The 141990-nt window shown below is 45.8% G+C and overlaps 3 protein-coding genes across 5 annotated transcripts; all 3 read left to right on the top strand.

Annotated features, from left to right (window-relative positions):
- Positions 1-29691: 29691 nt before the first annotated feature.
- Positions 29692-59700, top strand: Khdrbs1 (KH RNA binding domain containing, signal transduction associated 1). The gene is made up of 9 exons (XM_051170997.1): positions 29692-30212; positions 45599-45723; positions 47150-47266; positions 49151-49297; positions 51349-51482; positions 53681-53882; positions 54614-54681; positions 55687-55745; positions 58376-59700. Exons 1-9 carry the CDS (start codon positions 29840-29842, stop codon positions 58471-58473), a joined length of 1323 nt encoding a protein of 440 aa, XP_051026954.1. The 5' UTR covers positions 29692-29839; the 3' UTR covers positions 58474-59700.
- Positions 59701-75816: 16116 nt separating this feature from the next.
- Tmem39b (transmembrane protein 39B) lies at positions 75817-103220 on the top strand. The gene is made up of 9 exons (XM_051171711.1): positions 75817-75934; positions 78791-78917; positions 79379-79598; positions 80185-80268; positions 80562-80716; positions 94448-94784; positions 96908-97095; positions 100483-100603; positions 102768-103220. The coding sequence occupies exons 1-9, from the start codon at positions 75931-75933 to the stop codon at positions 103008-103010; spliced, it is 1479 nt and encodes a 492-aa protein (XP_051027668.1). The 5' UTR covers positions 75817-75930; the 3' UTR covers positions 103011-103220.
- Positions 103221-106940: 3720 nt separating this feature from the next.
- Positions 106941-134384, top strand: Kpna6 (karyopherin subunit alpha 6). Of its 3 annotated transcripts, none has more exons than XM_051170954.1 (14): positions 106941-107031; positions 119576-119709; positions 123258-123350; positions 123670-123769; positions 125286-125380; positions 126270-126401; positions 126914-127002; positions 127481-127580; positions 127861-128024; positions 128334-128412; positions 130120-130245; positions 130806-130933; positions 132189-132367; positions 133743-134384. In XM_051170954.1, the coding sequence occupies exons 2-14, from the start codon at positions 119581-119583 to the stop codon at positions 133928-133930; spliced, it is 1602 nt and encodes a 533-aa protein (XP_051026911.1). In that variant the 5' UTR covers positions 106941-107031; positions 119576-119580; the 3' UTR covers positions 133931-134384. The 3 variants fall into 3 exon arrangements, with proteins under 3 accessions (XP_051026911.1, XP_051026910.1, XP_051026912.1); XM_051170953.1 differs by lacking the exon at positions 106941-107031 and adding an exon at positions 107617-107757; XM_051170955.1 differs by lacking the exon at positions 106941-107031 and adding an exon at positions 107847-107865.
- Positions 134385-141990: the final 7606 nt, after the last annotated feature.

Below are 141990 nucleotides of genomic sequence, written 5' to 3'. Positions count from 1 at the left end.
ATGACTCTGTGGGTAAATGTGGGTAGCTAGGGTCAAGCCTGACAACATGACTTCCATTTCTGAGACCTGTGTGATGGAAGGAGAGAACCAACACCTGAAATCATCTGGCCCTCCACACGTGCACTATGGTATGTGCACATGTGTGTGGGCAACCACACACATACAATAATTAAAGAAATAACAATGTAATAAAGTCATGTGCGGTGGCACACACTTTTAATGCCAGCACCCGAGAGGCAGAGGCAGGTGGAGCTTCCTGAAAGTCCAAGGCCAGCCTGGACTTTCAAGTTCCAGGATTGCCTGGGCTACATAATAAGACCATGTCGGGCTGGAGAGATGGCTCAGAGGTTAAGAGCACTGTCTGCTCTTCCAAATGTCCTGAGTTCAATTCCCAGCAACCACATGGTGGCTTATAACCATCTATAAGGGGATCTGGTGCCATCTTCTGGCATGCAGACATACACGCAGTAAAAAACACCGTGTACATAATAAATAAATCAATCTTAAAAAAAAAAAAAGATTTTGCTGGGCAGTGGTAGCACATGCCTTTAATCCCAGCACTCAGGGGGAAGAGGCAGGTGGATCTCTGTGAGTTCGAGGCCAGCCTGGTCTGCCAAGCAAGTCCAGGACAGTCAAGGCTACACAGAGAAACCCTGTCTTAAAAAACCAAAATAAATAAATAAGTAAGACCATGTCCCCCAAATTCACAATGAATAAATATCCTCTGGGAAGAGGCGGCATACACTTTTGATTCCAGCACTCAGGAGGCAGAGGTAGGCAGAGCTCCTGTGAGTTCGAGGCCAGCCTTGTCTTCAGAGCGAGCCAGGGCTGTTTCACAGAGAAACCCTATGGGAGGAGTCGGGGGAGGTTCATGAAGCCTTACCCCTGCCCAAGAAGCTAATGGCAGTTAACTGATGGCTGGTAGTGCAAGAGCCTTACATTCCTCAGGAATGTGACCTGCGAGGCGGCACATGCAGCAGACAGTCCTACACTCATGCACACACAGGCAAGCACTCTAGGGGTAAAACCTAAGCACCTGAAGTTGGGAGGAGAAAGCAATTAAGAGAGAGGGGCGGAGCTGGAGGGGAGGGAGTGGGCAGTGGATTTCATCAAAACACATGATATGCACGTGTGATAGTCCCCACTCTAAAATAATTAGTTTAGAAAGAGTAAGGTTGCCAAGGATTTTTTTTTTTTCTCTTTCTCTTTTTTCAACAAGATTGCTGAGTGGTTCCAGCGATGTCTTGGATAGAATTATAATCTAATAAGGTAGAACAGTGAGTCGCTCGAGTTGTACATGTGGTTTAGTGCATGTTCCCCCCACCCCCACCCCCTGAGGAAATGGGGTTCTTTTGTGAGATTCCTAGAAGACTGCAGGCTTGGAGCTGGGAAGGGAGAAAGGCCTTGAGAATGTGTTAATTGTGCTGATTTTTGCTTCCAGCTTCAGCTGGATTTTTGCAAAAGGGGTAGCCTTCGTTTATTTATTTATTTTTAAAGACATTATATTGCTGGTTGGTGGTGGCACATGCCTGTAATCCCAACACTCGGGAGAAAGAGGCTACACAAAGAAAGCCTGTCTCGCCGGGTGTGGTGGTGGGCACCTTTAATCCCAGGCTATGTATTTTTTTGGGTGGGTGGGGGGTTCGAGACAGGGTTTCTCTGGGTAGCCTTGGCTGTCCTAGACTCACTTTGTAGACCAGGCTGGCCTCCAACTCACAGTGATCCGCCTGCCTCTGCCTCTCAAGTGCTGAGATTAAAGGCATGCACCACCACTACCAGCTCCCTTATGTATATATTTTTTTTAAAGATTTATTTATTTGTTAAGTATACAGTGTTTTGCCTGAATGCATGTCTGCACGTGAGAAGAGGGCACCAGATCCCATTATAGATGGTTGTGAGCTGTCATGTGGTTGCTGGGAATTGAGCTCAGGGCCTTTGGAAGAGCAGGCAGTGTTCTTAACCTCTGAGCCATCTCTCCAGCCCCAAAACCTTATATTTTTTAAAAGTGCATGTAGTGTCTGTGAGCCTGCGTGGAGTATATGTACCATCACATGCATATAGGAGCCTCTGGAGGCCAGATGAGGAAGTGAGGTTCCAGGAGACTCTAAACTGCAGTGTGGGGGCTGGGATCCAAATTCTTGTATTTGGGTTTTTTTTTTTTTTTTGGTTTTTTTTTTTTTTTTTTGGTTTTTCGAGACAAGGTCTCTCTGTGTTACCCTTGGCTGTCCTGGACTCACTTTGTAGACCAGGTTGGCCTCGAACTCACAGCAATCCTCCTGCCTGCCTCCCAAGTGCTGGGATTAAAGGTGTGTGCTGTCGCCGCCACCGCCACCACCACCACCACCACCACCCCCAGCTCTTCTTTTTCTTTTTTAAAAGACTTATTTATGGGGCTGGAGAGATAGGTCAGAGATTAAGAGTGCTGGCTGTTCTTCCAAAGGTCCTGAGTTCAATTCCCAGAACGCACATGGTGGCTCACAACAGGAGATCTGGTGCCCTCTTCTGGCATGGAGGCAGACTATTGAATAAATAATAAATAAATAAATATTTTTAAAAAGACTTATTTATTTATTATGTATACAATGTTCTGCCTGCATGTAATGCCTGCATACCAGAGAGGGCACCAGATGGTTGTGAGCCACAATGTGGTTGCTGATTATTGAACTCAGGACCTTTGGAAGTGAAGCCAGTGCTCTTAACTTCTGAGCCATGTCTCCAGCCCCCTCAATTACTTCTAAAAAGCAGTCAATATTTTCAACCTCTGCATCAGCCAGCTAGCCTCCCCCCCTCCTTTTTTTGGTTTTGTTTTGTTTTGCTTTTTTGAGACAGGGTTTCTCTGTGTAGCCTTGGCTATCCTGGACTCACTTTGTAGACCAGGCTAGCCTTGACTCAGGGATCAGCCTGCCTCTGCTTCCCGAGTGCATTGAAGTGCATTGAAGGAATTGAAGGTGTGCACCACCACGTCCGGCTTTATTAAAACATTTTAAATTACATTTTGTTTGTTTCTCGAGACAGGGTTTTCTGTGTAGCCCAGGCTGTCCTGGAAATCAGAGATCTGCTTGCCTCTGCCTCTGCCTTCAGAGTGCTGGAATTATAGGTAGACACCACCACTGCCCTGCTAAATTACATTTGTTTGTTTGTTTCACATTAATTAATTGATTAATTAGCTGGGTGGGGAGGCATGGTGTACATTAACACTGGGAAGACCACATTAAGCAAATAGGATATTTTCCTTCATCTACCTTCTCTCTCTCTCTCTCTCTCTTTTTTTTTTTTTTTTTTTTTTTTTTTTTTTTTGGTTTTTCGAGACAGAGTATCTCTGTGTAGCCTTGGCTGTCCTGGACTTACTTTGTAGACCAGGCTGGCCTCGAACTCACAGCGATCCGCCTGCCTCTGCCTCCCGAGTGCTGGGATTAAAGGCGTGCGCCACCACGCCCGGCTCCACCCTCTCATTTTTTATCTTTTCTTTTTTCCCATCAGGCTCCACTGCTAGTCTCTATTCCATACTCACCTAATCTCCATCCATCTTCCGTTCTTTATCTTTTTTGCTAGCTATCTCTTGTCTGTTTTCTCTCTCCCTCAAACCTGTCCTCCACAGCCTGGCTCAGGACTCAACTCCTTCAGCCTTCTCTGACCATCCCAGTTGGCAGTGCCCACTCCCACTGAGTTCATGCTGAACGTGCGGGGAGGACAGAAATAAATGATGTTAATGCCTGTTGGCACATGTGCTGTGGCCTTCCGCTTATACCTGATGGCGGAGACAGCATCTCCCGCTTCCTCCTGGGTGACAGAGCACGGTGATTTAGAGATAACTCGTGTTCTGTTCCTAGCTGTCACTTTCTCTCTGGTCGCGTGGCCTTAGCCGCTTCTCCAAGTCTCCTTTTCCCTCACGTGGAAAACAGGGGGTCACCAAGGCATCACAGAGGCACGGAGATCAAATGATAAGACTTTGAACTAGCAGGGTGTGGTGGCGCACTCCTTTAATCCCAGCACTCGGGAGGCAGAGGCAGGCGAATCGCTGTGAGTTCAAGGCCAGCCTGGTCTACAAAGTGAGTCCAGGACAGCCAAGGCTACACAGAGAAACCCTGTCTCGAAAAACAAACAAACAAACAAACAAAAAAACAAAACAGAACAAAAAAAGATATGCGAACTACATCACCCAGCACCCAGTGGTCTGTGTTCAATAAAAGGTAGAGATTATTCTAGTCGGTGGTATTCTTTCTGCATAGCCAAGCAGTGATTTGCATAGACTGTTATAGTTCACTCTATCTGCTTCTAAAACAGCTCTCTTCTCCCAAAGTTCCATTTTTATAAATGGCATCACTGTTTCAAGGCTCCCAGGCACAAATCTTGGCAAAAGACTCTTTTTTTTTCTTTCTGTTATTTCCTGGGCCAAACCCATTGGCACTTAACCATGGGCCAGCTCCAACTGTCCTGGGGATGTCTGGACTCCCCACAGGAACCATAAATGCCTGACAGTGTCTTGGTGTCTATTATGTTAACACAGCGCAGTGTTTCTGAAAAGATTTCATCAACAGATTTACAGGGACAAGTGTGAAGAGGTGTGACAGGGTGAGAAAAGGACATGTTCCTCTGTTCTTGTAGACGTCCCCGCTCTCCCTCTGCGGCATGCAAGTAGTGTTACAATTCTGAAGCCAGCCATCGGGTTACTTCCCTCATTTATGCTATGCATGCCATTGCATGGGAATTTACCACAGCTCTTACACCAGACGTTGAAATGAGATGTAAGTAACGTGTAAATCATGCCTAGCACGGTGAGTTTTTTTTCACTTTATTCCCACTTGTCAGCAGTAACAACTTCAAACATGTTTGTAGGCTTCCCTACGGACCTTTCTCTGTTGCGCTGGGAATTATCTTATGGAAAGACTGGATATGAACTCGGGAGGCAGAGGCAGGTGGATCGATGTGAGTTCGAGGCCGGCCTGGTCTACAAAGTGAGTCCAGGACAGCCAGTGCTACACAGAGAGACCCTGTTCTGAAAAAATTAAAAAAGGCTGAATATGAAAATAGTCTTTTTAAAGAGCGAGAATAATCTTTTCAAGACACTGCTTGGTTGGTTTTTCAAGACAGGGTTTATCTATATAGCTTTGATTGCAGAGTTCCCTCTCTCTCTCTCTCTCTCTCTCTCTCTCTCTCTTTCTTTCTCTGTCTCTCTCTCTCAACCAGGCTACCCTAGAACTCAGACATTCACCAGCCTCTGCCTTCTGAGTGCTGGGATTTAAGGCATGGACCACCATCATCACCAGTCAAGAAAGAAGTCCCACCTATATGAATGCTCTATCTGTATGCATGCCTGCAGGCCAGAAGAGGACATCAGATCCCAGTATCGAGATGGTTGTGAGCCACCATGTGGTTGCTGGGAATTGAACTCAGGACCTCTGGAAGAGCAAACAGTGCTCTTAAACCACTGAGTCATCTCTCCAGCCCCCAAGAAAGAAGTCTTAATTGCTTGATTTGAGCTCTAGCATATAAGTCAATAGTTTCAGAATTAATCAGCTCATTAAAGCTGACTTGAGTTTTTGTTTTGTTTTGTTTTTGTTTTTCGAGACAGGGTCTCTCTGTGTAGCCTTGGCTGTCCTGGACTTGCTTTGTAGACCAGGCTGGCTTCGAACTCACAGCAATCCACCTGCCTCTGCCTCCCGAGTGCTGGGATTAAAGGCGTGCCCGACCACCGCCCGGCTTGACTTGAGTTTTTATGAATTGTGAATATATTTCATAGGATATTGAAAGTATTGTATAAAGAAATCATGAGACTGTGGTGGTCTGTGCCTTTAATCCCTGCACAGAAGAGACAGATCTCCATGAGTTCCAGGCTAGCCTGGTCTACATAACTAGTTACACAGAGAGACCCAGCCCAAAACCAACCATACAGTATCTCAGAAATGAGCACCAGGGGCAAGGACCCCATCTGAGATTGTTATAAAAACCTGTGTGACTCCAGAGGCAGGCCCCGAGGGAAATCCTGCCTAAAAGGAGTGCAGACTCTCGAACAGATGAGCGCTCTGCTGGCTCAGTCTGGCCCCTATCCAAAGGATGCTGGGGGATGCTGGTACCCGGAGCATGTTTGAAGTCACAATCCTCAGATTCATGTGGGGCTGGAAGGGGCCACTGTGAAGCTGGATGGGGTCTTCTAGCTGTGTTTGACCGCGCGCATGCAGCATCCGCCACACCTGTGTGCTGAAGCGCCAGCACCCGGATCAGGGCAGGTGTCGAGCCAAAGCCCTTCCTTGTCTGCTGTATAGCAGGAAGTGAACTGACTCCTCCCTTTGCTCTTTGTACGTGGGTAGCTATCCAGGTCTCCTGTAGAGGAAACACCGTGATGATGAACCAAGGATGTCGAGGGCCCATTGATATAATAGGGGAGGCGTCAGCCCATTCCTCCCTTCTTTGGTCTGTGCATCCATCTAGTTTTCCAGCCAGACAATAAAACAGGATCAATACCTTGGGGGCGTGGCGGGGGGGGGGGGACGACGGAGGGGGAGACACACATACCTCAGAATCCCTAGTGTCCTAATGAGCTTGTCTTGGGAAAACACAGTGAACCACTAACCCAAGAAACACAACCCGTTGCCGATAAGCTAGCCCTTGTGACTGCATGTCCCTGGAGGTCAGGGTGGAATCAACCAGCCAGTCCCATCCTTTGTCAAGCAGATACTCTGAAAGTCCAATTAAAATTCTCAAGGGCTGTCAAGATTGGTCACTGGGTAAAGGCGTTTGTTGTCAAGGCTCACGATTGAGTCCAGTACCTGGAACCTACATGCTGGGAGGGAAGAAACAACTCTCGCAAGTTGTCTTCTGACCGCTACATGCATACCTAGATGCCAGAGCATGCGCATGCGTATACCTGTTTGTGTTTGTTTTTAAAAGCTTTCCCTTACCATCCCCCAGCACTGCGGTCCTGGCTCTTCAGTGGCTCTCAGGAGACGCAGGGGGCTTTCAGGCAGGCAGCTTCCAACCCCGAACATCCACATCTTCATTTCCCCTCCTGTGCGCCCTTCATTGCGTTAGGGAGAATGGAGGTGGTGAGCCAGTGCGTTTTGTTTTTTTACACCCTGAGTCTGGTGTCAGGCTTGGGGTTCCGAGATGACGACTGATGGTTATTAAGACTGACCTGAGGAGGTTTAGGGAGATGCAGCTGATAGTTGGGCAGGCCCTGAACCATCATTCGGCTGCCGAGAAACCTTTGAACGCCTTTCCTGTGCACGCTCAAGAGGCTTATAAAAATAAAGTCAAATCAACTTAAACGGATTTCCTTTTAAATAGAAGGGCTATCCTTTAGATCCTGACACACCGTAGTACTCCTGAGTCCTCTCGCTTGCCGCTTTCTCTCCTCTCTTTAGTCCCCACTCTCTCTCTCTTTTTTTTTTTTAAGATTTATTTATTATTTACACAGTATTCTGTTCACATGTGTGCCTGCCCACCACAAGAAGGCACCAGATCTTATTACAAGTGGTTGTAAGCCACCATGTGGTTGCCGGGAATTGAACTCGGGACCTTCGGAAGAGCAGCCGGTGCTCTTAACCTCTAAGCCATCTCTCCAGCCATCTCTCCAGCCCCCTCCCCACTCTCTTTTATCTCTTCCATTTCTCCCCCTTTAGTGCTAGGAATGAAGCCAACAGCCTCACATACGCCACCGCTACCACCGAGTGCATTCCCAGGCCTTGTTTCCTTTTTCCATTTTGTATGTGCCCATGTGTGTTTCTGTATGCATGTGTGTGTTTCATATGTACTCTGTTCACGTGCCAGTGTGGGAACGTGCACCCAAGCCTGTGCATGTAGGTGTGGAACTAGAGGCTGACACTAGGTGTCTCCCTCTATTCTTCTCTGTTAATGCCCGGCTAGTGCTCTGGAGAGGGTCCAGGGTAGTTTCTCTGGGGTTGGATTGCAAATGCCCTTCTAGTTTACTTTATCTCTTGGGTGACCAGAGCTGATGGCTCAGGCAACTGATCAGGATTGAAAGAAGAAAAAGGAGAGAAAGGGAAAAAGAGCCCAAGGTTTCTTCTCTAGGGACTGGCTGTACTGCGGCTGAGGAGAACTTAAACTGACCACCTTTTTTCCTATGGCTGAGGCTGTAAAAGCGGCTTCTGGCTAGAAACTGCATGGGGTCGTAAAAGGAGGCTCTTTGATCTGTAGATAGGCCTCTTTGCGGAGATCTCCAATAAGTTGGTGTAAACTTAGGCTTATTAGCCGTAGAAGGCTGATCGCCGTGAGTCTGCTTATTTGCTAATCTATAGAGAAATAAGAAGTAAGAGAGAGAGATAGAAAATAAACCACTCACACACATACGTTCAAGAGAAGAGGACCAGGAGAAAAGGTGGATGAAGTCAGACGTTTTAACTTCAACCGAAGTTAAGCTGCTCAATCTTTTCTCCTCTGTTCTCCCTCATTCTCTCCTCTGTTCTCCTTCATTTTCTCCTCTGTTCTCCTTCATTTTCTCCTTTGTTCCCCTTCACTTCTCTCTCGTTCTCCTTCCTTTTCTCCTTTTCCTCCTTTTTCTCCTTTTCTCCTGCTCACGTTTATTGTAGCCCATATATATACTTCTGAGAAAAGGGAATTACCTCATAGTTAGAAGAGTACAATTAATCACAAAAGCAGGTGAATTCTAAAATACAACAGGTTACATGCTTTAAATCTAAACATTTCTTATCTATGTATCCATTACATAAGTTCATGGCGAGTTCAAAATGTCGAAGGTTGGCAGGGTCTAAGGTTAACAGGGTCTGAAACTTACAAGAGTATACAACCTAACAGTTAGAATGGACCTGACTATACATTGTCCAGCTATCTCTTAGTTTATTATGAGCTCAGGACAATAATTTTGTCTGTCTTTCATTCTAAGAAACAGAGTAAATTCAGACATCTCTAGGTAACATCATTCCATATAGGTTCACATGGAGTTTAAACAAATTTGGCTATATTTATGGTCAAATACCAGGATTTGTGGTGCCATCTGCGGTGGAGGCTTATCTGAAGCCACAAATCTGCTGGTAGGCTATCCTAAGTGAGGCATCTGGAGGTCCACAAAGGTATTTATTGCAGCCATAAACTAACTTTAACTTTTAAAACTATTTGAGCCAAATCAGGAATTCCATAATCAGGGATTAATTCATTTGGACAACAAAAAGTACATCTTCAATAAGATCCTCTAGGAAGTTTGCTCAATTAGAGCTGGTCAGTACCCAGAAGCTAACAATTCACACCAATGCCAGATGTATTTATTTTTGGTTTTTCGAGACAGGGTTTCTCTGTGTAATCTTGGCTATCCTGGACTCGCTTTGTAGACTGGGCTGGCCATGAATGTAGTCCTGGCTGTCCTGGACTCACTTTGTAGACCAAGCTGGCCTTAGACTCACAGTGATTCACCTGCCTCTGCCTCCCTGGGTGCTGGGATTAAAGGCATGCGCCACCATGCCTGGCTCTAATGCCAGATTTCAGAGAGATGCAGTAGTGCACAATTGACAGGGTAGTCAGAGGTTGGAAGCAGTTCTGGGGTACATCACAATACAGACCTTGCAAATATCGGATCACCTCCAGAGATCTCTCATGCCTCCTGGACTTTCCCAAATCAATGGCTCCTGACAGCATGTCAGAGGCTGGAAGCAGTTTTGGGGTACATCGTGGTATAAGACCTTGCAAACACCAGATCACCTCCTAGACAGCCCACATGCCTAGTGAGCTCCCTGAACAGGGCGGCTCTTGGCACTTCTCCACCTGTTTTTTGTTTGTTTGTTTGGTTGGTTTTTTTCTTTTTTTTGGTTTTTGTTTTTGTTTTTTGAGACAGGCTTTCTCTGTGTAGCCTTGGCTGTCCTGAACTGGCTTTGTAGACCAGGCTGGCCTCGAACTCACAGAGATCCACCAGCCTCTGCCGCCCGAGGGCTGGGATTACAGGCAAGTGCTACCACGCCCGGCTAGACATAGTCTCTTAGTGAATCTGAGGCTCACAGAGCTGCACAGACCGCCTGGCCAGCCCCCAGGATCCTCCTGCCCTGCCTCCCCAGTACTAAAATGACAGGCGTACTTTGCAGCGCTGAGCTTTTGCAAGGATGCTGGGGCTTGAACTCAGGTCCTCACTATTGCAGAGAAAACACTACTGACTGAGTCATCTTATCAGCGCCTCCGACCTTTAAGTTACATTTTCTTATTTATTATGTATTTGTGCGAGGGCACGAGTGCTGTCACGTGCACGCGGAAGCTACAGGACAACTTGTGCGAGTCAGTTCTCTCCCTGTACCCCGTGGGTTCTGACACTCAAACTCAGGCTGTCCAGCTTGGTGGCCAGGACCTTCGCCTCACCAGCCTCTACTTTTTGTTTGCAAGCAAGGTCTTGCTAAGTTGCTTGGGCTGGCTGTGCACTCCCTGTGTAGTCCAGGCAGGCCTTACGCTTCGTCGTGCCAGGTGCTGGGATCACAGGAGGCCTGTGCCGCCATGCCTGACTGGCAAGCTTTCTCCAGGGAGCACATCTGGATGCTGAGGACCAGGTTAGATGATAATCATTTGGGAGCTGGGACCTCCCCTTGTGTCCTCTGTGTTCTTGTGACCCATCAAGTGTTCCTAAGAGCTGAGCCATCTCCCCGGGCCCCTCTTACTGATTTTCACTCTGGCACACACCATACTGATTGATTCACAGTTGCGGGGTTTCTTACCTGTGTCCCCATCGCCATACCCCACATGGTATGGCCATCAGAAACCTGTAGACAAGTTCCCACAGAGTGTTTAGTTTCACCATTGTATTTGTAGGATGTAGCACACTTGTGGAACATAGTATATACTCAGTAAACATCTTATTATAATACCCTCCTAGTTGATCTTCATGGCTCAGCTTCTGCATCACAGCCAAGGATAACACCTTCACACAGCTTACATGGCCACACAGAATCTCTTTATTTGTCTCCTCTACCTCATTGCTGACATTACCCCCTTTGCTCACTGAATTCTCAGCTGCGTGTTTCTCTCTCTCCCCCCCCCCCCATATTTTTCTTGCATCTATATACCATGTTCATGCCTGGTTCCCACAGAGGCCAGAAGACGACATCAAATGCTCTGGAACTGGAATTACAGATTATTGTGCCCTGCTGGGGTTTGAACCTGGGTCCTCTGAAGGAGCAGCCAGTGCTCTTAAGCACTGAGCCACCTCTCCAGTCCTTATATTTCCCCACTTCTAATTCATTTAACCAGCTCCCGCTTCAGAGCTTTTGTATATACTATTGCTTTTCTTCAGCCAGTCTTTCCACTAGCACCTGTGACGGCTGGAAGCTTCTCCAGCTGGGCCCCTTGGAGACTTTCCTGGACCAGCTGCGGAAACTACTGCAGTCCCACCTCTTCTCAGGCTCTCCCCAACCGTTTCCTGCTTTATTGTCTTTCTAAAGCTTTTACCCTGTTTGTTTACTTGGAGTTGGATTTTTTTTTTCCCTGCAGAGAAAACAGCACAAGTCACAGAAACATCCTGAACAAACACCTGTTTAGGAAAGTGTTCAAGGAATATGTATTGAAGGAGACATATGTGTGAACATGGGAAAAACCAAGTGCTATTTCTGTGGGTAGCTGTGCCCACTTTTGTCCTGACAGTGTCATCATTGCTCAGAAGTACTTTGGAATCTCATCCTTTAGAAAGAAAGAACATCCATGCTGCGTTTGTAACCCCAGCACTTTGAAGGCTGAGGCTGGAGGGATTTAGATTCAAAGCTTCTGGTGCCTACTGAGTTTGAGGCCATTCTGTCAACTCCGACCAGACTGTCTGTCAGTCTTCTTTGTGATATTCCCAGTTCCCAGTGCAGTGTCCTCCACATAGTATTTAAAATGATATTTCCTGCCAGATGTGATGGTGCATAACTTTCATCCCAGCACTTGGGAGGCAGAGGCAGGTGGATCACTGTGAGTTTGAGGCCAGCCTGGTCTACAAAGCCAGCCTACAAAGCCAGGGCTAAACAGAGAAACCCTGCTTTGAAAAAAATAAAAAACAGACAACAAACAAACTATTTCCCACTATAATTACTACATATTTTTTTCCTCTATTAATTTGCCTAAGTTGGGCTGGAGAGATGGCTCAGAGGTTAAGAACACTGTCTGCTCTTCCAAAGGTCCCGAGTTCAATTCCCAGCAACCACATGGTGGCTCATAACCATCTACAATGAGATCTGATGTGCTCTTCTGGCCTGTTGGCTCAAATGCAGGCCAAATATTGTATAAGTAATAAATAAATAAATAAATCTTTTTTAAAAAATTGTCTAAGTTATTTCAATGGCCTCCCTTGCTCCAATCTTGGTGTAAATATTCACACCTGTAATCCCAGGATTCACAGACTGGCCAGCAGGGTTCCAGGCCACCATTAGCTACAGTGTGAGACCCAGTCTCAAAGTAAATAAATGAGCTGGGCACGGTAGCCTGTGTATTTAAAGCCAGCATTTTGGAAGCAGAGACAAAAGGATATCTGTGAAGTCGAGGCTGGCCTGATCTGAAAAGAAAGTTCTAGACCACCTGGGGCCACACAGTGAGACCCTCTCTCAAGCAAAAAGTTATTCCTGGACTCCATTTCCTATGTAGAAAATACAGCAGTGTCATTTTTATCTTTCTGAGGCATAATAGAAAGATGGGGGTGGGCTGGGCCCAGAAAGAATTATCTTATTGAAATTCCAGTCAATTTCCTACCTCCTCCTCCTCCTTCTTCTTCCTCTTCTTCTTCTTTTTTGTTTGTTTTTGTTTTTTGTTTCCGAGACAGGGTTTCTCTGTGTAGCCTTGACTGTCTTGGACTCACTTTGTAGACCAGGCTGGCGTTGAACTCACAGCAATTTGCCTGCTTCTGCCTCCTGGGTGCTGGCATTAAAGGTGTGTGTCACCACACCTGGCTTTTGCTCTTCTCATGGAGCCCAAATAAAAGTTCTGATGGCAGAAGATGGGTCCCATCCACTGACCGTAAGGCTGGCTACCCGAGGCCAGGCTGAGCAAACCCAAAGGCAGTGTCTAGGTGTCTTCACCTTGAATATGAACTCCTTTTTTCTTTCTAGGTGCTTCTGGTTGCCATATTAGAATGGTCCCTCTAGAACAGGGTCACTAATTCAAATGCTTAAGGACATAGTTTGATCATGAGATTGTCTGGGGAATTGGAGACAGTTGCCATCCACAGGCCTAAGGTGTATAGTAGGCCCTAGTGTTTCCTAACCTTCAAGAAAAACTACTAGACTTTGTTGTGGGAGCGGGAGGGGATAAGAAAAGATGATGGGGGTACATAAAAACAAAATTCATTTAGATATGGATGAAACTGTCAAAGAATTGAAAAGAAAAAGCAGTAGGTGAGAATGCAGGTCCGTAGCAGAGAGCTTGCTTAGCACAGGGAGGGCTATGGGCACACATAACAATGTGCTGAGCTGCCCTGCCCTTGGATGTATGAGAAACCCCTCCCGCAGAAGAGGGGTGTGTGTGTGTGTGTGTGTGTCTGAGGGATAGGATGAGTACCAGGGCAGGGCTGAGTTGGATGGGGAAGGGAAGAAAGAGACTGGGTTTTAGGCTAGGGAGCTAGTGTGTGTGCAGTCTGAGGCAGGCAGGTGGCTGGCCTGATTAAGGAAGTGAAAAAAAGCCAGGGTTGCAGAACAACTTACTGGCAGGAAGTAAGCAAGGTAGGCAGGGGCAGCCATGCTGGCTGAACAAGATCAAACATGTTATGCCAGGAAAAGAAAGTGGGGGCGGGGGGAACAGAACTGAAGGGGTGGGAAAATGGTTCAGTTGGGAAAAATGGTTCAGTGCTTCCCATGTGAGCACGAGCACCCGAGTTCAGATCCCTAGCACCCACACAAAATGTCAAGCACAGGGACACATGTCTGGTCCCCAGCTCTGGGAGGAAGGGGCAGGAGGATCCCTGGAGCTTAGTGGACACCAGTCTAGCCAGCCCTGGAGCTCCAGGTTCAGTGAGAGACATTATCTATTATCTCAGCAAATTAGGAGGGAACAATTGAGGAGGACAGAGACAATGCTGTCCTCTGTCTCTTATTAGAAATATAATCATGGAGCCAGGCATGGTGGCGCATGCCTTTAATCCCAGCACCCGGGAGGCAGAGGCAGGCGGATCGCTGTGAGTTTGAGGCCAGCCTGGTCCATAAAGCAAGTCCAGCATAGTCAAGGCTACACAGAGAAACCCTGTCTCAAAACAAAACAAACAAAAAACAAAAAACAAAACAAAAGAAATATAACCATGGAGCTATAGAGATTGTTCAGAGGTGAAGAGCACTGACTGCTCTTCCAGAGGTCCTGAGTTCAATTCCCAGTAAACACATGGTGGCTCATAACCATCTACAATGTGATCTGATGCCCTCTTCTGGCCTTCAGGTGTACATGCAGGCAGAGCACTGTATATATAATAATAAATTAATTATTTTTTTAAAAGAAAAGAAATATAACCATAACATGGATTAAACATTTAATGTAATTTATTATTGTCATTTTAAAAGTTTTTTGGTTTTTGTTGTTGTTGTTTTGTTTTAGGAGACAGGGTTTCTCTGTGTAGCCTTGGCTGTCCTGGACTCACTTTGTAGACCAGGCTGGCCTGAAACTCACAGAGATCCACTTGCTTCTGCCTCCCTAGTGCTAGGATTAAAGGTGTGTACCATCACACCTGGCTAAAGATTTAATTATTTGTTTATTTATTTTTGGTTTTTCAAGACAGGGTTTCTTTTGTAGTTCTGGCTGTCCTAGACTCACTTGTAGACCAGGTTGGCCTCGAACTCAAAATGATCCACCTGCCTCTGCCTCCCTGTTGCTGGGATTAAAGGTGTGTACCATCACACCTGGCTAAAGATTTAATTAAAAAAAAAAATATGTGGGTTTGTGTGTCCACACAAGAGTAGGTACCCACTGAGCTCAGAAGAGAGTATAAAATCCCCTGGAGCCAGAGCTACAGTTGTAAGCTATCCAATGTGGGTGCTGGGAACTGGAATTCTTCTCCAGCCCGGCTCTAACTTATTATATGACCATACACTAATAGTTCCACTTGTTTATTTTGAGTTTTGTCAGCCTCACTATGTAACCTTAATGGCCTGGAACCGGATACGTAGGGCCAGGCTGGCTTCCCACTCCACAGAGACGAACCTGCTCCGGCCTTCTGGGAACACACCCAGGTCAAATTTCCAGATTTTAACTTACATAAACATTGAGGCCAGACATAGTGGCACACGCCTTTCGTCTCTTCTCTGCTGCCTCTGCCCCACTGCTCCTGTCAAGGCTGGCTTTGGTGAGGACTCAGAGAGACAAGCAAGGAGTAGGCCCTGAAGGTGAGCTGGCTCAGCACACACTCTCCTTCGATGAGACACTGCAGCAGGCCTGGCACTGGAGAAACTTCACAGTAAAACTCCAGGAAAGTATCTGTGCCCTGGAAAAGCACTGCTAGTCACTGGAGTTGGAGTTCTCCTGGGGAAACTGAGTCTCAAGGGCTCCTGAGACACCTGATGACAGGGATACAACTGGCTTCTGGGTTTGGGATTCCTAAAATTTGAGCTAGGGATGTAAATTCCAGAGCTGACAGCGCCCCCAAGGGAACTTAGTATGGGACCGAGGTAAAATATGAAAATGTGCTAGGCGTGGTGGCGCAAGCCTTTAATCCCAGCACTTGGGAGGCAGAGGCACATGGATCGCTGTGAGTTCGAGGCCAGCCTGGTCTACAAAGAGAGTCCAGGATGGCCAAGGCTACACAGAGAAACCCTGTCTAAAGAAAAAAACAAACAAACAAACAAAACATGGAAATGCCCTTCCCTCTCCTACCTGGCAAGTTCCCTAACTCCTAGACAGAGTTTGGCTGGCCCCTTCTCCCTTTGTGGTCTCACAGCTCTCACTGTACACCTTTATCAGCACTGCCCTGTTGGGATGTTGGTCCAGTGCTGTGTATTCTAACGCTAATTACCGGTCTCCTAGATCTGATTGCTGCCCTCACCTACACTAGTCTTGGCTGTGCAAACTTTGCTCTACCTGAAGGTTAATTGATTAATAGCTAGAAGCTTGCAGCTTTAAGTGAGGAGACAGGGCTTCGGTTCCCAGGCTTGGGGTCAGAGAGGAACCACAAGGCGGGGTGGGGGTGGGGGTGGGGAGAGGGAAATCACCGTGGGGCGGTGTGAAGCGTGAGCATGTGCCTATGAAGGCTGTGCTGATAGAACAGGAACAATTAAGGTAAGTAACACAGGGTGCGTAGCTGGGAAATAGCAGAATAGCTTAGAGGCTTAACATGCGCCCAGTTACCGTGCTTTAAAGCTCTTATAAATCTGAGGTCTCTGCCTCAATTATTTGGGAACTAGCCGGGGTAGAGAGTCTGTCTACAGTCTAACGTCCCCCCCCCATAACACCTCCCATTGCCCCTCACCCTGCTGTAGTGCTCAAAACGAACCCTGGGGTCTTGAACACGGTGGGCAAGTCTTCTGTCACTTGTCCGCCCCCACTTTTTATTTCATTTTTATTTTTTTGCTTACTCATTTTTGTTGTTTTAGATTTTGTTAGTAGCTCAGGCAAGCCTGCAACTCACTAGGTAAACAGCTGTCTTCAAACTTTCAATCCTCCTGTTTCAGCTTCCAGAGCGCTGGGGTCACAAATGTGAGCGCCATGCCTGGCGTGGTTTACAGTCTGTCTCCTCTGTGAGAACAGGGCTTCTCTTAATCAATGTCCACTTTCCCCTGACACCACGGAGGCACTGAAGACTGAACAGAGGAAGGTCTCGATTGGAAGAGAGCTTCTGCCTAGAGCCGTTTCTGTCTCAGGAACTTGCTGAAAAGAAGAGGAAGTAACAGGGCACACCCCCCCCCCCCCCCACCAGGAAGATCACCGAGGTCAAGCAATTACAGTGAACATTAAGGACCCAAGAGAAAGGGAAAGTCTGCTCGGAATGTGGGGGGGGGGGGCGGGGGCAGCGATGCACACCTTTGATGCCAGCACTTGGGAGGCAGAGGCGGGTGGATCTCTGTGAGTTTGAAGCCAGCCTGGTCTACAGAGTCTGTTCCAGAACAGCCATGGTTACACAGAAAAATCCTGTCTCAAAAACCAAGCAAACAAATAAATAATGCGTGGATTCACCCAGCAGGCAAGCAGCAGGCCCTAATTCCATTCCAATATCCATGCTCTCTGTCTCATTGTAGTCTACCTCTGAGGAGGAAATAGGATAGAAACCAAACAAAGCAAAACAAAACAAAACACAAAAAAGGGGCTTTTTAGAACATCCCCACCTCTAAAGCACAGCCTAATTTAAAACCAGTGAAAAGGATAGAGGCAACAGGCAGGTCTTGTCGACCCACAAGCAACATGAAGCTCCCTGGATGCTTCACTGGGCTCTAACAGCGTGTGTGGGCAGAAGCATTGGTGATTTTTCTATGGCTGTGATACACCACCACGACAAAGGCAACTTAGAGGAGGAAAAGCTTCTTTCTTTTTCTTTAGTTGTTTGTTTTGTTTGTTTTTGTTGTTTGTTTTTTGAAACAAGGTTTCTCTGTGTAACCTTGGCTGTCCTGGACTTACTTTGTAGACCAGGGTAGCCTCAAACTCACAGCGACCCACCTGCCTCTGCCTCCCGACTGCTGGGATTAAAGACGTGCGCCACCACTGCCCAGCTTCTTTAGTTTTTTGAGACAGGGTTTCTCTGTATTGTCTTGGCTGGCCTGGACTCACTTTGTTCACCAGGCTAGCCTGGAACTCACAGCGATCCACCTGTCTCTGACTCCCAAGTGCTGGGATTACAGGCGTGTGCCACCATGCCCGGTGAGGAAGAGTTTCTTTAGGGTTGGTTTTGTTTGTTTGTTTTAGCATTTATTTACGTTTTCTTTCTGTTTTTGGTTTTTCAAGACAGGGTTTCTCTGTGTAGCCTTGACTGTCCTGGACTCGCTTTGTAGACCAGGCTGGCCTGGAACTCACAGCAATCTGCCTGCCTCTGGGCACCCCCGCCCCCAAGTTCTGAATGATTTAAGTTTGTGTTCTTGCTCAGAAAAAGACCTCTTGTGGCCCTTTCAATTCTACTCTCAAAGTGAGTAAAGATATGGCATAAAGATACCTGGGCCGTGCCTTAGTTTTCTCTTAACTGTATACATTTGAAATGCACTGCATGGTGTTCTGATTTCCATATGCGATAACTAGTGATGCCAGCCTTGAAAACCCACAGACAGCACCGCTCAGCTCCTTCCCAGCCATGTCTTTATCAACGTTTCATCAGCCTCAGCTCAAGGTTCCTCTATCTGGGCATCTCATTATAGAGCAAGGACACTCCAGCCATCTGTAACTGCAGCACCGGAGCAGGATTGTCATGGACGGAGGAAAACAGGAATTGCAAGGGGCCCATAAATCCTCCTCTGCTTTCCCCTCCTCCTGGATTTGCTCTCTCAGCCTACTTACCTATTCCTCTGCTCTGAAATTGGATCCCTCCCATTCCCTGACAGCAACTCTTACATTTCATCTCTGCTCACTCATTCACAGCTCCTCTCTCCTGGAACTTATTCTCCTTTGATGAAAATCTACTTTCTGCTTTGAACCCCAGTAGCAGTTAATTTTCACCTATGTTTTGGCACTTGTCACAATACATTCTTTATTAAAATTATCAGAAACCACTTTTTTAGAAGGGAGTGCTCAGCCGGGCGTGGTGGTGCACGCCTTTAATCCCAGCACTCGGGAGGCAGAGGCAGGCAGATCGCTGTGAGTTCGAGGCCAGCCTGGTCTACAAAGTGAGTCCAGGATGGCCAAGGCTACACAGAGAGACCCTGTCTCAAAAAAAAAAAAAAAAAAAAAGGGGGAGCGCTCATTCTATTGTATGGAATAAGGTGTTGCCTGACTCTAGGACCACAAATAAAAGCCAATTAAGCATCTTATATTTTTCAAAGGCACCCCCACATATGCATACATAATTAAAATAAAAAAATAGATCTTAGGGGCTGGAGAGATGTCTCAGTCATTAAGAACACATATTGTTTTTATTTTATTTTGTTTTATTTATTTATTTTGGTTTTTTCAAGACAGGCTTTCTCCTGTAGTCCTGGCTATCCTGCCTCACTTTATAGACCAGGCTGGCCTCGAACTCAGAGATCCACCTGCCTCTGCCTCTGCTGGTATTAAAGGTGTGCACCACCACGTCTGGCCATATACTGTTCTTGCAGAAGACCCAAATTCAATTCCCAGAACCCACATAGGGCACCTTACACATAGGGCAGCTTCTAACTCTAACTCCAGGGGCTCCCACTCCCTCTTCTGGCCTCTGAGGGCACTGTATTTATGTGCTCAAATCTACACACTGACACATACACACACACACACACACACACACACACACATGATTAAAAACAAAAATTTAAAAAATATATTTAAGCTGGATGTGGTGGCATACACCTTTAGTTCCAACACCTGAGAGGCAGAGAGGCAGGCTGATCTGTGTGAGTTCTAAACCAATCTGGTCTACATTGCAAGTTCCAGGCAAGGTAGGGCTATAGAGTGAGACCCAGTCTAAACAAACAAACAAAAACAAAAACAAAAAAACAGTTAAGACAGAAATGTGACTACTACAGGGTCTCATAAGGAAACCGTTTGTCTGGCCAGCTAACTAGTTGAGGTACAGACTGACAGTGGCAATGAAGAGCATGAGAACTCTGGCTTTCTTTTTGGCGTGCTGGGCATAGAATCCAGGGATAGGATAGAACCACGAATTCAAGCATTCTCCCCCTGAGCTATATTTCCAGCCCCTCTTTGTTTCATTTTCCTAGGGGAAAAATATTGGCTAGAAGGCCAAGAGCTCTCAGAGAGCAGAAGCCACAGCCTGACCAGCCAGTACAGGTCAGACATTGAGATGTATGAGAGCGCTCAACAGCGACCCTTCCATGAAGGATGAGCTGGACATGGAGACTTATCATACGTCAGCCATCAGCTGTAAGATGCCAGGTTTTTCCATACCTGTCCTTGCCCTGAATAATGACACGGGAGACCTTTTAATTTTATTATCAGCTCCAGGCACTGTAGCTGGGCAGACACTTAGCTATTCTAACCTGCCAATAGTGGCCTGGCCACATGGCCTGTTGTCTGCCATCTTAGCCTAACTGTTCTTTCTTCATTTGAGTACTGATAACAGCTCTCCATCTGAGACCCCTCACTTCCCACCCCCACTCCCCATTCACCTCCCACCTCCCCACCCCCCGCCAGAAATCCAGCCTTATCTTCTCCTGCCCAGTTTTTGGCTGCTCAGCTCTTCATTTAAGCACCCAGAAGGCAGTAGAGAACAACGTTCATAAAATACGAAGAAGGCAGGATGCTCTCCAGATACAGAAATCAGCATTTGAACACAAAGTGCACAAAAACATCCCCGGTCAGCCTCATGAAAACATTCACAGGCTTGGAGAGATACCTCAGTGTTAAAGAGGGCTTCCTGCTCTATCAGACAACAGGAGTTCAGATCCCAGAACCCACGTTGGGTGGCTCCCAAATGCTGTTGACTCTAGCTCCAAGGACTCAGATGACCCCTTCTGGACTCTAGAGGCATTTGTGCATATACATGTACACACATACAATAAAATAGATTTTTCTTTTTTTAGATAGGATCTATGAAGCCTTGGATGTCCTGGAACTCACCATGTAGACCAGGTTGGCCTCGAACTCATAGAGATCTGCTTGTCTCCACCTCTAGAATCTTGGGATTAGAGGTGTTTATCACATGGGTTTGTGGAGGAATGTCTTGAGTGGATGTAACAACTGTCAATAAAGCCCTGTTAGGCCAGGAATGGTGGCGCACGCCTTGAATGCCAGAACTCGGGAGGCAGAGGCAGGCGGATTGCTGTGAGTTCGAGGCCAGCCTGGGCTACAGAGTGAGTCCAGTACAGCCAAAGCTACACAGAGAAAGCCTGTCTCAAAAAATTAAAAAATTTAAAAAGCGGTATTTAGCCAGTCAGCTGGGCAGCAGGACAGGAAGTGGAAAGCGGGACTTCCTGGAGAGTGGGCGGAGCGTAGAATTGATAGTTGACAGGGAGAGAGGATGGTTGACAGTTAGTAGGAAAGGAGGAAGAAGCGTTGGAGGATCAGGTTGGCAAGTGATTGGGATATATGAATGTCATGAGGTTTAGAGTAGTTTATTTTAGTTTACGAGTAGATTAAAATCAGTTCAGATTCTGCCTGGGGTACTGCTGGCAGCTTTAAAGTAGTTTCAGACTCTGTGTCTGTTATTGGCTTCCTAGGCCAAACTGATACAATTTACTGTAACAAATTGGCACCCAACATATTTAGGATATGCACACCCTTTAAAAAAGGATACCTTGTTATGGTTTGCAGTGTGTGTGGGGGAAATAGCTCCTGTGGAGCTAAGTCTCTATGGCAGAAGCCTCCTGGATCCTTTTTGGCTTTTTTTTTTTTTTTTTTTTTTTTTTTTTTTTTTTTTTGCTTTTGTTGTTCAGGGAGAAAGGCAGAAAGCTGAGAGATGCCAGGCTGAGTTACCAACAATGAGAAGGGAAGAAGGTACCAAACTCCTTTCCATAGAGTTGATAGCAGCTAGAATTCAGAGCTTATTAGCTGCAAGGTGTTTGTCAGCTCTCTCTGGAAAGGGTCCACCTATGCGAATTAGCAACAGCTAAAATCAGAAGAACGGTGGACAGGGCTTCACTTACTGAAGCCTAAATTGGTGCAACTGACCCAAGACTTTAGAATTTTTTGTTAACTCTTGAATATTACTTGAGATTTTTGTAGATTTTGACTGGAATTGAGATTAAATATTTGTGCAGGGTGGTGGTGGCACACACCCTTAATCTTAACACCATGAAGACAAAGACAGATGGATATCTGTGAGTTCTAGACCAGCCTGGTCTCCACAGTAAATCAGGGGATGGCCCCCTACTGATAAGTTACTTGCAGAGACAGCCTAGGATTTAAACTGAAAACTTTTCCTTAAATTTACTAAGTATGCTCCTTTGTCTTAACAATAGATTATATGTCCTTACTAATCTAAAGGATGGCTACACATCAATCTTAGGTTTATGTAAGGAAAATGTCATTGCTCTAAAAAGGCCAGCCAATCTTCTTTAAAGTGGAGCTTCCATTGGGAGAACTGGTGCCAAAGGGTAATTGGCCTAGGAGATATATTCTGTTGGTCTATGTAAGGACCAAGGTTGGGCGGGGAAACAAACACGCAAGCTGCATTCCTCCCATGTCGAAAACCCTTTGTATGCTGAGTGAGGTGTCACTGCTCTGGCAGCCAGCTTATCCCTCTAAACATGAGCTACTTTCATGGGGGACAGGTGGCAGTCACACCAGATGCAAAAAGACACTGAAGACTTACAGGTGACAAAGTACATGTCAGCCTAGTTAGGTCCCCAAAACTCAAAGACTAAACTTCATATAATTAAAAGGGTAACCTTAGTGCCTTTTCTTTGCTCAGGGCAACTGGCTTATCTCTAAAACAGGATACATTTTCTCGGGAGACAGGTATTGGCCTGGCCTACACATCAGGCGCCACAGAGCCTAGAGAAGGACAGTTAGAACTATACAATCCTGTTTTGAGTTCAATTAAATAATGATTGTATGGTCTTTGGTAATGGTAATATTATACTTCCTCTTTGAAAGAGGTCAAAATAAAACAGACCTGGATGAAAGGGAGACTGCTAACTTAAGTCAGTCTATACGTACATGAATTCAAACTCGATTGTTCTGTGCATCCTGCACACCTCATGCACTTATAGATTTAGAACTGTATAATGCTTGTGAGAAATGGTATCTTTTCAGAACAAAAGTACCAGATGCTGATGCTGGATCAGACCTGACAGGATTCATCCTCCAGCATGCTGAGATGCTGACATCCTGCATTCCTCATGTTCCATCCACAAGTGCTTCAGTTGCTGTTCGTCATCAGAACAGAACATCTCCCAGGACAGCTTTGGAGAAAGCTCCTGATTCCAATTGGTCCAGCATTTCAGCCTGCCCCACACAGACTTTTATGAAGCCTGAATTTCTCAACATCTAGAGACTGGACCACAAATGCTATTTCTAGCTTGTTTAACCAGTTTCCCAGTTTTATTTGGGCCCCTACATAGGTATTATTTATCCCAAATCAGCTTAAAGAAGTCTTAAAAAAGCCAGGCATGGTGGCGCACGCCTGTAATCCCAGCACTCGGGAGGCAGAGGCAGGCGGATTGCTGTGAGTTCAAGGCCAGCCTGGCCTACAAAGTGACTCTAGGACAGCCAGGGCTACACAGAGAGCCTTTGTCTCGAAAACAAACAAACAAACAAATGAAACAAAACAAAACAAAAGATGAAGCCTTAAAAAGAGAATGCTGTCCCATTTCCCTTAAAGGGGAGTTGGCTAAGGTTTTGGGCTATGGATGTTTATTTTCATTGGGAATTGGTTATGTTATTATTGGTTTTACTGAGAGAGAGAACGAGATTGGACTCATGGATTTTTTCTCTGAGAATATAGAAATATATAGGGATGATAGGACAAAAGGTAGATTATTGAATCTACTCTTCAACTTAAGGCTTTTATGTTTGTTTGTTTTTCAAGATGGGGTCTCTCTGTGTAGCCTTAGCGGTCCTGGGCTCACTTTGTAGACCAGGCTGGCCTGGAACTTACAGTTATCTGCCTGCCTCTGTCTCTCCTCCTGAGTGCTGGGATTAAAGGCATGTGCCACCACACCTGGCTTTCAATTTAAGGCCTTAATTGTTATTCACATGGCTATTTTTAACTAGTTGGTATAGAATTATATATTGATATAAAATAAGTTTATTCCTACTTTATTGTACTGTTCAATTTTATCACAAGAATATACATCGTAGGTTCAATAGATAGGTAAGATAAAATTATTCAGATAAGGTCTTCAAAAACCTCAGAGACCTACAGAATATGGAATTTAAAGAATTTTTTATTGTTTTGAGGATTCTTTGAAAATGAGACAGGTTGACTCCAGGCAACACCCAGCCTGCCTCAAAGAAGGTAATGAGCATGGAGGAACTTCCTTATGGAGATGGCTTCAGAGGTGGCAAACCAGCCACTGGGAAAAAATGTCCTTGTTTTCTGCCACAGACAGAATTCTGCCTGAAATGGGCAGGCTTGGATGCAGGTGGAGTTGATGGCCTAGCTCTGCCAACACAGGGTAGGCAAGTCCTCAATAGTCCCTGCTTCACAAATATGTCTGTCAGATAAAGTGGGCCAGAAGGCTGAAGACGATGCTCCAATGGTTAGAGAGTTTTGAGTGACTGTTCAGGTAGCAAAGTGTCCCTGTCATTTTTTCATTTTGGAAGCAGCTAACCTGTACTTCCTATTTACTCAGGTAATTCATTTTATTTCTTCTCAAGTCTCTGATGGGGTTGAAGACAACAAAACCTATGAGTATAACATAAATATAATGACTGTTTTGTGGTTCTTCTTTTTTTTTTTTTTTTCCAAGACAGGGTCTCTCTGTGTAGCCTTGACTATCCTGGACTCACTTTGTAGATCAGCCTGGCCTCGAACTCACAGCAATCCACCTGCCTCTGCCTCCCAAGTGCTGGGATTGTTTAGTGGTTCTTGTGTATGTATATTGTACGTTGGTGTAATAATATAAATGTATAAGTAAAAGGTTTTTTATTTTATTATTAGACTAAAAAGGGAAATTGTGGAGGAATGTCTTGAGTGGATGTAACAACTGTCAATAAAGCGCTGTTTAGCCAATCAGCTGGGCAGAAGGACAGGCAGTGGAAGGCGGGACTTCCTGGAGAGGGGGAGGAAAGAATTGACAGTTGACAGTTGACAGGAAAGGAGAAAGAAATAAGCATCCAAGCATCAGATTGGCAAGTGCTTGGGATATATGTATGTTATGAGGTTTGGAGTAGTTTATTTTATTTTACAAGTAGATTAGAATCAGTTTAGATTCTGACTAGCATAGTGCTGGCAGCTTTAAAGTACGTTTCAGACTCTGTGTCACTTATTGGTGAGGTGGCTCAGAGGTTAAGAGCACTGGCTGCTCTTCCTGAGGTCTGGAGTTCAATTCCCAGCAACCACATGGTGGCTCACAACCATCTATAATGAGATCTGGTGCCCTCTTCTGGCCTGCAGGTGTACATGCAGGCAGAACACTGTATACATAATGAATCTTAAAAAAAAAAAAAAAAAAGGCTCCCTTGACTTACACTGTGCAGGTATGGTATGGTCTCAGTAGGAATGATCCCCACAACTCATGTGTTTGAATGCTTGGCCATAAGGAGTGGCATCGATGTGGCCTTGTTGGAGTGATGTGGCCTTGTTTGAGAAAGTATGTCACTGGGGGTGGCTTTGAGGTTTCAGATGCTAAAGCTAGGTCCAGTGTCACTCTTTCTTCCTGTCTGCTGATGATAATGGACTAAATCTCTTAACTCTAAGGCAGCTCAAATTGTTTTCTTTTATAAGAGTTGCCTTGGTCATAGTGTCTCTTCATAGTAATAAAACTCTAAAACAAGTGGCTATTACGGTTAAAGGGTGAAGTGACAGCATCAATAATTTGGGGGGAAGAACTTGGGGTGCCTAGAAGAGTGAGTAAAAGGCCAGGGGGCGACCTGTGCATATTATCCTTGTACTCAGGACAGACACACTGGTAGGAAGGCAAGTTCATGGCCAGCATGATCTTGAAGTGAGGTTCTGTCTCAAAAACTAAAGCCGGATTTGGAGATATGGCTTAGTGGTCTAGAGTGCTTGCTGTTCTTCCAGAGAACCTGACTTCCTTTCCTAGTGTGAACTTTGAGCAGCTCACAATCTCTTTCACAATCTAACTCTAGCTCCAGAGGATCCTAATGTTACCTTCTTCTGGTTTCACAGGCACCTGGACCTCTCCTTGTCTCTGTCTCTCTCACACACACAAAGATAAATATTAAGCCCAAAGATTCCCAGTACCACCAAAGCAAGCTGTGGTCATGCAGGAGTGTAATCCTATCTATGCAGATGGGAGACAGGAGATTCAAGAGTCAAGATCATCCCTGGCTACATTCAAGACCTGCCTGGGACAAATGAAACCCTGTCTAGGAAAAAAAAAAAAAAGTTTGTCTCTGTGTGGGGAAGTCCCTCCTCCTATGATAAAAGTTCCTGGTAGAACTCCTGGGGAAGAGAGTTGATGACAAGGGAGTTCTTATTGAAGGATTTGTCTTTTGACAGATAAGGGAAATTCATAAAGTATTAAACCAACTGCCTATTTTTTGAAAAATATTTATTTATTTTATGTATATGAGTACACTGTCTTCATGCACACCAGGGCATGAGGGCGTCAGATCTCACTATAGATGGCTGTGAGCCACCATGTGGTTGCTGGGAATTGAACTCAGGACCTTTGGAAAATCAGCCAGTGCTCGTAACCACTGAGCCATCTCTCCAGCCCCACCAATTGCCTATTTGTCTCTCTGTCTGTTTTCAAGACAGGATTTCTCTGTGTAGTCCTGGCTGTCCTGGATTCACTTTGTAGACCAGACTAAATTTGAAATCATAGAGATCCACCTGCGTCTGCCTCCCCAGTGCTGGGATCAAAGTCTTGCACCACCACACCCAGCTCCAATCGCCTATTTGTAATCAATATATCAAAACAAAATATTTGGGGGTGGCCTTTTTTGAATGCTTTCACTGGCTGCTAACTTTAATGAGTGATTCAAGCACATGCTAAAGACAAGTAATTAAGTGACTATAAATGAGATAAAAATTTACAAATTAGCCAGGCACGGTGATGTACACCTTTAATTCTAGCACTCAGGAGGCAGAGGTAGGCGGATCTTTTTGAATTCGAGGCCAGCCTGGTCTATAAATCGAGTTCAGGACAGCCAACCTACACAGAGAAACCCTGTCTCAAAAAAACAATAAGAAAAATTACAAATTAATGTTTTATCAATCTGTTGCAGGTTACTATGGTAGCACATGCCTTTAAACCTGGCAGAGGCAGGGGCAGAGGGGCAAAGGCAGGTGGATTTCTGAGAGTTGGAGGTTGGACTGGCCTACATATCAAGTCCAGGCTAGCCAGGGCTACATAGTAAGACTCTGCCTCAAAAACAATGGCAAAAGAAAAAAAAAATCAAAATCCAAGCTAGAAAAAGAAAGAAAGCCTCTGACTTTATAGTAACTTGACATCTTATAACTGTGTTAAGTGATATATTTATAAAAATTGTAAATTTTGCTTAGATCTTATTTGTATGTGTGTGTATATATAAGCTCTTGTGTCACAGCATACATGTGGACAACCTTTCAGAGTCAGTTTTCTCTTCCCACCATGTGTCTTGGAGATTGAACTCAGATCATCGGGCCTGACAGGAAGCTAAGGAGCTTAGCCATCTTGACATCTCTGCCCCAGATTATCAATGGGAGAGATTTGGGCTCCATCTGCATGTAGCACTTCAGGATGAAGGGAATGCCTCGGACACTATATGCCCTGGTCTTTACTGCAGTACTAGGGGTCTGTCTCATGGTACTTATGTCTGCTATCCCAGCATTCTGAAGATTAAGACTGAACTGCTATGAGTTCAAAGCCACCCTGGCCTACAGAGGGAATACCAGGCCAGCCAAGACTCTTCAGCACAAATATGTTAAGAAAAAAAAACACAAAAAAGGCTGTCTTTTCTAGTGCAAAACAACCCATCGTGAAGGACCCAACAGCTGCTGGACCAGCATCCATACCAGCAGTAGGAGCCATGAGACCTACAAGGCCAACAGGACTGGGCCTGTAGTCACCATTTTACAGAATAAATGGAAGAAAGTTGTTGGGAGATGGTCTGATGTATTTTGATGCTAATTACTGCTTACTGTCACTGTGACCAATCTTTTGCTTAATAAAAAGCCATCCCACCTGTGCAGGGCAAAGGAGATAGGTGGGGCTAAGAGAGAGAGGAATTCTGGGAAGAGAGGACTGTCAAGAGGAGAAAGGAGACCAGAAGGAAGAGGGGAAGGCCACCATGGGTTAGATGGAGGAGAAGCACATGGCCGGCGTGGATGGAGAATCTGGCCCAGATGAAGAACATTAGCAAGTATTTGGGATTATGGATGGGAGGTGACTTGATAGAAGTTATTAGAAGCAGATGGCATGGAATTGAGGCAGGGATCCCATGCCTGCCCCACTCTTGGAGGTAGTTTAGAGAATTGATATCTGCCCTGCTCCAGGTTAACTAAGGCTATTTTAAAATATAACAAGTGTCTGTGTCTTGATTGATTGCTAGCTGGGCCTACAGATAATACATGTAATTAAAAAAACAATAATGGCGCCCAACGTGGGGCAGGTATCCACACTCTTAAAAATCGTATTTTGTCATAGTATGAAAGGGGAAAATAGCTCCCCGAGAGCATCCATGGGCCAGAGCAAAGATAGCTACATACACGTGGCCAGTTGGAGAGGTAGAACTAGGAGGAGGCAGCAGGTTCGGACCGAGCTCAAGCGCATGTGGATTGGGAAAAGGATCAGCAAACAGGCCAGACCACCGCGTAAGCCAGAGACACCTAGGGACCTGTCCCGAGGAACAGATACCAGAAGGTTCACTCTTGTTTCCCTTTAACCTTTTTTCCTTCTTGTGTAAGATAGTTCGGTTGTATAATAAAGTTTAATTGTTAAGAAACAGAGCCAACAGAAAGTAACAAAATGTATAAGCTAAAATGCCTGTCTCACCAGTGTTAGGACTGCCATTTACTTATTCTAACTAAAATGCCTCTTGGTTTGTTTTGGGGGGACAGGGTGTCCCTTGAATACCCTAGGTTGTCCAGAGCTCCCTATGTAGACTAGACTTGTCTCAAACTTGTGGTAATTCTGTTTCTTCCTCCTCACTGCACAACGATGCATCTTAACTGTGCCCCACCCCACCCCCACCGTTATGGGACCACAGGAATGCCACTGGGTGCATCTAGAGGTCAGACAACTTGTCAGAGCAGGTTCTTGCCTTCCACTATTTAGGGCCTGGGGCCAGAACTCAGGTGACAAGCAGTGTTACCTGCTGATCCACCCCCAAACCTATCTTTCAAAAAACAATTTTCTCACAAATTTTGAACCTGCTCTAATGGAAGTCTTGGTATCTGACTTCCTGGGTGCCGTACTTGAGTCTGGAGCCCTTTTCTTCTGTCCTCTGATAGATCGTTCTGAGTTTCAGCCCTGTAATAAAATAGCATTTAGTCTTCTCTTTCTCCCTCCAGGCTTTCCCTTTCTCACACCCACCACTTATGTCTGGGTCAGCCTTTCCCAGTGCTCCCATCTTGCCATCCGGTTCGCACAGTCTATCCCTCTTTTCCAGCCTTACATTGCTGTAACCCTCCTTTCCCTCTCCAGGTCTCCAGAAGCATTCCTTTCATTTCCTGGCTGGAGAGGCGGCGCCTGCCCTTGCATTACCCGCCCCCCCCCCCACACCCCATTCCACTCAGCACCTCTCTCTCCAGACCTCCAGAGGCTCGGCCGTTGGAGGAGGCGTGGCCCGTGAATAACAGGTCCCCTGCCCCACACTCCGCGGGCCCGCGTGCAGACAAAGACATTCCACAGCGCTGGCCTCTCCGCGCACTCCGCCTGAAATGGGGGGGGAGCGGACAGAGGGGGGGCGGGGACACGTGTACCGCTAGCTCCGAGTCACGTGGAAAAGAAAAAAAGAAAAAGAACGAAGGCGGCGGGCACCTGCGCAGGCGCAATAAACTCGGAGCCCAAGCTGGGAGGCTAGGACTTTAGTCGGCGCAGGCGCCGTGGCCCGACTGGGGACTTTGTTCTCCGCGGAGAAACTCAAGGGCGGTGCCGGTAGACGCCTGCGCATGCGCGCCGCCTCATTTCCGGTGCTCTCTCGCTGGGTCGCTCGGGTCGGCTTCGGTCGCTCCCGCTCCCGCTCTTCCACCCCCGCCAACCGCCGCTTGGGCCTCCGCTGCCGCCTCGTCGCATCCTCGCTCGCTCGCCACACATCCTCCCCGATGCAGCGCCGGGACGACCCTGCCGTGCGCCTCACCCGGTCCTCGGGCCGCAGCGGCTCCATGGACCCGTCAGGTGTCCAGCCCTCGGTGCGTCAGACCCTGTCTCGGCCGTTGCCGCTGCCTCCCCGGTCCCGGGGTGGGCCCAAAGGGGGCGCTCGGGCCTCGCCAGCCACGCAGCCGCCGCCGCTGCTGCCTCCGTCGGCCACAGGTCCCGACGGGTCCGTAGTGGGTTCCGCGCCGACCCCGCTGCTGCCCCCGTCAGCCACCGCCGCGGCCAAGATGGAGCCGGAGAATAAGTACCTGCCTGAACTCATGGCCGAGAAGGACTCGCTCGATCCGTCCTTTACTCACGCCATGCAGCTGCTGTCCGTAGGTAAGCGGGTCCGGGCGTACCTCCGGGTCTCGGTAACTGGCAGTGGGGTGGCCGCCGCTTTGTTCCTCTTGCTCCCGCCCCCCTCGGAGCCCGGGCTTCGAGAGTTCTCGTCTCGACCTGACCTCCGAGGACCTGCACCCACAGTTCCACCCCGGCTCGGGGTGTAGGGGAAGATTTCGGAGCCGCGGATAGGACTCGGAGAGGAGTCGCGATCTCCGAGCACGGAGAGCTTGATGGATAGTACTGTGCCCCCGCCCCCTTACCGACCCTGTCTCCTCCTCCTCCTCCTCCTCCTCTAGCAGTTCCCCCGCGCGCCAAGCAGAAATGGACCTATCTCTCTCTCCCAGCTTTCCCAAAGAGAAAGCATCTATTTTTGTTTATTTATTTATTTACTTATTTTTGGATCGCGGGTGGTAGAGATTCGGAGCGTAAGAGGTAAAAAGACTGCCAGAATGCCGGCCGCGCGCGGCGCCTCTACGGAGCGATGCGGGATTTAGCGGGAACTCGGATTTAAGTTACTCAGAGGCGGCAGCGAGGGAGCTGAGGTTTTTCTCAAGCCGAGTTTTTCCCATTTCGGCTTGTCGAGTAAGCATTGCTGCAGACCCGTTTGGGTTTTACTCCGTTATTTTAAAATGTGTCTTTGCAATTATGCAAAAGTAGGGGAAAGTTAGCCCAGGAGGCCGTGGAAAGAAACATTAGAGGGAGGTAAGGGGCTGCAGGTTCTTTTGCGTGAGATGAACGAGAAATTAAGTCTTTTTGTTTTAGTTTCTGCTTGAGTAGAGATAGTTTAAGAGTGGTAGCCTTTGTTTTCCGCTTGTAGACTGTCAACTCTTTTCTTTAGTGAATTAGTTTTCTAATTCAAACCGTGTGTTTGACCCTCACTTGTAGTTAACATGGTGTTTTGGTTTTGGTCTTTTTGAGACAGGGTTTCTCTATGTACCCGTGGCAGTCCTGCACTCTAGACTGGGCTGGCCCCGAGCCCAAAGAAATCTGCTTGCCTCTGCCTTCCTAAGTGCTGGGATTACAAGCGTGTGCCACTGCACCTGTATAAGACATGGTTTTAATAAATATTTTTATGGTATCTAAATCTTAAGCATGTAAGACCCCACAGTCTGTCTCACCAGAGAAAAGCCCTGTCTCCAGGGGGGAAAAAGAATGATATAAAAATGGTTTTCTGTATAGTTAGATATAAACACAGCAAGTAAGGGTCTTAAAGCACAGTAAACAAGACCTGTGGCCAGTAAATACAAATATCAATAGTTTGCATTTCAGCTTAGTCCTAAGAACATATTTAGAGTCTTATGTTTTTGTTCATTATGTTCAAACAACTTATTCACTGGTAAAGATTTTAATTTCCTTTTTTTTTTTTTTAATTTGAGACAGGTCTCAAGTAGCTGAGGCAGGGTTGGCCCCTGTGGCCCAGTGATGATCTTGAACTTCTATTCCTTCTTTCTCTACCTCCAGAGTTTCGGAGGTGTGCTCCACCACACTCGGTTTGTACAGCGCCCAGGATCAAACGTAACACTGCAGTAACTGATGTACATATTCAGGCCATTGTCTTTTATATTTGTTTCATTATGGCTTGCAAATACCAAACGCCAATGTTCGGTTGACTGAGAACTTGCAGAGTGAAGACTGTCACTATGTAAAGGCTGACTTAGTAGTATTATTTCTTTTAAAAAAATTTTTTTTTATTTTTGTGCATAAGGTAGTATTATTTTTGTTCCTCAAATCTTTATAACATATCAAATTAATTGCAGGAGCATTAATACCAGTTTTAAGATGTTAACTTTGGAAACTGACCCTTAACTAGATACTTGATCTTGTGAAACATTAAATCTCAGCCGCTTAGTCAGGCATGGTGGTGCACACCTTTAATCCTAGCACTCAGGAGGCAGAGACAGGAGGATCTCTGTAAGTTCAAGACCAGCTTGATCTACAAAGTGAGTCCAGGACAGCCAAGATTACACAGAGAAACCCTGTCTCGAAAAACAAAAAAACAAGAAACAAAAAATAAATCTCAGCAGCTTTATCTGTAAACTAGTGTGAGGACTGAGTTATGGAAAATCAACCAGCTTCCTTTGACCTATACTCACTACAATTTTCTTCTGGTTATAAAGTTCTGTATACAGAGGCAGGCGGATCTCTGAGTTCCAGGACAGCCAAGGCTACACAGAGAAACCTTGTCTCAAAAAAAGAAAAAAAAAGTCCTGTAATGAATAAATTAATAAAATGTATTTTTAAAAAAAGTCCTGTATACACAAGGTATATTTTGGCTTTTCTAACTTCAAGTGCTGGTGATCATCCTCTTTTAAGAGATGGTTTTCTGAGTTAACCAAAATTTAAAACTTTTTCTTTTCCTTTTATTCCTAAATGTTACTTTTAACTTTGCAGTCCCAGTTTAATTTTTGTGTGGTTACTAAGAGAGAACACTTTAATTTTTTTTCTTTTCTTTTTGTTTTTTGTTTTGGTTTTGTTTGTTTGTTTTGGTTTTTCGAGACAGGGTTTCTTTGTGTAGTCCTGGCTGTGCTGAACTCACTTTGTAGACCAGTCTGGCCTCCAACTCACAGCAATCCACCTGCGTCTGCCTCCCAAGTGCTGGGATTAAGGTGTGTGCCACCACTGCCCAGCAACTTTAATTTTTTTTTAAGTTTTTAAATTTTATTTTGTGCTGTGGTCTCACTATGTAGACCAACCAGGCTGGCCTTGAGCTTACAGGGATCTGCCATACCCATTAGCTATTTTTCTTTTTTCCTTAAAAATCGTTTTACTTTCTGTATATGAAGTGTTTTGCCTATGTGCTCTGGCTTGTGGGTCTGTGGCCTGGGGATGGCCAGTAGAGAGAACATCAGTTTTCCTGGAAACTGGAACTAAAGTTATGGGTGTTGTATACTGCCTTCTGGGTGCTGAGAATTGAACCTGGGTTTTCTGGTGAGCCATCTCCCCAGCTCCTTTCCTTTGGCTTTTTGAGGCAGGGTCTCAGATAACCCAGGTTGGCTTCCAACTCTGTATGGACCTTGACATGATCTATTTCCCTAGTGCTAGAATTACATTTGTGCACAACCATTTCCACTGGAGAAAGGGGATCATGGTAAATGTTGCCTCGCTGAAGTACCAGAATTGGGATGTGTGGAGATCTTTCTTAGTATGAATTGTAATTAACTTTAAGACAGGGTTTTGCTATATGGCCCTGTCTGGCCTTGAAATTGCTATATGTCCCCAGTTGCTTATAGCACTAATCCTGGCTCAAATTTTCTTTTTCGGTTTTTTGAGACAGGGTTTCTCTGTATAGACCTTGCTGTCCTGGAGTTCTGCCAACAAGGCTAGCCTCGGAAGTCACAAAGAGCCACCTGTCTCTGCCTCCTGTGTGCTGGGATTAAAGGCATGCACCACAGCTGCACAGTTATGGCTCAGATTTTTCAATTATGTCCATCCTTCTCCTCTTAACTGGTGACTGAACGTTGGGTTTTGTGTCTTGTGCATGCTGAGCCACCACTCTACCACTCTACCTTGCTTTTTAACTTTTTTTTCCCCCAGGTGAATCATGGTAGTACATACCTTTAATCCCAGCACTCTTGAGGCAGATCTTTGAGTTCCAGACCAGCCAGGTGATGTGTCCTGGCCCTCGGGACAATTCGAATCAGGGTTCACCTGAAAGAGGGAGTAAGGATTGAAAGTAGGGCAAGAAATAACGCATCAAGTCTGTGAATTTTCTGATCAAGGCTCTCTTTAATACCTACGAGTAAGACTTTATAGCAAGGTCAATATGATCTATTCTCCCTAGGTCCCAGGCAAGAAGAACACAATAGCCTGAGTAGCTCTCTGTAGGAACTTCCTTAATTCTCTGGGTGTCTCTAGGTAGGGACTTCCCTACTTCTTTCAAAGGTAAATAGTCCAAGGATGGCCTGGAACACAAAGACCTGGTCCATCAAAGCTCAGCAACTGGTAAGATCACAGTGTGCAGCCTAAGCACGAGATTTCTGACATAGCAGAATTTAGCTCCCCACACCAGGGCTACAGAGTGAGACCCTGTCTCAAAAACTCAAAACAAGTGGGCTGTGGTGGCGCATTTCTTTAATCCCAGTACTTGGGAGGCAGAGGCAGGTGAGTTCAAGACCAGCCTGGTCTACAGAGCAAGTTACAGGACAGCTGGAGCTGATACACAGAGAATCAAAACAACAAAATTTCTTCTTACATTTGTTTGTGTGTGTGAGGGAAAGGGGCATGCCATGATGGGCCTATGGAACTCAGAGGACAACAAAGGGGTGTCATTTCCTCTACCATGCAGGTGTAGATCAAAATTGAACTTGTGTTGGAGCTGGAGAGATGACTCAGTGGTTAAGGGCACTTGTTCTCGCAGAGGACCTAGGTTGGATTCCCAGTACCCACATGGTGACTCAGCCACTGGTAACTTCAGTTGTAGGAAATCCAATTCCCTTTTCTGAATTTTGAGTACCAGGCATACATGCAAGCAAAACACTAATATATTATAAATTTTTATTTATTTCTTTTTCCGGAGACAGGGCTTCTCTTGTGGTCCTGGCTGTCCTGGAACTTGATCTGTAAGACCAGGTTTTCCCTGAACTCAGGTCTGCCTGCCTCTGCCTAGGGGCAGATAATCTTATTACCATTAGAGTTGAGATCAAGGCACACAGATAAATGTTGGCTTAGCTAACAAAATTAGCAACATAAACAGGATTCAGTCTACATTTGATTCACACACTTGACTCTTTTTCTGTCCAACAGCTAAAAGTTTTTCCCTCTGTCCTTCATTATATACTGCCTGCTACAAATTGAACTTTAAAAAAGTAAGATCTAATTGGATGAAATAAAAAAGGTATGGTAAAGTCTAGAGTGTTAGTACAGAAATGAAGATGAAGAAGCTGAAATAAAGAACACTGGGGATGAGAGCCCAACACTCAGCCTTTTCTGTGCATCTCTGTCCATTTCCTGAAAAGTGCATGAGATCCAGACCGCCATTCCCGTTACCACCATAGAGCCCTCCCTAACCCTTGCCCAGTTTATTTTGTATTTATTATCTTCTGGTGCGCTGTGTACTCTGTGTGTATGTGTATATACTTGGGCTGGTATGGGACAGGGTCTGTCTCTGCATAGTGCTAGTTGTCCTGGAACTAACTGTGTAGACCAGGCTGGCCTCAAACTCAAAAGAGATCATCTGCCTTGTCTCAGGAGTTGGATTAGGCATCACGCCTGGCTATAATTCTGTATTTGTTGAGCATCTCCCTTCTTCATGGCTATACTGTCAGATCCACAATTTGCAATGATCTTTTCTTTTTTGTTGTTGTTGTTTTCATTTCGAGACAGGGTTTCTCTGTGTAGCCTTGGCTGTCCTGGGCTAGCTTCCTTTTGTAGACCAGGCCGGCCTCAAACTCACAGCGATCCGCCTGCCTCTGCCTCCTAAGTGCTGGGATTAAAAGCCTGTACCACACCCCCCCCCCAACCCCCTGGCTTTGCAATGATCTTTTGTCTCTCTCTTTTTTTTTTCCCCACCATCGTATTCCTCTGTGTCTTGGAAGGGTGCTTTCATACTCTGTTATAAATTACTTTGATGGGAAAATACTGACAGAATTCTGAGGAGTGTAGGGGTTTGTTTGTTTTTTAAGAAGAAATAATAGATTTTCTACATAGACTCACTGCTTTTGGCCAAATTGATGTTCGACTGTGATGATACAGTGTAGATATGCAAAGACAGTCTCCTAGCCATGTTAGACTTTTTGAGACAGAGAAATTTATATAAAAATACTCTTCTGTTAGTATTTACATGTATTAGAAGATTTGTGTGCCATGTCCTCGGAGAGGAGGGAGACTAAAGCTATAGCAAAGACTTTTTTATTAGCCTGTTTTTTGGATTTTGTAAACTAATTCCAACTAGATTTAGTTTTCTATCTTGAAGGCCTGGGGTGTGTCTGTTGCAGAAGGCTTGTTTGACATGTGGAAGAGCCTATGTTTGATGCAAAGGATTTTTGGGTGTTAGAAGGGGAGAAAAAGTTTTTTGCCTAGATAAGTTGAATATAAAGTAGCTCAAAGAATAAATGAATGCAAACGGCTAAAAGCCTTTAGAGTCAGGAAGGCATTAAAGGTGTGATACGTGGACAGGTATCACGTGAGGCTGAGACCCTGTGTTAGAAGGAGTTTCCACACATTGCTGGTAATTGGCACAAGCACTCTGGATAACAGTTTGACATTTCATTTGAAAGCAGAACACTCAAATTCCTTAAAGATCAGCAACAAAACTGGGCCTGTTCATACAAGCCTGTAATCCCAGGTGCTCAGGGGGGCCAAGGAAAATAAATCTCAAGTTCAAGGCGTGCTAGAGCTACAGAGTGCAGGGCCAACTTGGGAATTTAGTGAGACCTTGTCTCAAAATGAAAATGAGAAAAGGAGCTGAGCCTAAAGGCATGTGTGCTACCGTGCAGCATTTACTTTTTCCTTTCTTTTTTAGGATTGATTTATTATTTATACAATATTCTGCCTGCATGTGTGCCTGCAGGCCAGAAGAGGGCACCAGATCTTATAGATGGTTATGAGCCACCATGTGGTTGTTGGGAGTTGAACTCAGGACCTTTGGGAGAACAGCCAGTGCTCTTATCCTATAAGCCATCTCTCCAGCCCAATTTTTGAGACAAAATCTTTTTATTTAGCTTGGGCTGGCCTTGAACTTGTGAATTTAATGTGCTAAGTCTCTTGAGTAGTGCCATATCTGACTCTAGTATTCTTGGGGAGAAAACAGAAAGCATGGAAAACAGATTGGTGTTTATTGATGGTTAGGGAAGAAAGTGATGCTCAAACCTTTAAATAGGGTAACATTGGGATTGAAAGATTGCTCAGCATTTAAAAGCACTTACTGTTTTTAGAGAGCACTTTGGTTTAGTTTGAGCATCAACGTTTTGGTCATAACTGCCTGTAACTATAGTTGCAGAGAATCTGATGATGCCTTCTTCTGGTTTCCCTGAATACTAGGCTTGTGTGAGATACACATAGACACAGGCGGGCAGAATGTGGCTGGAGCAGTATCTGGGTAATTAATTGAGCATTGGTTACCTTTCCAAAGGACCTGAGTTCAGTTGTAAGCACCCATATGGCAGCTCATAGCTGTTTGTAACTCAAGTTCCAGGGGATCTGATGCTCTTTTCTGGTATACACTGTCCCTAGGCATACACGTGCTGCATAGATATGCATTCACGTAAAACACCTATACACATACAATAAAACATTTTTGAAAAGAAAGAGTCCATATAAATACAGATTTTTTTTTCCTTTAAAACAAAAAAAAACAATTTGTGTGTGTGTGTGTTGTTGTTGTTTTGTTTTGTTTTGTGACAGGGTTTCTCTGTGTTAGCCTGGGCTGTCCTGGACTTGCTTTGTAGAGCAGGCTGGCCTCGAACTCACAGCGATCTGCCAGCCTCTGCCTCCCGAGTGCTGGGATTAAAGGTGTGCGCCACCACCACCCAGCAAAAATATTAATTTAAAAAGAAAGTTTCTGGGGCTGGAGAGATGGCTCAGCAGTTAAGAGCACTGTCTGCTGTTCAAGAGGTCTTGAGTTCAACTCCCAGCAAGCACATGGTTACTCACAACAATACTGGGTTCTGATGTCCTCTTCTGGCATGCAGGTGTGCATACAGATAGACCACTCATATACATAAAGTAAATAAATCTTTTTTGTTGTTGTTGTTCTTTATTTTGTTGTTTTCGTTTTTTTGAGACAGGATTTCTCTGTGTAGCCCTGGCTGTCCTGGACTTGCTTTGCAGACCAGTCTGGCCTGGAACTCACAGTGATCCCCCTGCCTCTGCCTCCAGAGGCATGGGATTAAAGGCCCATACTAGGTATTTTTACTTGAAACAGTTTGCTAAATAAGTATTATGGAGTACAGTTGTATTACAGAAAGATCATTGTCTTATGTTTCCGAAAGATAGCACCAACAGAACAGTCAGCAAAGGCTGGAAATAATACATGACTGAGGGAAGACAGGAGATTTCTTTCAGTAGTGTTTACATATGTGTGTGTATCCTGCAGCGTACTAAGAATTGCAGTTATTTAATTTGATGGTTGTAGAATTCCAGAAATTATTAACAGGAGAAGGGATGCAGTGGCCAGAAGTATGAGCCAAGTGCACCTGGAGTCTAGAGGATGGCATCATTTTATTCTTTGAAGCAGATTTGCCAAGCTAGTCTTGGTGCCCTAACAAAAAAGAAACATCTTAACTGTAGTTTGTTTTGGTGGTACAAGGATTAAGCCCAGTGCCTTTCCATGCATGCTGAAGAAGTGTTCTACCATCGAACTCTGTAATCTCTGTTCTTTTACTTTTTTGTTTTTGTTGTTGTTTGTTTTTTGTTTTTTTGAGACAGGGTTTCTCTGTGTAGCCTTGGCTGTCCTGGACTCACCTGGACCAGGCTGGCCTCAAACTCGCAGTGATCCACCCCTCCGCCTCCCAAGTGCTGGGATTAAAGGCATGCACTACTACGCCCAGCCTACATTTTTTGTTTTTTGAGACAAGGTTTCTCTGTAGCTCTGGCTGGCCTGGAACTTAGAGATCTGCCAAAGGTGAGCACAGTTGAGACCAGATCTCACTAAAATTTCCCAGCTTGATCATGAAGCCTTGCTCCAGCTTCCTGAGTCCCCGAGATTGCAGGCCGGAGCCACCAAGTCCTATTTATATCTTTTTTCAGGCCTACCCAATATTAGACTTTTGTGTGCATTATTTTTTTTTCCTCCCCTCCCTCTTTGGGTTTTGTTTAGGGGCAGTGTTGGTGTAGTTTGAGGCAGGGTCTCATAGCCTAGGCGTGTCTTGAACTTCTAATCCTTTACTTTTACCTCCTAAGTGCTGAGGTTATAGGCATGGGTCATTGTAGCATAGCCGAGCTTATCCTGTGTTAGATGCGGCAGAGCCAAGATTCAACACAATATATGTTCTACTTCGGTGTGCATGCTAATACACATCTAAATCTTTGTCCTTTGGATGGTATGCTTTGCCTAGGTGAAACCCCCTTTAAACAACTAAAAATCCTGTTCTCTGCTCTGAGAGTCTTTAATAATCCTGATTTTTGGAAGCTTACAGGGGGACAAAAGGGAGAAAAATTTCTTGTACTTTATTTTGTTTGGTTGGTTTTGTTTTTGTTTTTCAAGATAGAGTTTCTGTGTGTAGCCTTGACTCTTGGACTTGCTTTGTTGACCAGGCTGGCCTGGAACTCACAGCGATCCGCCTGCCTCTGCCTCCCAAGTGCTGAGATGAAAGGCGTGTGCCACCAATGCCAGGCTTTTTTGAGACAGGGCTTCTCTGTGTAGCCTTGGCTATCCTAGACTCCTTTGTAGACCAATCTGGCCTCTGATCCTCCTGCCTCTGCCTCCTAAGTGCTGGGGTTAAAGGCCTGCACCCACCATGCCTGACTGAAAAAAATTTATATAAAGCCATAAGTTTGCTGGGCATGGTAGCACACACCTTTAGTCCCAGCACTGGAGAGGCAGAGGCAGGCTGATCTCTGTGAGTTTGAGGTCAACCTGGTCTACAAAATCGAGTCCAGGACAGCCAGGACTAAAAGAGAAACCCTGTCTCAAAAAAAAAAAAAACCAAAAAGGGGGGGGCGGGGGGAGTCATAAGCTAATTCAATTTACTATGGCAAAAACAATGAGTTGGTGCAAGTATTCTGTCATTAGTTTGGTGGAAAATTTCCATAACACTTCAAGTTTTTTTGCCTATTAAATTGGGATAGTATTGGTTATAATGAGTAATCCAAAACTCCTGACAAATCAGAGCCACTGGATAAGATGTTATAATTGCTAGGCCAGCAAACAGATGGGGCACATCTCTGTGTTGTTTATACCTTAGCTTTTCTTCCTTTGGCTCTTGGGACATCAAAGATCTCCAGAGGCCCATGTGAACATCATCTGAAGGAGTCGGTTTTAGAAATGTTGTTTAGAAAGTGCTTTTGCCTGAGGGTAAGACATCTTTTTAGTTGTTGTTCTTTCCTTCTTTCTTTTTTTTTTAAGTGTTGTAGAGGAGTTTATTAAATGACCATGGGGAGAGAAGGAAAGGGGGGAGGGGTACCGGGGGGGGGGAGGAGAGATACACACACAGGCACGGAGACCTTTTTTTTTTTAATTTTTTTTAACAAGTTCTTAATGTATCTCAGATTGGCTTTGAACTCACAAAAGTCCTCTTGAGTGCTAGGATCACAGGCATATGCATTTGGTTTAGGGTAAGCCAGGCAAGCTTCCTTATCAAATTATTTTTTCTTTGGGGGAGGGGCAAAACTGTGTGCCTGGGACTCACTATGTAATCCTCCTGCCTCAGCTTTCCAAGTGTTGAGATTAAGGGTTTGTACCCCCATACAGGTATAAATTATAGTCTGTAAAGCATTGTAAAAGTTAGCACTTCATTACTAAAGTATCCTCTGTTGTCCACTAAGAACACAAGAAAATGCCTAGTGGTTTTTGTTTGTTTCTTGGGTTTTGTTCCTGTTTTTTGAGAGACAGGGTTTCTTTTATGTAGCCTTGGCTGTCCTAAACTCACTTTGTAGACTAGGCTGGCCTTGAACTCACAACTCACAGCGATATGCCTGCCTCTGTCTCTGGGATTGAATGCATGCGCCACCATGCCCGGTGTGTGTGTGTGTGTGTGTGTGTGTGTGTGTGTGTTCATTAATGTGTATACAGTGTTCTACTTGCATGTGTACCTGCATATCAGGAGAGGGCACCAAATCTCATTATAGAAGGCTGTGAGCCACCATGTGGTTGCTGGGAATTGAACTCAGGACCTTTGGAAGAGCAGCCAGTGCTTTTAACCTCTGAACTATCTCTCTAGCCCCTTTGTTTGTTTGTCTGTTTGTTTGTTAAGATTTATTTTTATGGCCAGGCTGTGGTGGCACATTCCTTTATTTCCAGCACTCAGGGAGGCAGAGGCAGTTGGATCTTTGTGAGTTCAAGGCTACACAGAGAAACTCTGTCTTAAAAACAAAACAAAAAAAGACACCCCCACAAAAGAAGATTTGTTTTTATTTTATGTGTATGAGTGTTATGCCTTCATGTATATATGTGCATTGTGTGTTTGCCTGGTGCTCATGGAGACCAAAAGAGATCTGGGTCCTTTGGAACTGGAGTTAAAGATGATTATGAGCTGTCACGTGGGCACTGGGAACTGAAGCAGTGTTCTGTACAAGAGCAATGAATGTTCTTAACCACTGAGCCATATCTCCAGCCCCAAGTCTATGTTTTAGTCTGTTTTCTGGTACTTTAGCAGTTTGTGACCTAAAAGTAATTAACCTCTCCTGTTTTCAGTTTCTCAGTTTTAAAATGGGGGTGCATACCAACATCTCTACTGAACTGTTTTGAGGGAAAATTAGATAATATTTGTTATGGTTTTTGAATATATGTTCAGTTCCTTCTATTTCTAAATATGGTGAGGGCTTAGACTGTTTGCTACCTTTGGTTTCTAGGCTATTCAGACTCCTTTGCACGTATGTACGGAAACCAAAGTCAACGTCTGCTGTCTTCCTCAGCTCTTCTCTACCCTGTTTATTATTTGTTTTATTTTACTTGCTACCTGATTGTTTGCTCGTTTGTTTTAAAATATATTTTATTAATTTATTCATATTACATCTAAATTGTTATCCCATCCCTTGTATCCTCCCATTCCTCCCTCCCTCCCATTTTCCCCTTACTCCCCCCTCCCCTATGACTGTGACTGAGGGGAACCTCTTCCCCCTGTACATGCTCATAGGGTATCAAGTCTCTTCTTGGTAGCTTGCTATCCTTCCTCTGAGTGCCATCAGGCCTCCCCATCCAGGGGACGTGGTCACATATGGGGCACCAGAGTTCGTGTGAAAGTCAGTGTTGGTTTTGTTTTTGTTTGTTTTTTGGTTTTTCGAGATGGGGTTTCTCTGTGTAAGAGCTCTAGCTGCACTGGAACTCTCTCTAGACCAGGCTGGCCTCAAACTCACAGAGATCCTCCTGCCTGTGCCTCTCAAGAGCTAGGATTAAGGGCATGCGCCAACACTACCCAGCTTCTTTTTTTTTTTTAAATAAGAATTATTTTTTATGTATACAGTCTGCCTGCATGTACACGTGCTGGCCAGATCTCATTATGGTTGTGAGCCATTGAACTCAGGACCTCTGGAAGAGTAGCCAGTGTTCTTAACCTCTGAGCCACCTCTCCAGCCTGCTGCCTTATTTCTTAAGATAGTCTTTCATTGAATCTGGAGCTCACTGATTTAGACTTCTGGCCAGCAACTCAGGGATCCTCCTGTCTCAACAATCCCAAAGTCTAGGTTACAGGTGGCACTTGCCACTCTACCTTTGTGTGTGGCACTTGCCACTATACCTTTGTGTGTGTAGGGTGGGGATGGGGGGGTTGTATTCATATTGCCATCTTTGTTTGTTCAGCAAGTACAGATGACTGAGACATCTCCCCAGCTCTACTCCAAGTTGAAGTTTTATTTCATCAATCACTATTTGAATTCTCTAAAATGCTTTATATTATTTATTTATTTACTTTTGGTTTTTCAAGACAGGGTTTCTCTGTAGCCTTGGCTGTCCTGGACTCACTTTGTAGACCAGGCTGGCCTTGAACTCACAGCGATCCGCCTGCCTCTGCCTCTTGAGTGCTGGGATTAAAGACATGCACAGCCACGCCTGGCTGCTTTATATTATTTTAAAAATTGTGGAACAGTAGGAAAAGGATTCTAAGATCCTATAACTAGTTCAAAATGCAGTAGAGTAATTCTGTGTCATGGGGAGGCCCTAAATTTATAGGGTACCTTACATTGCATATAAACAAACCTTCCTTCCACAGATTGCAATCCAGCTTTTGAGTCTTGTACTGGTTAAGTAAAGTTTCTGCAAAGTGGTATAAGCTACAATTGAAGAGCCTAGCTATATCTCAGTAGTTAAGAAATACAGAGGGGCCCTGGACTTAAGAGATTGTAAATAGGAGCATCAAGAGTTCCCATCTCAGTGGGGTGGTGGTAGTGCACACCCCGTAACCAAGTCCAGGACAGTCAAGGCTACACAGAGAAACCCTGTCTTGAAAAACGAGAGGAGGCGGGGAGTTCCCATCTTGATGAAACTGCAAATTCAAAAAGTCCCTTGTTCTGATGATTATCTGTGGCCTTGGGGTTATGGTGGTGTCGGGGTTGTATGTTTGTCTCTAGGCTTCTTATTGTATATACTATTGTATAGTATTGTTGTCCCAGACAAGTTTTCCTAAAGGTATGGATATAAGTGTTTTGCGTACGTGTATAGATTTAGCTGAGGAGACCAGAAGAGGGCATTTAGAGTCTCCTCAAACTGGATTTACAGATTGTTGTGAACCACCATGTGGGTGCTGGGAAATGATCTTTTCGGGTTCTTTCCAGGAGTGGCAAGTGCTCTAAACCATAGAGGTATCATTCCAGCCCTCCCTGTTGTTATTTTTAAATTACTGTTTGTGTTTCTTGTTTTGGACATCAAGTTTCATCTAGATAATAACTATGTATTACCCACGTACTAAGAACTTTGATCTTAACTAAGCAAAAAAAAAAAAAAAAAAAAAGTTGGACTTTAACAATTAAACATTTCTGCTAAGTTTTTAAAAAAAAGAACTTTGATCTTGAATACATATTATTTTGTCTTTTTAGTTGGTTTGGCTTTGGTTTGTTTATTTTAGAAAAGATCTCATTTATCCCAGGCTATTTATTTTCTTTCTTTCTTTCCTTTTTCCTTTTTCTTTTTCCTTTTTCTTTCTTTTTCTTGGCTGTCCTGGACTCGATTTGTAGACCAGGCTGGCCTTGAACTCACAGAGATCCTCCTGCCTCTGCCTCCCTGAGTATACCACCATGCCTGGCTTATCCCAAAGCTGTTTTCAAACGCTAATGATCCTCCTGGATGTTTGGAAAACAAATATGCAGAACAGTTAAATAACTTTCTAAGTTGACAACTACTAATATATGACAGAACAAGAACAGGAGCGTTCGCTGAGCACATCTTTAATCCCACTACTCTGGAGCTTGAGACAGGTGGATCTTTTTGAATTCGAAGCCAGCCTGGTCTATACAGAGAGTTCCAGGACAGCCAAGGCTACACAGAGAAACCCTGTCTTGGAAAAACAAAACAAAACAAACTAACAAAACCATCATCTTTCAAACTCTTTACCTTTGAAAAAAGGAAACTTCCTTGTTTAAGGAAAACAGAAACACTATTGCTATAGTAAAATGGTAATTAAGCTGTCTGTTATACATATATATATATTTCTCTCCCCCCCCCCCCCCCCTTCTTTTTCTTGGCTGTCCTGGACTCACTTTGTAGATCAGGCTGGCCTTGAACTCACAGCAATCTGCCTGGTCCTGCCTCCTGAGTGCTGGGATTAAAGGCGTGCACCACCACGCCGGCTCTTGTTTTTTGCTTTGTTTTAATTTTTGTTTATTTTTAATTTATTTATTATGTGTACCGTGTTGCACCTGAGTGTATGCCTGCACACCAGAAGAGGGCACCAGATCTCATTATAGATGGTTGTGAGCCACCATGTGGTTGCTGGGAATTGAACTTAGGATCTTTGAAAGAATAGTTGGTGGTTTTAACCTCTGAGCCATCTCTCTAGCCCTAATTTTTGTTTCTTTATTGGTAAACTTCTCTTTCTTTAGCTGGTCAGGTGAAACAATGGGAGTAGAGACAAAACAGATCTATAATTAGTTGTGATCAGTTAGCTGGAAACAGCCGCTGTGCCCGGCTTTTATAGAAAAAAATTTTTGTCTTGTTTTAGTTTTAATTTTCATATGTATTTGTCAGTACCTATGAAGTCCAGAAGACTGCTTTGGATCCTGGAGTATTAGAGGTGCTTGAAAGTCACTCTGTACCGAGTCCTGAGCTTAAGACTTCTCAGTGCAGTGTGGGCTCCTCATGGCTAAGACATCTCTCTAATTCCCTTTCTATTTTTTTCTTCCTGAAGATTTTGATTTGTTCTAATTTTTGTTTTTAGGTTTTTTGAGACAGGGTTTCTCTGTGTAACAGTCCTGGCTGTCCGGGACTTGCTTTTTTAGACCAGGCTGGCCTCGAACTCACAGCGATCTGCCTGCCTCTGCCTTAGAGTGCTGGGATTAAAGACGTGGGCCACCGCGCCTGGCTTGCATGTACTCTTAAGTAAAGAAACATGTGAACGGGTGTCATAGATACTTCAGATGAGGGTGGGAAACAGGATGCTGGTTCCACAGTCAACCTCTTAGAAGCTCTCTGGGTGCCTCACCCAGAATACCTAAAATTAGCACATTCATCTGAACTGTTTGCTCTTTTTTTTTTTTTTTTTTTTTAAAACTCAGTACTCCACAATACTGCTTTAAGCAGTCTTGCCAAATGTCTTTATTTAAAAGTACAAAAATTAAGTTCTGTTTTTCTTATTCAGAAATTGAGAAGATTCAGAAAGGAGATTCAAAAAAAGACGATGAGGAGAATTACTTGGATTTATTTTCTCATAAGAACATGAAGCTGAAAGAGCGGGTACTAATACCAGTCAAGCAGTATCCAAAGGTAAGTGTGAAAGTGGCTCGGTTCTGTGAGTTACTGTTGTAGGTTGGTGAGTTGTGGCTTTGATGAGGACGTGCAGTGGCCGTGCGTGCGTCCACCTGTAAAGCTTCTCTATGTTTGAAGTACCTGTTTCTAGAAGTTAAAATCGCAAAGTCCAGAACTAATAGCACAATTTTAGTCAAGAAGGAAATACGGGTACTTATAGTAATCAAAAATAATTTCTTTCTCTTATGTTTTGCTCAGGCTCTAGGCCCAAAAGTAAAATTCTGGATCCCTAAAGCATTGCTCTTTGTCAAAAGATTGACTTAGGACTTGTTTTATGTGTTTGTGTGAGTGCCTGCATGTATATCATATGTGCACCATTCGCATGCTTTGTGCTTAAGGAAGCCAGAAGAGTATATCAGATCTCCCTGGGACTGGGGCTGCAGACAGTTGTGAATTGCTCTGTGGATGCTGGGAACAGAACCTAAATCTTCTGCAAGAGTAGCAAGTAATTTTAACCACGAGTCATTTTTCTGCTCCTGACTTAAAATTTACGACAAATAAAATATAACACATGTTCTCAAATGGGATGAACTTGATTTTATTTTAATTTAATGCATGTGAATATGTTGTCTGAATGTGTGTATGTGCAACATGTGTGGACAGTTCCTGAGAAAGGCAGAAGAAGGGTATAGGATGCATCGGAACTGGAATCACAGATGGTTATAAGTGTTTTTAACCCCTGAGCCATCTCTCTAGCCTTTTAGAATTTGCTTTTTAAAAAGCTGCTTCTAGGAGCTGGAGAGATGGCTCAGAGGTTAAGAGCACTGTCTCTTCTTCCAGATATCCTGAGTTCAACTCCCAGCAACCACATGGTGGCTCACAACCATCTATAATGATATCTGGTGCCCTCTTCTGGCCTGCAGGCGTACATGGGGTCAGAGTACTGTATAAATAATAAATAAATAAATTCTTTGAAAAAAGAAAAAGCTGGGCAGTGGTGGCGCATGCCTATAATCCCAGCATTTGAGAGGCAGAGGCAGGTGGATCTCTGTGAGTTCAAGGCCAACCTGGTCTACAAAGAGAGTCCAGGACAGTCAAGGCTACACAGAGTAACCCTGTCTCGAAAAAACAAAACAAAACAAAAAAGCTACTTCTAGAGACAAAGGCAGGTACGGATTTTGAGGACTGCCAGGCCTACACAGAGAAGTCCTGTCTCCAGTGATTTGTGCAAGGAGTACCAGACTTTATCAGGCCATCTGAATTCAGGTCTAGGAACTGCCACTTCTAGTTACCACACACGGTGAGGCACTGTCTCAGCCCTTCCAACGCTGTCCCTTGAGTAAAATAGGGATTTCATATATGTTTATATATAAAGATTCTTACTCTATAGGGATGTTGAAGATCAAATGTTTATTTAGAATTCTGATTTTAAATTTTCTGTCAGTTTAATTTTGTGGGGAAGATTCTTGGACCGCAAGGAAATACAATCAAAAGACTGCAGGAAGAGACTGGTGCAAAGATCTCTGTCTTGGGGAAGGGTTCAATGAGAGACAAAGCCAAGGTAAGTTCATAATGGGCAAAATAAAATCCTAATGCCTTCTAGTTGCCTAGGGTCTGATATGAGTGTCTTATGCAAGCAAACATTTTGGGGCTTGTTAAGGGGCGGGGTTGGAAGGGGGTTGAGTCAGTGTCTAATTGTGTAGCTTTGACTGGCCTGGAACATGCTATGTAAGCCAGGTTGATCTCAAAGATCTGCCTGTCTCTGTCTCCCACGTGCTAGGATTAAAGATATGTACTGCCTCTAACCTTCCAGCATTCAGAATATGACTGCTGTGTGCTTTCATTGCATCGGAGCACTCACTGGCACTGTTGCGAAGAACTTAGATAGATCCTAATGATATTTTTTTTCCTTTTTTTTTTTTTTTTTTTTTTGGTTTTTCGAGACAGGGTTTCTCTGTGTAGCCTTGGCTGTCCTGGACTCACTTTGTAGACCAGGCTGGCCTCGAACTCACAGCGATCCGCCTGCCTCTGCCTCCCGAGTGCTGGGATTAAAGGCGTGCGCCACCACGCCCGGCCTTTTTTTTTCCTTTTTATTTATAAAAAGATATGTGTTTATTTTATGTGTATGGATGTTTTGTCTGCATGTACATCTGCATACTGAAAGAGGGCAACAGATCCTATAGGACTACAGTTAATAGACAGTTAAGAGCGACTATGTGGGTACGGGGATTTGAGCTCAGGACCTCTGGAAGAACAGCCAGAGCTTTTAACTGCTAAGCTATCTCTCCAGCCTGATTTCCCCCCCCCCCCCCCCCATTTTGCCTGTGTTATATTATGATATACTAAGAAACATTGTTACTTTGATAAACTTACCTCTGAAAACCTGAAATGAGAACTGGGTATACTAAACTTAACCAGATTGAAGACACTAAAATGTGAACCGCATACCCAGTTTTCCAGTGACAGGAAATAATGAGACCAGTGATGTTAGTGTTGGTGAGTTTGGGGTTAGATCGTTTGATTTCTAGCCAACAGGAATGTGAGACCTGCTAAAAGAGTAGATTCCAAAAGGAAACATGACTTATCTGGACAAATAGAACCTATCTAAGCCCGCCCCCTCTTCCAGTCCATAACATCTTACACAGTGTGCTGCTAGTTCACAAGAAACTTCTTACTACACGTAATAGTTTTTTCAGCTTTTTAGATAAGACTTACCTGATAAATCAAGAAATTTGTCTTTTGAGGGCCTAACTAGGTAGTTTAATTGTTAGATCTTGTTTTCTTAGTCTTTTTCTTTTGTCTTTTAACATTTTTCACTAGATGCACAGAATGAATCTGAAGTCTGTTGTTTTAGTTAATGAAATTTCTAAGCAATTTTCTTCTCTGTCCTAACTCTGTTCCTCCATTGGAACTCCTAGACAATAAAAACACATGAACAGGGCTGGTGGAAATAGAGCTCTAACAGATTGAAAAGCTAATGCATGTATACACTTAAGTACTGAGCAAACAACTGTTAATCTGAATAGATTCTAAAACTAAGCTGTAACATGTTATTCCTAAGTTACTGCAGTGAATGCTCCAGTGGTTTAGGGGAACAGTTAACCAAATATAGTTTAAGTGAGAAGTATAAGTTAGTTTCTAGGACTTGGTGTACTACCCTTAAGAGTTCATTTTTTAGCCAAGCATGGTCGCACAGGCCTTTAAATCCCAGCAGAGGCATGTGGATCTCTGAGTTTGAGACCAGCTTGGTCTACAAAGTGAATCCAGGACAGCCAAGGCTACATAGAGAAATCCTGTCTCGAAAAATGGGTTGGGGGGGTGGTGGGTGGGAGAGAAGGGATTCATTTTTAAAAATTTACTTCTTGCTCTCCTTTTGGCCTAGAGGTAACAGTATTGCTTTCTTTTAGTCTGTATATGATTTGGTGTTCTTTGCATTCTCCCATAGGAGGAAGAGTTGCGCAAGGGTGGAGACCCGAAATATGCCCATTTGAATATGGATCTGCATGTCTTCATTGAAGTCTTTGGACCCCCATGTGAGGCTTATGCCCTTATGGCCCACGCCATGGAGGAAGTCAAGAAATTCCTAGTACCAGTAAGGAAATACATATTCTTTTTTCATCTACGCAAGGGAAAAGATATGGTTGTAAAGGCTAGAATTCTTGACTAGAGTCTGCTTTGTTCATTTTTCCAAAGTTCCCACTACTTACACCTCATTCTCAAAGCACTGTACTCCAAGGTGTCCTTGCTTAATGTGGCTTCATTAATGTGCGCTATTATCTGCTGTCATCAGTCTCCTGCATCTCTGATGTGTTACCCAAGATTTAATGACATCTTCGTTCAGTTCAGTATTCTGGTACTACTCTGGATCTAGGAAGTAGTATTAAGAAAGTTACTTAAAACTGGGCATGGTGGCACATGCCTTTAATCCCAGCACTCGGGAGGCAGAGGCAGATGGATCACTGTGAGTTCAAGCCCAGCCTGTTCTACAAAGGGAGTGCAGGACAGCCAGAGCTAACACAGAAAGAATCTGTCTCAAAAAAACAAAACAAAACAAAAAAAAACCACAAAAAAAGAGAAGAAAGAAAATTACTTAAGGCAAGTCTGCACTGAGTTTTTGTATGCTAGCTAGACTTCTTGAATCTAGAGTTGACATGGGAAAGTTTACAGCATCCAGTGTTCAGAAATTAAAAAATTTTTTTATTATAACTTACTCACATTACATCCTGATTGTAATTCCCTTGCTCTTTTTTTTTTTTAAGATTTTTTTATTTATAACATATAGTGGTTTGCCTACATGTATGCATGCCTGTACACCAGAAGAGGGCAGCAGATCACATTATAGATGGTCGTGAGCCACCATGTGGTTGCTGGAAACCTCGAGGTTGCTGGAGGTTCAGGACTTCCAGAAGAGCAGACAGTGCTCTTAACAGCTGAGCTATCTCTCCAGCCTCAGTAAATTAATTTCTAATGTGGCACACAGAAGGGTTCTTCTGATAGAGTTTTTATTCAGAGTCTGATTTATAAGAGGTGTGTGTTACAGACATGACTACTGATGACATGTAATTTTCTTTTTTTATTTTTGTTCATTTGAGACAGGGTCTCACTATATATCCATGCTTGGCCTGGAACTCAGCATGTAACCCAGGCTGGTCTCCAGCTTGCAGAGGTCTGTCTGCCTCTTCCTCCCAACTGCTAGGATTAGAGATGTGTCCCACCATGCCTAGAAAATGGTGTGTAATTCTCATTATAGAACAGGTTATGTATCAGTTGTCTTAACTGTTCTGAAATGTTTGGGAATCACCCTCCCTCCAGATTTTGGAGTTTTTCCAAATATATAATAAGGTATCTGGAGTCTGGGACTGCAGCCTAAATAAAACACTGTTTTGTTGAAACTTTCAAGTTGTCCAGCATGGCCTTGAATTCATTGATCTTCATGCCCCTCAGTTGCTATATTATTAAAGGCATGCACTGCCACACCTGATACAATACAGGGTTAGGGCTCCAGCCCAGGGCTTGTTCATACATATTAAGCAAACATCCTATCATTTAAGCTATGTCTCCAGCTCCCCAAAATTCATTTATATTTGTTAAATACTTTATAGTAGACTGAAAATTATCTTAATTGACAAATGTGACAGTTGGGGACTCCTGAGCAATGAGCTGGGCATTGATTCTTGCCTCCCGTCTAGTCTTAAATAGCAGTGACAGACATCATGGTCAAGGAAAGGGGAGAGTTGTGGGAGACATGCTCTACTAATATCCAAGATAACTAAAATTACATCAGATTGAATGTTTCTTGTGGGAAATGGGAGGAGTGCATGTCCTATAAGTGGGTAAAAAGCATTTGACACAGAAGCCGAATAACCTGGGTTCAGTCCTCACAGTTATTTGACTTGAGACATCATCTAGGTCTTCGAAGGTGTTCTTTTTGGGAGTGTGTTTCTCTGGCTATTGTAGAACTCAAAACTATGTAGACCAGGCTGGCCTCAGTCTCATAGAGATCTGCTTGTGTCTGCTTCCAGGGGTGGGTGTTGGGATCAAGATATGTGCCACTCTTTCCAGCTTCAAGGCTATTCTTTAAGATCATGTGAATTTTAGAAAACAGAGATGTTACACATATTCTTTGTTGTTTTTAATTCCCAGGATATGATGGATGATATCTGCCAGGAGCAATTTCTAGAATTGTCCTACTTGAATGGAGTTCCTGAACCCTCCCGTGGTCGTGGGGTACCTGTGAGAGGACGAGGAGCTGCCCCACCTCCTCCACCTGTTCCCAGGTAAAAAATTAGTTGAAAGGAGATATAAATTTGACTGCTGGTTGTCTATTACCTCTAATTCGAGAGTAATCTGAGGATTTGTATGATATATCAAGTATAGAATTCTAGTCAAGTGTTTCCTACTGAAATTTTGAGGCTTTAAATTTTGGATGGTTCTAGCATTTAAAAAAATTATTCGTGGGCTTTGGTGAGTGTGGGTGTGTGTGCATGCATTTTGAAGGACAATATGGTAGGAACTCAGATTGTTGGGCCTAATCAGCTGGTGTGTTTACCCTAGATGTCTTTTTGGCTTTTTTTTTTTTTTTTTTTTTTTTTTTTTTAAATATTTATTTATTTACTATGTATACAGTGCTCTAGGTCTCATTATAGATGGTTGTGAGCCACCATGTGGTTGCTGGGAATTGATCTCAGGACCTCTGGAAGAGCAGTCAGTGCTCTTAACCTCTGAGCCATCTCTCCAGCCTTTGCTTGCTTTTTAAAAAAGAATATCACTATGTATGTAGCCCTGAATGACCTAGAACTTGTTACATAGACCAGTTCAGTCTGAAACTCAAAAGAGATCCGCCTGCTCCTGCCTCCCAAGTGCTGCTACTAAAGTCATAAGCCCTCAAGCCTGGCTGTATGGTATGACTTCAGAATCTTAGCCTTTGTGGTTAACGTTCATGTCATATTCAGACAGCCTAGACCTGCCTGAGGCACTCTGATCCTTAATTGAGCCAAGAGAATCTCCTAGTTTACATCCCTGATATGGATATTATTCTGTGCTTTAAAGTCTGTTTTAGGATTAGAGATGTGCCTCAGTTGGTAAGGGTGCTTGCCTAGCATGTATAAATCTCTCCTGGGTTTGATGCTTGCACTGCACAAACCAGTGTATTGTGACACATAATCTAAGAACTTAGAAAGTAGAGGCTTGAAGTGCAAGGTTATCCTTGGCTACATAGTGAGTTCAAGGCCAGACTGGGAGCCGGGTTTAGTGGCGCACACTTTTAATCCTAGCACTCGGGAGGCAGAGGCAGGTGGATCACTGTGAGTTCAAGGCTAGCCTGGTCTACAAAGAAAGTCTAGGACAGCCAAGGGTACACAGAGAAACCTTGTCTCGGAGGGGGAGAAAAAAAAGACCAGACTGGGCTTTATGAAACAAAACAAAACAAAAAGGGCAAGCAATATAGACTTTAGCTGGGCATGGTAGCTCATGCCTTTTAATCTCACACTCAGTGAGGTAGAGGCAGGAGGACTTCTGTAAATTCCAGGCCAGCCTGGTCTACAAAGTGAGTACCACGATAGCCAAGGCTACACAGAGAAACTTTATCTTGGGGGAAAAAAAATGAGGATACAGACAGAAAGACAGGGGCTAGAGAGGAGATGGCTTAGTGGTTAAGAACACTGACTGCTCTTCTCTTCCAGAGGACCAGAATTAAATTCCCAGCAACCACATCATGGTTCATAATCATCTGTGATTCCAGTTCTGGAGGACCCAACAACACCTTCTGGCCTCTGGGCACAAGCACACATAGTACACAGAGATGTGTGCATACAAAATACCCATACACATAAAATAAAAAATCTTAACAAGGGGTTGGAGAGATGCCTCAGAGGTTAAGAGCACTGCCTGTTTTTCCAAAGGTTCAGAGTTCAATTCCCAGCAACCACATGGTGACATATAACCATCTATAATGAGATTCTGGTGCCCTCTTCTGGCATGCAGGCAGAATACTATATACATAAGAAATAAATATTTTTTTAATCTTAACAAAACAAAACTATACATGCATATACACTGAAAATTTTTTAATTAAATGCAGGGGTACAGATGGCATATGCCTTTAATCCCAGCATTCAGGAGACAGAGTCAGGTGGATCTTTGAGTTTGAGGCCACCCTGGTTCCTGGACAGAAACCCTGTCTTGAAAACAAACAAACAAACAAACAAACCCCCCCCCCCCCCCCCCCCGTAACAAAAACAAAGTTAAGATTAGCTGGGTGTGGTGGTACACACCTTTAATCCCAACACTTGAGCAGAGGCAGTGGCATGTGGATTTTTATGAATTCCAAGCCACTAGAGCTACACAGGGAGTCCTTGTCTCAAATAAGTAAGTACTTGAAAAATATAAAATCATTCTAGCTTCAGAATTTATGAACAACCCTTAGCATGCATATAGATGTATTATTAAGATCTCAGTATAAATTTTCTTTTTGTAGAGGTCGTGGTGTTGGACCTCCTCGAGGGGCTTTGGTTCGTGGAACCCCAGTGAGAGGCTCTATCACCAGAGGTGCCACTGTGACTCGAGGAGTGCCACCCCCGCCAACTGTGAGGGGTGCTCCAACACCCAGAACCCGGACAGCAGGCATCCAGAGAATACCTTTGCCTCCACCACCTGCACCAGAAACATATGAAGATTATGTAAGAACGTTTTGAACAATGTATCATTTCTTCCATACCTAGGTTGCCAGAGAAAGTTGAGTGAAAAGAGTCTTATTGCTGGGTGTAGGTAGAAAATGTTGCTTTAAAGTTTGGAATCTGGTTGGGCATGTTGGCAGATCACTGTTGAGTTTGGGGCCAGCCTGGTTTACAAAGTAAGTCCAAGACAGCCAAAGCTACACAGAGAAACCGTTTCTGCCTTAAAAAAAAAAAAAAAAAAAAAAAAAGAGGAGGAGGAGGAGGATTTGGAAGCTGTGGTCAGGCATAGTAGCTCATGCCATTATTTTCAACACAAAGCAGATAGGTCTCTGTGAGAACAGCCTAGTCTACAGAGTGAGTCCAGGATGGCCAAGGCTGCTAACACAAAGAAAATCCCTTTCTCAAAATAACAAAGAAAAAAAAAAAGATTTGGAGTCTGCATTCTTGTTCAGTTGATTTTGACTATGAGATGATTTTTCTTCTGTTTTAAGGCACTATTACTATCTCTGTATTATTTAAATGAAAAGTAAGCTGTAGTTCAACATACAGAATTGTACTAAGAGCTTTTAATACTAAAACATGCTTGAGATTTATCTTTATTCACTGTTCTACAGTGGGTATTAATATTTCTGAGAAAGTTTTCATGTCCTGTTTTTTCAGAAGCCCATGATGCCCCCCCATGGGTTGCATTTAGTATTCTATGCAGTTCTGACCTTCTAACTTGTCTGTTCCAGGGATATGATGATACATATGCAGAGCAGAGTTATGAAGGGTATGAAGGCTATTACAGCCAGAGCCAAGGGTGAGTCACGTACTGTGTAGTGTCCTAGATGGATGGGAGATGGACGTGGAGGGCAAACACCAACCTAAGGTGTCTGACTTAACATTTTTAAGGTATCTCCTCTGCTTTTGATGACTTGCAGGCGTATCCATGGGCCTGAAAATTTGGATAACTGAATTTTATATTATAATTTAGGTCTGAGGCTAATTGTTGAAAAATCCCTAAGCTATGAATAACCTTGCTCAGGTCTTGGAGGAAGTATCATAAGTTAGTAGAGTGCTTGCCTAGCATTCATGAAGTCCTGAGTTTGATCTCAGCAAGGGATCAGGAGTTCAAGAACAGCTGTAGACACAAGGAGGCTTTCTCTCATGGCAGTCAGTCAACTCATCCCATCACATTGGAGATGCCTGTGTTTTTAAGAACAAACTAGAAGCTTAACCTAGGTTTGTTAGTTTTTTAATTTATCTTAAAGTAGCTTTGACTGTGCCTATGTATTTTGTGTGTGTGTGTGTGTGTGTGTGTGTGTGTGTGTGTGTGTGTGTGTGTGTGTGTGTTTGCGCGTGCACACGCTTGCCTTGCCTCTGATTGCTTGTAAAAGAGTCTCAGATATTTGTAGTAGGCACAAAACATGTCTTTTCCTGTTTGTTCTCTCCTGGTGAGCTGTATGAATTAAACATAATAATTATAGTTTAAGAACCTCAATTTAGGGGTGGGCGTGGTAGCACACGCCTTTAATCCCAGCACTTGAGAGGCAGAGGCAGGTGGATCGCTGTGAGTTCAAGGACAGCCAGAGCTATTACATTGGGAAACCCTTTCTCCAAAACCTTTAATTTCCTCCCTTGCTATACTTAACCAGACTTCTTAGTAAATATATAGTTTATACATGTTTTGGAACTATTGGGGTGATTAGGGAATGAACAGAACAAATATTTCTCCTATTTTATAAATAATAAAATGTCTGAGATGTAGAGTATTGAAGGAATGGTAAAACTAATGCTTTTTAATGTTCTATTTTTTGCTTTCCAGGGAGTCAGAATATTATGACTATGGACATGGGGAGGTTCAGGATTCTTATGAAGCCTATGGTATGTTTTTGTTTCTATGGTGGGGTAAAATGTGCAAGTTAACGTCTGGAAAAGTGCTGGTTGATGGATTCTTGGAAACCAGGCAGTCACATACCTGAGGAGAAGCCTTCAGAAGACTGCTGTGCTGATAGATGTAACTTTGGGAGTCTCCGGGGCTCAGGCCCTGCCTACCTGGACTGGGGCACTTCTCAGGTGACGCTGATTGGTTCTGTTGGGCAGCACATACCTAGTCCACAGCTGGCTTGGACCTTTTGCTACTGATAGGTTGGCCATGTTGATAGATATAAGAGCTTACTTGTCTAGCTGTATCCCTCCCTTATTTAAAGGGAAAAAAATTGGAAGTCACTGAAAACAATACCATTGCAGGGGGAAAAAAAGTCATCTGAAAGCAGCTTATCACAACTGATAGAAGGCAAAAATAGTACCTGTTAGAATCAAATCAAAGCCTTCAGTAGTAGCACCAAGCTCCTTTCTAGTTGGGAGACACCTCAAGTCAAGTTTCTTCCTTTTTAAAAAGTTTTATTCTAGCTAGGTGGTGGTGGCGCACGCCTTTAATCCCAGCACTCAGGAGGCAGAGGCAGGCGGATCGCTGTGTGTTTGAAGCCAGCCTGGTCTACAGAGTGAGTTCCAGGACACCCAGAACAAGTTTTATTCTTACTGTGTTTCACATACCTCAGGTTGGTCTGAACTGTACAGCTGATGATGGCTTTGGTTTTCTGATTTCTTCTAGGATTACAGCATGGCTGGTTTTATGTGGTACCTAGGGATAGAACTCGGGACTTCTTGGCTACTAGACAAGTACTCTTCCCCAATCCTCAGCTCAGTTATTGATCTCATAAAGTAGCTTAGGCTTGGAAAGTAATAAAACCCAGCTGCCTTCCCTGATTCAAAACACATTGCTTAGGTGTGTCCTTAGGAGCTAAGTATGGTTTCTGTTAATGGCTCTCTGAGGGTATGTCATGTAGCACTGTATGCAGAGAGAGCAGCTGTTTTAAACATAGGTGTTCAGCATCCCTGAGGAGTTCCCTGCTGTTAACAGTTCGTCTTAAGATATTCTACAGAGAGAGTTAGAAAAGGAATCCAGTGGGTCCTACCATAAGAAACTAAGCATAACCCATTGGCAAGATACAGCCAATCAGCTCTTGACACACACACACACCCAGATAGTTTTAGCTAAATAGTACTGCAGTGTTGCCATAGTAGCATTGCAGCTCTCCGTTCATGTGTCAGTGTTAGAAGGAGCGGTGGTTGTAGTTGAGCACTTCCCTCTGTCAGTGAGGCATGACACAAGAGTTTCCCTATGTGTTTGGCAAAACTGCATTTCTTTTTTTCTGGAAAAATACGCATTGTACCACTTTGAAAATGGAGGCAGGAAGATCTTAATTTGAGAGCAGCGTAAGCTACAGGAGATCCTGATTCAAAAAAAGAGAGATGCAGACTAAGGTAGTAACAAGATTGTGAGTTTGAAACCAGGTTAAGCTACATACTGAGTTCAGGTCTATGCTAAGTTGAGACACACAGTGAGCTCCTGCTTCCAGAAACAGAGGGCGAGGGCAGGCTATTATTGTGTTCCTGGTGTACTGTTGCCATTATCAGTATGTTCTGGTATCTGCCTGTCTGTCTTTCTTTCTTTCTTTCTTTCCTTTTTTGGTTTCTCGAGACAGGGTTCCTCTGTGTATCCTTGGCTATCCTGGCGTCACTTTGTAGACCAGGCTGGCCTCGAACTCACAGCTATCCACCTGCCTCTGCCTCCCGAGTGCTGGGATTAAAGGCGTGCACCACCACCGCCTGGCTGCATCTGCCTTTCTAAAGAGAATTAGAAAAGTAAACTTTGTTGGTATCCAGGAGCATCTTGAGAAGTCGGTGGGCCTTGCGTATTGTACTAGTAAGACCTGTGGTAATGGTAGCTAGTATCTAAGGGAGGCGTGAGTTTACCAATGGTGATGGTGGGAATTAGTGGGAAGAATAAGTTTAAGCCCAGTTTATCTTCCTAAGAGGTCATCTGTAGAATTAAGTGATCATCTCAAGCTTTGCTGTCACAAAGGAAAACCTTTTGAGAGTGCTAGCTGGCTCGTTAGGGCTGTCGGCATGAGAATGGAACTAGGAAATTCCCAACACTTACATAATGCAGCATTTGAGCATACTTTTTTCCTCTAGGGTTTGAGTACCATGTTATGGTGGAAGGTCTTGTTCGTTTCTGGAGAACAGAACACGTTTTTCCACTTGCTCTTGCCTTAAAAGAGGCTACCTGCAAAGTGAAAAACTTAAAGATGTTTGCCATCCTAGCTGAGGCTGATAGCAAATGTAGACTCACTGCTTCAAGCAAGGTGTTGATTTACCCAGGGTTTGGTGCTGGGTATCAATCATGCTGCTTATGGAGACTGTTGCTGCTCAAGAGAACTGTTCAGTTCTGAATTGTTCCCTTTTGTCTTCTACTTAAAATTGTGGGAGATTTACCCATGCTGATCAAGGAGGGCCACATAAAGAGGAAAGCGAGGAATACTTGCAATGTATCAAGATACTAGAAGATAAATAGTATTGTTGGTGACATACACTTGATGTTGTCCATCCATGGTTGTCCCAAAGAAACACTGGCACATGGTTTATAAACTGTTTTGCTTTTCCCACAGGACAAGATGACTGGAATGGGACCAGGCCATCACTGAAGGCCCCCCCAGCTAGGCCAGTGAAGGGAGCCTACAGAGAACACCCATATGGACGTTATTAAAAAGACAGGAGGGGAAAATATCAGTTATGAGCAAAGTTGTTACTGATTTCTTGTATCCCAGGATTCCTGTTGCTTTACCCACAACAGACAAGTAATTGTCTAAGTGTTTTTCTTCGTGGTCCCTTTCTTTTCCCCCACCTTCCTCCATTCTTAACTCTGCATTCTGGCTTCTGTATGTAGTATTTTAAAATGAGTTCAAATAGATTTAGGAATATCGAATTAATTTTTTAAGTGTGTAGATGCTTTTTTTCTTTGTTGTTTAAATATAAACAGTGTACCTTTTATAATAAAAAAAAGTTGAAAAAAACCACAAACATGTTAGTTTCAAAAGTGGCATTGCTTGCTTAAAGGTTCTGAAGTAAAGGCTTGTTAACTTTTTCTTAGTTTTGATTTGAGGCACCCCGTAAAGTCATAGTTGCAGAATCCCAAACTAGGCTACATTTCAAAATTCAGGGCTGCTTAAGATGTAAAATCACAATGTTAACGGCAGTAGGTGCCACCATGTAAAAGTAAGCTCAGATGTCTCTAAAAACATTTCCTTTAAAAGCACATGGCGGTTGAATCTTAAGGTTAAATTTTAATATGAAAGATCCTCATGAATTAAATAGTTGATGCAATTTTTAACGTTAATTGACTTAAAACAACAGCAAAATTAGGTTTGTAAAACTGACTTTTTCATTATGTGGGTTTTGAAATCTAGCCCCAGACATACAGTGTTGAGAGATACTTAGTGGGGTGGGGTGGGGTTTGAATAAGACTGATGGCAGAGAGAAACTGGCCACCTAAATGGAATTTGATGGAGTACTTTTTAGCCGTAATCTTCTCAGTAATAGTACTAATAATCAAATTTTCAGTATTTAAAATGTGAAAGTATTTTGTCCATCTGAGATTCTGCACTCCATGAAAAACTCACTTGGACACTGGGGCCAAAAGCTGATGATGTTCATTAACTTGACCATTGTCAATTTTGGGCTGTTCCCAAGGTAGTCAAGTATGTCTCAACACTAGCATGATATAAAAAGGGACACTGCAGCTGAATGAAAAAGGAATCAAAATCCACTTTGTACATAAGTTAAAGTCCTAATGGATTTGTACCGTCCTCCCATTTTGTTCTCGGAAGATTAAATGCTACATGTGTAAGTCTGCCTAAATAGGTAGCTTAAACTTATGTCAAAATGTCTGCAGCAGTTTGTCAATAAAGTTTAGTCCTTTTTTAATCAAAGTAAATGTGATGAATTGTCATTTTTGGGGGTGGACAATAAAATAGTTTTCTCTTTCACATAAACTTAAATTAACTCTAAAGTTAATGGGCTTGTTAAAAGTTTGGAGACATTCTTAAAAGTGGTGGTGGGGGTTTTATTTTAAGTTTACCAAAAAAAAGTTTATGAGTTGTTAAGTTTTAGTTTAAAAAGAACCAAAGCTTTTTCACCCCCTGGAAGTTGTTGAAAGCAGTTTTATTCTGTCCTATCAAAAAATTGTAATTTTTAGAAAGAAAAACCCAACTGACTAAAACACAGATTGCCTTTCATGTGAAGGTATAGGTACTTCAAGTGCCAGCCACCCTAGCCTGCACCTTCTGTGGAGCCCCTAGTAGCCGTTAAGAGTAACACCAAATCTGTGTGCTCAGTCATTGATTTCACTTGTGTTCAGAAACCACAATTCAGCAAAACCTGAGTGCCCTTGAAGGTTTTCCCTTACAATCCTAAAGATTCAGCTGGCCCGGGGCAGGTGCTGGTATGATGGGCTGGTCCTGAACTTCCTCCCATAAGAACGAGAAAACAATGGAATTGGTTGGCCTTATTTCCAGTCTTAATTCCCAGGGACCTCATTCCTTCCCTAAGAGCCACCTAAACTGCTCGGGGGTGAAAAATCCTCTTGTGTGAAGTGCCAAGCTGCTTGTAGCAGTGCATGATGGGCATTTTTTTTCTTTTTAAAACACACCAACAAAAAATGTATTTATAGATTGTGATAAAGTGTAAATAACTGAATTTTCAACCATGGTTTGAAGTCAGCTTTCAGGGCATTATGTCTTGTTTTGATGAAAAGAGATCACTGTATACCCCCCTTTTTAAAGGAAAATTATCGCAAGAGAATCAGGATGTGTAAAGCTAACATGCATCGCAAAAAACCAAAGGTAACCTAAATGTCTGATTTTAATAGCACATATTTCTCTTTTTATATAAACTGTGACAGCAACTTGCATAAACAATTCTTTAGTTGTTAATTTTAATGTTAAAACTTTGCAAAACTGGTTTAATAAAAATAGCTGTAAAAAAAATCCATATGCTGCCGCATAAATTATCCATAACTCTTAATAATCCTGCCCATCACGACTGAACTGTAATGTAACCTGGGCACAAAGTCTGACATCTTAGATGACACATTGTAAAATTTCAATGACTGTAGACAAGAAGACCTGCCGCACCCCAGAGTAAAGCTTTCTGCTCAGCTATTTTAAAATGCACAAGGGTGAGCCCCCTAAGACAATGTATTGATATTCACAATGCAATGTTTTTGAATTTTCTGAAAAGTTGCATGTTTCTTTCCTGTAATGTGTAATTGCATGCAGAATCTCTATCTTATTTTGTTTGTCTTTAAAGTTTCTTCCAAAGACTCATTCCTTATTTCTCAATTTTCAGGTGACTGAAAACTCCTGAGGCTTTTCCTGGAATAGAATGGGTATTGAAGACCCATGTCAGGTATGTTAAGGTGGTTTTCGTTAAGGACATAGATGTGTCCTGATGGTAAAGCAGTAGTGCTAGGAGGTGGTTAACAGGCTAGTTGCCCCCACACTCACTTTGACCGTGTTTAATCACACTTCTGTGTCAGTTTACATTGAGTGTTAAGTTTATGTGCAGTTAGTGTCAACTTACATCTGAATTCTGCCTTATCCTACCGGTAATCCACTGAAGCAGTGTTTAATTTGGTGTTTATTGTTGGCAAGCAGCAAAGTGGCTAATAGAAATAATAAAATAATAATTAAAAAAAAAAAGGGCCGGGCGTGGTGATTCACTTTCAATCCCAGCACTTGGGAGGCAGAGGCAGGTGGGAAGTTGTTAAGTTCCAGGCCAGCCTGGTCTACAAAGTGAGTCCAGGACAGCCAGGGCTACACAAAGAAACCCTGTCTCAAAAAAACAAAAAAATAGGGCTGGAGAGATGGCTCACAGGTTGAGAGCACTATTTGCTCTTCCAGAGGTCCTGAGTTCAATTCCCAGCAACCACATGGTGGCTCACAACCATCTATAATGAGATCTGGTGCCCTCTTCTGGCGAGCAGGCAGAATACTGTGTACATAATAGAGAAATAAATCAATATATAAAAAATAATGAAATAATAAAAGCACGTTTACTGGATGTTTAGGGAGGCATAGGCTACAGAGACTAGAGGATCTGCTTTGGAGGGGTCATTGAACCACGCCCTGGTCAGGATGACTAGAAAGGTAAGCTCTTCCCTGTGTTTGGCTTCTTTCCCCTTCCACCAGACATTCAAGTTCTATAGAAGGAATCTCAGAGTGTTCTTGAGTTAGCTGCCTTTATTTTACCAGTCTTTTCTAAGGAAGAATTAATTCCTCAGAAATGAAATGAAATCAGAATGTTACCTCAGCCCTCAAGAGTCCCAAGGCTTTGGAATTGCCACTAGTTCAAGACCAGCCTGGACTGTAGAGTGGAAGTTTGTCTAAACAAGAGTGGGTTGGGGGTGAGTTGTTGTTATTAGGAAAAGACAACTGTGTAGCAGTTACTATATTTTACAGAAGTAATGAATTTAAGCAACTTCTTTATGCTAATAAGCAAGCATTGATTGCTGGCAGATTATACAAAGTGTATAAGGAAACGGTATTTGTCACACTGAAGAGAAATTGTGGTGGGGAAGGAACTTAGTAAGCCTGGGATTCCCGTCAGCACGAGAGGCTAGAGCATCACAAGTTCAAGGTCGTCTTCACTCATCTTCACCTTACAAAGCAGATTGACTGAGGCCAGCCTTGGCTGTACAAGACACTGTCTTTAAATACTGAGGACTAGACATGGAGCCTGATAAAGCTAGGAGCTGTCTAGGCTTGTCTACCTGTCCAGAACAGTTACCTGTTTGACCACTGGGAAAGGCAGCTGTGATGGTGAGTAGTGAGTAGTGAAGGAAGAAGGGATTCTGAAAGAATGTAAGGCGGGGCTGGGAGTGTAGCTGAGTCGGTAACAGGTGTATTTTATTGTTATTTTGTTTTGTTGCACGGGAGTCGGGGTGGGGAACGGGGTGGGGAACGTGGAGCTCAAGCCAGGGCTTCTCTGTCTAACATGTCTGGGTGTCCTAAACTCAGACCAAGGTAGCCGCAAACACAGAGAGATCCATCTGCTGCCTCTGCCTCCAGATGGCTGGGACTAAAGCCATGCACCAGCATGCCTAGCATTTGTATGGTCAGTTAAGTCCCTGTGTTAACAGCTCCATATACAAAGAAACCAAAATATATATCAACCTACTTGATGTTACACGTAATAAATATTAATTCTGCTTTAACTCCTTGATTGAGTTGAGGGCTTTTAGCTTTCCTGCTGCTTACTAGAAGTCGTGGAGATGTTACCTACCATATTTCCCCTCTGTTTCTAAATGCTTTGTTTGTTTGTTTGTTTTTGTTTTTCCAGACCAGGTTTCTCTGTGTAGCCTTGGCTGTCCTGGACAGGCTGGCCGCGGGCTCACAGTGATCAGCCTGTCCCTGCCTCCCAAGTGCTGGGATTAAAGGTGTGCGCCACCACACCCGGCTGAAGTTTGGCTTCTTGGAGCTGTTTTTTCCAAACTCTTACCTCAGTGCCAGTAGTTTCTGAGATCTGCCAGCTTACAGAAGCCAGTGGATACTGGGTGTTGTTCTGGGCACCTTGAAGAAGTTGTAAGTTTGATGTTTCTCATATGAATGGCCAGGACCTTTAGATGAGGAATTCCTAATTGGGAGAATTGAGGGCTAGAGATGTGGCTCAGCAGGTAAGAGCACATGGGTTCCCAGTACCACAGAGTTCATGGCCATCTGAAACTAGACCTCCAAGGGATCTGACACTCTGACCACCGTGGGCGTCACTCAAGCAGTGCATACACACAGACAGACAAACACTTAAATACAAAATTAAATGTAAAACTTTTATGTTAATCTTTATGGTAGTCTTCTGGCCTCCACAATACCAGGCATACACATAGGGTGCATGTATGTGTGTGTAGGTAAAACATTCATACACACAAAAATCTTGTCTAAAATGTTTTTGAAGTAGGTACTAGAGTCATAATTGGTAAATAATTTAGCTGATTGGGCTATTAGCATCACTGAAAGCTTCTACATGATAGAGTATTAGATGGTAGGTCAGTGGTTATGAGTCCTGTGAACTGCACTGCACTGCATGCTGCTAAAGTAAGGCTGTTCTAGCTGCCATGTGTTGCTAAACTTGAACATGCCCAGTTAATGTTTGCATACATAATTTATATGGAATGTACAGGGACTTTAGGCAATGACAAGCAATACTCAGGACACACTTTCCTTGTCTGGGGGTACAGCAAATATCGAAAGAAACTTTGAGTTTATTCAGTTTTGCGCTCTCACTCAGTTGCTGCCCACTGAAGTTAGGAATGCGTCAGTAGTGCTAGACTGTTATGGTTCCCAACAGTAAAGCCAATTCAGACACTTTTCTGATTGAAAGAGAGTAGCTGGAGAGATGGCTCAGCGGTCAAGAGCACTGGCTGCTCTTCCAGAGGTCCTGAATTCAACTCCCAGGAACCAAATGGTGGCCCACAACCATCTATAATTCAGATTCTGCAATGGAATCCGATTCCCTCTTCTGACTTGCATGAAGACCGAGCAGTCATCCATATATACATAAAATACATGGATAAATATATCTTTTTAAAAAACGGAGGCGTCTTTCATATAGGAATGGAGGATGAACCTGAGCCAAACAAATGGAGTTGGTGGGAGTTAGACATGGTAAGAGATGCCTGACTTACAGCTTTTGGAACTCACTGGAGTGGTGGCGCACCCCTTTAATCCCACCACTTGGGAGGCAGAGGCCAGCCTGACCAGGACAGCCAAGGCTACACAGAGAAACCCTGTCTCAAAAAAAAAAAAAGTTTGGGAACTCTGTGGCCTATGAGGTTTTATCCAAAGAAGAAAGCGTGAAGAAGAAGGAAAAAAGAGGAAGAAAGTATGGTTGCGTACACCTTTGATCCCAGTCCTGGGGGGCAGAGAGAAGCGGATCTCTTGAGTTTGAAGCCAGGCTGCTCTACAAAGCAAGTTCCAGGACAGCCAGAGCTACACACAGAGAAACCTTGTCTCAAAAAACAAAACAAAAAAGTAGGCAAGAACTCAATTTGAATACCTACTGTGTCTACTTACATTTATAACTGGTAGAGGGAGAGACAAGATAATTTATACTGCTTCTATAGCAAGTTGACAGTGCAGCATACCAACACTGATAAATGTCAAGAATCCATTCTCTGGAACGCCTGTAGACTCTCTGAGTCTATTAAAAATTGCAAGCTGAGCCGGGCATGGTGGCTCCCAGCACTTGGGAGGCAGAGGCAGGTGGGTTGCTGTGAGTTCGAGGCCAGCCTGGTCTACAAAAAAAAAAAAAAAATGAGTTCAGGATAGTCAAGGCTACACAGCGAAACCCTGCCTGGATAAACAAAAAACAAACAAACAAACAAAAAAAGGATTGCACGCTGAATAGCTGACCATGGTTGCTCACGCTGATAATCCCAGCACTCAGGGAGACAGGGCAGGCAGATCGGTAAGTTTGAGGCCAGCTTGGCCTACAGAGCAAGTTCCATGACATCCATGATACACAGAAACCCTGTCTCAAAAAAGAACAAAAAAGCCGGGCGTGGTGGCAGACACCTTTAATCCCAGCACTCAGGAGGCAGGGGCAGGCAGATCTCTTGAATTGGAGGCCAGCCTGGTCTACAGAGTGAATCCTGGACAGCCAAGGCTACACAGAGAAAATCTGTCTTGGGGGGCTTGGGGTGAGGAGCACAAAAAAAAATTTTTTTTTTCTTTTTTTTTTTTGGATTTTCGAGACAGGGTTTCTCTGTGTAGCCTTGGTCATCCTGGACTCACTTTGTAGACCAGGCTGGCCTCGAACTCACAGCGATCCGCCTGCCTCTGCCTCCCGAGTGCTGGGATTAAAGGCGTGCGCCACCACGCCCGGCTGCAAAAAAAAAAATTTTTTTAAGAGAATTTTTAAGGTCTTATGACTAGGAGTTTTTAGAGCCACATCTATTTTTGACAATTGTACTAGGGGAAAGAAGGGGCCTTAAAGTACTACCACTTCTTTGCTGGAGAATAAAAGGGATGGGTCCTCCTTTGCCCCCACCCCCAACCCCCATCTTGTCCTCTTGTTGCATGAAGGCCTTTTGCCTTTTGTATTAACAGGAAAGAAGCTCATTACTCTCTCACCAAGCATTTGGGCTGTGTAAGGATGGAGTCTTTTCATTTGGCCACATGTTTTATAGTCTAGTGCAACATGTATCTATTTTAAATTCTACATGCTAACTGCTGATGGAGTCATCCCACCATCCCATTTAGTTGTCACAGCTGACTGTGTGAGGCTAGGACTTTTGCTGATTATATTATGCCACGCCATATTCTAGTTGAGCATCCTTCCAATGTGTAGTGATTTAGAGGATTATAGCATTAAAGAGGCAAAAATCCAAATTCAAGTCTTAGACTCCTACTTACCTGTCGGCTGTAGGCTCTTATAATTTGTTTGGGTAGCCACAAGATCAGTTTACTGGAAAGTGCTCCCACTGAAAGGTGTTTAGAATTCATGTTTGTGACTTGCTTCTAGATTCCTGAACTTAAAAGATTTTGATTCTTAGAAATTTACAGCTTTTGCAGACTCCCCCGTACTCTGGCATTGCAGATTAATAATCATTGCATACTTAAAGCCACAACACATCTGATGAATATTTAATAGCATGGGACAGGCTGGAAACAGCCTTGTGAGACAGCAGCTGTTGTGGGCAAGGGAGGAAGGGCACTACACTGCCTAATTACCCATTCTTTTGTTTCCAGGTCTGGAGGAAAAGGACTGGCTTTTCTAGGCCCGTTAGCAGTGAAGCTTAATGGTATGCATTGCACCCTGGACCAGTTGGGGCCAATTAGCAATGTTTCCTACCCTGGGCTGGTGTCTTTCCTGTTGTTTAATATTTAGGGCCAAGCATGTAATCTCATCTAGTACTGCGCTGAGTGCATCTCCTACAGCAGAAAGGCTGTGTGCTGTCTCAGAGCTGTAATCCCTAGCACTCAGAAGACAGAAGCAGAGATGAAAGGCCAGGCTTGACTACATAGCAAGTCTATGGTCAGAGTCAGGCTGGCTGACAGACTTGGTCTGGCAGGGACTTGAATTTCATAGGTACATGCCTGCGATCCAGCACTTAAGGAAGAAGCAGAGGCAATAGATAGAACGCTCGAAGGTAGGCCTCCTTATATGGCCAGCTCACAGCCACCTACAATATTATCTGATGCCCTCATCTGGCTTGTAGGCACACATGCAGGCAGAATACTACATAAAGAAATATTTGTTCAAAAGTATAATTACTTATGTAGGCTTTTGCATGATATCAGGCTGTTGTCCTATGTTCCAGGCATAAGATGTGTCCTGTATAGATGACCCTGGGCTTGGGGGGCAGGGCTGAACTCCTTTATACATTCAGATGATATGGACTCTTGAACCTAAAATTGAACTTTCTTATTCCTTTCCAAGAGTTTTATTTTCCCCCCTCCATTTTTCGAGACAGGGTTTCTCTGTGTAGCCTTGGCTGTCCTGGACTTCCTTTGTAGACCAGGCTGGCCTTGAACTCACAGCAATCTGCCTGCCTCTGCCTCCCAGTGCTGGAATTAAAGGCATGCGCCACCATGCCTGGCTCCTTTCCAAGAGTTTTAATAAACTCAGGATTTTTCATGTCTGGGAGAACCAATGCGTTCTATTTCAAAAGCTGAAAATGTTGGAGTGTGGTGGAACATAACCTTTAATCTCAGAACTGCAGAGGTAGAGACAGACAGATATCTGAGTTCAAGGCCAAGCCTGGTCTACATAGTGAGTTTCAGTTGGGCTATATAGTGAGACTCTTTGTCTCAAAAAAACAAACAGCAATGATAACAAAAAATCAACAGAGGGCTGGAGAGATGGCTCAGCAGTTAAGAGAACTGGCTGCTCTTCCCAGAAGATTGAGATTTAATTCCCAGCAACAACATGGCAGCTCACAACTGTTAAGGGGATCTAACACTTTCACACAGACATGAATGCAGACAAAGCATCAGTACAAGTAATAATAAAAATAAACCTGAGTTCAAAGTTAAAGCCTCAGAAGTTTAGTTTCTCTTCCCCCAGATCCCTCTCCTCGGTCATATGCATGGATAGGAGAGTGACAGGGTTTGAGACAACCTAACTGCAAGAGATAGCTCACAGGGCCCGTGGACTTGTCTTCTGCCCATCTCTGTGCCTAGAAACCTGCCTGCTGATGCAGCACCTGGAGGTTAGCTATGGAAAGGGAAGGTTGTAAGGGACAAAGCCTGACCAGGTGAAGCCTGGGAAGTCTCTGTGTCAGCCTCGAGTGTCTTAATTTTCCACTTTGTGTCTTTGCAGCTGTCAGAAGACCCTGAATACCAGGAGCTACCTGCTGCATAGAGGCTGGCCTGGTGCACTTGCTGAAACATAGAAACCCAGGAGAGGAGACCAACAGCTCTGTTTTTTCCCACCTCTTGATCTGATTTACCCACAAAAAGCCAGCCAGGATCTTCTTAGGAGTCTTAGGCCCAGATGGAGTCCTTAAAGCTCCAGGGGGCTCATCACTAACAGCTCCACCTATTCAAGACATTGTAGTAGGAGGCGGGGGTTTAACTTGGTGGTTCAGTACTTCTTCGCTAGTATTTGTGGGGGACCTGAGCTCATTTTCCATCACCTAAGAAAATAAAAAATAAATTGAAATGCAACCAGGCGTAATGGCACACACCTTTAATCCCAGCACTTGGGAGGCAAAGGAAGAGGGAGGATCCTTGAGTTTGAGGCCAGCCTGGTCTACAGAGCAAGTTCCAGGACTACATAGAGAAACCCTGTCTTGAAAAAAACAAAGGGGACTAGATTGCTGGCATGTCTCTTCAGGTCAGAACACACTTGGCTCTGGTGCTGTTCCCAGGCTCTGATTCCCCCCTAGGCTCCATAGGACGTGTTGGTGAACACCTTTGTTGTAACCTTCCACCTGGGAGTCTTGGACAGTTGCAGAGGACTCCCCAAAGAGATAGTCGCCCTCTCTGTAACAGGCTAAGGAGAGTCAAGAATACATTAGTTAGGCAAGTTATTTTAAGCTCTGAGCCTGTGTTTATCTTTGTTAGTACTTGTCCAGAGGTTCTGCAAGGGTAGGGCTGTTCTGCTTCGCCTGTACTGCATTTCTCAAGTGTCTGCCTCTGCATACGGAGTTCAATAAAGGTTTGGTCAAGAGATCAATGGAGAGTGTTCTACTCTAATGGCTTCTGTCAGCTCTGGGAGAGAGCAAAGCCTCCGTCCCCTCCCCCTTTACTAGGTAGGTATCCTGGGCCACTGTTTTGTCCTCAGTTTTTCTCTTGAGAGAGGTCATCCACAGTCTCTAGGTACAACGTGGCCACTTGGGAATCATAATTTGACAGGAAAGCTCAGAACTGAGGTCAAACAAACATCTGGATTCCCAAATTTCAGCTCATTGCTTATGTATTTACCAAGGCCTGTTGTTCTGTAAGTAATTCCTCCCCGCTGAATGGGACCTGAGAAACAAATGCATTTTAAATCTGAGAAACTGGGTCTGGACAAAATGCTGTTCAGCGTTCAAGTTTCTGTCTGTCTTCCAGGCTTAATCTTGGAACTCCTGTCACACCTCCCATTACCATTTAGAGCCCTAGGGAATCTTTTGTTTTGGCCCACCCACCCAGCTGCCCTGCCTGTCAGTCACCTGCAAGCTGAGAAGGATGACATCAGCTTTCCCCAAGCCTCTGGACTGCTCTGAGCCATAAATATTTGAGAAGGGCCTTTCTGTAGCTGTTGCCAGGGTGATGGACTCTCAGGGGACTGGGGTGGGAGCGTGGAGGACGGCTCTGGAGAGCTGAGTATGAGGCCTGGCTGTGAGCCTGGCCTACGCGGCGCTGAAGGCCCTTTCTCTGCCTGCATGCCTTCCCTTGAGCCCTTTGGCTGTTGTGTTGCTTTCAAGCCCATCTTTGGTCTTAGACAAACTGTGGGATTTTTCTGGGCCTTTGTTTTAGTATCTCTAGAGGTGGGGTGGCGGAGTCTTCATCTGTGCAGGTAAGTGGAAAATAAAGATTCTAAATCTGTGGTTCTGTGCTTTGCTAGTAAATCGTGATTAGAAGAGCTAAGCCCCATTACTTTTTTTATTTGTTGGGGAAGGGAGGACACAATCCCATCTGCCTTCAGCCTCCTGACTGCTGGGATTGCAGGCACACACTAGCACCATGGCTGCCTCTTGTCCTGGTTGTCTGATGCTGAGGCTAGAATCCTAATGCCACATGGATAATACTACTCCCACACAGACACGGTCTCTCTCTTCATACAGTAACCAGCATGTGCACACATGTTTTTGTGTGTGTGTGTGTGTGTGTGTGTGTGTGTGTGTGTGTGTGTGCTGCTGAGACAGGGTCCCACTTTAGTTCAGGTTGGCCTTGAGTCCTGGCTCTGGCTCCAGCTCTTATTTAAAATCCCTATCTGGCCTGGTGTGGCCTGAGCCTCATACTCAGATTTGCCTGCCTCTGCCTCTCAAGTGTTGGAATCAAAGGTATGTACCACCACCATGGCTGTTCCAAGCTCTGTTTTCTAAGGTTCTCATGTCTAGTGAGGCTATCTGAATAACACAGGATCCAAGTTGGGCCTAGAATTTAGAAACAGTTCATGGGTGTTATGGCCTAAGATACAAAAATCTGTAAAACACACACACCTAGCTTTTAGATTTACATTGCCTGGTTGTCTCTTTGACAGTATTCCCAACCTCTTAACCTGAGAAGGAAGCAGACAGCTCTGAGCTCCAAGCGCTCATTGCTTTGGGAAGCCCTATTTCTTTGTATGTGGCTCCCTCTAGTGGGATGTTGGCAGTGGAGAGGCAAGAACAGGCATGAGCCACTGAGACCATTCTGAGGGACCAAGCTGTGTCTCTGCTGTCTGCTCTCTGTTAATCCCCACAATAAGGGATAGGAATCAGCCCTAATTTTCAGATTGGATGGGTTTGAAGACATAGACGCAAACTGAAATTTCTTGTGGCGTTTAGGCTCCTCAGGTGATCTTACCAGTGTTTTCTAGCTTCAATTAGTGTCTCAGATTTGTTTCCTCTTGATGTAAGGAAGCACTTTGGGGAGAGTTTATCTCACATAGTTCCAGATTACAGACTACAGGAAAATCAAGTCATCAGGAACTTGAAGCAGCTAGTCATATCCACGGTCGGCAGCGAAAAGAATGGGTGCTTACCCTCCTCACTTTCTCTTCAGTCCAGGGCCCCACACCCAGCACATGAGTAAATGAGTCCCCCCGCTTCGTTAACATAATGAAGATAATCACTACAAGCTAACCTGATCTAGAAAATGCTGCACTAAGACTCTTCCACAGTTACTCCAGGTTGTGTGTCAGGTCTACAGAACTAATCACAATTATTCTGGAGCCTAATAGACTTCTGGAACAGAGCTTAACCTAACTTTCCCACTGCAGACGACAGGCCTACCAAAACAATATGAGGCTTTTGTTTATCTTAACTCAGTGTTTGGGCAGGGCATGCTGGCACGTACCTTTAATCCCAGAAGAGGCAGATGTATTTCGGAGGCTGGAGGCTAGCCAGGTCTCCAAAGTGAAACTCTATCTTAAAAAAAAAAAAAAAAAAATCCCAGTAGCTTGCTGTGTTCTCTGTGTAACACATATAAAATGTGAAGTGTGAGGGCTGATGCATGGAAGGGCTAATTACACATGGGATAAAATGGTGTAGGAGGTTAGAGCATGAACACGAAGACGTGAACATTCTCGTATTGAAAGTCAGCTCTAAGGGCTGGAGAGATGGCTCAGTGGTTAAGAGCACTGCCTCCTCTTCCAGAGGTCCCGAGTTCAACTCCCAGCAACCACATGGTGGCTCACACCCATCTCCAATGTGACCTAATGCCCTCTTCTGGCCTACAGGTGTACATGAAGGCAGAAAACTATATGTAATAAATCTTTAAAAAAAAAAAAAAAAAAAAAGGTTGAAAGTCTTTCTAGTAGACCTTGGGAACTGGGGTGGCTTCAGGTGACATTTCTTCAATGCCTTTGCTTTGATTAGCCATCACAAGGAGATCTCAAGATTCTTTCCTCATCGTCTAGCAAATATACTATGAAAATACCTCATTTTACCTTGGGTCACTGCTTCTTACTCAACTTACTCCAGACAAGCTCCCTCACTTGTCTGGAGTAGCAGGAATCTTGGCACACTTTCATTTGCCAGTCATTGCTGCTTGGAACTGCAAGAAAGCTGGCTCAATGACATTCAAGGAAAGGACATGCCTGTGATGGGCTTGGCTGTCTTGGACTCACTTTGTAGACCAAGCTGGCCTTGAACTCACAGAATGCTGGGATTAAAGGCGTGTGCCACCACTGACGAGCAGAGAATCGGTTTTCTCACTGACTGGAGGAATAAACATGTAGCACGCAGTCATACAAAGTCAGTTGGAGTCCTGAGTCCCCTTGCTTTCCCACACTTGAGTTGTACGTATGCCAAGTCAATTCAGTAACTATTTCCTGGGAAATTTACTGTGCCAAGGTCTAGCATCTTCTACATTACAGATTCATAGAAAGGCATTTTCCTACCAACTCCTCAGGCAGTTTTATGCTATATAGGACACATTAAAAACCTCAGCAGAAAAAATTAAAACCTCAGGGAGTCAGGGCTATCTGAGTACATACCACCTTACTAAACTATTCAGAAGTAAAGACACGGGTAAACAAAAGCTTAGGCTGGAGAGATGGCTCAGAGGTTAAGAGTACCATCTGTTCCTCCAAAGGCCCTGAGTTCAATTCCCAGCAGCCACATGGGTAGCTCATAACCATCTATAATGAGATCTGGTGCCCTCTTCTGGCCAGCTGGCTCACATGCAGGCAGAGTACTGTATAAACAACAAATCTTTAATAAAATAAAAAACCTCAGGGTCTTAACCACAACAGAGAGGCACTGGACCCTCGAACAAAACCCCTGAGCTATAGCAAGGCTATTTCTCAGAAGTCAGGTCTAACCCCTCTATAAAGTTGTTTTCACACTGCCCGCTGCCTACCTCTGAATGATATACACTATACAAGAACTATACTTCATTAATAGTAGCAAATTATCATCTGTGTCCCCAGCATATACCAGTAACTAAAAATGTTGCCAGGTCTCAAACACATACACATTTCCAGGAATGACCTGGTAGTTGAAGACCAGAGGAGACCATCAGACAGATACCCTAGAACTGGAGGTACAGACCGTTGTGAGCTGTCATGTGGGTGCTGCAAATTGAGTCTGGGTCCTCTAGAAGAATCCCAAGTTGTGCAAACCCATCAACTGTCTCTCTGGTTCCTCCAAGTACCTAAGAATGTATGACTGTGTGTATAGGAGGGTGTGTCTATGCACAGAAATGCTGGAGCTCTCCTGTATCCTAGTCAGGTTTCTGTTGCTGTGATAAACACCATGACCAAAAGCATGGTGAGGACATGATTTATTTTATCTTAGAATTGTAGTCCATCATGAAAAGAAATCAGGGCAGGAACTACCTTATACATCCCAGGGTCACCTACCTGCCCAGGGTTAGTATCACCCACGGTGGTCTGGGCCCTCTCACATCAATCAAGAAAATGCCCCACGTGCTTGCCTATGGGGCCAATCTGCTGGATGCAATTGTCATTTTCTCATTATATGTGACCCTGGCTTATGTCAAGTGCACACTGGGATGCTGAACTTATGGGCCTTCTGCAAAAGCAATATATGCTTCCGTCCCCCTCCCTTTGGTCTTTTGAGACAAGGTTTCTCTCTGTAGCCTTGGCTGGCGTGGACTCACTTTTTAGATCAGGCTGGCCTCGAACTCACAGAGATCCACTTGGGCTCTGCCTTCTGAGTGCTGCAGGTAAAGGCGTGTGCAATCACATCCAGTTTTCCTTGTTACCTCTTAAATACATTAGGCTGAGGGCCCCTGCACTGTTCCTCTGTCTAGAATCTTCCGTCTCTTTGGATACTTCCTCTGGCTAACTCATGTCAGCGAAACCTGCTTTGCCCATCCTATTTAAACTTGCACCCAAAGAGCCTTGTTAGCACAGTAGGGAGTGTGTTAGCCTCCTAAACTTGCACTCAGACTCCCTTTCCTGTTTTTTTTTTTTTCTTTTAATTTCTCTTCTAACATACTACAGAATTTACTAACTTTGTCTGTCCCATAATTTAAACTCTGTAGAAATCTATTAGTATTTTATAATCCATTTGATTAATATGTACCCGCCATTGTGATAACCAGTGAAGTCACAAGATGATTAAGATTGCTTGTGAGGGGGCTGGAGAGATGGCTCAGAGGTTAAGAGCACTGTCTGTTCTTCCAAAGATCCTGAGTTCAATTCCCAGCAACCTCATGGTGGCTCACAACCATCTACAGTGAGATCTGGTACCCTCTTCTGGCCTGCGGGTGTACATGCAGGCAGAACACTGTATAAGTAAACAAATGCCTGACACCTATAATCCCAGCACTAAGGGAGGCGTGGCAGTCGGATCTCTGTGAGTTCAAGGCCAACCTGGTCTAGAAAGCGAGTCCAGGACAGTCAAGGCTACACAGAGAAACCCTATCTTGTGTGGGTGTGGGTGAGTGGGGTTGCTTATGAGGCCCGGCATAGAGCTAAGTTATACAACACGTGCCTAGCATGTGTTTGGCCCTAGTTTCAACACCCCTACCCTACCCCCATGTATTGCTTATCAGTCTTGCAAGGGAAGAAATAGGAGAGAGTGGCCCCTTTACAGACTTGCTTCCTCTGCTTAAATGATAGCTAACACTGATTAAAACAGGTACTACAGCCGGGCCTGGTGGCGCACCCCTTTAATCCCAGCGCTCTGGAGGCAGAGGCTGGTGGATCGCTGTGAGTTTTTTCGAGGCCAGCCTGTTTCTACAAAGCGAGTCCAGGCTAGTCAAGGCTACATAGAGAAACCTTGTCTCAAAAAAAAAAAAAACAACAGCAACAACAACAAACAAACAAAAAATAGGTACTACATGGATTACCTCACTTCGCCTTCAACATCTATGAGGTAAACTGTGCTTGCACTAGGATTGCTTTCTGGCTCTGCATAAACCTGTCCTAGCGGGAGTAATAAATCTGACACTCTGAAGCAGAAAGCTCGGACATTAAAGGTATTCCTCCAATCCATAGCAAGTTCAAGGCCATCTGTCTGGGCTATCTGAGTCCCCATCTCAAAAAACCAAAGTCAAAGGGCTGGCAAAATGGCTCAGCGAGTAAAGGTTCTTGCTTCCAAGCCCGACAACCTTAGATTGATTCCTGGGAACCTACATGGTAGACAAACCCGACTCCTACAGGCTGTCCTCCCATCTCCACTGCATGCACACCCCCACCCTGCACACCGAACCTTAAAATGTTAAAATGGAAATCTAATAAGTGATTATTATTAATACCCAAGAATATAATTTCAAATCTTGAAAATGGCAGGCACAGCCGGGCGGTGGTGGTGCACACCTTTAATCTCAGCACTCGGGAGGCAGAGGCAGGCGGATTGCTGTGAGTTCGAGGCCAGCCTGGTCTACAAAGTGAGTCCAGGACAGCCAAGGCTACCCAGAGAAACCCTGTCTCGAAAATACACACACACACACACACACACACACACACACACACATAATAAAAGAAAGGAAGAAAAAGAAAAAGGCACAAGGCTCTAAGCTAAGGTGGTGGCAGTGAAATGAACAGTGGGATAAACATGAGAAATGTCTAGATTTAGGGACAGCAAGACTAGGTCAAAGACTGGATACAGAGTTTTGAAGTGAAACGGACGTGACTCCTAGGTTTTGACGGGTGTGAGTCAAAGTACAATAAAACCAGAGAGTACGCGCTGAGTATGAGGTGACTATTGCTCAAGAATAGGATTTCAGCGGAAGGCCGCTCTGGTCCTCCTCTAGCCAGTACATGGTGGAGAAACACAGGAGGTGGGCTCGCCTGCTCCAGAATCTTCTCTTCAGCAGCAGCTGCAGGAAAGGCATGGGGAAGGCAAGACAAAGAGAACAAGCACAGCCTGTGTCAGACGGCCCCTTTAAGAAGCGCGCTCCCGACTCCCAGCCCGCCTAGTATGCAAATTAAGCAGCCGGCGGGAGCGCGCGGCTGATACTCGGCCTGTGCTGCTGTGGTTAGTCCTCTCCCGGCCGCCGTCGCCTCCGACATATTACCCGCAGGAGCTGCGGCGGCGAGCGGAGAGCGCCGGGGGAAGGAGATGGGTGAGCTGAGCTGGCTGGGCTCTTCCGAGGTCGCGGGATAGGGGCGTCTTGGCTGCTAACCGCCGACCCACGCGGGTCGGAGCCGCGGGTTGGGGGAGGGGAAGGGACACAGCGCAGGCGGGACCCCGCCCCTCCGGTCCTGAAGGGGCGGGTCGCTGCGTAGTGGGCGGAGCTTCCAAAACGGAGAGGGCCCCGAGGGGCCGGAGGCTCTCTTGGGCTTCCTCTGGGGACCCAATTCTCCTAGCTGGAAACGGGGGCCGGGCACCCTGGTGGGCGGGGCTGCGAGCTAAGGGTGTGGCTTTAGGCTTGTAGTCGACAATGTGGGAGAGAACCTTCTGGACTATAGGGGCTTACACTGAGGGCGGTGGGGCTGGAGGGAGTCCTAGCCCACCTAGGAAGCCCATTCTGAGGCAAGCTTCTAGTCCTAGAGAGCTTTGACTGTCTTGTGGGCGGGGTCTTTGGGCTGACAGTTGTGTGTGGGCGGGGTTTCTGGGCCGAGGGACTTTTTGTGGGTGCAGAGCTTCTAAAAGAGAGTGGGCGTGGGCAGAGTTCCTGGGCTGAGGGAGCGTGTGGGGGGTTTCCATGCCAAATAAAACATTGTGTGGACATAGCTTCCCGTCTAGGGGCTTAAGGTCAGAGGTTTGGACCGTGCACTTTGAAGATCTGTCAGAAAACCTTCAGAGCTAGGGAAGCCTGGGCACAGTGTGTATGAATAAGTCATTATTATTCATATTCTCTCTCTCTGTTGCCATGAAGAAGATGAACAAGTTATGCCGTCGATTAAGGGGGTTGGGAGCTATGTGTAAGATGCTGCCTGGGGACTTAGGCTAGAGCACTAAAGCTTAGGGATAGAGCTTTTGTAAAAATCTAGGTTTTGGGTTCTCAACTTCGGCACTCTCGAGGCCATCCTGATGTTATTAAGCTCAGACCTTGAGTCATTGAGTTTGGTCTCGGAGCCTTGGAGGAAAACCTTGTCACAAAGCTGGCCAGATTATAAGTTTCTGGAGACTCCTATTTAGAAGAAACACAGCAAATCCAGAACTGAGAAGCTCAGTATTGGGAGCCTGCTATTTATTGCCCCTGACGTCGTGTAAACTCAGTTTACTAATCTGAAAATCCTACCGTTCATGAATTGCTCCATTCACTTATCAACGGAGACCCCAGTGAAATGGAAGTAAGGGAGACAGTGACAAACACTGCGGGGGGTGGGTGGGGGTGGGGAGGAGGCGGAAGCTGTGGCTGAGGCAGGTGGATTGTAAGTTTGAGGCTACCTACCCCGTGCTACTAGGGCTTCGTTTTAAAACATTAATTTACTGACCTTCCATTTTAGTGCAAGAGACAGCAAACATAACAGATGAGGTCATTAAGAGTGTTAGTTACAAGCCGGGCGTGGTGGCGCACGCCTTTAATCCCAGCACTCGGGAGGCAGAGGCAGGCGGATCACTGTGAGTTCGAGGCCAGCCTGGTCTACAAAGTGAGTCCAGGATGGCCAAGGCTACACAGAGAAACCCTGCCTCGAAAAAACCAAAAAAAAAAAAAAAAAAAAAAAAAAAAAGAGTGTTAGTTACTCTTGCAGAGGCCCGAGGTTCAATTCCCAGCACCCACATTGTGACTCACAGCCATCCCTACTTCCACCTCCAGGGACCTGAAGCACTCTTCTGACTCTGTACACACTGGGCACATGTGCTGCACATGCATATATACAGGAAAAACATTCATACCCATAAAATAAATTTTAAAAATTGGGTTTTTTTTTTTAAAGGATAATTTCAAGCCAGGCAGTGGTGATGCACACCTTTAATCCAGCACTTGGGAGGCAGAGGCAGGTAGATCTCTGAGTTTGAGACCATTATGGTCTATAGAGAGAGTTCCAGGACAGCCAGGGCTCCACAGAGAAACCCTGTCTCAGAAAGAAAACAAGAAAAGTCAAAAAGAAGGGTTGGGAAAATAGCTTACTCCTAATGTGCTTGCCACACATGTGTGAAGACCTGAGTTGGATATCTAAAACCCATGTTAAAATGTTGGGTGTGTGGGGCTGGAAGAGCTGGCTGCTTTTCCAGAGGTCCTGAGTTCAATTTCCAGCAACCACACGGTGGCTCACAACCATCTCTAATGAGATCTGGTGCCCTCAGATGATGTGCAGGTGTACATGCAGGTACAACATTGTATACATAATAAATATTTTTTAAAAAGTTGGGTGTGGTGGCATGATTTTGTGGCCCCCACACTGCGGAGATTGAGATAAATGGATTCCTGGGGATTAGTGGCCAGCCAGCCTAGCCTAATTGTCGAGTCCCAGGCCAATGAGAGGTCCTGTTTGAAAGTAACCAGAGCAGCAAGCGACAAGGTAGAGAATTGTGCAGACCTACTGACCTGAGTTAAATCCCTGGAACCCAACTCCCAAAAGTTGCCTTCTGAGCTCCACGTACACGATGTGGCGTACTCTCTCTCTCTCTCTCTCTCTCTCTTTCTCTCTCTCTCTCTCTCTCACACACACACACAGCAAGACCAAATAAAAATCAAAAGTCTCCACTAGAAGAAGAAAAGTACATCAAAAAGGAGAGCACTCCATACAAAATGGACAGTGCAAGCAAGAGGTGACAAGTGTGCCTACCTGCTAGCTAGAACACAAAGTCCAGTGGGAACACGAGACAGAGAATGGCAGGTGATGCGGAGGCAGGCAGTAGCTGGTCTGTCGGCGCCTGTGAGGTTATCCTGCCTCACCAACCTAGCACGTTCCAGGACAGTCAGGCTAACATAAAGAGACTCTGCCTCAAAAAACGAGCAGAAGAAAGAGAAAATGAAGTGCCAGTTAACAAGGTAGCGTTGTTGTCATCTTCGCTATTTGCCCTACAGGAGGACGAAGAGGTCCCAACAGGACATCTTATTGTCGGAATCCGCTCTGTGAGCCAGGCTCTTCCGGCGCCTCTGGTGGAGGCCACGCTTCCAGTGCATCGGTGACCAGCGTCCGTTCTCGAACCAGGTAAGCCATGTCTGTGCCTCCCCACCAACTGTGGCAGTGTGGACTGGACCAGGCTGGTCCTTACTGGGTTGTAGGGTGTATGGCTAGACAGGACTGAGCATCTGCAAGACCAAAGCAAGCTCTGAGAGTAGATGGTTTCTTGGAAATTCAGTAGCACAAGCCATTTGCTGTTGGGGTTCCGTTCCTAACTTACGCATAGGTTGCCATCTGCGTCTGGACCTCCTTTTCCTTATTTGTAAAGCAAGCCTCATAACTCCCTCCTGGGGAGTGTGGGAAGACCTGCATAAAATCAGGAGAGGAAAGGCTTTTTCCCCTGCCTTGTGTCTACCAGGCAAGATAAAGAAGACTTCATTCATCCTTGTGGGCTGCTTCTCTGATGTAATGCGCAATCCGGGGCACCTGGAGCTTTTCCTGCTCAAATTCTCCGGTTAGCTCCTGACGTTGTTATTCTCCGTGTCCAGGACCAGTTCTGGGACAGGCCTCTCCAGCCCTCCGCTGGCCACGCAGACAGTCGTGCCTCTGCAGCACTGTAAGATCCCCGAGCTGCCGGTCCAGGCCAGCGTCCTGTTTGAGCTCCAGCTCTTCTTCTGTCAGCTCATAGCCCTGTTCGTGCACTACATCAACATCTATAAGACAGTCTGGTGGTACCCACCCTCACACCCACCCTCCCACACCTCCCTGGTAGGTGCTCAACCAGAGTCCGCTGTGTGTGCGTGTATGTGTGTTACAAAGCGTCGTGTGTGCGTGCGTGCCTGGTGTATGTTACATAGCTTACGAAGCACCACTGTATGCCTGCTGCATACATGGCTCCATTGGGCATAATGGCTGTAGAAGGAACAGGAAACTGACAGCTCTGAACCATTTCTACTGTGCTTAGGCCTCTACTGGCCATCGTGAGAATGGCAGGGTTGGTTCTGACAGACTCGATCCCAAGTCTTGTCTGAGAGATAAGTCATAGGGATGTATGAATGTTTCAGGGGTGGACCCCCTGCCAGAAAACGAGGTTCCGGGACAGGGACCCGGGTGTTAGAGCAAGAGTGCTCACACACCACTCTCTTATCCCCAGGGACTGTCCCCCTTCCCCTCTCTGGGTCCTGTTCTACTCCTCTAGGTAATTTCCTGGCCTGAGTCAGCTGGAGGCCAATGAAGGTCAGAGAATGGGGACAGTCTCTGTAGGAAAGACTGGGCAGGGGAGGTCGTGGGGACACGAAAAGCCTGCGTGTGGACAAGGGGCCCGTGTGACCCCCAGGCCTCTGCCCCCTGACAGAACTTCCACCTGATCGACTTCAACTTGCTCATGGTGACCACCATTGTTTTGGGCCGCCGCTTCATCGGCTCCGTCGTGAAGGAGGTGACTGGGTCTCGAGGCTGGCAGGGGGCTTTGGGACTCCCTTTGCCCCTGGGTTGCCATGGAGACACACCTGCCCTTAGCCCAAAGGCATTTTCTCTGAGCTCCTCCTGGGCTTATTTGATGAACATTATGGTATCCCATTGGCTCTCCAAGGCCACTAGGCCCCAGGAAGACAGTGGCCTGCCTTGTACCAGTCCCTGGGTGGGGTTCTAGGCCATGTGCGGTGGGATTTGGGCATAGCTGCTGTGGCCTCCATCCAAGGCCCTGTCCTGTTGTATCTCACCCTGACCCAGGCTTCTCAGAGGGGGAAGGTCTCCCTCTTTCGCTCCATCCTGCTGTTCCTCGCCCGCTTCACCGTTCTCACGGCAACAGGCTGGAGTCTGTGCCGGTCCCTCATCCACCTCTTCAGGACCTACTCCTTCCTGAACCTCCTGTTCCTCTGCTATCCGTGAGTACCCGCCCCCCCCCCCCCCCGAGCGCCCGACATTGTATGGCTGCTGGGTCATCAGGCCTCCATATCTGGAAGACTCGTAGGCAGGCAGGCAGCATCTGGTGACATCTCCCGAGATTAGGACGATTAGCCTTTTTTTGCAGAAGAAATTGAAGTGGTATAAGCTACTCCATCCATCTCTACCACTGGGAGGTTAGACTGGGATTCAGATCTGAGTGAGTACCCAAGGGAACGTTTATGGATGGAAGTGCAGGGGCTGCTTTCTCACTCTGTCTTGCTCCCGTCCCCCTTTTGGGCTGCCTTCCTCTGTATGCCTCCCTTTCTTCCTTTCCTCCTTCTCCCCTCCGTGTTTATGAACTTTCTTGATGCTTCTCCATGTCTTTGTTTACATGTCTCTATGCATGTCTGTGTGTGTACATGTCTGTCTTGGGACATGTATCTTTGTCTCTGTCTGCTTAGCTTGCTTCACTGCCTCACCAGAGACTCAGTTGTTCAAGATGGAGAGCCCAGAACCGCCCCTTTCTGGTCCAGAATCAAGCAGGCTCCTGGCTCCCTATCATGAACAGTTACCTCCCAACTTTGTCCTTTCTGGTTCATGAACATCCTCACGCTGGGCCAGTTCTGGCTCTTGGAAAGCGTCAGAGCTGGGCCTCAGCTTTCCTACCCTGTAGGACTGAGAGCATGCTGGATTGAGTGATCTGTCAGACTGCTTATAAGTAGTAGAGTAGGGTTTTTGTGAATTTAAAATATATGTATCAGCTGTGTGGTAGTAATGCGCGCCTTTAATCCCAGCATTCAGGAGGCAGAGGCAGGTGGATCTCTGTGAGTTCAAGGTCAGCCTGGTCTACATTGTGAGTTCCAGAAGGAACAGCTAGGGCTAAAACAGAAACCCTGTCTCAAAAACAAACAAACAAACAAACAAAAATTCTAGCACTTGGGAGGCAGGAACAGGCAGATCTCTGTGAGTTTGAGGCCAGCCTGATCTACAGAGTGAGTTCCTACCTCAGGGGCTATATATATATATATACGTACGTACATACATACATACATACATACATACATACATACATACATACACACACACATATGTCTTTATGTGTATGACTATTTTTCATAAAGTGCCATTGGAGACAGGAAGAGTGTGTCAGCTACCATGTGGTTGCAAGAAACTGAACCCAAGTCCTCTGCAAAGAGCAACAAGTGTTCTTTTTTTTTTAATTGTATGTGCATTGGTGTTTTGCCTGCATGCATGGTATGTCTGTGTGAGGGTGTCAGATCTTGGAGTTAAAGACAGTTGTGAGCTGCCATGTGGATGCTGGGAATTGAACCCGGGGCCTTTGGAAGAGCAGTCAGTGCTCTTAACCGCTGAGCCATCTCTCCAGCACTGCAACAAGTGTTCTTTTGTTGTTGTTGTTGTTTTGGTTTTTTTGTTTTGGTTTTGTTTTTTTTTTTGAGACAAGGTTTCTCTGTAGCCTTGACTGTCCTGGACTCGCTTTGTAGATCAGGCTGGGCTCAAACTCACAGCAATCCACCTGCCTCTGCCTCCCGAGTGCTGGGATTAAAGGTGTGTGCCACTACCACCCGGCTTGCAACAGGTGTTCTGAACCATAGAACCATCACCCCATTCCTCAAGAAATAGTTTTTCTATATACTAGCCTGGCCTTGAATTTGCTATGTAGCCAAGGCTAACTTTGAGTCTGCCTCTCCTGCCTCTTCCTTAGGAGTGCTGAATTACAGGGTTTAGTCATCGTGGCCAATGTATGTGGTATTAGGGACTCAACAGAACCCCTTGAATGCCAGGCGAGCACTGTACCCCATCCTTTCTAGATTGTAGTTGTGACTGACACACATCTTACAGAACCACTGGACTCTGTGAGAGCCCCTTTTTGTTGTTGTGTTAGTTGTGTGGTACTGGAAATAAGACCTGAGAGTGTGTGCATTACACACACACACACACACACACACACACACACACACACACCAGCTGAGCTATATTTTTTCGTTTTGGTTATCCAGAACAGGCTTTCAGGTAGTCCAAACTGGCTCCCACTCGCTGTGTGGCTCGGGGTGACCCTGAAGTCGTGATGGTCTTCCCTCTACCTCCTGAGCACCATCCCCATCGCTACACTTTTTAAACACATGCTCATATCATGGTTCCTGTGATGTTAATATGACTTACTGGAACTTTTTTCATATGATAGTTTCATTTTTTTCATTAACTGAAAAAATTTTAAATAATAACTTAGATGTTTTCATGGGAGTAGATACGACAGTAGCCTCATACTGGGCATCTCATCATATATGCCTTCTGTTGTTGTTGTTTGAGACAGGGTTTCCCTATGTAACCCTGCTGTTTCTGAATTGGCTCTGTAGACCAGGCTGGCCTTGAACTCCACCTGCTTCTGCCTCCTGAGTGCTGGGATTCAAGCCATGTGCCATTACTGCCTGGCAAGAGAAACCCTTGTAGCTGGTCTTTGCTACTTCGTGGGTTCTTCTTTTTCCCACCCTTTATCTCCTTGTTCCCTGTTACACTAGATGTGAGAGAAACAAGAAGACAGGGTAGAGAGGAAATAGGAAAATCTCTGTATCTAATTTCTTTCTTTTTGTTTCTTCTTTGACAATGACTACCAACAAACTGAGACCAACCTCCCTAAAAGACCAACAACCACCAACTCCACCTATGGGGCTCTAGCCTTTATATACTCTTTGAAAAGGTCCCAGAATTCCAAACTTTACACAATCACAAACACTCTTTGCAGCTGGCAAAACCATGTCTCTGCCAGAGCACATGGCAAATCATAGTCAGCTGCTGCAGACAGTCCAAAGCAGCCCCACATCCCTATACCTGGGATTAAAATGAAAGCACATTCTTATAATATTTCTGTATATTAAAAAAAAATCCAGAATTCTCACTACAGACCCAGGTTCTTTAAAAAAAGGGGGAGGGATTTTATCTATTCACATGCATAGAGTGCTGCGTGTGCCACAATGTATGTGTGTCTGCCAGAAAATAAGTTTCAAGTCTTGGTTTTCTCCTTCCACCATATGGGTTCCCAGAACCAAACTTAGGGTGTCAGACTTGGCAGCAAGCACTTGTGCCTGCTAAGCCATCTCACTGGCCCTAGAATTTGTACAGTTTGATTTGTCATTCTTTGTAAGACTTTGAGAGTCTGTGTTTTCTTTACAACAGGAACACGTGTTTCTGTACACTTACAGCATTGCTGTACAACACATTCCAGAGATAGAATGGCTGCACAAAGGCTGCGTTCCATGTTTTTGTTACCCATCTTAACATGGGGCCAGGGACACGGCTCGGTGAGTGAAGGTGCCGGCCTAGTCCCTACAACCACAGGTGTAAGGAGAGAACCAACGCCTCCAGGTTGTCCTCTCATTTCCGCAGGGATGCTGGGGCCTGGATCCCTCTCCATACACCCTCTACTGCAAATAAATACAACACAGTACAATACAATACAATACAATACAAAAGAAAGAACGGTAGCCTTCAACCTACCATCCAGATTTTTAGTTCTAAGCTATAAAACAAGTCTCTGAGCTGGGAGTCATGGTAATTCCTATAATCCCAGCACTCAGGAGGGGGAGGCAGGCTTGCTGCTCCTAAGGCCAGCTCCAGGAATGACAAATAAGAGAGAAGAGAGGTGGATCCCCGGTAGGGAGAATTGAGCAGGAGGTGAACATCTGGTTAAGGGAAACCAACCAGCCAGGCATGGTGGTGCACGCCTTTAATCCCAGCACTCGGGAGGCAGAGGCAGGTGGATCGCTGTGAGTTCGAGGCCAGCCTGGTCTACAGTGTGAGTCCAGGACAACCAAGGCTACACAGAGAGACCCTGTCCGGAAACACCCCTCCCCCCCAAAAAAAAGGGAAACCAACTGTTGGTTGAACAGCTAGCTAAAGGGACTAGTTGTTGAGGAGAGGTTGAGGAGCGGAGGAGAAGGACATTCTCGGAGACTCAGGCATGTGTGGTACAAGCTGAAGGTCTCAAAGCCCAGGAGGACTTCTCTATCTGTCTCCGTCTCTGTCTCACTTGCTGTCTGTCTGACTCCTTGCTCCTTGCTTGCTTACTAGCTCCCTGTCTTTCTGTGTGTCTGTCTGTCTATCATCTATCCATCCATCCACCCATCTAGTTTGCTGTTACCCATCTTTCTGTCTCCTTGCTTGCTTGCTCCCCATCTGTCTGTCTCTCTCCCCGCTGTCCCCAGCTCACTCTAGTGCTCTCTCTCTCCCCACTGTCCCCAGCTCACTCTAGCTCTCTCTCTCTCTCTCTCTCTCTCTCTCTCTCTCTCTCTCTCTCTCTCTCTCTCTCTCTCTCTCGTGTCTGTTACTTGCTTATCTTTTGGCCGTTCCCCTTCTGTCCGTCCCTCTTGCTTTTGCTTGCTTGCCCCTGCTTTCTGTCTAACTTAGTGCTTGCTTGCTGTCTGTTTGTCCAATCAACTGTCTCCATGGGCCAACGCCAGTATTTTATTGAAATGAAGTTTAGATTTTCTTCATTACAGATTACATCATGATTTTTTTTCATCATTACAATCACTAGGGCAATCAAAAATCCATAGAGTAACAAGGAAGTACAAAAAATTCTGTAACCCACAACAAAACATACAACAAAAAACCAATTATTTTCCAAACAACTGTCAGCATTACCTGCTTATTATTCTTTAAACAATACTCAGGAAAATTTAATCATAAATTTTCCCGGGCTAAAGCCAATGTGTTTACAAGATAGTCATAGCAACATAGCTTGAGCTAGATATCCCCTAAAGAAAAAACTTAACTGACTTCCAGTCTAAGCGTAGGCTAACTGCCGGGGAGTCCTCTATTATAAAATATCTGTAAAGCACGACATTCCCAGCCCACCTTCTATTGCTCGCAAAGCAGATTCTTTTTTTTTTTTTTTTTTTTTTTTTGCAAAGCAGATTCTAAAGAAACATTTCTATAGGTAACAGTGTCTAGCCAAGTACTGCTATGTCCACGTCTTAACTTTCTCTCATGCAGTTTCTGCTTCGGTGCTCACAGTCAGAGTAAAAAACTCTTATCATTGTCTCAAGCCTTTGGCCAGATGCACTCTTTTTTGTTTTGTTTTGTTTTTTTGTTTTTTGTTTTTTCGAGACAGGGTTTCTCTGTGTAGCCTTGGCCATCCTGGACTCACTTTGTAGACCAGGCTGGCCTCGAACTCACAGCGATCCGCCTGCCTCTGCCTCCCGAGTGCTGGGATTAAAGGCGTGCGCCACCACGCCCGGCTTCAGATGCCCTCTTTCAACATTCTCTGTGGGAAAAAGTTTTCCTTAGGGCTGAATAAAGAGAAAAAACAGATTTAGGAAAAATAACAGATTTCTAAACAACATTACACCTGGACCATACATAATATTTAGGGGCAGCGGTGATCAGCCGGAGGTCTCCAGAACTTTGTCAAGCAAAGCCTCAACAGCTGTTCTAGATGTCTAGAGATCATGCTGGACAGTCTGAGGTCTCTGGAAATTTGTCAAGCAAAGCCTCTATGACTTGTCCTCATGTCTTTGACCCAGGAGGATCAAGAGATAAGATTTTTATTAGCTACACAGCAAAGCTGAGGTTAGCCGGGGCTGCATTAGACCCTGTCTCAACACTTGGGAGGGGCAGGCAGATCTCTGTGAGTTCTGGGCCAGCCTGGTCTACCAAGTGAGTCCAGAACAGCCATGGCTGTAACACAGAGGAACCTTGTCTCGAAAAAACCGAACCAGGGCTGGAGAGATGGCTCAGTGGTTAAGAGCACTGTCTGCTCTTCCAAAGGTCCTGAGTTCAATTCCCAGCAACCACATGGTGGCTCACAACCACCTACAATGAGATCTTGTGCCCTCTTCTGGCATACAGGTGTACATGCAGGCAGAACACTGTATACATAATAAATAAATAAATCTTTTTTTTTAAAAAAAGGAAAAGAAAAAAACTAAACCAAACAATCTCTCTAATGCCTAAGTTGTCTGTGGTTCTCTTTCCCCTCACCAAGCTGATGAGGAAGGAAAGAAGAGACAAGCTGAATTCTTTCCCAGAAGTCGCACATGACTAATATGCTGCAGAGCCAAGACTGACCCTCTCCTTTGCATGCCCAAGCATGCTCTGGCTCGGAGTAGGGGCAGCAGAGCAGTTTTCCACCATAGGAAGTTGACTGGTGGGCACAGTGTCTGTGCTGCCCTTCTGAGGTGTGTCCTTGTTGGTTTCAGGCCATCCTGACATCCCGCAGTGCTGTCCTGGCTTCTAGGTAGACTCAGGGAAGGGAGAGGGAGCGGCCATGATGGGTCTCCTGAAAAGCAGCCAGAGTTCTTAACTCTACAGGGAGAGCCTGTCTGAAAAAAAACAACAACAAAACAAACACCAAACCCAAAACAAGCAAAACCTATGTAGCTAATTATAAAAAATACTAAATACCTTTATTTTCTACTTGAAACTGTTCTTCCAGAGGCCCTGGGTTCCATTCCCAGCACTCGCACAGTGGCTAACTGCCTATGACTTCAGTTGCAGACGACCCAAACACCCTCTTCTGGCATCCTCGGCCACTGTATGCATAAGGTGCACAGACATACCTGCAGGGAAAACATACATGAACTAAAATTAAATTTTAAAGTCACAAGGTGTCAAAGCATAAATTGAAAAGCCTACCCTTGACTGCTGCCTCCCAGCCATCTGGTTTCCCCTCTGAGGAGTATTCAGCACTCTTTCTGCTTTTGTACGTATCCTGGGTAGGTGATTACCACCTGTACAAGCACGTCACAGACAGCATCATGCACGCACCCCACACACACCATGCAAGCACACAGTGTGCAAGCACACTGCACACACCCATACAAGCACAAATGCATACACACAGCATGCAAGCACACTGCACACAGCATGCAAGCACACTCACACTGGTTCCCTCCAGCAGTAGATAGATGTAGCTCATCCTCTCATCCCCACTGTTCCCAGTATTTGATAACTGGTTCCTCCCCCCATCATCAGTTATTTCTGTCATTAATGTATTTTGCTTTGTGGTACAGCTTTTGTCTGTGCAAAAATGCACAAAATTCTGCTAGATGAAACTCTAGCATGTTCCATCTCAGACATTGCAAAAGAATGTTTTTCTCATTTCACCCACAGCTGGGAAGCCTGGCCAGCTGGGAAGATGGCTCAGTAGTTAGCAGTGCACATTCTTCCTCCTAAGGACAGGAGTTCAGATCCCAGCACCCATGGGTGTGCTGACAGCTACCGGTAACTCCTGCTCCAGGAACACGGCTCTCTTTTCTGGACACTGGGAGTACCCGTAGTCACACATGCACATATTCACATACACTCACAACTGTACGCATGTAATTAGTTTTCTTTAATTAAAAACCAATATTAGGAACCTACCGATGCATCTTTCTTTTCCTCCTCTCACTTCCTGGCACCTGCGATCATCTATGTTGTCAAGGTTGGTGTTCACAGTCTCTTTTTACAATTTATTTTATTTATTTATTATTGGTTTTTCAAGACACAGTTCCTCCGTGTAGCCCTGGCTTGTCCTAGATTCTCTCTACAGACCAGGCTGGCTTGAAACTCACAGCAATCCACCTGCCTCTGCCTCCTGAGTGCTGGGATTCAAGGCCTGTGCCACCACACCCAGCCACGTTCTCTTTAATAACCACATTTCGGCCTTCCATCCTTTTTCTGAAGCTAATTCTGAAAATTAAGTACCACTAAGCAGTGTGGCTTTAGTAAGTATAGAAAAATAACGTTCACTGCTAGACTTCCTGGGTGACGGTCTTGAGCCTCATGAAAAGAATATTGCTCGTTTTAGCGTCAAATGGTTTCTCTTAAATTCTATTAGTTACTTAAAATCATGCTATATTGTAGAGTGCTTCATATTTAAACAATAACTTCCTTATGTGGCTTTTCACTTTTCTTAGAGTTTCTTTTTTCTTGTTGACAAAAGAATAATGGTCCAAGCCAGGTGGTGGTGGTGCACACACTTAATCCCAGTACTTGGGAGGCAGAGGCAGGCGGATGGAGGCCAACCTGGTCTACAGAGTGAGGCCAGGACAGCCAAGGCTACCCAAAGGAACCCTGTCTCAAAAGTAAATAAATAAATAAATAAATAAAACCAAAACAGAAAGGAAGGAAGAACGATGGTCCGTCAGCACATCCTCTTGTTTATCCAGCCCCTCAGTCATGCTGCCTGTTACCTGGAGTCTTCCCTCCCTGGCCAAAGATCCCCTGCCTTAAGACCTACATCTTCCTGCTCTAGAATGGAGTGGCTGCTCAGCCTAGGGCTTCCCTTGCTGCCCTCCCGAGATGCGTGCATTCCTGGATCCCAGGCCTTCTTAGATCCCTCCCTTAGTTTGCTGAGCGCATTATCAGCGAATGGCCCTTGCACTGGCTGTCTGCGAGGTAGGCATTCTGTGTCCTCGCTTATCTAAAGATGTCTTTAGTCTACCTTTACTCTTGCTTTCCTTTCGGAATCTTTTTTGTTTCCATTTATTTATATGTATGTGTTTAAGCCTATGAATTTGTGTGTGCTACATGTGTGCGGGGGGCCTGCAGAGGCCAGAAGAGGGCATTGGATCCCCTGGAACTGGATGTACAGGTGACTGAGCCACCATGTGGGTGCTGGGAACTGAATTTGGTTCTCTGCAAGAGCAGCAAGCACGCTTTTTTTGTTTGTTTGTTTGGTTTGGTTTGGTTTTTTTGAGACAGAGTTTCTCTGTGTAGTCTTGGCTGTCCTAGATTGGTTTTGTAGACCAAGCTAGCCTCAAACTCACTGCCATCCACCTGCCTCTGCCTCCCGAGTGGGATTAAGGCATGCGCCACCATGCCTGGCCTTGTTTGTTTTTTGTTTTTTGTTTTTTTGAGACAAAGTTTCTCTGTGTAGCCTTGGGTGTCCTGGAACTCATTCTGAAGACCAGGCTGGCCTCAGACTCAGGGAGATCTGCCTGCCCCTGCCTCCTGGGTGCTGGGATTAAAGGTGTACGCCACTGCCGCCACTGCCGCCACCACCACCGCCACCACCACCACTGCCTGGCTGCAGTCAGCACTCTTAACTACTGAGCTGTCTCTCAGCTCCCTGCACCCTTTTTCTTGATTGATGGTTTGGCTGAATATAAATTTCTAAGTTCAGATTCATATTTTCTCAAGGTTTTGAGGCTGTTATTCCTTTGCCTGTAGTGTACAGTGTGGCTTGTGTGTCGTCTAATTACAGTTTGGTTCCAGGTCCCCTGTAGATGGCTTTTTTCTAAGAGTTTTTGAGAATAGCCTAGCTTTTGATTATTTGCAATTGCACAAGTGCCTGGTGTAGAGCTTTCATTATTCATCTGTCAGTACCCTAAGCTCCAGCTCTGGGAATTTTTCTTCTGTTATTTCTTGCTTTTTCTATTCTCTCCGGAACGTGTATTAGTTAGATGGCAGGTAGCAGGCCTTGTGGATTAATCACCTGTTTTCCTTATATTTTCTCTCATGGTTTCCCTTTATATATGCCTCTCTGGTTCTTATTTTGCCTTTAGAGAGATTTCCAAAAATTTGTTTTTCAGTATTTTGAGATATCCCCACCCCTGGTAATCATGTTTTTTTTATATCTGAAGCTTCTTTAGTGATTTCCCTCTCTCTCTCTCTCTCTCTCTCTCTCTCTCTCTCTCTCTCTCTCTCTCTCTGTCGCCCTCTTTCTTATTGTCATTTTGTTTTTGTTTTTTTGTTTGTTTTTGGTTTTTCCGAGACAAGGTTTCTCTGTGTAGTCCTGCCTGTCCTAGACTCACTTTGTAGACCAGGCTGGCCTGGAACTCACAGCAATCCACCTGCCTCTGCCTCCCGAGTGCTGGGATTAAAGGTGTGCGCCACCACGCCCGGCTTGTTGTTTTGTTTTGGGTGACAGAGCTTCCAGGCTGTCCTGGAACTCACTCTATAGCCCAGGCTGGCCTCAATATCAGATCCGCCTGCCTCTGCCTCCCAAGTGCTGGGATTAAAGGCAGCAGCCGCACCAACGCCCAGACATATTATTCTTTATTGTTTTCTTTCCTTTGGTTTTTTTTTGTTTGTTGTTTTTTTTTTGTTTGTTTGTTTGTTTGTTTCCTTTTCGAGACAGGGATTTTTTTTTTTTTTTTTTAATAGCTTTGGCTGTCCTGGAACTTGCTCTGTAGAGCAGGCTGGCCTCAAACTCACAAAGATCCACTGCCTCAGCCTCACGAGTGCTGAGATTAAAGGTGTGCACCACCACGCCCGGCCTTGCTCTCTCAGTTTCATCTTTCCAGTACATTCACTTTTTTGTTTTGTGCCAAGTTTTCCAAGTAAGTCAGTCTCTTTGGTGTCTGTGTTTGAAAATAAGCAAGAGCCATTTGTTTCACCCTCTGCCCCTTTTTCAGTAGACAAGAGGCTTGCCTGCCTCTAAGCACATGCGCAGGACACAGCAACTAGCAAGCTGTGAGGTAGGTGCTCCCATAGGCCAGGATGGCAGTGGCTCTGCTATAGAAGGGCTCCCGCAGAGGCGTCCGTTCTGACACTGCATCTAGTTGCACTGGGCCGAGTGCACTGACTGGAAAGAAGGACCGACTTCCTAATTAGAACCATCTTCCTTTAATCCTCTCTGGTTTGCTTCATCTTCCGTGAAATAAGACCATTTCAAGCCAGATTCTCTGTAGGATCACTCTGGGAAGAGAAGCCACTAGCTGCAGGGCACCATCCCATAATATAATCATACACTGTATAGATGAGTAGCCACCAACTGCCCTAGCTACCAAGCCTCGAAGTAGGCTCCTCTGAGGTGTGATGTGTTCTTAGTAAAAACTACACAGCAGCTTCTACGATTCCCTTCAAGCAAAGAAAGACAGATATTTCCCTAGGACACCCTCATCGCTGAAACGACCGTGTTTTCTTTCTTTTTTTTTTTTTTGGTTTTTTCGAGACAGGGTTTCTCTGTGTAGCCTTGGCCATCCTGGACTCACTTTGTAGACCAGGCTGGCCTCGAACTCACAGCGATCCGCCTGCCTCTGCCTCCCGAGTGCTGGGATTAAAGGCGTGCGCCACCACGCCCGGCTACGACCATGTTTTCCATGCACTGAAATGATAAAATAGGATATAAAAGCCGGGCGTGGTGGCGCACGCCTTTAATCCCAGCCCTTGGAGGCAGAGGCAGGCGGGTCGCTGTGAGTTCAAAGCCAGCCTGGTCTACAAAGTGAGTCCAGGACAGTCAAGGTTACCCAGAGAAACCCTGTCTTGAAAAATAAAAATAAATAAATAAAGATATAAAACCATTTTCTCCCAGTGTCGTCACTAGTAAAGTGTAAATTACTATTAAACGTGAGACCCTTATGTTTCTTTGGAAAGCTCTGCTGTAGACCGTGGCTTCTTCACTTGTCAATATGTCTCTTTTTGTTTGTTTTTTGTGTTGTTGGGTTTAGTTGTTTTGTTGAGACAGGGTCTTTCTGTATAGCCTGGGCTGTCCTGGCCTCACTTTGTAGACCGGGCTGGCCTTGAACTCACAGAGATCCTCCTGCCTCTGCCTCCCAAGTGCTTGAATTAACTGTGTGTGCCACCATGCCTGGCTTCAACATGTCTCTGGCTGATCATTTGTGTGCCAGTGAGCTTTGCTTTCAGTTTTCCTTTTTGCTGATTTAGACTTGTTTTCTACTTTTTAAATTTTAAGTGTATGTGTGTGTGTGTGTGTGTGTGTGTGTGTACACCAAAGTGCACCACATACATGCAAGAACCCTCAGTGGTGTGGAGTTAGAGGCAGGTGTGAGCTCTCCATGTGGCTATTCTGAATGACCCTGGGTCCTCTGGGAGAGCAGCAAGCATCCTTAACCACCGAGCCATCTCTCTAGTCCTATTGTACGAGCGCATATGTGTGCATTCCTGGTGCACATGTGGCTCTCAGAAGACAGCTTACAGGACGGTTTTCTCCTTCCACCATGTGGATTCTGGGGATCAGAGTCAAGTTGTCAGGCTTTGTGGCAGCACCTTTACTCACTGAGCTGTCTCTGGTCCTTACCCACTCTTCTGATATAGTACCCCCTTGTCATCCCTGAAGGATTATGCCAGAATCTAAGGTGCTCAAGTATGTACGAGAGGATAGCAGTGGTAAACAGTTCACACATCTTTCTGTATACCTCATTGTCTAGATTACCTTTACTGTCTAATACAGTATAAATGCTGTGTTAAAAGTTGCCAGCTATTGTTTAGAGATGCATGCCAGTGGGAAAACTATACATGTTCAATAAGAAACAGCCGACGACCATTATAGTCTGAGTATTCAGTACAGTTGTTGAGAATGTAACATTTCTTCCAGGCTTAGTGGCACTCACCCGTGACCCAAGCACATTGTAGGCAGAGGCAGGGGGATATTGAGATTGAGATTTGTCTGGTCCACATAGCAAGGAGAGAGCGAGCTGAAACAGAAAAAGCTACAAAGTGCACGTATCTCTGGAATGTACACTGGGAGGAAACCAGATTAGTTTACAGGGTTAAGAATAGAGTAATAGCCGGGCGGTGGTGGCACACGCCTTTAATCCCAGCACTCGGGAGGCAGAGGCAGGTGGTTCGCTGTGAGTTCAAGGCCAGCCTGGTCTACAGAGTGAGTCCAGGACAATGAAGTCAAGGATACACAGAGAAACCCTGTCTCGAAAAAACAAAAACAACAGCAACAAAAGAATAGAGTAATAACTGCTCACTTATTGTGTTGTGAAGCATATTATTAAACAAACATAAAAGAGTCAATTATTTGTGTGATAGCCAGGTTAAGAGATAAACTGAAAAACAAACAGTTTTATAAAAATAACTGTAACAGGGTGCTGCATAGGGGACATGCGCACATAATAGACACAGGATAAGAACTTGTTCCTGCACGCTCTCCCTGCAAAGTGAAGAGCACTCCATTACTTATGCACCCAATTATACAGCCTAGATCTGTTTTGTGGCATTGTGGGATGCTTGTTTGAGATGGGTCTCAATATGTAGTTCAGGCTAGCCTAGAACTCATGATCTTCCTGCCTTAGCCTCCCATGTTCTGAAATTACTGGCACATGCCACTGTGTTCATCTTAGGTTTGCCTGTTTGCTTGTTTTTGTTTTTTGAGACATGGTCTCTCTATATAGCTCTGTCTGTCCTGGAACTCACTGTGCACACCAGGGTAGCCTTGAAGTCAGAGATCCAGCTGCCTCTGCAAAGGCACACCATGCCTGCTCCCCATCTTATGCTTTTAGTTGATTGGAGGTGTTTTGTGTTTTATTTGTTTTTAATTAATTGATTTGGTCCCAGACAGTTCTAGGTCTTAAAGCTAGGCTCTATTCCTTCTGAACTAATTGTATCACCTTTGAGAACTAACTACACTGCTCTGACCCACAGCTGCCTTGAGAAAGGGATAAAGTCATAGCACCTAATGCCTGTTATGCTTCTAAGGAAGAAGAGGTTGCATGTACCAGACTTAGCATGCCTCCCAGGCTGCCCAGTGCGTGTGGGTTGCTGTGGTGATTGTCAGTTATCACCATTCAGGAAAGAACTCAGCCTCTTGCCCCTGCTGTTTCCTCAGTTCCAGCATGCCCTCGATACTAAGACATGTTTCGAACCACTGACTTGGATGGAGAGGTGGAGGGATAGGAGGAGAGTAAATTTTCTCTTAGGAGTGTCCTGAAGGGCTGAGGCCAGAGGGAACATCTGCGTGTCCCACCCGGACCCCCACCCTGGGGTGAGGGCTGGGACGCTGCCCCTCGGCCCGGCCTCACCACTGTCGTCCACCGCAGGTTTGGGATGTACATTCCGTTCCTGCAGCTGAACTATGATCTTCGCAAGACAAACCTCTTGAGCCACGTGGCTTCCATGGGGCCCCGAGAGGCAGTCAGCGGCCTGGCGAGGAGCCGGGACTACCTGCTGACACTGCGGGAGACTTTGAAGCAGCACACTCGACAGCTGTATGGCCCCGAAGCCATGCCCACCCATGCCTGCTGCCTGTCACCGAGCCTCATTCGCAATGAGGTGGAGTTCCTCAAAATGGACTTCAACTGGCGCATGAAGGAAGTGCTCGTCAGCTCCATGCTCAGTGCCTATTACGTGGCCTTCGTACCTGTTTGGTTTGTGAAGGTACAAAGCAAAGTGACTTGCTGCCCCCCCCCCCCTACTCTGCCCCCCTGTGCCTCCGTGGCACACCCCCTTCCCCAGCCTTCCTGGGGGTTTTGTTATTTGTTTGTTTTCTAGGTGTGTTTGTGTGTATATCTGTGTGTCAGTGTAAGTGTCTGTGTGTGTATCTGTGTCTGTAGGTATGTGTATCTATGTCTATGTGTGTATCTGTGTGTTTATGTCTGTGTTTGTTGGTTTTTCAAGACAGGGTTTCTCTGTGTAGCCCTGGCTGTCTTGGACTCATTTTGTAGAACAAGCTGTCTTGAACTCAGTGATCTGCCTGACTCTGCCTCCCACGTGCTGAGATTAAAGGCGTGGGCCACCATGCCCGGCCTTCCACCTTATTTCTCGAGCTGGTCTGTCATTGAATCTGGAGCTTGCTTATTTGGCTAGACCCAGAGATCTTCCTGTGTCTACTTTCCTGGCTCTGGCCATACAGGTGCCAAGCCAGCACGTGCAGCTTATTACCCAGGCTCTGAGGAGTAGAGCGCAGGCCCTAATGCTTGTGTCTGATCAAGCATGTCAACGTCCGAGCCGTCTCCCAGCCTCATCTCTGCCAGTTTTGATAGATTTCTCCTCTGGAGATCTGCAATACAGAAGACAAGTTTCTGTCTCCTGAAAGGCAGTGACCTATCCAGGGACTCCTGATCAATGGGAGAGACCCCGTCTGTCAGTGGCTCCTTTACCACAGGTCTCTGAGTGTCCTGCTTTGCCACTGAATAAAGAAATCAGGAGCTGGGGCAGGAGAGATGGCTCAGCAATTAAGAGCACTGGTTGTAGAGCTGAGCAGGGTGGCGCAGAGCTGAGCAGGGTGGTGCACACCTGTAATCCCAGCATGCTAGGAGGCAGAGGCAAGTGGATCTCTGTGAGTTCGAGGCCAGCTTGGACTACAAAGTGAGTCCAGGACAGCCAAGGCTACATGGAGAAACACTATCTCAGAAAAACAAAACAAAAAACACAAAAAAAGAGCACTTGCTGCACCTGCAGAGGACCAGGGTCAGTTCCCAATTCCCATATGGTGCTTCATAACTGTAACTTCAGTTCCAGAGGTTCTGCGCCCTCTCTGGCCTCTGCAGATACTGCTTCGTGTGGCCCACATATGTACATGCAGGCAGAATACTCATGCACGTACAAGAAATAGATTTTGAAAGAAAGAAACCAGGAGTCAGCAGAGCTGAACAACCTCAGAAGTTTATTCTCTGCATTGTCTTTAGCTGTAATAGACTAGAAACCTTGCTCCAGGACGCATTGTGTTATATGTCTCCCTTCTTGCCCCCATGGCGCACTCGGGATGTGTGTGTGTGTGTGTGTGTGTGTGTGTGTGTGTGTGAGAGAGAGAGAGAGAGAGAGAGAGAGAGAGAGAGAGAGAGAGAGAGAGAGAGAGAGAGAGAGACCGCGCACACGCACGCGCTCTAGTTGTATGTGGAAGTCAATGGACAGCTTGTGGGAGTTGGTTCTCCCACAGTCTGGGTCCTGGAGATTGAAGTCATGTCAGGTCTGAGAGTGGGTGCCTTTACCTCCTGAACCACCTCTCTGGCCCCAGGATAAACTTTAAAGATTGGAGGTTAGAGGCTGGAGAGATTGTTAAGTAGTTAGGAGCGTTGGCTGCTCTTTCAGGTGGCAGCACCCACGTGACAGCTCACAACCGTCTATAACTCCAGTTCCAGGGATCCGGTGCTTTCCTCTGGTCTCGACAGGCACCGCCTTGCACGTGCTACACAGTCGTAGGTCATACACATCACATAAAATCTTTTTTAATTGAACGCATATGGATGTTTTGCCTACATGTATTGGTCTGTGCACCACTTGTGTGCCTGCCGCCCTCGGAGGCCAGAAAAGGGTGTTGGATTCCCTGGAACTGGAGTTGTAGGTATTCATGAGTCACCATGTCAGTAGGGGGCAGCAGAGCAGTTTTCCACCCTAGGAAGTTGACTGGTGGGCACAGCGTCTGTGATGCCCTTCACTGTTGGTTTCAGGCTGTCCTGAAATCTCCGCAGTGCTGTCCTGGCTTCTAGGTAGACTCGGGGAAGGGAGAGGGAGCGGCCATGATGGATCTCCTGAGCCTCACGTACCCCCATTCTCCACAGAATACGCATTACTATGACAAGCGCTGGTCCTGCGAGCTCTTCCTGCTGGTGTCCATCAGCACCTCTGTGATCCTCATGCAGCACCTGCTCCCTGCCAGCTACTGTGACCTGCTACACAAGGCCGCTGCCCACCTGGGCTGCTGGCAGAAGGTGGATCCGGCTCTGTGCTCTAACGTGCTGCAGCACCCGTGAGTTGCCCAGCCTGCTTTGCGCAGCCAACCCCAGGTCCCCTGGTCAGGGGGTGGGGTTACTCGCCATCCTGCTCTACCGCATTCATCGCCTTATATGGTGGGCTCGGGTCCAGAGTGGAGTATGTAGGGCTAGATAGTCCTGCTCGTCGTCCGTGGGGAGCTGGCAAGTGTACTGGGCGTGGGCGGGGCCCAGGTGCTGGTGCAGGGACATGGTGTCTCCTCCTCCCATTTGTCCACTCCCCGACTGACCGCTCATGTGTGCACTCACTCTTTCTTCACTCCTGTCATCTGCTCGCTGACGTCCTCAACCATTCCACTGCCTGTTCCCTCAGGAGCTGCGCACCACAGCCTGGGCTCCTGTGCGTCAGGCAGAGAACCCTTGCTCTTCTACCTGTAAGCTGAGGGGAGTTCTAGAGGACTTTGAACAGCAGAAAGAACCTTTCCAGCGTGTGCTTTTCAGAACCTCAGTCAGAACAAGACACTGTCCCCTGCTAGCTCATGGGAAAATCTATCCGGGGGGCGGGGGAGCTTCAGGGGTGAAACAACAGTTGAAATCTTTAGCAGGTTCACAGGCTTGGGGGTGGGGGTGGGTAGCCACATAAAAAGTAGTTGGGATGAGTGAGGCAAAAGGCACAGCTGCAGGCTAACACTGTTCTCAGAGCAGAAGTTCCAGTCCACCTGCGCAGGAGCCCTGAGGTGCTGGCCAGATCTTCCTGCAGCCTCCTCCTCCTTCACCAGTCCGACACTCGCACAGCCCGCCAGCGAGTCCCTGTCCTGGTTGTACTAGTCACCCCTCATTGAAGGCTCTCACATCCCAGTCTCCAGGACAGCCTTGTAGAGGGAGGCCAAGCAGAGCCAAAGCCCAAGACGAGACCTCAGAGGCCAAGTGCCCTTGCTTTGATGCTCTGGTCAGCAGGAGCCTTTTCGAGCTGTTTAGGGTCAGAGAGAAACTGCTGACCTTTCTGAATCAGCCACAAGAGGGCCCAACGGAAGGAGTGCCACTGGGCGTGGTGGCTCACACCTTTAATTTGGGGCCAGCCTGGTCGACAGAGCAAGTTTCAGGACAGCCAAGGCTACACAGCAAAACCCTGTCCCAAGAAAACCAAAAAAGAAGGAAAGAACGCTGCCCATCTGTATCTCATCCGAGTCCTTCACTAAGATCAAGGCCCTTTGCACCACTTCCTGGTGGTCGGCTGGGGCCCATGAGCCCTTCCTTTGCTTCCTACATCCTAACATGCACTTTGCCTCCAGCCACACCAAATCTCTTTGGGTTCTCATATGCTTTATTCACTCCCCAATCCAGCCTTTCCCCATGATGCATTGGGAAATCTTTCTATCCTCTCTTATTCAAGTGCCTGCTCTGTGAAGGATCTTTCCATTAAGCGCCCCACCCACCCCATGCTCCCCTCTATTCCTTTGTCTCTTGCCTGGAAGCCTCTGGACATCATGGCTCTTACCTGTGTAGCACTCAGCTGTCTTCCCCTCTCCCATTAGAGTGCCTGGCTGGGTTTTGTGGGCTTAAAAAAAATGTTTAGATTGATTTCTTTTGTGGTTCCGAGTGTTTTTCCTGCATGCCTGATGACAGAGGCCAGAAGAGGGTGTCAGCGCCTGGAACTGGGGACACAGGTGCTTGGGGGCCAGCAAATGGGTGCTGGAATTGAACCAGGCCCTCTGCAAGAACAGCTAGTGCCCTTAGCTGCTGAGCCATTTCTCTAGCCCTGTCAGTTTTTTTTTACATAAAATTTACATAAAGTGAAATATACTATACAAATTACAAATTTTATAAGTCTTTGAAGTTTTTTTCTTTTTTTTTTTCTTTTTTTTTTTTTTTGAGACAGGTTTTCTCTTTGTAACCCTGGCTGTCCTGGAACTCACTATGTAGATCAGGTTGGCCTCAGAGACCTGCCTACCTCTGTCTCCCAAGTGTGCTGGGATTAAAGGTGTGTGGCACCACCACACCCAGCAAGGGCATGAACATTCTTGTAACCTACCAACATGAAGGGAACAGAACATTTCTACCTCCATAGAAATATCCTCAGAGCTGGAGATATGGCTCAGCGGTTAGGAGCACTGGCTGCTCTTCTAGAGGGCCAGGTTCAACTCCCACATGGCAGCTCACAACTGTCTGCAACTCCTGTGCAGGAAACCTAACACCCTCACACAGATACACATGCAGTCAAAACACCAATGTACATGAAATAAAAACAAGTAATTTAAAAACATCTTCATGTTCTTCCCAGTAAACCTCTTTCAATTTACATACACACACACACACATATACAAACACACCCTCCCTCCTTCCCTATCTATCTTTCACAATAGGTTGATTTGTCCTATTATAGAACTTTGTATGAATGAAATTATAAATAGCCACTCCTGTGTCCAGCTTCTTTCACTCAGTGTTATTTCTGTGAGGTTAATTTTTGTGGTTGTATGTTTTTAAGAGAATAAACCAGTGAGGCAGGAATAGGATTACACAAGAAATGCTTATGGCTGTAGTTCTGTTTCTAGCCTAGGATCTTGAAGTCCCTGGAATCTTATAGGACTTTAGAAGGAAACTCTCTGCTCTCATTTGCCTTCCCTCTCTCCTTTTTCATTTTGTTGTTGTTTTTGGTTTTTTGGGGGGTGGGAGGAGCTTGGTTGTTCGAGACAGGGTCTCTCTGTATAGCCTTGGCTTCATTTAGCCTCTCAATGCCAGGTTTTGTGGCATACTGTGAGGACACAAGCATGAAATAGATACTGTCCCCCTCCTAAAGGAGTGGATGCCGAGAAGAAAACAAGCTGGGCGGTGGTGGCACACGCCTTTAATCCCAGCACTAGGGAAACAGAGGCAGGCGGATCGCTGTGAGTTCAAGGCCAGCCTGGTCTACGAAGTGAGTCCAGGACAGCTAGGGCTACACAGAGAAACTCTGTCTCAGAAAAACAAAAACAAAAACCAGACAAGGAAAGAGCCTGCCCGGACAGCGTATCAGGAAGACTAGTCTGTTTAGAGGGCGTGGCTTCCACAGGGACATGAGCAGTGTAGTGGAAGTCAAGGGATGTCATATGGGATCTCAAGAAACCGTGTCAGATTCACGGAGACTCAAGCCTTCAGCACATTTTAAACAGAGCACAGTCACACACCCCTGGGGTACCTGGGTAACTGGGTGGTGGACCCACGGGAGTTACAAGTGAGGCAAATAGATAGAGAAAGTGCTTTCTTCGTAGTCTAGGTGTCCCCGTGTGGTGACGTGCTTATGACTGTTACCCCATTTTATAGAGGAGGCAGCTGAGACCCAGAAAAGGAGTCACAGTGTCAGAGCTAATGACCGCCCCGGGCCCAGTCCTTTACCCACTTTCACGGCTGAGCTGGGGACAAACCATGCTCTTGGGCTGTGCTTCCAGGTGGACTGAGGAGTGCATGTGGCCACAGGGTGTGCTGGTGAAGCACAGCAAGAACGTCTACAAAGCAGTGGGCCACTACAACGTGGCCATCCCCTCTGATGTCTCCCACTTCCGCTTCCACGTGAGTGTTCTTTTCTGGGCAGAAGGGTGGGGCCCGATCTTCAAGCGGGTTGCCTTAGGGAGAAGGATGGTGGTGGCTGTTCCCACTGTTGCCAAAACCCAGAGGGAGACAGTGCACAAACAGGTGCAGCCCAAGGGTATCAGCACAGGCGAGCAGAACTGACTGGGTAGACGAGAGATGGTCAGACAATAAAAGAAGAGGTTCTGCAGGTCCTGATGGCTCGTGCCTTTAAACCTAGCACTGAGAGACAGACAGACAGAGACAGACAGATAGACACACACACACAGAGATCCTAGCAGTGGAGACAGTACTGATGATTCTGTGCTGTGTGCCATGTATTTTTAACTTACTCAGGGGTACCTTACTGAGAAACTTGGGAACGCATGCAGACGGCCTGAGTCAGCATAGGGAAAAGGGTTGCTGTGAGTCAGCAAAGCTGCTGGCCTCCAGTCCCCTTTTCCACAGAGTCCTCATGGCACTACTCTGTTTGAAGGAGCTTGAATTCCCTTCCTAGAATCTTCTGCCACAGCTGGGGGACCATGTGGAGCTGGGTTACTCAGAGTAACAGTTTTGGAGATGGTTGATCTGGGCAGTTACTTTCATTTCTCAGGGAGAGAAGAGACTTGCTCCCTGACCCCCAGCCTTTCAGCACAGGCCCGAGCCCAGCATCCTGGTTGCTTTAACTCCACTCTTATTGCCTCTTCCCATCCTATAAGCAGTCCGTAAGCTTTAAGTGCTTTTCCTGCAGACTAAGATCCTTAGACATTTCTTTTTTCTTTCTTTGATTTTTCAAGACGGGGCCTCTCTGTGTAGTCCTAGCTGTCCTGGATCTCACTCTGTAGAGCAGGCTGGCCTTGAACTCATAGAGATCCACCTGCCTCTGCTCCTGAGTACTGGGATTAAAAGAGTGCGCCACCGATGCCAGGCAGAAAACTTTTTTATTTTTGAGACAGGGTTTCTCTGTGTAGCCTTAACTATCCTGGACTTGCTTTGTAGACCAGGCTGGCCTTGAATTCACATCGATCCGCCTGGCCCCTGCCTCCCAAGTGCTGGGATTAAAGGCGTACACCACCACTGCCCGGTTTTTGTGGGGTTTTTTTTGTTTTGTTTTTTTTGTTTTTAGTTTTGCACTCTTTTGTTTGTTTGTTTCTTTTTTGGAAAGCACGGAGGTGTTGCTATAGAGCAAGTAGCAGGTAGGTACTCAGGCTGTAGCGTATAATGTCTTTCCAGACCTTTGATGCCTAGCAACTAAAAATAAATCAATAGGAGGAGGGGCGCTGGAGAGATGGCTCAGAGGTCAAGAGCACTGGCTGCACTTGCAGAGGTCTTGAGTTCAATTCTCAACAACCACATGGTGGCTCACAACCATCTATAATGTGATCTGATGCCCTCTTCTGGCCTGCAGGTGTATATGCAGGCAGAGCACTGTATACATAATAAATAAGTAAATAAATAAACAAATAAACAAATCTTTTAAGATAAATAAATAAATAGATTTCCATGCTGATTACATAAAATTTGCTGAGCTTGCTTGGTGTGGTGGCGCATGCCTATAATCTCAGCATAGAGGCAGGCAGATGCTGTGAGTTCAAAGCCAGCCTGGTCTACAAAGTGAATCCAGGGCAGCAAAGGCTACACAGAGAAACCCTGTCTGGGGGGAAAAAAAGAAAAAAAATTTGCTGAGCTAAAATCTGTTGCATATACAAAAGCTTGGGTTAAATTCCTAGCACTGCAAAAAAAAAAAAAAAAAAAAGGGAAAAAAAAGAAAGAAAGATTCCAGTTTGTTCAGGCCCACGATACTAGAGGATAGTGTCTTTAAAAGTTGGGTGGGGTGTGGTAGTGCAAGTTTTTAATCTCAGCATTCCAGAGGCAGAGGCATGCTGGTCTCTATGAGTTCAAGGCCAGACTAATAACAGATAAAAACAAGTTGATTTCAGGCCAGAAAGAACAAGCAAGGCCTCTGAGAAAAGGGCTTCCCAGAAGTAGCTTCCATAGGTGGTATGGAAGTGGCAGGATAGAGTGCCATAAGCAAAGACGGAGGAGGTGGCAGAGCCACATGGGGTCCCTAGAGATTGTCCCCTTCATCACGCGCCAAGACCCCCTAACCCGGGAACCAGGCTCCTGGAGCGCGCCCTCTGGCCTCTGCCTACCCTCTCCTGGGTAGTTCTTTTTCAGCAAGCCCCTGAGGATCCTCAACATCCTCTTGCTGCTGGAGGGCGCTGTCATTGTCTACCAGCTGTACTCCTTAATGTCCTCGGAAAAGTGGCACCAGACCATCTCCCTGGCCCTGATCCTCTTCAGCAACTACTACGCCTTCTTCAAGCTGCTCCGGGACCGGCTGGTGTTGGGCAAAGCCTACTCATATTCGGCCGGCCCCCAGAGGGACCTGGACCACCGGTTCTCCTGAGCCTCTGGGGTGAACCTGGAGACAGCATCCGGGCTTGACCCAGGGGCCTCCTGGCCAAGGGCTCTTGGGGTTGGGTGGGGGTGGGGGCAAAAAAACAAAACAAAACAAAAAAAATCCACCAGAGCTTTGTATTTTTGTTACGTAATGTTTCGTTCTTTGATAATTGATGTGATAAGAAGAAAAAAAGTCTTATTTTTATACTCCCAACAAGCCTGTGTCCTGTGATTCTTTCTGTTGTCCCTGCCTATCAGGCAGAGTCAGAAGTGTGGGCATCTTGAGCTGGGAAGCTCCGCGTGTGGCTTCTGCAGCTCCTCCTGCAAGGGCTGGCAGATGAGGAGATGGCAGACGCTGAGGCTGCTGCTGCTGCTGACTGGATGCCAGTTGTGTACAGATGCTGCTGTGCGTACTACTTCCAGCCTTCTCGTCCTCATTTCCACAATCCTGGGAAGGTGTGTTGTCCCTCCCACAGGTGAACAGAAACTCAGAGCATAGTGACTTGCTCCTGGTAACATAGATGTAAAATGGTAGAGCTGGCATTAAAACAAAACAAAACAAAACAAAACAAAAAACCCTCTGAAAAGTGGTGACACTGTTGTCCTTGAAGAATATGTCATGATTCTCCCAAGATGCAGTCAGTGCAACCCTGCCCTGTACCAGGTAGTGGCCGCCAGGCCAGAAGAGCACAGCTGCACTGGGGAGGGAGTGCCGATAAGATGGGTCAGAGGGTCCAGGCACTTCCCGTCAACCCTGACAAATTCAACCCCTGGGGCCAATTTGGTGGAAGGAGAGAACTGCCGACTCCTGTAAGAGGCCTCTAGCGGCACTCTACACACACATTAAGTAAATGTAAGTTTACATCTCTTTTTTTTTTTTTCTTTTGTTTTGTTTTGTTTTGTTTTTCGAGACAGGGTTTCTCTGTGTAGCCTTGGCCATCCTGGACTCACTTTGTAGACCAGGCTGGCCTCGAACTCACAGCGATCCGCCTGCCTCTGCCTCACGAGTGCTGGGGTTAAAGGCGTGCGCCACCACACCTGGCAAGTTTACATCTCTTTAAGATATATTATTTATGTATATGAATGATTTCCCTATATATAAAGTATATGCTCCGTAAGTGTGCCTGGTGCCCTTGGAGGTTAGAAGAGGCCGTTGAACCCCGAGCCTGGGATTGCAGTTGGTTTGCGAGCCACCACTCGGTTGCTGATAATCAAACCCTGATCCTCTGCAAACGCAGCATGTGCTACGAATCATTGAGTCAACTCTCCAGCCCAGTAAGTGTAGTGTTAGCATTTGTATTTCTTGAGCGTGGAGCCTGTTGGTGCTCTCCCTGCTTCTGAGGCCACAGTTGTAGTTGCAGCGGGCACCAGGTGGGCATGTGGAAGAAAGCCATCCCAGTGAGAGCGCAGGGTCAAAGGTCTGAAATGCTCCAGTGTGTTGGGAGAGGGCTAGCAGAATGTGGTTCCAACACATGACAGTGGAGAAAATGGATGGTCTTTGGAAAGATCAGAGGCTGGATAAGAGGAAATGTAATTTTAAGCCGCCTGAGTCATAGAATGGAAACAAAACTGTGCGAAGGGTCAGCTGGGGGTCAGGTGGCCCCTCTAGGCCCCTCTAGGCCTGCCTCTGCCTCACGAGTGCTGGGATTAAAGGCGTGCACCACCACGCCCGGCCCACTCTAGGCCATGTTAAGAGTCCTCTGAGGAGAAGGAATAAGCCCACCTGAGCCAGCCTTTCTATTTTTGCCACAGGATGTACATATGAGCTCCAGAGGATATGATGCACACTTGACAGTCCTGTTTTGTTTTGTTCTTCAAGACAGGGTTTCTCTGTGTAGCCTTAGCTTTCCTGGACTCACTTTGTAAACCAGGCTGGCCTTGAACTCACAGTGATCCGCCTGCCTCTGCCTCCTGAGTGCTGGGATTACAGACGTGCGCCGCCTTGACTGGACAGTTTTGATGCCTCTGTCAAGCAGGCATTGTGTCAGACATTGGGATAACAAAGATGGGGAAGAGCCGGGCATGGTGGCACATGCCTTTAATCCTAGTATTTGGGAGCAGAGGCAGGCAGATCTCTAAGTTCGAGGCCAGTCAGGCCTACAAAGAGTTTCAGGACAGCCAAGGCTACACAGAGAAACTCTGTCTTGAAAAACCAAAAAACAGGGCTACACAGAGAAAGAAACCCTGTCTCAAAAAAAAAAAAAAAAAAAAAAAAAAAAAAAAAAAAATCAAAAAAGGAACAAAAAGGACGGATACCCTGACAGGAGGAAGACAGGCTTCTTGGAAGGTGTGTGTTAATTGAACTGGATCTGGGAGAAAAGTTTATCATGTGGTCAAACAAGGCAAGAGAGGGACCTGCATCCCAACCAGAGGGACCTGCATCTCAACCAGAGGGACCTTCATCCCAACCAGAGGGACCTGCATCCCAAGCAGAGGGGAAGATAGGAGTCCGCTTAGGGAAAGGGGTGCCTCAAGCATGGCTGGAGTCTGAAGTTTCTGTTGATGAGTGGCCCAAGAGCCAGCCTGGGTGCCAGCCTGAGATGTTTGGGCATCCCCAAGAGCAGGCAGCAGAGGAAACTGCTAAGCAAAAGAGTGACACTAAGGTATGCAATTGCCTTTCTTCTCTGTGTTGCTCTTTGCTTTTTTCTTTTTTTGGTTTTTTGAGACAGGGTTTCTCTGTGTAGCCTTGACTGTCCTGGACTCACTTTGTAGACTAGGCAAGCCTTGAACTCACAGCGATGCACCTGCCTCTGCCTCCCGAGTGCTGGGATTAAAGGCGTGCGCCAAGGCTACACAGAGAAACCCTGTCTCAAAAAACCAAAACCAAAACAAAACAAAACAAAAAGTCTCCGTGCACCAGAGATTCCAGGGATCCAAGATTGGCAGAAGCACTTTTCCCTGCTGAGCTGTCTCTCTGGTCCTTACTGTGAGTTTTATTTTTGCTTTTTTGTTCTGTTTTGGTTTTTGAGACAGGGTTTCTCTGTGTAGCCTTGGTTGTCCTGGACTCACTTTGTAGACCAGGCAGGCCTGCCTCTGCCCCTCAAATGCTAGGATTAAAGGCGTGGGCCACTACGCCCAGCTACTGCCTGTGGGTAATAATTTATTTAATTTTATGTGCATTGGTGTGAGGGTATCCAGGGTGTCAGATGACCTGGAACTGAATTTACAGACAGTTGTGAGCTGCCATGTGGGTGCTGGGAATTGAACCCTGCTTCTTTAGAAGAGCAGACAGTGCTCTTAAGCACTGAGCCATCTCTCCAGCCCCCTGTCAGTGGTTTTAAAGGCAGACAGGGTAGAAAAATTGGGCTTGGAGATCTGTGAAATGGGCAGGTTAGGGTGATAAGGGAGGGAGGTGACAACAGAAGTCCCTTTCCTCAAGTCAGTCACAGAATGTGACTTCTGAGTTATTTGCTTTATCAGCCAGGCATCTGGGTAGAGTTGGCAATTTGTCGTGATAGGCCCTGAGGCCATTCTCCTTCCAAAAGATGGAGACTAAAGATTGAACTTAATCCCCTGCTCTGTGTGTGGAGGTGAAAGATTGGCACGCCTTCACGTAAAAAAGGCCTACTAAGTATTAGCCCCGAATTCATTGATTCAAAAAGCACATGCTCCAGGACAGCCAAGGCTACTCTGTCTTGGAAAAAGAAAAGAGAAGAAAAGAAAAAATAAAACAAAAGAAAAGGCACATGCTTCAAGTTCCTCATAACTAAAAACAGGGAGCTCACTAACCTGTTAATTTTGTTTGTTTGTTTATTCAATCAATAGCCATAACCCAGACATTGGAAGGTGTTGGCCACAGTGTTAAAGCAGAACTGAGCCCTGCTATTCAAAGGTTAATGGGCTTTGCCCCTCCCCCAACACACGCCTGCTGGAGAATCACTGCAGACGCCTCTTGGTGTGATGGCAAACACCTGTAATCTCAGCACTCAACAGCGGCAGGGTCTGGAGTTTGGGATCCCTGAAACCTTGCCTCCCAGAAACAAACAAAAGGCCTGGGAGCCTTTGGTCTGAGCGCTTGGGAGGCACAGGTAGGTGAAACCTTTGTCAAGTTGAGGTCTGTTTGGTCTCTGTAGAGTTTCAGGCCAGCCAGAGATACATAGTGAGACCTTGTATAGAACAAAACCAAGAAACTGTCGGGGCACGCCTTTAATCCCAGCACTAGGGAGGCAGAGGCAGGTGGATCTCTGTGAGTTGGAGGCCAGCCTGGTCTACAAAGCGAGTCCAGGACAGCCAGGAATACAGAGAGAAACCATGTCTCAAAAAACTAAAAATTAAAAAATAAATAAATAAATAAATACCAGTTTAATCTTCATTTCTTTTCCGTATCTCCATATCCGTGAACGAATCACTTCCTCTCTCTAGACAATTATTTTTTCAGAGTCTATATGGGCTTAATTATAAAGAGAAGGGATATCTTTCCGGGAAAGGAGTCCTCACCATAGAGAAGAAATAAAAACAGAAACAGCTGAGAACTTGGCACACTTTCTTCAGTACATATCCCTTCTAGTCACTCCTCGGTCTTGTCTGTCCCTAGTTGTCACCTTTAGTGGCTGCGTTCTCTTTAAACGCGCGCCTATCCTCTGTCACCTCCCCGAGGGAAGGGGGCGTGAGAGTTAAGAACGCGTTTAGTACGGTGTAAAACGTTTGTCCTCGTCAGGCCGCCGTCCGGCAGGTCCGCCATATTGTCTGCCGAAGCTGCCGCTGAAGCTACCGCTGCGGCCGCCGCCAAGTGTGAGCGAGCGGAGCCGCGATGGGTGAGTGTGGCGGCTCGGCAGATGGGTGCTCGGGCCGAGGTGTAGGGGAGCGGGGTCTGGCGAGGGCCTGCCTCTAGTCCGAAGAAGATGTCTGAAGCATCCAGATAGGTATGGGAGGAGAAATCAGGCCGGGAGTGCCCCCTCGGGCCAGTTTAAGGGCCGGCGTAGGGGCCACACGGGGGAGCAGCCCCGGGGGCTGGTTCCGGATGGCTAGCGCCCCCGGTGTCCCCACGTGGTGGCCCTGGGCCGGAGCTCGTGCGTCCCGGGGAGACAGAGCCCTTCCACCCTGCCCTCTCGCCCTGCTGGGGGCCGGGCTCCGGGCTCCGGGCGGCAGGCCTGGCCGCCGCCGCCGCGGGGAGCCTGCTCCCGTGGGCGTTTGGCCCGACGCGCTTCGGAACGAGGTGAAGCCCTTACCTGCCTACGTAGAGGGTAGAGTCCTCTGGAGAGGAGACGCAGGGCAGGGCAGCTCCGGACCAGTTAGCAAGGGCAGGCCGGGGCCAGCCGAGCTGGGGCCTTTGAAGGCCAGGAAAAAATGTCCCAGTCGGCGCAGAAATGGGTGGTTCTGCTAAGACTCAGTGACAGCCCTCGTAGTGTTAGGAAGCCCAGAGCCAGGACTTCTTGGCATAGACAGGCCAGAGACTTGAGGTTTCTGGGCCAACTCTGGTTAGGAGAAAGAGAGACCTGTTGCATCTTTTTTTTTTTTTTTTTAAGAGACTCTGGATACGAGTCTCTTGCCCAAAAGAATATGATGGTGGTCTTTGAATTCAGAAACAAAGCCAGCATTGGTAATTTATTGGCATCAGTAAAGTAGAAACTGTTTAAATTCGCCCATCTGTATGTGCAGGCATTATCGTCAATGCTTAGCGTGGCTTGTCCAACCTAATTGCAGCCTAGTGGGATAGCTGCTGCTCTTATTCCTGCTTTACAGATGGGGAAACCGAGGCTTTAGAGTGGTCAAGTAACTTATCCAAGGTCACACAGTGATTAAACCAGGGTGTTCTCTCCGGAGCCCTAGGATTTAACTGCTGCCTTTTATGGCCTGGCCCTCTAGTGGTGGGCTAAAAGAAGAAAGGGACAGTTTTAACCCTGCATAAAGTTGCGAAGGTGTGTTCTGTTATGGGTCCAGCTGGAAACCTTTCGTCTGAATGAAACTGAAAAAGTTCAGAGTGAATTGCTGACCCCCATCTGATTTAGGAGTGTCCCTTAAATGCATTTCTGAAATTCAGTACGATCTCTGATTCTGAGGAAACCTAAATTATCTTCTCTGCCTGTGATTTCAGAATCACATCTGGCCTGCCACGTCCTACATCTCTCCTCCAGTTACTTAAAAAGAAATTATTTTTTTTTTTTGGTGGAGGGGGGAGACAGTGTTTCTCTGTGTAACAGCCCTGTCTGTCCTGGAACCCATGCCTGACCTCCAGTTACTTAATTTACAAACAAAGCTGCACAGAGAAGGTGTCTGTCAAGGTGTAACAAACTGTATAGTCCTTATTTCCAAGCATTACATCTTTAGGCAGGAAGTATGTGGAGCCTAACAGGAGCTCTGTAAACAACATTGCTTTCTTCCCACCTTTGATAATAGCAGTTCTTTTCCCTAAAGCACTCTATAAAGTTTCCAGACTCCTCTGGGGAACTATAAGATAGATTGATTTAGAAGCCGGCTCTGTGGCACATGCCTGTAATCCCAGCACTCAAGGAAGCAGAGGCAGGTGGATCTCTGTGAGTTGGAGGCCAGCCTGGTCTACAAAGTGAGTGCAGGACAGCCAAGGCTACACAAAGAAAAACCCTGTCTGGAAAAACCAGAGGGAGGGGAGGATTTGTGCTGGGTGTGGTGGTGCATGCCTTTAATCCCAGTGCCCGGAAGCAGAGACAGGAGGATCTTTGAGAGTTTGAGGCCAGCCTGGTCTACAGAGCTAGTTTCAGGATACCAAAGACTACACAGAGAAACACTGTCTTGGAAATCAAAAACAAAAATTAAGGTATTAAGTGAAGTTAGTTTTTTGTTTTGTTTTTCTGTTACATTGTAGATGAAGGTTCCTCAGTGCAAGAACAAGACCTGACCAGAGTCTTAGAAATTTTTAGTATATAGTCAGGTGACTTCCAGCTCAATTTCAGTGATCAAACTAATATAAGGATATATTTAATCACAACCTTTAGTCCTAGGTAGTTTGGGTAATCCTCATGAGAACAGTAAATTGATGCTTTGAGAAGGTTGGGTAAGTAGTGCGAGGTACTGGGTATGGCACAGCAGTGTGCTCCCAGGGCCAGGGTGTCCTACTGGGTTTGCTATGCCAAACATCACTCTCTTTAAGAGCCCTTCTCCGCTGCCTGTGCTGGTGATGCAACTATAGACATTGCTCGCTCTTAACCAGCTCTAGCAAAGACCCCAACCCAATGAATTCTAGTGGGTACTGGCGGTCTTACCACCATTTCCACTCTCCTGCTAACTGGGAATTTGGCAGTCTCTCCCCAAATCCAGGGGACAGGTCTTAATTAAAGTAAACTCTAAACCAGCCATCACTGTAATTCTGTTGTCCTCAGCAGTTGTTGATTTTAGGCTTCTTAGGTCTGAAGGGAAGTCTGGGAAGCTTCTGGAAGAAACTTTCTTTTTTTCTTTCTTTTTCCAAGACAGGGTTTCTCTGTGTGGCCTTGGTTGTCTCAGCGCCCTGGCTGACTCGCTTCTAATATACCACAGCCTCAGCAGGAAGCTGGGATCCCTTAACTCTGGGGAGGGGAGTCACCAGAACCAGCTTGGAGGCTGAGGTGGTGGTGGCCAGAGAGCTCTGCCCATTCCTTCTTATGGGAGGGACGAGGGGGTCGGGGTCGGGGCCAGTCTCCACAAGGCAGCTCCAGACAGTATGTGACCCTGGGCTGGGTGACAGAGGAAAGGCAGGCTCTCCTAGGGAGCGGGGGTGGGGGAGGGAACTGGTGTGAGGAGCCTCTCCATGAGCTCCTGTGACGTCACTATATCGCCGGGATCCATTTGTGCTCCTCATTGTAGTGGAAGGACTGCTTCCCTGGGCTCTCTGGCTTGTAGGTGGCTGCAGAGAGAGAGAGAGAAAGAAATGGCATCAGACATCAGAGCTGGGGACGGGGTAGGGAGCCCTGCTCCTGCCCTGCAGCCTAGAGACACGGCGAGGAAGCAACTGGCCTTGTGTTACCTGGCTCTTATTATTTATTTATTTTAAGATTGATTTCTTTATTACGTATACAGTGTTCTGCCTGCATGTACACCTGCATGCCAGAAGAGGGCACCAGATCTCATGATAGTGGTTGTGAGTTACCATGTGGTTGCTGGGAATTGAACTCAGGACCTCTGGAAGAGCAGACAGTAGTTGTAACCTCTGAGCCGGCTCTCCAACACCCTCTTATTTATTTTTTTAAAGGGGTAGGGGCAGAAGTCGCCTCCAGGTGTCTTCTCTGTCCCTCTCCACTTCTTACTTCTTTTAAGATAAAGTCTCTCATCAAACTTTCAGCTCCACCTGTCTCCGTCCTGGGTCGCAGGCACACACCACTGATTTTGGCTTTTCGTGTGTGCTGGAGATCCAAGCCTGGTCCTCACTCAGGCACAGTAAGCACCTTACCTACTGAGCCATCTCCCGGCCTTCTTCCATGGCTCTTAGGTGGCCCAGGCTGGCCTCAGACTGTGGCTTCTGACACTCTTCAACTCTTTATAGCTTATTTTTGTTTTTTTGTTTGTTTGTTTGTTTTGTTTTCGAGACAGGGTTTTTTTTATGTAGCCTTGGCTGTCCTGGTCTCGCTTTGTAGACCAGGCTGGCCTCGAACTCACAGCGATCTGCCTGCCTCTGCCTCCCGAGTGCTGGGATTAAAGGCGTGCGCCACCACGCCCGGCTCTCTTTATTTATAACTTCTTTAACAGAATCAACTTTACAATGCCACTTTCTAGAAAATGTGAATGGACATTTCAAGGAAAACGGTACTTTTTGTTTTGGTGTGATTTTTGGTGTTTTGTTTTGTTTTTTGTTTTTGTTTTTGTTTTTGAGTCAGGGTTTCTATGTGTAGCCTTGGCTGTCCTGGATTCATTTTGCAGACCAGACTGGCCTCCAACTCACAGAGATCCATCTTCTTCTGCCCCCCTGAGTGCTGGGATTACAGGTCGTGTGCGCCACCACACCTGGCTGAAAACAGTATTTTCCCCCCCAAGATAGGGTTTCTCTGTGTAGCCTTGGCTGTCCTAGACTCACTTTGTAGACCAGGCAGGCATCGAACTCCACAAAGATCCACCTGCCTCTGCCTCCTGAGTGCTGGGATTACAGGCATGTACCACCACACCTGGCAAACCTTTTTTATTTAAAAGCTGACTTGAGGGCCTGGAGAGATGGCCCAGAGGCTAAGAGTACTGTCTGTTCTTTCAAAGGTCCTGAGTTCAATTCTCAGCAGCCACATGGTGGCTCACAACCATCTATAATGAGCTCTGATGCCCTTGTCTGGTGTGTAGGCACACATTCAGGCAGAATACTGTATAAATGATAAGTAAATAAATAAATCTTAAAAAAAGAAAAGCCGACTTAAAAAAAAAAAAAAGATACTTAAGTATCTTGGGCTTTTTTGTGAAACAAGGCCTTACACTGTAGCACCAAGTGGCCTGGAACTTGGTCTTTCTACCTCATCTTCCCCTGTGCTAGAATTACAGGCAAGCTCCACCATACTTGCCTGAAAAACGAAAACATTTTTTGAGGCTAGAGAGATGGCTCAGTAGTTTAAGAGCATTTATTACTGTGCAAGATCCAAGTTCAGTTCCCAGCACCCACCTCAGGCAGCTCACAGCAACCTGTAACTACATTACATTCTAGGCCTCTGTGGTCACGCACATATGTGTACAGATGCACACACAGATAAAAAGAAAACAATGGAGACAATTGTGGGGCATGATGATATATGCTTGATCATGTCAGTCTGAAAGGGAACATTTTAAAGTTTATACTGTGAAAATGATGAGAAAACTTGATTTATTATTTTTAAGATTTTAAAATTTCTTTTTTTGTGTGTGTATAAGTGCCCTATCTGTATGTACGCCTGCTTACCATGGTTGTGAGGCACCATGTGGTTGGTGGGAATTGAACTCAGGACCCCTGGAAGAGCAGAAGTGCTCTTCACTACTGAACCTGCTCTCTAGCACCTCTTTTTTTGTTTGTTTGTTTTTTGTTTTTCCAGACAGGGTTTCTCTGTGTAGCCTTGGCTGCCCTGGACTCACTTTGTAGACCAGGCTGGCCTCGAACTCACAAAGATCCACTTGCCTCTGTCTCCCAAGTGCTGGGAGTAAAGACGTGTGCCACCACCGCCCGGCTACTCCAGCACCTCTTAATATTTATTTAATTAGGCAGCCAGTGAGTTTGAGGCCAGCTTAGTCTACAAAGCAAGGCCAGAACAGCCAGGGCTGCATAGAGAAACACTGTCTCAAAAACTTTAAAAAAAAAAAAAAAAGACTTATTTTGTTTTTTTCCTCTGGAGAGATGGCTCTGGTTTAGAGTACTTGTTTCTGCAGAGGACCCAGGTTCAATTCCCAGTAACTATATAGTGGCTTACAACTTACCCTCTGAGGGCACCAAGCACACACTTACAGGCGTTTGTGAGCCACCCAGTACAATTCCAGGAAATCAAACCTGGATCTTCCATAAGAGCAGTAAGTGCTCTTACCCCTGAGACATCTCTTTAGGGCCAAGAAGAGAAAGGCTTTAATAAGTTTGGGTACAGTATTGGTTACTGTGGAAGTAAGCATCTGCATCCCAGGCTTTCACATGGTGATGCAGCATGCACTGTTAACTCACCTCAAGTAACTTCTAGCAAGCACTGCAGTCTCCAGTCATACTGAGTGTCCACTACACTGTACCCTTTGTAGTATATTATCTTCCTGTACTATTTTTTATTTTATTTTATTTTATTTTATTTTATGTGCATTGGTGTTCTGCCTGCATGTATGTCTGTGTGAGGGTGTCAGAACTTGAAGTTACAGACAGTTGTGAGCTGCCATGTGGGTGCTGGGAATTGAACCCGGTCCTTTGGAAGAGCAGTCAGTGCTCTCAACTGCTGAGCCATCTCTCCAGCCCCTCTCCTGTACTATTTGGGGGGGGTATTTTTGTTTTGTTTTGTTTGTTTGTTTGTTTGTTTGTTTCAAGACAGAGTTTCTCTGTGTAGCCCTGGCTGTTCTGCAATGGAATTTTGTAGACCAGGCTGGCCTGGAACTCAGAGTTCCGCCTACCTCTGCATCCCTAGTACTGGGATTAAGGGCGTGCGCCACCATGTCTGGCTCCTGTTTTTATTTTTAGATGCATAAACACTTATTGCTTTGTTCCTACTGTAGTATTCTGTACCATAACATGCTTTGTAGCCTATGAGCAGTGGGCTATATCATACAACCTAGATGTATAATAAAATAGACCATCTTAGTAGGGTCATGTAAACAGAGGCCCTGTGCTGTTCACACAGTGCTGCCGTCTGTCAGGGGCATTTCTCAGGACATAGCCTATTGCTGTGACTATCAGTGGATCAGTATAGTTACTATCAGAATTTGGGCTACTAAGGGCAATGTTCTATCTCTGGAAAAAGCCATTTTTGACTCTGAAATTGCTACTAGCAATGTCAAAATTATCAGGCATAATTTGTAAATAATAGCTTAAAAGTGTGGTAGGAGACAGAGGCAGGTGGATATCTGTGAGTTCAAAGCCAGCCTGGTCTACAAAGTGAGTTCAGGATAGACAAAGCTGGGGTCAGGGGGTGAGGAGGATGGTGGGGTGGGGAATGGGGGTGGGAGTAGGCCCAGCAAGATGGACCTGCTGCCAAGTCCAAAAGCCCACATTGAGGATGGAGATACCAAAGTCCTACAAGTTGTTTTTTACCTCTGCACATAAACCACAGTCTACATACATGTGAATACACAAGTGTAATGTTTTTCTTGAGTGTAGAGTTAGGGTTGTAGCTCGTTCAGTTGGCAGAATGTTTGCCCTGAGTGTACAAAGAGCTGAAGTGATCCCCAGAATTTCATAAAACAGAAATATTGGCAAATACCTGTAATCCCAGTGTTGCATTGGTAGGGGCAGGAAGATCCGGAACCTCAAGGCTAGCCTAGGCAAATAGGACCACGAGTTAGCTACGGAAGACAAATGGAGAGAAGCTCCCCTATAACGCCTTGAGCTGCCAAGGAGCAGGGCGGGGGTAGCACAGGCCTTTAATCCCACACTTGAAAGGCAGAGGCAGGCAGAGCTCTGTGAGTTCGAGGCCAGTCCATTCTACAGCGTGAGTTCCAGGACTACATAGAGAAACCCTGTCTCAGAGAGACCGACAGTGTGCACTGGTGCTTTGCGTTGCTTGGTGCATGTATGAATGTCTGTATCCTTGTGTTCCTGACATCTACAGAGGCCAGGGATTCAGATTCCCTGGGAACCTATCGTGTAGGTGCTGGGGATTGAACCTAGGGCCTTGAGAGTGGCCTCTGAGCCATTTTTCCAGCCCCGAAATTAACTAACTTTTGAATTGTCTTTATGTTGGTGCTAAGACAATGAAATTTTCTAATTTGCTTTTGGCTGTAAATAATGGGACCTTTTTAGCTGATAATGCTTCTAGCCAGGTCAGCCAGAATACCTCTTTTTTTTTTTTTTTTTTTTTTTTTTTTTTTTTTTTTAAGTCTCCTAGTTTTACTCAGGTACCTGAGAGAAGACACTAAAGCACCGATCACCTGAGTGCTCATTAGTATCGTCCTGAAATTCACTTTGTAGACCAAGCTAGCTGAACTAATTGAGATTTGCCTGCCTCTGCCTCCTGAGTACTGAGATTAAAGGTGTGTGCCACCACCCACCCACCCCTTTCCCCAGCTCTGCAGACTTTTTATTTATTTATTTATTTATTTATTTATTTATTTATTTATTTTCATTTTGAGATCGGGTTTCACTATGTAGTCCTACCAGGCCTCAAATTCACTACATAGACCAGGCTACCCACAGACTCAAATAGATCTGCCTCTACCTCCCCAGAACTGGGATTTAAAGCATGTGCCACCATGTTCAGCCAGTAATGTTTGGTGGTAAGCACCTTGACCCGCTGTGCTGTCTCAGGGGCCTGCCACTGGGAGATTCTTTTAAGTAGCATGGTAGTCCTTGAAGAGATGGTGGTGATGGCAGGGAACTGAGGTGGCAATATAGAAGGGAATGCAAGTTAAGAATCTGAGTCATGGGGCTTCTGGTTTCATGTGGCGGCTGCAGCTGGGCAGGGGTGAGGATAAGGCATGACTCCTGGGCTGTTGGCTTGAGCAACAGAAGGAATGGTAATAGTGGTGTGTCTACGTTTAGACAATCTGGAATATCTCTGGTTTCCAAGGGAGGGCATCCAAAGACAAGGGAATACAGAAGTAAAGAGGAATGAGGGTTTCTTGTCTGTGTTTATCTGTATATCTAGTAACCATAGAATAAACAAAAAGCACCTGACTCTGCAGAGATTAGACTAAAAGAGAATAGGAGCAGAGAGTGCTGCTGCAGGCTTTTAATTCCAGTAGGGGAAACCGGGTGGTGGTGCAAGCCTTTAATTCAGCACTTGGAAGAGGCAGGTAGATATCTGCCTGCCTCTGGCTCCTCAACTGCTGGGGTATCAGTGAGCCACTATGCCCATCAAATGTCTTTACTTACTACATGGCCCTGGCTAGCCTGGGACTCACAAAGATCTCCTGCCTCTGGTTCACCAGTTCTAGGAATTTTTTTTTAAAGGTTTATTGGTGTTGGTTCTTTTGTTTGTTTTTTGTTGTTTTTTTTTTCTTTTCTTTTTTAATGTGCTTCAGTGTTTTGCCTGTATGTGTGTATGTTTCTGCATCATGGCAGTGCCTATGGAGATCCTCTATAAAATCACAGAGGGTTGTGAACCACATGTGGGTACTGGAATTAACCCTGGGTCTTAACCACTGAGCCATCTCTCCAGCCCCCCAAGTGTGTGTGTGTGTGTGTGTGTGTGTGTGTGTGTGTGTGTGTGTGTGTGTGTGTGTATATTCTTTTTTTTTTTTTTTTTGAGACAAGGTTTCTCTGTGTAGCCCTGGCTGTCCTGGCCTTGAACTTACAGTGATCCACCTGCCTCTGCCTCCCTAGTGCTGGCATTACAGGTGTGTGCTGCCACGCCCTGCCTGAGTATATCTTTTTTTAATGGCACTTACCTGTGTGCATGTGACAGTTCCCCCCACCCACCCTTTTAAACATTTGTTAGTAATAATCACCAAACTCAAAGTTTTTAAAGAACTGAAGATCAAATGTGAATGATGGAGCCTGGCGGTGGAGGCAGAGGCGGGTGGGTCTCTGGGTTTGAGGCTGGTCTGGTCTGCAGAGTAAGTGTACAGCACCACACAGAGAAACCTTGTCTCAAAAAAAAAGAAAAGAAAAAGAAAGAAGAAATAAAAAATAGTGAATGACAGATAAGGCAGCCAACAGGAGTTCTCACATTAACTTTTGCCATTTGACTTTGAGATCTAGCACTCAAGGGAAACCTCTAGCCACAACCATCTGTTCACCATAGTTTGGTGATACACATTTTGGTTTTGTTTTGTGAGCCAGTGACAATGCTGCTCTTGAACTACTCTCGAGAGGCTGGCAAAATGGTTCGGTTGGTAAATCCACTGCCACAAAAGCCTGGTGACCTGGGACCCATGTAAAGGTACAAGGAAAGACCTGGCCCTGTGAATTTGTCCTCTGACCTCCACGTGTTTTATCTTTCTATCTTTGCATTTGTAGTTCCCTCCTTTTCTCTCTCACACACTTCACCCCACCAACCCCTTCCTTCTTTTTGAGACAGGGCCTCACATGTGCTGCTATCAACCATATATTCACTGATAGTAATAACTAACCAGAAGACAAAGCCTAGGCAGCCTTTGGTAAGACGGTAAGCTGAGTTTAGGTGGCCAGCTTTGACTTTTTAGTTGTCTGTTACCGTCCCACTCTTCAAGGCCCTACACTATAGCTAACTTTGTACTTAGGGGATTTTCATTTGATTGTTCTAATGTAGATGTTGACTCACACACTAACTTTAGATTTGTTGTTGCTTGGACTTTGCTCTATAGGGAGAATTTACTGTAAAAGATAATTTTGCCTTGTGAAAATGGGTTCCTACAAATCAGATGTGACGGATGAAGTGGGGCATGCTTAAGCAAGAAGGAACAAACGGAGGGTCCTCTTTGAGGTGGAGTCGTCCTAAGTAACAGGTTTTCTCATGTGCTTCTACAGATGGCCATCCTTCTATTCTTTCTCGCCTGCTTCTCCAGTGAAGTCATAAGTAGATATTTGTGATAGTTACTTATCACCATGGTAACTAAAGAAGCAATGTAGTTCCTATTTCAGTTTAACTGTCAACTGTGCTCAAAGGGGAGGACAGCCTCTGGGACACAGGCTCAGTCATGAAAAACTATGTGTCAGGTGATAGAGGACAGCATTCCACAGGGGCTGGCCTTTTGTAGGCTGCCCCTGCCTGTTCAGGAACCCATGGGGGGCCACTGTAGGTCCTTATGATATGTGCGCACTCGGCATAGTGTGTGAGAGTGTGTGTGTGTGTGTATGTGTGTGTGTGTGTGTAAGACAAAGGACAACTGGCAGAGGTTTGATTCTCTCCGTCAACTGTGTGGATCCTGGGGATAGAATTAAGTCATTAGGCTTGGAGGCATGAACCATTACTTTCTGAGCCATCTTGATGGCTTGCTCTGTTGTTTATTTTTGTTTATTTTATTTTATTTGGTTTTTTCAAGACAGCATTTCTCTGTGTAGCCTCGGCTGTCCTGGACTCACTTTGTAGACCATGCTGGCCTCGAACTCACAGTGATCCACCTGCCTCTGCCTCCAGAGTGCTGAGATTAAAGGTGTGCATTACCACGCCCAGCTATTTTTGTATTTTTAGTGCACATGTGTTTATATATACCTGATGTCCCATATGTATGCAGGGACCTGGAGAGGTCAGAAGAGACATCAGATGCCCTGGAACTTGAATTACAGATGGTTATGAGCTACCATGTGGGTACTGGAAACTGAGCCTGCATGGTCACAAGAGCAGCACATGCTTTTTTTTTTTAATGTATACTTATTATGTATACAGTGCTCTGTCTGCTTGTACACCTGCAGGCCAGAAAAGGGCATCAGATCACATTATTGATGGTTGTGAACGACATGTGGTTGCCAGGAATTGAACTCGAGACCTCTGGTAGAGCAGTCAGTGCTCTTAACCACTAAGCCATTAACCATCTCTCCAGCTTCTCTTGTTAGGTTTTTTGTTGTAGATTTATTTAGTTTTTTTACTTTATGTGTCTGGTACTTTCAGAGGTTAGAAGATGGTACTGGATCCCTTGAAACTGGAGTTACAGGCAGTTGTCAGCCACCACATGGGTTCTGGGAATTGAACCTGGTTCTCTGCAAGAGCAGCAAATGCTCTTAGGTACTAAGCTATTTCTCCAGGACTGTCATGCCCTGCCCTTCCCCCACCTTTAAAGTAATAAATCTGCATGGACTTTGCTAAGTAGACTTCTTTCATTGTTGGTTTTGGTTTTTTGAGCCTGGACTTGTTTTGTAGACCAGGCTGGCCCCAAACTCACAGAGATCTTCCTGCCTCTGCCTCCCTGAGACCTGGGATTAAAGGCGTGCGCCACCATGCCCAGGTTGCCAAGTGGCCTTCTATGGCACTCCTACAGAGAACAGCCAGAGGCACTTTCTTTGCTTTTTCATTTCATTTTTTCAGGTCCGGAACTTGTTTGCCATCTTCTTATTTTTTCTCTTTATTGATATTCTTTTTGTTTATGTGTGAAAGGAAATGCTGTTCTTACAACTCCTGACAATATCTTCCCTTCTAGAGACCATGGCAAGCCCAGGGAAGGACAATTACCGAATGAAGAGCTATAAGAACAACGCCTTGAACCCTGAGGAAATGAGACGGAGAAGGGAGGAAGAGGGCATTCAGCTCCGGAAGCAGAAGCGAGAGCAGCAGGTAAGTTACCGGGAGTGCTGTCAGAGGCATCCATCAGGCATGCCCTCACCTTCTGCCTGGGCGGTGCTTCTCAGCCTTCCTGACCCTACGATCCTTTAATACAGTTCTTCACGCTGAGGTGACCTCCAACCATAAAGTTCTTTTTGTTGCTCCTTCATAACTGTAACTTTGTCACTTTTATGAATCATACTGTAAATGTCTGTGTTTCTGATGTGTTAGGAGATCCTCCCCCCCCCAAAAGGGGTCTTGACCCACAGGTTGAGAACCACTGACATAGAGAAATGTAACTTACTTATTAGCAGGCTAATCATGCAAAATTTTTTTGTTGACTTGTTTTGTAGGTGGGTATGTATGTGTGCAAATTGTAAATTGTGTGTGTTTGCCTGTGCACACGACGGCCAGAAATTGATGTTACAGTCTTTCCACCTTAACTTTTTAAAGCCTAGAACATTCTGATTGTCTTGAGTAGCCAGTGAGCTCCAGAGACCCTGCCTCCCCAGTACTGGGACTATAGGCGAGCCCTGCTCCACCTCACCCCCATGTGGGGCTGGGACTGTAGGCCAGCCCTGCTCCACCTCACCCCCATGTGGGGCTGGGACTGTAGGCCAGCCCTGCTCCACCTCACCCCCATGTGGGGCTGGGACTGTAGGCCAGCCCTGCTCCACCTCACCCCCATGTGGGGCTGGGACTGTAGGCCAGCCCTGCTCCACCTCACCCCCATGTGGGGCTGGGACTGTAGGCCAGCCCTGCTCCACCTCACCCCCATGTGGGGCTGGGACTGTAGGCCAGCCCTGCTCCACCTCACCCCCATGTGGGGCTGGGACTGTAGGCCAGCCCTGCTCCACCTCACCTCCATGTGGGGCTGGGGATCTGAACTCAGGCCTTCTAGGGTTTGTTTTGCTTTTTGGTTTTTGGTTTTTTAAAGAAATGTTGGAAGGTTTGAGAAAGGAAAGACCAGTTTTCTTACCTCCTTTTCATTAATTAAACGAACTCAAGCATCATTTTTATCCTACATTGTAGTTCTAGCTTCTTGTTCTTTGTAGTTTTCTTTGCTTGCGTGAGGGTGTGTGTGTGTGTGTGTGTGTGTGTGTGTGTGTGTGTGTGTGTTGGCATGCTTGTGGAAATCAGAGAACAGCCTCTGGTGTCAGTCCTCACCTTCCATCTTGTTGGAGACCAGGTCTCCTTCATTGACTTGCTTGTTTTGTGTAGTTCACTGCTCCGCGTGCCTGTCATTGCTGCCTCCCATCTGTGTCGTCACACAGGGATTCCCCTGACGCGAGTGCTGGGACTCAACGCGGGCGGGTCCTCATGTTTGCTCAGCAAGTGCTTTGTCCCTAGGCCATCTCTTAGCCCTCTTTTTTGTTCTTGTTTGTTTGTTTGTTTTGCTTTTCGAGACAGGGTTTCTTTGTGTAGCCTTGGCTATCCTGCACTCGCTTTGTAGAACAGGCTGGCCTCGAACTCACAGTGATCCACCTGCCTCTGCCTCCAAGTGCTGAGATTAAAGGCGTGCACCACCACACCTGGCTCTTTGTTCATCTTTTAATATAAATTTGGGGCTGGAGAGATGGATCAGCTGTTAAGAATGCTTACTGCTCTTGTAGAGGACCCAGATTCAGTTTCTAACATGTACCCAGTGGTTTACAGCCAGGTATGACTCTAGTTCTAAGGGATCTGATGCACTTTTTTGGTTTCTATGGGCTCCTACAAGCATGTGCTATACCTCAACTCACTCGGGCACACACATGTGATTTTTTTTTTTTTTTAAATATGTGTGTACTTTTTTTTTTTTTTTTTAAGTCTAAAAACTTTAAAAAATTTATTCTGTCTGGGCATTGGTAGTACATATCTTTAATTCCAGCACTCAAGAGGCAGAGACAGGCAGATCTCTGAGTGTGAGGCCAGCCTGGTTTAGAGTGAGTTCCAGGACTGCCATTCGGGTAATCCTACATGTACATGTGAGGTGTTTTGGTCATAGTTACCTTCAATACCATCTCTTATGCCATTCCTGCTGAGTCCCCTTCTTCCCAGTAAGTCTTCCCACTTTCATGTCTCTCTTTCTTTTCTTTTGTAACCCACTGAGTTTAACTAGGGTTGTTAGCAGAAGCATGCGTGCAGGTTATTTAATGGTACCTAGGCAACACCACTGCGGAAAATGGCATTTCCTCCACCAGCACCTTTGTGCCTTTGTGTTCACACCGCACACACTGTAGTCAGGGTTTGGCCATAAGAGGCTTGGCCGTCACTCTGGGCTTCCTTCTGGTTTTAAGCGCTTTTTTTTTTTTTTTTTTAAACGATTTTAGCCGGGCATGGTGGCGCGCGCCTTTAATCCCAGCACTCGGGAGGCAGAGGCAGGCGGATCACTGTGAGATCGAGGCCAGCCTGGTCTACAAAGCGAGTGTAGGACAGCCAAGGCTACACAGAGAAACCCTGTCTCAAAAAACAAAACAAAACAAAAAAAGATTTTAAAATTTATTATTATGTATACAGTGCTCTGCCTGCACATACACCTGCAGGCCAGAAGAGGGCATCAGATCACATTACAGATGGCTGTGAGCCACCATGTGGTTGCTGGGAATTGAACTCAGGACCTCTAGAGGAGCAGTCAGTGCCCTTAATCTCTGAGCCATCTCTCCAGCCCCTCTGTCTTCTGTTTTTAAAAATTGGAGTTTTAGAACAGCCAGGGCTACAAAGAAGGATACTGTCTCCAAAACAGAACAAAAAAGCACTTTGATTTCATGTGTGTGAATGTTTTGTCTTCGGTATGTATATGTACCTCGTGTATGCTGGTATCTGCACAGTCAAAAGAGAGCACTGAAGCAGGGCGGTGGTGGCGCAGGCCTTTAATCCCAGCACTTGGGAGGCAGAGGCAGGTGGATCACTGTGAGTTGGAGGCCAGCCTGGTCTACAAAGTGAGTCCAGGACAGCCAAGGCTACACAGAGAAACCCTGTCTCGAAAAGGAGGAGGTGGGGGGGGATGCGCGAGCGCATGGGATCCCCTGGAATTGGATACTTTCAAGCTGGGAACCAAATCCAGGTTCCTTAAGACTGTTCTGTCAGGCTAGAGAGATGGCTCAGTGGTTAAGAGCCCCATCTGCTCTTCCAGAGGTCCTGAGTTCAATTCCCAGAAACCACATGGTGGCTCACAACCATCAATAACGAGATCTGGTGCCCTCTTGTGTACAGGCATACATGCAGTCAGAACATTGTAGATATAATAAACAAATAAATTTAAAAAAAAGACTGTTCTGTGTTAAATGTCCCTAGAACAAGCCCCATGGGTGGGAGCATGTCTTTAATCCCAGGACTCAGAAGACAGAGGCAGGTGGATCTCTTGAGTTAGAAGCCAGCGTGGTGGGGCTGTAGAGGTGGCTCAGAGGTTAAGAGCACTGACGGAAAGTAAAGCTGTTGAATATACTTTATGTCTGTTAATATTTGGCCCCATTTCTTCATACTAGTATTTCTTTGTCAATATATCATAACCTAGCTTCAGCTTATTATTCTTTAGTTTGTGAGTAGTGTTACCCTCTGTCTCCTCACTTTGCTTTTAGCTTTTTAAACGGAGAAATGTGGAGCTGATTAATGAAGAAGCTGCCATGTTTGACAGTCTGCTGATGGATTCCTACGTGAGCTCTACAACTGGGGTAAGCCCTTCAAGGCGTGGACCCAGCTGCTGTCAGCAAAAGTCACACGGCCATGCCGTCTCGGGTCTTTGAGCTTTGTGAACAGTCAGCAAGGAGTCATCCCTGATGCAGATCCCTGGACATACATTTAGGAAAGTTGCATCACAGACTAAGAATCCCTTTCAAACAGACATAGGTTAGATAGGCCAGCCCTCTTCCTGGACCTATTATGCCATCCTCTCATGGAGGGTTTTAAGGAGCAGGGTGCCATGCAGGGTTATGCGCTGTCATCTGGCTTTATTACTGATCTGCACTGTCATAACCCTGTTTTATATTCTAGGAGAGCGTGATCACAAGGGAAATGGTGGAGATGCTCTTCTCTGAGGACTCTGACTTGCAGTTAGCAACCACACAGAAATTCCGGAAACTCCTCTCCAAAGGTATAGAGCTTGGTCCTTCACAGAGAGGGGATATGCCATTTAACCTCTTGTTTCTTTTATTTAAATATTACCCATTGCTCCTTCTGCAGTAGCCTTCCAGGCCAGGGTTTCTTTGAGTAAATCAGGCATTTCACACGTTTACACTTGATGTTCCCCCTTTTAGTATCCTCTCCTCCCAAGAATCTAACAGCACCTCCTTCAGCTTTCTTTTTCTTTTGATTTTCTGAGACAAAGTTCTCTGTGTAGCCTTGGCTGTCCTAGAATTCACTTTGTAGACCAGGCTGGCCTGGAACTCACAGCGATCCACCTGCCTTGGCCACCCAAGTGCTAGGATTAGAGAATTTTTAATTATGTATGTTTGTCACATGAGTGTGTGTGCCCACAGAGGCCACAGGAGGATGTCAGGTCCTCTGCAGGTGGAGTTATAATGTGTTATGGGCTACTTGACACGGATAGGTGCTGAGAACAGAACTTTGCAAAAGCGGTGCCTGCTCTGAGCCCTGGAGAGACACCTGGTGCTGCCTCGCCTCCCGAGTGCTGGGATTACAGATGCCCGACTCAGCTACACCTGCCTGTTATATTGTGTTGTTTACAGACTAATAGGAAGAGAGGAAAGTCTGCAGACAGGAATTTTTTCTTTTCTTTTCAATTTTTTTTAAAGATAATCTTGTTGTCCTTGAACTCAAGATCCTTCTGCCTCAGCCTTCCCAGTCCTGGGTTTACAGCCAGGCTGTGGTGGTGAGCACCTTTCATCCCAGCACTGGGGAGGCGGGAACAGGCAGATTTGTGAGTGAGACCTCGGCTTGAAAAACACGGGGAGCAGTGTCTTTGCCGCCACTTGTCCCGCTGTCTCTCTGCTGCAGTAGGTTCTGTGAGTGCAGGGACTTTGGGCTTTATTCACTCTTCTGTCCTCGGTGTCTAGAACTGTATAGTGCGTACGGTTGCTTATACAAATCCAATATAACAGATACGCAGGGTTCTGCATCTGGTCATTAGTCCTGAAAATGAGGCACATGATCACAGAAGTATCTCTTGCTTGAGTACATTCTTCTCGAGAAAACGCAGTGATTTTCTTTTTGGTGGGGAGAGGTGGAGTGGGTGGGTGCTGCTTTTGAAACAGCGTCTTTCTGCATAGCCCTGCCTGTCCTGGAACTCCCTCTGTAGACTATACTGGCCTCTGTAGACCAGGCTGGCCTAAAAATCCCAAGTGCTAGGATTAAAGGCGTGCCCCAGCACTGCCCGGCAAGATCAGTGATATTTGCCTGAAAGGAAATGTATAGGCTAAGGTTGCTCCTTGGCCTTTTCTCGCTCTCCTTTTCTGCTGTGTTTATGTTTAGCAAGCCCCAGGTGAGCATTCCTAAATTAGGGTTGCCTTTATGCTTGCGACATGCCAAGGGTATTGTGCAGTTAGTAGATGAGCAAAGGGCAGTTTGTAAGAGTGGCCAGAGCATCTAGGATTGTGAGTGGATCAGTCAAAGCTTCTCCTGACTTTTCATGTCTTTCCTGTCTCCTCTAGAGCCGAGTCCTCCAATAGATGAAGTCATTAACACTCCAGGAGTAGTTGATCGGTTTGTGGAGTTTCTGAAGAGGAATGAGAATTGTACGTTACAGGTAAAAGCTCTGCACACGACAGTGGGTTGCTTCTGCAGACATAGCTGAAGGAAGTGGAAAGTGGTCTGAGGGGACAGTAAGGGAAGCTATCAATTCTGAAGAACCTTTCATAAAAACAGTTTCAGGGCTGGTGTGGTATCATAGCCTTTGCAACCAGCAAAGGAAAACAAATCTCTGAGTTTGAGGCCAGCCTGGTCTATACAGTGAGTGTCCTTTAAAAAAAAAAAAAAAAAAAAAAAGACATCTCACAGCAAATGAAATGGCTCATCAGATGACAGCTGACAGCGTAACCCAGGACACACATGGTAGAGGGAGAATGTGATATAGTTTCATTGTAAGTCAGGGAATCTGGTGCACCTCTCACTTACATAACCTGCTGCGATCACTGAGTGTGGCCGAGTCTCCGTTCCCCAGGGATGGATAATGAGTAAGTCCCTCAGCACTTGTCAGGGACAGAGCAGAGAATAGGTTGAGAGCCATCTCCACCAGGTGTGCTGATTCGTGCCTGTAGTCCCAGCCTAGAAGGGACAGAGGCAAAAGCTCAAGGCCAGCCTTGGCCACAGAGTAAGGCCGTGGCTAGGGGAACACACCCTCACACTTACCCTTGTTTCAGAGCTGAAAGAACCCAGGTTCAAGAAATGAGACAGTGAGCCATAGGTGCCACATCCTGGCTCTGAACTCCTGGATCATTAAATCACAGTCTGTCTGCATTTGCATATGCACTGTGCACACGCATTGTACACTTTACTGCTCTTCTGCCACTTAAAGGATGGTAGACGTGTTTGGTTTTGGTTTTTTTATGTGCTAGAGATTGACTGTTTTGAGGCAGGTGGTAGGTATGGCTGCTTCGTCTGGCATGACCTCAGTTGTGTCATCATCTCACTTTCAGTTTGAAGCTGCCTGGGCTCTAACAAACATTGCCTCTGGAACCTCTCAGCAGACCAAAATTGTCATTGAAGCAGGAGCTGTCCCCATTTTTATAGAACTGCTTAACTCAGACTTTGAAGATGTGCAAGAACAGGTAACGCTCAAGAGTTAGTGTTTGGATGGTATACTGATAATATAATTAAACAATTAACACATACTTGGAGAAATGGGGAAGGCGTGATGCCCCAAGGATGAAAATGGGCTAGCCTGTGGTCCTTACACAGAAGTGCAGAGTGGTGGTGGGGTCTTTTCTCCTTTGTCTCATGTAGATCTTGTCCAATGGTGGAGAGAGAGTTAAATTTTCTGGTCTCTTTCTCCCTTTCTAAGGAAGGGATAAGGAGGTGACGGTTTGGTGTCTCTGGCTTCAGTTCAGATGGCAGCCTGTCTTCCCCACTGAGCCAGGGCCTGCTGGGGAAACGCTCTCACATAGTAAGAGCAAGAGCAAGTCTAGACCCTGGGGTCTAGGTCTCCAGGAGGGAGATGGCTTGAGCTTGCTGTCCAGCTCTAGCACTGCCCTCACTCTGATGAAGCACTGTATAGCACTGATTATAGTAATCTCAGAAGCTACCAGGCTTTGTGCTTGACAGTCCCGTCACCCCTTTTCAGGCAGTCTGGGCGCTGGGAAACATAGCTGGAGACAGTTCGGTTTGCAGAGATTACGTCTTGAATTGTTCCATCCTTAATCCTTTGTTAACGTGAGTAATTGCCATGATTTGTACCTGGGGCATCTGTAGGGTGGCTAAATGGCAGTGTATTGGGGAAAGTTTACTTGATCCCTTAAGATAATACAGCCCTGAGCCAGGCAGTGGTGGCACACACCTTTAATCCTCAGCAAGCGGGTTTCTGAGTTCAAAGCCAAGATGACCAAAGCTACACAGAGAAACCTTGTCACAAAACAAAACAAAAAGATAATAAAGAGAAATCCTGTCTCGATAAAAACCAAAAACAACAACAACAAAAGAAATAAGGCCCAGTGTAGAGGTGCACACCTTTAATCCTAGCACTTGGGAGGCCAGCCTGGTCTACATAGCAAGTTTCAGACTAGCCAGGACTGCACAATGACCCCTTTTCAAGAACAAAAAGTCTTAGGGGTCTGGGTTAGCCTCTAGGATTTATTGGTAACAGCCCTGTGCTAGAATATCAGTGCTCAGATGATAGCTTTGTTGTTTACAGACTCCTTACTAAGTCCACAAGACTGACGATGACACGGAATGCAGTCTGGGCTCTGTCAAACCTCTGCCGAGGGAAGAACCCTCCTCCAGAGTTCGCAAAGGTGAGAGCTACTTACTAACTGTAAGTGATACCAGATTTCATCATAGGATTTCTTTTAAGTTTGGGAAGACCCCTGAGAGTCTCAAATCATGTGACACTAGAAGGCAATTGTCAGTGAGGTAGGCAACTGTGTACCCCAGGGTAGGAAAGTGAGAAGGTGGGGCTGCAGGTTTGGTGGCATTCCCAGGGTCTAGAGTTACATGTTGGGAAGGGTGGCAAGCATAGGCTTGGTGACAAAGCTGATGTGGCCCTGCTATCAGTGCTTACTCTGCTTCCAACAGGTCTCTCCTTGTCTGCCTGTATTGTCACGCCTACTCTTCAGCAGCGACTCAGACTTGCTGGCCGATGCTTGCTGGGCCCTCTCTTACCTGTCTGATGGCCCCAATGAGAAGATCCAGGCAGTCATAGACTCTGGAGTCTGCCGGAGACTGGTAGAGCTTCTGATGTGAGTGGCTTTAGCTCAAGAGGGTAAAAGTCTCCTGAGCTCTACCTAGTTCAAAGAGCTCCAAGCAAAGCAGGAAGTAGTGCAGGGAGTGGTGCAGCTGGAAGGCCAGCATTTGGGAAGCCTGAGGCAGGAGAATAACAAATTCAAAGACAATCTGGGCTGCAGTGACTGTCTCACAAAAGCTACGACCAGCAGCAGGTTGCTGACCCAGTCCGAGGTGTGGGGTGGAAGGAGAGCTGCCAGCGTTGGTTTTCAGCAGGGCTGACCATGACGAGCTGCTTCCCCACTGATGGCTGTTCTCCTCTGCAGGCACAATGACTACAAAGTGGCGTCTCCTGCCTTGAGAGCTGTGGGTAATATTGTCACTGGGGATGACATCCAGACCCAGGTAAGGAAGAAGAGGGCACAGGATCTTAGATCAGCTGTGCACAAAGGTCTTCTTACTAACAGAGGCTGCATGGACAAGCAGAGAAAGCATGGCTTTAAAAAAAAGTGTTTTAGGGCTGGAGAGATGGCTCAGAGGTTAAGAACACTCTTTCAAAGGTCCTGAGCTCAATTCCCAGCAACCACATGGTGGCTCACAGCCATCTATAATGAGATCTGGTGCCCTCTTCTGGTGTACAGGTGTACATGCAGGCAGAACATTGTATACATAATAAAATAAATCTTTAAAAAACAAACAAACAATATATATAAAAAGTGTTTTAACATTGTCAGTCTCTATTGCCATAGTTTGTTCTCTCGTAAACTAATTGGAAACAAAAAGAAAGCTAAGTGGAATGTCTGGGTTTTCTGGGACATTGTAAAGAGTGAAGGCTGATCCTTGTTCCCTTTGAGACCTAGGTCCCTGTGGAACCTAGACCTTGAGGGTCCCGTAGACATCCCCTTTATGGTAATATCATGTTGACCTTTGTAGCCATATGTGACGTACACCGGCAGCACTTAGGGGCTAGAGGCAAAAGGGTCACATAGTTCAGAGCCATCCTCAACTACATGAAATCCTATCTCAAGCAAAAATATAAAAAATAATTCCTAAAATAATAATAATAATAATTCCTACAAAGCAGCAGCAGAGTGCTGCCTCTACTGGGGAGGCTCGGGGCTAGAGACCAGCCTGAGCAGCACACACGTGATCACATGATGATAAAGTAAGTGGTCCCTCCAGCGAGTGCACAGGAAGCTTCACCAGATCAAAAGTTAGAGCTCTGTGATTTCTTTCCAATGTCGTCAAGCACTGTGTGGTTTATTCCCCATGAGTTGCTATGCACTCCAGTTTCTCTGGCTATTGGCCTATAGCTTTACTCCCTGACTGTTACAGATACTTCGTCATAAATGGAGTCACATCATATTTGCCCTTTACATCTAGCTTAGTTAGCATACTGCCTTCTAGGGTCTCCTTCTTAGCTACTCTGAATAATGCTGTTATGGATCCTGGTATGCTGCTTTTAAGTTTCATTTCTTTTGGTCATATATATGCAAAAGATTAGATAACATGGTAATTTATGCTAATTTTAATGGGTTTAGCTGCTAGGTCATTTTATGTCTCTGCCAGCACTGTGCCATGTCCCAGGTTCTCTCTGTCTTTCCAGGACATCTCATTTTCTGTCGTGTTTTTTTTTTTTTTTTTTCCTTTTCCTTATAACACCACTTGTTTGTTTTGAGACAGGGTCTCTCTGTGTAGCCCTGGCTGTCCTGGGCTCGCTTTGTAGACCAGGCTGTCCTCTAACTCACAGCGATCCACCTGCCTCTGCCTCCCGAATACTGGATTACAGGAGTGAGCCAGCACACTCTTGAGTATAAAGTGCTGTTTCATGGTTTGCTTTTTGTGTCTCTGAAGTTGAATTGAGCCTCCTTTGTGTGCTAGTTGATAATCTATGTTTCTTTTTGGAGAAATGTCTTCCCAGCCCATTGGGTGTTTGGGATAGGAGTCCCTCGTATGTGCTGCTTAATAGCTCGCCAATACATGTTCTGCGAGGGTTTTCTCCCATTGTGCAGGGTTGCTTTGCACTGGTTATGGGTCTTGATGCACGTCTGCATTTAATTTATTAACTCTAAATACCCACTTTTCTGGCACTCTTGTGCTTTTGTGTTCTAGGTCATTCTTAACTGTTCAGCCCTCCCTTGCCTCCTCCACCTGCTGAGCAGCTCTAAGGAATCAATCAGGAAGGAAGCTTGCTGGACCATTTCAAACATCACTGCTGGCAACAGGGCGCAAATACAGGTAGATTTGTGTCCAAAAAAAGCATTGGTTTCAACAACAAAAAAACAAACAAAACTTAAAAGCCAGGCGCACACCTTTAATCCCAGTACTTGGGGAGGCAGAGACAGGCAGCTCTCTGTGAGTTTGAGGACAGCCATGGCTACACCGAGAAACAAGTATTGGTTTCTCATTAGATTGGAGCTCAGTGATAGGATGTTCGCTTAATGTGTACAAGGCCAGGATTCAGTGCCCAACACACCAAAGCAATTGGAGGCAGCCTGAGCAGCTGGCCAAAGGCTCCTTGTTCCTTCCCGGAAGAACAAAGGAGAGCTTGCAGGTGGGTTAGTGGGGAAAAGTCTAGTACATGATTTTGTACTAGGTTTGCTCTTTCTTCATCTTTTCCTCTTAGACACTGTCTAATGTAGCCCAGGGTAGCCTCAACTGCCCTTGGATTCCTGATCCTTCCATCTCCACCTTTCAGGTGTTGGGTTATGCAAGCGTATGTCACCATGCCTGATCCTTTCGCTTTTCTCCTTAAAGTGTCTTTCTGCCTTCATCTTCCTTCCTCTTTTTTCTTTTAGGCTGTCATAGATGCAAATATCTTCCCCGTGTTGATCGAAATCCTTCAGAAAGCAGAGTTCCGTACAAGGAAAGAAGCAGCCTGGGCCATCACCAACGCCACATCAGGGGGAACCCCTGAGCAAATCAGGTATGATTCCTTTCCCAGCATCTTTTGTTTGTTTGGTTTGTTTTGTCTTTTATGGAGGTTTCTCTGTGTAACAGCCCTGGCTGTCCTGGACTCACTTTGTAGGCTAGGCTGGCCTCACAGAGAGCTGCCTGCCTCTGCCTTCAGAGTGCTGAGATTAAAGGCTGCGCCGCCACCACCTAGCCCTTTCCCCACATCTTGAATGCGTTTGCACCGTCCTTTGTTCATGGTTTTCAAATAATTCTAAAGGGCTTTTGATGGGAAAGGTGTGGCCTGCTCTTATGTGTTAAGGTCTGACTGGTAAGCTGCTAAAGGACCCTGAACTCTAGAATAGACTGCTGTGTTGTTGACGGTGCTATTTTTCTTGGGACAGGCTGACCTATCCTTCCTCTGCCTCCCAAGTGTGCCGGGGCTCTATACATAAATAAGGCTTGGTTGGTTTGATTTTTTTTTTTTTTTTTTGAGACAGGATTTCTCTGTGTAGCCTTGGCTGTCCTGGACTCAGTTTGTAGACCAGTCAGGCTGGCCTGGAACGCACAGCAATCCACCTGCCTCTGCCTCCCAAGTGCTGGGATTAAAGACATGCGCCACCATGCCTGGAAAACAGTTGGAATTAGATGTGTCTTTCTCTCTAATTGACCTATTGAAGGGAATAAAGTCTATGCACACTAAAGCCTCAGGAGAAAGGAAGAGCCGTTGAGTTAAACACTAAAGGAAAATAGAAGCTGGATATGATGCAACTGAAGTCTGGGAATCTGGGGCAAAGACAGGCAGATGTCTGTGATTTCAAGGCCAGCCTGATCATGAGAATCCCAGGCTAGCTAGTGCTATATAGAGAAACCATCTTTTAAGAGGGCGTGGGGACTAAATACAGCATTTCATAGGAGGTCTGTTAAATAAAACAGAAATCTGGAGAACTTCACAAATTTGACTACAATTTAATGACCTCAGAAAGGAACGAAAGAAGTAGGAGCCAGGTGGTATAGAAGCATCCAGCAGAGAGTGTAGTGGGGAAACAAGGAGCCTGAGGAATTTCTTATTGTGTCAGGGGGATAGTATTGTAGCCAAGGTGACAGCATGGCTCTGTTCATTAGGGAGCTAGATCAGTGGCAGAGAGAGGGTGCAGACCGGGTGGTCACCAGCTTGGGAAGCGTGCGCTGTTGAGAGTATGGGGGTATGAGGAGATCCCCAGGGCAAAGCACCTGGTGCCCTTCAGTTGTTCTGCGTTAATTTGAAGTTTGTTTCATCTCTGCTGCAGGTACCTGGTGTCACTGGGCTGCATCAAGCCGCTGTGTGACTTGCTGACTGTAATGGATTCAAAGATTGTGCAAGTGGCCCTCAACGGACTAGAAAACATACTGCGGCTTGGAGAGCAGGAGGGCAAGCGCAGTGGCTCAGGGGTCAACCCCTACTGCGGCCTCATCGAGGAAGCCTATGGTAGGTTCCCGCCCTCACCTCATGCATGTCTGTTAGTGGGGAAGATGTTGGGGACATCCATACGTTTTATGAATGTTGGGCCTGTTTTGTTTATTTTAAGATTTATTTATTTATTATGTATACAATGTTGCGTCTATATGTACAACTGCACACCGGAAGAGGGCACCAGGTCTCATTATAGATGGTTGTGAGCCAACACGTGGTTGCTGGGAATTGAACTCAGGACCTTTGGAAGAGCAGCCAGTGCTCCTAACTTCTGAGCCATCTCTCCAGCCCATTTATTTTGTTTTTGTTTTTTTTTTAACTACATTTATTTATCCATTCATGTATGAGTGTGGGCACACGTGACATGGCACATGTGTGTATGGAGGTCAGAGGACAGCTTGGAGGAGTCAGTTCTCTCCACCATGTGGACTTTTATTATTTTTTGGTTTTTTGAGACAGGGTTTCTCTGTGTAGCCTTGACTGTCTTGGACTCACTTTATAGACCAGGCTGGCCTCGAACTCACAGCGATCCACCTGCCTCTACCTCCCGAGTGCTGGGATTAAAGGCGTGCGCCACCACTGTCCTACCACCATCTTGGCTTTAAGAATTGAATGGGTTTAGCAGGAAGCACCTTTACCCCTTGAATCATCTCACCAGCCCTTGAGTCTGTGCTTAGAAAGCCAGTGACAAGTGCCTGTCCCAGACCTTTCCCTGGGAATAACTGGCATGCACTGACTAGTAGATAGGAGTCATTCATGTCCAAGCCTCCTTGTCCCAGAGGAGCAGTAGGGCAGCTGTTCTCATGGCTCTCTCTACCTCAGAAGGAGATAGGGCACGATGCAGGGAGGGGCAGCACAGACCTGACCCTGCCAGGAGCTGGAGGACACACACGCCAGCAGTCTCTTCTGTACAAATACTGCACTGCCTTCAGCAACCCATCCCACAAGAGCCAAATCATTATTTTCCCAGACTTAGCTTAAAGGAGAAGCCCTGATTGTATGTGTGCATGTGTGTAGGGCAGAGGTCAACCTCAGGCACTGCCCCTCAACAGCTCTGCACCTTGTTTTCTGAGAGAGCACCGCTCCCTCAGACTTGGGGCTCGCTGAGTAAGCGAGGCAAGCCCCACATAGTTTGTCCCAACTGTACCCTCCCTGTCCCCTGCTAGGGTTACAAATGACTGCCACTGCACCTGGCCTTGGGTTCTGGGCAGCAGCGTTTTGAGGGTTTCAGTGGACATTTTGATGCCTTTTCTTTTGCAATTCTGTGGTTTGGGGAAAAGATCTTGACTCCTTTTTCAAGTCAAGGACTGGTATGATCTTGCTACCTTTATTTGGAAACTTGTGCATCAGGAAAGTAGAAGGACCTAAGTATTTCTTCTTGCCACTATAGGCTTGGATAAAATTGAGTTTCTCCAGAGCCATGAGAACCAGGAGATCTACCAGAAGGCCTTTGACCTCATTGAGCACTACTTTGGTGTAGAGGACGACGATAGCAGCCTGGCTCCTCAGGTGGATGAAACGCATCAGCAGTTCATCTTCCAGCAGCCTGAGGCCCCCATGGAGGGCTTCCAGCTATAATGTCTGCCTCCGGGGAGGGGAGGGCACGGGAAGCACCACCAGCCAGCAGAGGAGCAGCCTTCTGGTGGGCAGGGGACAGCCACCTTTCCAGCACCACACACACGTGCTGCCCTGGAGACTGTGCTCTAGACCTGCTCGTCCCCTTCCCTGGAGGGAGCACCCTCTGGACAGACAGAACCATCTGAGGCTCACGTTGGGTTTTGTGACAAGAAGGGGACGTGTGGGTTTTTCTTCCTTACACTTTATTTTGGCTGCACACATGTCTTTAACCCAGGAGCCCAGGGGTAGACAAAGGAGGACTGAGGTAATCAATTTGCACCTTTAAAATTTTTTTCTTTTATTTTCTTTAGTGGTGACTTTCTTCCCAATTATCTTTCTTCATCCATCCCAATCCTCTGCCCTGATGTGTATAAGTCTTGGGTACTTGAGCAGATGGAATATTCCAGAGGGGGTAGGGGAGGGGTGAAGTCAGAAACAAAGTGTTTTTGCTCTGACCTAATATTAATCTTGTATGCTTGGATTATTTAATTATTTCTTTTGCACATTTTTCTTGTATTAAGGTTGCTCTTCTCAAAAAGCTGGTTTTAGGAACCAGCTGCCAGCATTGTCTGGAAATAGAGGCTAATGGGGAGGCCCCCATGAGACAAAGGCCCTTCCCTCCTCTCACCCTATGCCTAAGACCTGTTTAGTTTGGGAGGCCCACATCACTCTCCTGGAGTAAGTATACCAGTGGGAGTGGAAGGGAGGAGCATGGGCCTTTAGACAGGCCCTCCCCTGTGTAGCTACTGACCCTGTTTCCTCCCCACCTCCTAAATGGTGCGACCCAACTTCATTTGTTTACTTGAAAATTCACCTCAGAGTTGAAGGAACCTCTGAGGTGGCTATGTTTTCTCCTGAGCTTGAGATGGGGGGCTGTGGTCCTTCCTTCTCCTGAGGAGAAAGTCCTTGCTCTGATGACCTATAAGTTGCAGAGGAGGTTGGAGTTAGTGTCGCGTATTGGGACAGTTGTGAATCCCTGCCTTTGGCCTGCCTTCTTCCTTCTGCCATAGTTGGATCATGTATATTTTACTTCCAAAGGAGAGAATGTCAAAAAGTTGTGTATTTTTTTTATACTCTATATTTTAAGTAGGTCAGTCTTAATTGGTCTTAGGAGGACAGCCGTCTGTGGGTGGGATACTGTGAGGAAGACCAGAAAGAGATGTAGAAGCTTGCAGCTCAGAGGGTGAACTTGGGCCTTCTCTTCTCCACTTGTGCTCTGGGCCCCTACATGGGACTAGCGCTCACATCTGCAGCCTTTATGAAGTATCAGCTGGGTCTGATTGTCCCTGGCCTGAAGGGAGCACAGGAGGGCCTCAGGGCCCAGTGAAGTCTGCTGCTCTGGTCCTTGCTTCTAAGCAGAGAGCAACCTGCCTTCTCAGTGTCAGCCCCTGTTACCCACGTAAGCCACAACACAGCTGCCTCTCCTGTTGTCAGAGAACCTTGGTGACCTGGATACTTTGATAAGAGCGATCAGCATCTCCCTTCTGAGGATCCTTGTACCTGCTTGGATTTCCCTTTCCTGTGACAGTTATGCAGATGCCTTCTGCCTGAGTAAAGCCACTTCAGTGTCTCAGAGGCCTATGTTTATTGGTTACACTTTACACCAAAACCAAGCTGTGGGAGCTGGGTGCTCCATGTGGTGAAACAGACGTGTCCCACCTTCTCCAGGAACAGCACCCTTCTCACTCCTGTTCCCACACATTGCCCTTTGGCTCACAGGAAAGCTGTGGCCCACAGTTGCAGGTGTGAAGTCCAGGCTCTTGCTATCGGCCTTTGGTTTTCTGTCCGCCTTCTCCCCCCTTTAGTTTTGAGGCCCTGCTCTAGATCGTTCTCAAAAGGTAGTTCAGGGTTGCCAGCTGACACTGAAACCGCTAACACCGGACTATGCTGGTGAGTCAGATGCTTATTCGCCGCTGGGCCTTCTAGGCAGGCGAGGGCCGGGCCTTGTTTTACCTGGCCTGAAGCTTTATTACAATCTGTGCTCCTAGTTAAAGAACAGCCGGCCACAACACCGTCACCACCCTCGGCCGAAGAGCAGAACACTGTAGTGGGAGCTACTCCGACCATGTCAAGCAATAGTTAAGGCCCTGACCCTAGAGCCAGGTTCTCAGCGTGGGATGTAAATGTCCTGCTTCCCGACCCTTTCTCAATCTCTCTGGCTTCAGACCTGGGCCTGCACCACAGAGAAGGGGAAGGTTATCTGGCTGTTGTAGGGGACCTTTGCTGTTCCCCTTTACCTGGGGCCTTGTGTCCACTGCTGCTCCCCTCTGCACTTGGAGGTTACCTCCCAGGAGCCCTGTTTGCTCAAGCTAACCATGGGAGGGAGAGGGAAAAAGTTCGTTCTTCTCTGAAACCAAGCCACTAAAAAGACACACTTCCTGCACGGAGGGGCTTGTTTCTACTTCTCCTGCGTGCCTGCAGACCTAGCAGTCCATCCTCCTCCCTCTCCACATCCTCCGTTGAAGGCCTCTGCTTGCTCTCTCTGTTCAGACCTCCCCTCTTCTCCTCCAGGCTCTCTCGTTTGGCATCCATCCTTTTCAGTATTCTTCAGGCTCAGATGCTAACTTCTCAAAGGCAAACATGGAGCTTCTCCAGGTCCCTGCAGACCCAGGAGGGAGACAAGATGGTGGCAAGCTTCCCTAGCAGGCTGGGGAAGGGTGCCAGGCTTGGTGCACTGAACCTTAGGAGACTCTGAGCAGTGGCAGCTTCAAGTGGCAGTTCCCTGTAAGGTGGGAAGAGACAGACTTCTGGCACATTCTAGACCAACCTCATCCAGTATTTTTTTCCGTTTTACCTTTTGTATTATTCTTTTGTTAAGCCAGCAAACTGAAAATTTGCCCCTCTGAGGCTCCTCGTGGGGTACCAGCTGCTCCTCGGCCAAAGGCCTTCATAACTGATTCACTCCTGCAGCCTATCCCCAGTCCCACCCCAGAATAAGACATGCGTGGCAAGGGAAGACTCTAAGGTCAGCGCCAACCGAATCTGAATGAAAACTTAACTTTCCTTTTGAGAGAGCATCTTGCTTGAAGCCTGAACTATGTGCAGGACCAAAGCTGGCTATGAAAAAAGCCATGAATTGGGGAATCTGAACCCCAGAGGGGAAAGGCTTGTGTGATGTGTCTTCAAGGGCTTGGGCTCACCTACCTACTTCTAGGCCAGCCTGACTTCTAATGCTCACACTAGCACATGCTGATGGCGCCCACTACCCCTGTGCTTCTGGGAGTCTGATTTTAATATTGATGTTTAGGGAAAGAAAGTGACAGAGCATGTGTAGGAAGCTATGAAGGAAATCTACCTGGAAACCTAAGTCAGGGGTTCACACCATGATCCCTCAGAAGCTGGAGGTGGGTATTGGCTTTTTTAGCCAACTCTTTTGGAAGATGCTTTTTTTAACCTATTAAATAAATGGAGTGGGTATGAGGTCTCAGCTACCCAGCAGACTGAACATCGCCCAAGGACAGCTTGGGTTTCCAGGTAAGAACCCCAGAAAGGTGAATTTAATCCTCACAGGTTTTGCTTTCCAAATTCATTTGCTTTTATTTTTCTAAGAACTGTAAACTCTATTTTTTCACGTTCTCAGGGCCCCTGGGTAGACAAAGCTTGATTTCAGAGCAAAGATAGGCCAAGAAACCATGGCATTGAGTGTGCTGAGTCCAGACAAATGATATTTATATACACATCCAAATTTGAAGAGAAAATGTATTTCTTTAGGGTTCAAACACTGTAATAGATACAAAGCAAAAATAAAAACCTGTTGCAAAGTTCTAAATTGTCTTCTTTGGTTTGGAGTGGCCATGGACTGGGAAGTAAACGTGAGAGCTGGGATAGAGATGGTAGAGTACTTGACCAGCATGCATGAAGCCCTGGTTCAACCCTCAGTCATGTAAGCTAGACACTGGCTTTGTAGAGACAGGAAGTCTGCAAATCAGGGTCAGCCTCTCTATATGAAACTCTGCCTCAAAGACAAAGGAAGTGGATCAAGATGTCTCGCAGGAAAAGGCATTAGGTCATCAGTAGAGGGACAGTTGTGTCAAGCTGTTAGAGGATAGTCTTCTGTCTTTCCAGACAGGGTTTCTCTGTGTACCCGTGGCTGTCCTGGAACTCACTCTGTAGACCAGGCTGGCCTCGAACTCAGGGATCCACCTGCTTCTGCCTCCCTAGTGCTGGGATTAAAGGCATGCGCCACCACTGCCCGGTGTAAGTTTTAAAGTTTCTCCTTGACCATCCCCGAAGCTCAAGGGAGTCATAAAGCATTGGGTCACACAGCTTCCAACAAGCATTCTCAAATCAACCTCTGCCGTGTGACCTTGAGATCCAGCACTCCCATAAAGAAAAGCACTAAGTCAGTCAGCTGCTCTTCACAGGGTTGAAGCCAGTATCAGTGCTGCTGAAGAGTACTAAATAAGATTTGGCTGTGAGACTGAGTTTTGGCCGGCATGGTAACATATGCCTATAACCCCAGCACGTGCTGGGGCAGACAGAGCCAAGAAAGTCAGGGGCTCAAGATTATTGGCTGCCTAGTGAGTTCAAGGCCATCTTAGGTTACAGGAGTCCCTACCTATCTCAAGAAGAAAAAGCTGCCAGCAATGGCTGCGATTTAATCCCAGCACTCAACGAGGCAGAGGCAGGGGGATCTCTGTGAGTTGGAGGCCAGCCTGGTTTACAAGCAAGTCCAGGACAGTTAGGAATACATAGAGAAACCTGTCTTGGGAAGAAAAAAAGGAAGTTATAAATGCGATTTGTACCCTAACAGTGGGAACAACAGTTATGTCAGGGTGCTAGAGGACAGTCTTTGTCTGTTGTCCCTGCTAGGGCTGAAGAAGAACTGCTTGAGTGAGTCTAGGAGTTTAAAGGCAGCTGGGCAGCAAAACATCACGCTGCTCACACGTCCATGAATCCGGAGGCCAGAAGCAGTGAGCCCAGTAGAGACAGGACGCCTACTGCACTCTCTCTGATGCCTGTAATCCCAGCACAAAAACAAAAAAATAACCTGGGTGTTAGGGAACTCAGTTCTTTGCCCTTGCATGGCAAGCACTTTATCAACGGAGCCAGTTCCCCAGCTCCTATGGGTTAATTAGCTTTACTGAAATATAATTGGCATACACTACATTATATGTTTAAAATGTTTATTTTGATAAATTGAGACATACCTAGAAAACCATTACCAGTCATAGTTATTATAAATATCCATCAACTCCCTAAGTTTCTGTGTGCCCCGGGGAACCCTTCCTGCTCCACTCCCATCTTACTATATATCTTGTTTTGTTTTTCTTATTTATTTATTATTATATATACAGTGCTCTGCCTCCATGTACACCTGCAAGCCAGGAGAGGGCATCAGATCACATTATTGATGGTTGTGAGCCACCATGTGGTTGCTGGGAATTGAACTCAGGACCTCTGGAAGAGCAGACAGTGCTCTTAACCTCTGAGCCATCTCTCCAGCCCATTTTTGTTTTGTTTTCCGAGACAGGGTTTCTCTTATGTAGCCTTGGCTGTCCTGGATTTGCTTTGTACACTAAACTGGTCTCAAACTCAGAGAGATCCCATCTGCCTCTGCCTCTGCCTCCCGAGTGCTGGGATTAAAGGCGTGCGCCACCACGCCCGGCCTAAAAGGAATATCTAACTGAGTGGCAGAAACAGTGAGAATCAAGGAAAGATTTGACAGAATAGGGTATGGCCAACTCTCAGGAGAAGAGAGGAAAGGGAAGCTACGTAAGCAGCAATGAGAGTGAGAGGAGGCAGCTTTACTGCACAGTAATGAGAGAGGCTGCAGAGAAGTTACTCAGATGAAGACTAAATGAGCCAGAGAATGAGAAGGAGCCAGGAGTTAGAACAGACTGCTGGAGTTAGCTGGAGGCCAAGCAGAGTAGTCAAGGGCAGAGAGAGAAGCCAGACTGAATAAGTCAGCTGGGAGAGGCGTTTGAGCCAGACAGCCCCGAGCTCAGAACACTTCCCCTTGGTGGGGAGACCTGGTGACACCCAGAGGAAGAGTAAGCAGGCTACCAGGAAGAGAACTGATAAGCTGTGGTCTTATAGTGGGTGACAAAGCAGACCTAGGGGAGGAGAATAGGATGAAAGAGGGAGGGAGGGGGAATGGAAAGATACAAGTGAGGGATAACAAATGAGATGTAATCTGAATAAATTACTTAAATAAAAAATGAAGGGATGAGCTTACTAAGTGTTAAGAAGGTTGAGAATTGGGCTGGAGGGTAAGAGCACTGGCTGCTCCTCCAGAGGTCCTGAGTTCAATTCCCAGCAACCACATGGTGGCTCACAACCATCTGTAATGAGATCTGGTGCGGCCTTCTGGCCTGCAGGCATACATGCAGACAGAACCCTGTATACATAATAAATAAATAAATCTTTAAAAAAGAAGGAGGAGGAGGAGGAGAAGGAGGAGGTGATGAGAACCACTACTCCAGAGTATGGTCTTCGTACGGAATTTTGTAGAGACCTGATCTACTTGTTCCCTCTTCAAAGATTTCCAATGTGTTTATTGGGTAGTTATCAGGGCTTTGATTTCCAGATACCTTTAATCCAGACCTTTCTGAGACTCAGTTCCCTCAGCAAGCTGGCAAATTGTAATGCTTTCTTGTTTGAGCTTTGATCATTCTAGGTAAGAGCTCCACCACTGAGCTCATTGCTTACACTATTGCCTTGCAAAGTGACATCTGAACAGACAGAACATTATTCTCAGTCTGTTGGACGGAGCCATTACAGAAAGATAGTCAACATGTAAGAACCCTAAAACCAGAGCTGGAGGGATGGCTCAGCGGTTAAGAGCTCTGTCTGCTCTTCCAGAGAACCCGGGTTCAATACCCAGCACCCACATGGCAGCTTACAGCTGTCTGTAACTCTATCCAGTTCCAGAGGATCCAACACTCTCACACAGACATACATACAGGCAAAACACCACTGCACATAAAACTTAAAAAATCCTAAAATAACATTTAATTAGCACAAATTGAAGCATACTCTACCCACAGCCTGACTCTAAGCTCTGAGACTGCAGCATTTAGCCAACAGCAATGTCAAGACTTCGTGGCTAATGCTGTACATAGAAACTAGCAGGAACTAGGGTAAACCACAGGCTCTCCAAGGGATCTGTGAGATGGACCTTCAATCCTAGCACTGCTGGTTTGCCGGGAAGGGGGGGGGGGGGGAGCAGAGGCAGGCAGATCTTTGTGAGTTCGAGGTTCGAGGACAGCCTGAGCTACATAGAGAGTTCCAAGCCAGCCAGCACTATAAAGCAAGGCCTTATCAAACAAAATGAAACCTTCACAACAAAGGAACTGAAATCCCAGTTGTTTGTTTTTGAATGATCTGCGACTAAGCTGGCATTGCAGAGCATAATAAAGAACAAAGACAAGGAAACTTAACTTTTTAGAAAACTTTAGCCCATGGGTGAGTGCACGGGACTTGGCAGAAAGTGGGGCGGGGGTGGTGGGGCTGGGGGTTACCAATCTGCCTGAAGCCAAACTCCCTCTTCTACAACCCTTTCCTGAGGGATGTGATGGTAGAAGCTGCGGGAGGAAACTGCCTCAGAGAAAGCCTGTGACGGTGATTATTTATTCTGGAGAATCGTTAAGATGGGTGCTGGTAGGGGGATCTAAGTTAGAGGGCCAGCCTGGTCTACACAGAGCTAGTTCCAGGACAACCAGGGCTACACAGTGAAAATAAAACAAACAAAAAGATGGGTGCTGGTGCCAGGCTTTCACCTTTGACTCTGTTATAACCACTTAAAGTATTTAGCCTCTAACGGGGCATGGTAGCCCTGGCCATTAGTCCCAGCCCTGGGGAGGCAAAGACAGGCGAATCTCTGAGTTCAAGGCCAGTCCCACTCTGTTCTACAAGCCAGCCAAGGCCACACATAATGAGACATTGTCTCAAATACACAATAAGTATTTTTAAATAGCTTTTCTATACTGTCCTATATTTCTCAAATCACATATTATTCTGTACTTTCTCTAAGTAATTATGAGGACCAAGCTATTAAACACAAAGAAAGAATATATTAA

Source organism: Acomys russatus, chromosome 29, assembly GCF_903995435.1.
Source record: "Acomys russatus chromosome 29, mAcoRus1.1, whole genome shotgun sequence".
In the NCBI taxonomy this organism is placed as follows: Eukaryota; Metazoa; Chordata; class Mammalia; order Rodentia; family Muridae; genus Acomys; species Acomys russatus.
Note: the sequence above shows the minus strand (reverse complement) of the source record. Positions and strands in the feature narration are given on the sequence as shown.

Coding starts and splice junctions, on each gene's coding strand:
- Khdrbs1 (XM_051170997.1), top strand. CDS start 29,840: ATGCAGCGCCGGGACGACCCTGCCGTGCGCCTCACCCGGTCCTCGGGC. Junction 53,883..54,613: donor CAGAAACATATGAAGATTAT/GTAAGAACGTTT, acceptor TGTCTGTTCCAG/GGATATGATGATACATATGC. Junction 54,682..55,686: donor TATTACAGCCAGAGCCAAGG/GTGAGTCACGTA, acceptor TTTGCTTTCCAG/GGAGTCAGAATATTATGACT.
- Kpna6 (XM_051170953.1), top strand. Junction 119,710..123,257: donor AGCAGAAGCGAGAGCAGCAG/GTAAGTTACCGG, acceptor CTTTGCTTTTAG/CTTTTTAAACGGAGAAATGT. Junction 128,025..128,333: donor AGACTGGTAGAGCTTCTGAT/GTGAGTGGCTTT, acceptor TCTCCTCTGCAG/GCACAATGACTACAAAGTGG.
- Tmem39b (XM_051171711.1), top strand. Junction 94,785..96,907: donor TACCTGTTTGGTTTGTGAAG/GTACAAAGCAAA, acceptor CATTCTCCACAG/AATACGCATTACTATGACAA. Junction 100,604..102,767: donor TCTCCCACTTCCGCTTCCAC/GTGAGTGTTCTT, acceptor TCTCCTGGGTAG/TTCTTTTTCAGCAAGCCCCT.